The sequence below is a fragment of the Euprymna scolopes genome, chromosome 9, assembly GCF_053919585.1.
Source record: "Euprymna scolopes isolate OS-2025 chromosome 9, ASM5391958v1, whole genome shotgun sequence".
Lineage (NCBI taxonomy): Eukaryota > Metazoa > Mollusca > Cephalopoda > Sepiida > Sepiolidae > Euprymna > Euprymna scolopes.
Genome location: NC_136490.1, coordinates 136,414,265 through 136,547,381, shown reverse-complemented (window position 1 = coordinate 136,547,381; position 133,117 = coordinate 136,414,265). Strand labels below are relative to the sequence as shown.

General features: G+C 35.9%; 2 protein-coding genes across 2 annotated transcripts; both read left to right on the top strand.

Moving 5' to 3' along the window:
• Positions 1-7,613: 7,613 nt before the first annotated feature.
• Positions 7,614-49,668, top strand: LOC145284864 (tRNA-uridine aminocarboxypropyltransferase 2-like). Its single transcript, XM_080133867.1, has 6 exons — positions 7,614-7,835; positions 25,541-25,631; positions 31,150-31,244; positions 33,725-33,923; positions 40,383-40,511; positions 48,741-49,668. The coding sequence occupies exons 1-6, from the start codon at positions 7,660-7,662 to the stop codon at positions 48,879-48,881; spliced, it is 831 nt and encodes a 276-aa protein (XP_079989993.1). The 5' UTR covers positions 7,614-7,659; the 3' UTR covers positions 48,882-49,668.
• A 29,366-nt stretch (positions 49,669-79,034) lies between these two features.
• LOC145284863 (osteoclast-stimulating factor 1-like) lies at positions 79,035-132,419 on the top strand. The gene is made up of 8 exons (XM_080133866.1): positions 79,035-79,394; positions 111,913-111,959; positions 116,122-116,236; positions 117,591-117,682; positions 123,224-123,343; positions 126,315-126,393; positions 129,109-129,198; positions 131,527-132,419. The coding sequence occupies exons 1-8, from the start codon at positions 79,337-79,339 to the stop codon at positions 131,583-131,585; spliced, it is 660 nt and encodes a 219-aa protein (XP_079989992.1). The 5' UTR covers positions 79,035-79,336; the 3' UTR covers positions 131,586-132,419.
• Positions 132,420-133,117: the final 698 nt, after the last annotated feature.

The following is a 133,117-nucleotide window of genomic DNA, read 5'->3' as shown; positions in this document are numbered from 1 at the left end:
CATGAGAATGCTTATGTCAATGTATAATCTGGAGATAAGAAAACATAAAGCATTAATAGGACTTTTTTTTTTTGCTATAAAACCAACAGTAGTATGCTGTTGGTTTTATAGCAAAAAAAAACGTCCTATTAATGACTTGATATCAGAGAGAGGCTAACAGGAGCATCTTTTAGCACAACCCCCTCCCCTCAGATATTCTGGAAGGTTACCATACAGGGCTGTGGAGGGAATTCCTCGGTTGTAGTGAAGACAATACGTTTAGAAAAGAGGGGCTCTGTTAAAAACCAGACTGGATAGAGGAAGCCTGTTGGCCCTGTACAGCAATCTTCTAGTGATAGTTTTACAAACAAAAACACCAAATTTCCAATTTTGTCATGAACCAACACAGAAGTAGTAAGGCTCAGAAAACTGTCACGAGAATGCTCATGTTAGCGCGCAATCTAGTCTAATCGGTAAAAAAAAATATTTATGACTGAGTTAAGCAAAAAAAAAAAAAATTGTCAGAATTCCTTGACAACTCCACAATTCATACTAACTCCTCTTAACTCAATTCACAACTCTCATTGTCTCTGTTTTCTATCTCAACTGTCAAAAACTCGACTGACTATCCTTTCCAATTCGTTCTACTTGTAGCTGCTGTCCCCCTCATATGCAAATTAATGCCGCAAGAAACACCCGTCTAGCAGAAAACACTATCAATAATTCCCCCACTCTTTATCTGTGCCTAAACCTAAACGTAGATTCCATGAGCAAAGCTTCTTTCTTAGAACTGCACGCCTGTGGAATTGTCTTCCGTTTTCCTGCTTTCCAGCTGACTACAATATGGTTGTCTTCAAGTCTAACGTAAACAAGTTTTTGATGAGCCGTTCCATGTAAGTTAACAAATTTACCAAATTTCCATTACTAACGATTACTATATTGTCCAATTTCTACTGTACACTCTTTAACCCTTATCCTCGAGTGGCCTCTTGGCCTTGATAAGTGTTGATGCCTATGTAAAAAAAAAATAAATAAATAAAAACTCGCGTTCTTCTTTTCTTCTTTTCCCCTCTCCTGACAATCAAAACAGACGCAATGTCGCTTGTGAGTCATTTATTCTGTTATAGCATTTTTATTTGCCTTTACATTTTAGACCACAGACTGCTACAAACTGTAAGATTCTACTTGGGAACAGCTACTATACAGCATGACACAATGGAGTGTGTAAATATCTTCACAGGATCATTTGGCAAAAAAGTTGAATATTGAATGCAGTAGCAAGTCCTGGGTATATATACCAGAAATAACAGTTGGAAATAAGTCATGCACCATTCATCATGACTGTGCAATACTTACAGCTACGTACCTAGAAAATGGGGCCATAAAACCTGACATAATGATATGGAACAAGAAGGAGAAAGAAGCAACCTTATTAGAAGTTAGTGTCCCTAATGACGCCGGGATAAACAGAGCTGAAAGGGAAAAGATAGTGAAACACCAAGGTCTTATGTATGGAATGAAAAGAAACTGGAATCATAGGAAGATCTCTATAATTTCAGTAATTATAGGAGCAACTGGACTCATGAAAAGGAATTTCAAAAATTACCTGGCAAATATACCCGATGAACCAAGTGCAAGAGCAATTCGATCAATTGCACTCAAAAGGACGGTCAGAATCTTAAAAAGATCTCTCGGTCAGAATATCTGAGTTAGTGAGTGAATGTTTGGGAGCCAGCAGGATGCACCATCGCCAGCTTGAACAAACCCATAAAAAGTTTTTTAAAAGAGCTATAAACTTCTCAAACTGTAAAGTTTTGAAGGACTTTTCAAATCGTTGGGCAGACATCGCTCCTTTATGTAATGTGGTGACCCTTTAGCTGTGATAATATCGTAGTACCTGTGTTAAATGTGGCAGCTAGGGCCAAAACATTATTATTATTATTATTATTATTATTATTATTATTATTAATAATAATAATTATAATAATAATAATAATTGATTTGAGCAACGGCAGATCATTGGTTCGATTATTATGATTAGAAAAATAATCAATTAGGTTTTCTATTTATTTTTGTTTTTATTACATTTTCACCCCAAACAAGACACATTGCCACTTTGATGATCAGGAACATAAGCTACAGGGGTACTATGTAGGGAGTTGGGCAGCAAGATGTCGGTTCACGTTACACTTGAACTTCTGCATGTCAGTACAGTTGGGGAAGCAGGGACCCGGAAGGGAATTCCAAAGTCTAGCGGTTATAAGGAAGAAATTACTGGAGTAGAAGGCTCTCTTACATCTAGGGATCTCTACTGTGAAGGGGTGAGATTTAGCTGCTTGTCGGGTTTGTCGAGGGTATTTACGTCGATGGGGTACAAGTGCTTGCAGTTCGTCAGAGCATTCATCGTTAAAATACTTGTAGAACAGGCAGAGGGATGCAACATTTTGTCGACGGGACAGAGGCTGAAACTTAGATGACAGTTCAGGACCTATCAGATTGGCGACTCTCTTTTGAACCTTGTCTAGGAGTGAGAGACTAGTAGCAGATGCACCAGCCCAAATATGACAACAATACTCCATACGAATGGTGGCCTTATAGAGGTACAGGATACTTTCGGGCGTTAGTAGCTTTCTAGCACGGTAGAGAGAACCCACCTTCTTTGCAACGGTTTTGGCAATACTCTCAATGTAATTGTTCAAACTCATGTTTCCTGTGAACATTAGGCCGAGGAGTTTAAAAGATGTACTTTCAGATAAAGAGTCATTGGCCATCGCTATTGCTGGTAGAGAAGGTTTCTTGTAGTTATTGAAGGAAACAAGTTCAGTCTTGGCAGCATTGAATGTGACCATCCTTTTTTGTCCCCATTCCACTATAGATCGGAGGTCATCCTCTAGTGTTTTTGCCATTTCTCTAGATATGTGTTCATTTGTTTTCCTGTCGTGTCTGTTATAGAGCGTGGTGTCATCAGCATATATACCCATCTCACAGACAATTTTGTCAAGGAGATCATTTATGAATATTAGGAATAATAGAGGTCCAAGGATAGACCCCTGGGGCACTCCTGCATTTATATCATATTGTTTGGATGTACAACCATCGATGACAACCTGGATTTTTCTCTTATTTAAGAAGGATTTAATTATGTTAAAGATTCTTCCAGTGATACCATATGATCTGATTTTCCTGAGAAGACCTTCATGCCATACCCTGTCAAAAGCCTTAGATATATCTAGAGCTACCGCTCTACCCTCCCCTGCTTTATCAAGTAATGGTATATACACTCAGAGATTACAGTTAGGATGTCTGCCGTGGAATGGGCTTGCCTAAATCTGTATTGTTGGTCAATCAGAAGTTTAGCATTTGTAAGGTGATGGACTAGAGCTTGGTTAATTATGGTCTCAAATATTTTTGCGAAAAGTGGGAGGAGGCTACTGGGACGATAATTTACTGGGTCAGTTCTTTCGCCAGAATTCTTGAAAACTGGTACCACAGAAGCAGTTTTCCAGCAGTCAGGAAAGCAAGATTTATTAAGGCATTTGTTGTAAAGTTTGGCGAGAACTGGAGCTACTTCGGCAGAGCACTTTTTTAATAGCATAAGCAGGATGATATCAGGTCCATATGCTTTTGCAGTATCAAGATTTCTTATGATAGCATGCCCCTGAGCAGGGATGATTTTCAGATCGTCTAGTGTGGCGTCTGTCTGCAAAGGAAAGTTAGAGAGGGAGTGGTTAGCAGTGTCCAGTGTGGAGTTGGAGGCAAACCGACTGGCAAGCATGTTAGCCTTCCTGGTTGCTGGGCAAACAACCTCATGATTGTTGGATAGTGGGGGAATTGTTGATTGCCTATTATTTACTACACTGTTGTAGATTTTTCAGAAGTCGCGGGTTCCTAATTTCTGTTCTTCAATGCATTTTTTGGTGATTTTAGTAAATTCTCTCTTAGCTGTCTCTATTTCTTTCTTGCAGTTACTTCTGGCTTCTATATACTTCTGTCTGTTTGAACTGGACTTATGTCGGTTAAATCTGCGGTACGCCTGCTGCCTTAAATCTTGGAAAAAAATCTTAATCTTTAAATCTTTAATTCGATTGGGAAAAAGTGATTGGCAGCTGAAATAATAAACAACTACAAAAAGAATTTGATTTTAGAAAATAAAAGAAAACATAATTTTTGGTTTGGATAAAAAAATAATCAGATTTATGTCACGTTAGCGGTTGAGGTCTTAGACACGTGATGAGATGTACATTTGGGGAGATTCTAGTCAGTTGTTAGCTGAACATCAGAGACAATGGACGACTCAAGGGGGAGTTGGTCTCTCCATGATGCAGAGAGTGGCGTTTCCTCAGGCAGCCAAGATGTGAATATGTTGTAATCTCTGAAGATGACGGCCGGAATCATGAAAATAAATGTTTGTACATTTCCAGGTATGAGTTGTGTTAAAAGAACTCTTGTCTACAACTGTTTCGATATGTCCACGTCAATCGTTTCTTGTTGCATAAATGTTAAAATATACACACTAGACGATCAACTAAATGATACGACGTATATACATACACGCATTTACACATACATGAATATTCAGAAAAAATATAAAACCCACTATTCAACATATACATCGTTTTGGAACATATTCATATACACACACAATGTAACATTTATACATGTTCTCATACAAGCAAATACAATAAAATCAAAAGTTATAAAAATTCAGTTATAAGTGACACTCTTCTGAAGGTTGAAGGTTCAATCCTCAGTGCGGGTGATACTAACAATGCCATTTTGATTTACTTAAGATTTATACCCGTTTATGATCAATGAAGCTGGAGCATACTACCGTTTGAGGACTAAATAAAGGGTTCTATTCAAAATTCTGTACAGATTCCCGAGTTTGACAAGATACACCTGAAGAAGGTTGCAGCTTACATTGATCAAAACGTTGTGAGAATAACACTCAAGGTGAGAACAGTAGTCCAAATAATCCAAACAATACAAATTATTAATCCACATCTCAAAAATTCAGAAACATAAGTTCAATTATGAGTATAATGCATAAGATGAGAGCAGTAGTTTGAATACAATACAAACTCTTCAGATTTTATAAGGTGTGTGTGTGTATGTGCATGTGTGTGTATGTACATGTGTGTGTATGTACATGTGTGTGTATGTGCATGTGTGTGTATGAGTGTGATTCTTATTCTAATTATTCTCTCTTCTTCTGTTATATAATGGTGTACCAAAAAGGCACCAACACAATGTCTGTTGTATAATCGTCTAAATGTTGACATGCGTACTTGGGCCGAAGGGTTCATCCTGATGTGTATACGTGTCACTAAATGTCTGTCGTTGGTGATTCTTCACTATTTGAACCCTAGCTTATGTTGTTGCTGTCTATTTATGATATATTCATATCTAATTGTTCATATGCGGGTGTGTGTGTGTGTGATACATTCATTTTGGACATACCTTAACTTCATGCGTCGTTGATTCTGTCCACCTGAAATGCATCTTGTTCTTGGAGGGGAGGCTGGAACCTGTTTGGACGAAATACATCGACTCCAAGATGATGATTGGTTTTATATAGGATTCGATTGCAGAAGAATGGAAAGTGAATATGTTTGCTTGCATGGTTACTTCTAGGTCTCTATTTTCACACATGTCAGCACCCTCCCCAGTGAAGGGGGATGACCTGTTAAACTGTTCACTCTGCTTAAAGTCCAAATTTCAACTCTCTGAAGATCTCCAGCTAACCTGATCACATGACTCACATGTAGATCTGGTCAGCTGACCAGACCTTCTGGTAAACTTTGTCTATATATTTTACCATATTTTGACAGATTTTATAAATATTCTTCCTATTCATCTCCCATCCATCTCTCCAGTTAGATAGATAGACTGAGATGGATAGATACAGAAATAGATAACTAAATAGATAAATCGACACTTTCTTGTGTTCGACATTTTACATAACACTTATTATTATCATTATTATTATTATTATCATTATTATTATTATTATTAGTAGTAGTAGTAGTAGTAGTAGTAGTAGTTGTTGTTGTTGTTGTTGTTGCTACAACAACAACAACAACAACAACAGATACATTAGTTTTACTGCCACTTCACTTTCCCCGCAGATTCATCGTGCACTCGGTAAACTCTAGCTAAGTTTACCAGCATTTAGAAAACATAACTGGCCCTCTGATTTAAGACAAGTTTTATTTAACGACAAAAAAATAAAACATTCTGAAACTAATTTTGTTTTAATTAAAAATATTCGAAGCTATCTTTATTAAGATCCAGCAACCAACAATAAATAAAATTACATATGAAACATGTAACAACATTTAAAAATGATTAACGTAAATACAATTTATCATGTGACGCTAATTGTGGCATCCCAGAATTTAAATTGTAAACATTCTCCTGACACAGTACCGGTTTGTTCTATTGACATTTAACAACTTCACATATTGTACTGTTGGTTGGTTGTTTTTGTTTTACGGCATATCAACCCTTTTCAGGTTATTTAATGCCGAATCCAAAGATTTTGAAGAAAAATTTTTTTAATAGAATATATTTGTTGTTTTCACATCGGTTTCTACTTAACCCATAGTTGGGACCCTAACAGGTACTACTACTCCGGGTCAGAGTGGACCTGGGAGCAATGGTAATTAAAGGGTGGCTCCACACTCCCCAAAGCCCACAAGCTGGGGCCTCACCACTGGATATAGTTTAAGGTCATATCCAGGACCCCCATTGAGGGACTTTTACCCTCTGCAAGGGGACAGTCGGCGTATTCTAATGCCCCACCGACAGGGCCATATTGTACTGTCGGCTTCTTTAAACAGTACTGAAATGTTTCTTGTGACCTGCACCAATTATGAACCGGCTAGCGATTACACTGATTTCAGATTTAGGTGCTTCTTCATTATTAAAACGAAATTCGAAATTAAAAAATTAAAAAATTGAATTTCATCTAAAACAATACTCATCTAATACAACAAGTCATGTTGCAATAATGAACATATCCAACAATTACAAAAAAAAAAAAAACGATAAGGTAGAAAATTAATAATTATATATGAAAACAGTGTTAGAAGACAATTAGTAAAAATTAAGTTTTGCTAACTTGGCCTAAGATTTTAGAAAATAATTACCTCCCTTGTTACAAGTCGAACTCTCTGTTTCCTTTTTTTTAGTAAAACTTAATTTTCGCTGTCTTCGAAAATTACTTTCATTAATAATTAATTTTCTACCTCATCGATTTTCGTAATTTTGGGATATGTTCATTACTGTGGCATGACAATTAAATAGATGCCATTGTTTTTACTTTAAATTCAGTATTTCGATTTTTGAATTGAGCTCTTCCTGAATAATGCAAAGCTAAGCACAAGGGGTAGCCCAATCAATCCTCAAGTATCTGGGCGTAAGGTATGATTGGAAGACCATCATAGCCTCGAGGGTTTGCCATCATTGATCTTACCCTTGCGACGCGCGGTTTTTGCCACTATGTCCCTTTCCGCGGGGCGGCAAAAATGTGAGGAAGAAGCGCTTAGATCTCTCACAACAGTTATCTCCCTTTCCGAACAATATCAGATAATAAATACAAATCATCGGCAATTTGGATCAAGCCCTCAGCAACATAATTGAAAAGGATTAGTTAAGAAGAGTTATCGCCCTTGAACCATGGAAAAGTCGATTGTCTGCCCGTTTGATTCTACTTGGCCGCACATTTCCAGTAAACACAATTTTCTAATGGATGACAATAACGAAACTACCGAATCCTTTTTAGATGATCTTTATCACTTCGCTAACGAAGAACCTACCACCAGTACTAAGCGAGAAACCTGCGAGCGTTGTTGGTAAGAGGACAGCTTATAAATATTTTTGTAATACTTTTGATCCACGTGATGTCAACTGTTTTGTGTGTGTAGTCGGCAGTCGCACGCACTCTAATTTGTTATTTTTCTTGATTATTTTTTTCAAACAAACTTTATCGTTCGAGTTTGTTATTTTCATTCTTTCATTTCGTATGAATCAGGTGATTCTATTGTTGGCATTGGTTTCTCCGATACCTTTGTAGTCGGACATCGGATACTTAAAGGAGAGCCCACGTGAAGATGGACAACATCCTAAGTGTTTCTGTGGAACGAACTTAGCGCACCAACCACCACCACGCACATCAACCATCACCGGTCCGTGTTGTTAACCACTGCCACCATCAGCTCGTGTTTTAATTATAATAAAAACAAATATTTATACTTCAGTTGATTTCTATTTTACTCTCGTAAATTATGTAGAGTCAAATTGCTCTCGGCATTATTCCCGAACAACTTATTTTTACTTAAAGAATATTTTTAATAATACAAATAAATGTACTCCTGTTACTGTGCTGAAATAATAAGGTTATTATTTTGAAAGCTATTCTTAACATGGAGAGGGTGTTTTTGAACTATTTTGTACTTCCACCTACCAATAAATAAATAAATAAATAAAGATATCGTGAAACTTGGCTTTAACTTGAAAATACTATTTCAAAAACAGCACGGTAACATAAGTGCATAAGCACCAAAATAAATATTAACATTTGAAATAAAGTTATAGCCAATTTAATTGGACATGTGAAAAAACGCCGAAATTAAAACTCGTGGAAAAATATAGTTGCCATCTTTACAAAGTCTAGGACGATTACTCATTGGGAACAGGATAACCCTATGTATTTTTTTTTTTCCAGAGGATTATTATTGAATGGACATTAGGGTGCTAATGCAGAGAGTGATCCACGCTATTTTTTTAAATCGTATTTCCACGTTTAATTAAAGTTTTATGGTGTGTGTTTTTTTTTATTCAATTGTAAGGTTAAAGTACAGAATAGGTACAAAACACCCTCTCCATGTTAAGAATGGCTTTTTAAATAATAACGTTATTATTTCAGCACGGATCACTCTCTGCATGAGTACCGACATTAGTCTACCAGATTATTAAAAAAAAAAAAAAAAAGAAAAGGAAAAAATAGAAATAAGTCAATATTTATATATTTGTAGGGAGTGCTTAATTTCTAATCCAACGTTCTAGTAAATTGATCACCATTTTAGAACCACTCGGCGTTTTTTAGGCCAAATTTCGCGAATGATGGTCTATCAATGATAGACTCTATCATTGATAGACTAATGTCCATTCGATAATAATCCGCTGAAAAGATTGAAAAAAAAGCCGAAAATAAAAAATACAGAGGAGGAGGATTCACAGGATTACCGCTTCCATACGTGCGCCAGAAATTGATCTTGTATTGTCGTTACGTTCTTTTTTTAGCTAGCTCCTTTCTTGATGTGTTTGTAAAGATGACGACTGTTTTCCGTTAACTTGTCATTTTGGCGTTTTTCGCGTATACGATGAAAACCTAGTGTCATGCATGTAATGGCTTAAGTTAAAGTAAATAATTTACATGACTAAAATAGGATTTTGCATCTCCGAATTGAACCCAAGTTGGGTTTGATAAAACCTTTTTGTAGTAATTGGTTTATTTTTAGACTAGAAATTACAAACCGCATTCATTGGTAAGTCAACACAGATGATTTAGAAATTAAAATTATAACAAAACTGTTTTTTGTAAGCTAAAACTGTTTACAAATACGGTCTTGTTAATGTGCACTCACTACTGCAATGGTTTATTCCACTTTGCATGTAGGAGAGGGACAGGGTCATTGCGCCAAGGACATTTTTAAGTACTTTTCTTTTTTGTTTAAAAAAAAGGGGGGGCTGTGAGTCAATCTCATTGCTATAACGCGAGTTGTGTACGCCACTCAAATGTCATAACAACTTTATTTTTATTTTATTTCTACGTAAAATTAGTGTTTAACTCTGATGGCTGTCAAATGGATGTATATCTATAAAAATAAAAAAAAAAACGATTTTGTTATAATCCAAAGGTACGAAAATACTGTCAAAAATAAATATATTACAAATGTTATCAAAGTTACTTTGCTACCCAACTGGATAAGTTTTGGGGGCTGACTGACGTACACAAGTGCTACCCCACTAGCGAATTACATCGGCTCCGATGTACGTTGTTCGACTAAGGGAGAAGTTATTATTTTTACAAGGAAAGAATTTTTGCATGTGTGACCTAGTTTTTTTTTTATTATTATTATTTTATTTATTTTGGCTTTAAATTTGCGCATTTTATGATTATATTTGTTTTTTTTTTTTTGCCGCAGTTTATGTAATTATTAACAGGAAAATTGGTGAAAGTCAAAATGAAATCCGCGCTATTTTTAAATATTATTTTCAAGTTTAATTAAAGTTTTACGATACCTGCGTTATTTTTTATTTTTAAAAATAAAAAATAAAAATTTCAAGTTCGCTTGAACTTTACGGATTCTTTTCTTATTATTGTTTTTGTATTCATTTGTTATTTTTTTTTTATTTTATTGTATTTATTTATTTTATTATTTATTTATTATTATTTTATTTTATTTTTATTTTTTTGCCGGATTTAACAAACAAATAAAATGAAAGCAAAACAACCCCCTCAAAAAAACTGGTGCTTATGCACTTATGTTACCGTTGGTTTAATGTTTTAAATGCCTGCCTCCCCTAATGTTGGAATAAAAAATAACGCAGGTATCGTAAAACATTAATTAAACTTGAAAATAATATTTTAAAATAGCGCGAATTCCATTTTGACTTTCACTAATTTTCCTGTTAATAATTACATCGACTCCAGCAAAAAAAAAAAATATCCATCCAAAAAAAAAAAGAAACACATAAAATCATAATAACAAAAATCATGCGCAAATTTCAAGCCAAAATAAATAAAATAAAATAAAAAATAGGCCACACATGCAAAAATTCTTTCCTCGTAAAAATAATAACTTTTCCCTCAGTCGAACAACGTACAACATCAAAGCCGATGCGTATTTCGCTATAGGGGTAGCAGTCATGTACGTCCGCCGTTTTTGGTGTTTTAAAATGGTTATCGGTTCGAAAAACAAGTAGCGTTGAACCGTGAACGCTATGTGAGAACAAGAAAAATGGCCGCGATGTCTCTTCTTTGAAGTCTTGACAGTGACTTAAAAATAGGAACTAAAGTGAAATGGTGGTAGAAACCCACTAATAAATGTCACAGTAAGATTTATTGGTATGGTTTCTACCATTATTCTGTTTAATTTTGAGTGATTATCTAGACTTCAAAGATGTGTCCGCCATTTTTCTTGTTCTCTGGTAATACTACATGTTTTTCGAGCAGAATAAATTAGGCACGACCAAAGAATTGAAAAATAGATAAGTAGTTGTTGTTGTTTTTAAAACGAATGAAAATTCATTCTTGAGCAATTTTTTTCTCTAGAAAGATAAAAGCCTGAATCTTATCATATGAAAAGCAGAATAATATAAAACTTTTTTCTATTTTTAATAGAATTTAAAATTTTCCAATACCACACCATTTACCGCCATTTTAGTCTCGATCGCTAAAACATTAACATGTTTTTTAAAAGGTTTTTGAACTAATTTTTTTTTTTTTTTTGTCTAAATAAGATTTAGGATTATTTACTATAAAAAAATGCAAAAATATTATAACATGAGTATCTGAATTTCAAATAATTCCAACTTTTTATATCACTCTATAGATTTGCATAGCGAAATTTAAAAAATACAAAATTTAATGATAGTTTAAAATTAAGTACTGAGGCCCGGAGGAGAGGACTAAATAAACTATATTTAGCCATGTATTTTTTATGTTTGATTTGATGATTAAGTGAAGGATTTAATTCTTTTTTCATAAGCGAAATAAATATATATATGTTAACTACATAATCCCTGAAGTTAAGCAATGATGAGGCTGGCCAATACCAGAGGGGTGACCATTTGGGGAATGCTAGGCGTTGTATGTGTTAAGTGAATAAACAAGAAATTGCAGAAAGAAATATTTTTAGCAAAAATGCACAATTTATCAATTTTTTTCTTTTTTTTTTTTTTTCTTTGGTATCAATTCAAAATATTTCCTAATTAATGGTATATTATTGGGCTTACTAAAAGAAAATTATTAATTTATTTTTCAAAGATTTAAAAGTAGTGTTTTTCGCAAAAATAATGAAAATATATATATATATATTCTTTTGCTAATCTGAAATATATCATTATTAACATATTCAACGAATTTCACACTTTGAACACAAGATAAAAAATAAGACATTCAAAATTCGGATTTTCAACCTTAAATCTGATACGTGCGCAGTTTTTTTGTTTTTTTTTTTCTACAATCCTCACCCTCCCTACAATACAATGTATTTTGTTTAGTTTCAGCTGTTTGTTTTAAGCATATTTGTACCCACCTGAAAGTATCCTGTACCTCTATAAGGCCACCATTCGCCCATGTATGGAGTATTGTTGTCATATTTCGGCTGGTGCATTTGCTACTAGTCTCTCACTCTTAGACAGGATTCAAAAGAGAGTCATCCTGAACTGTCATCTAAGCTTCAGCCTCTGCCCCATCGACAAAATGTAGCATCCCTCTGCCTGTTCTACAAGTACTTTAATGGTGAATGCTCTGACGAACTGCAAGCACTTGTACCCCCTCGACGTAAATACTCCCGACAAACCCAACAAGCAGCAAAGTCCCACCCCTTCACAGTTGAGATCCCTAGATGTAAGAAAACCTTTTACTCCAGTAGTTTCTTCCCTAGAACCACTGGACTTTGGAATTCTCTTCCGAGTTCCTACTTCCCCAACTGTACTGACATGCAGAAGTTCAAGTGTAACGTGAACCGTCATCTTGCTGCCCAACTCCCCACATAGTACTCCTGTAGTTTATGCCCATGATAGTAGCCCCCTACATCAAAGTAGCAATGTGTCTTGTTTGGGGTGAAAGTGTAATTAAAAAAAAAATTTTCTTTTTTTTTTTTTTTTTTGGCAAAAATATATATATAAAGACGAAACGTTGATGAACACATAATACGGTTTGTTCCTTTTTATTTCTCTATTTTGTCGGAATACTATTTCCATTTTTTTTCATCATCATATATATATATATATATATATATATATATATATATATAAATTATAAAGTTCATTCTTTACTTAATAATCGGTGAAAATTTACTTGATTTTGGTAGATTTTTAAAGAGAAACTTTGTCAAAAAATAATTACTCCCTCTTTGTTTTGGCCGTGCCTAGAATAGACGCTTTTTAAATAGTTAAAACACTAAAAAAAAAAAAATGGATTTGTTTACAATCGTTCAAAAAATATGCAAATCAAACAATGTATCGTCGGTAGGTCTATTTGTTGTATATTTACCACTTTTCGTTCTGTTGCCTATTGTAAAACATGCCCAATTATTGTGTACAACTTAATAAACAAAACATACCGTAAAACTGAATTTAAATAGGTGTTTGGGGTTGTATTACTATGCACATAGATTCGAAAAAGTTGTCAAAAGAAAAAACAAATATATAACAAATAAATGTTATCAAAGGCAAGATAAGTAACTTTTCTACCTAACTGGATAATTTTTTAGTGTTTTTATCTAATGTAACATCAGCTCGAAAAGCACAGTGTTTACCGATGTATTTGAAAATTACAAATGGCGCCGGACTCCCTGTTGAACACGGTAAGTGTGGAAAAATGAGTTAAAATAAATTAAAAAAAATATATATATACAAAATACTGTTAGAAACTCGCTCAATATATGTTATCGTGACAAAGGCGGACATATATTCGGTGAGTTTTTAACAGTATTTTATTTAGTTTTTTATTTTTAACTTATTTTCCCAAACTTACCGTGTTCAACAGAGAGTCAAGCGCCATTTTTAATTTTCCAATACATCCTATGTTTTTCGAGCTGAATAAACATGTTACATTAAATAAAACACTAAAAAAATATCCAGTTAGGTAGAAAAGTAACTTATCTTGCCTTTTATAACATTTGTTATATATTTATTTTTTGATAACTTTTTCAAATCTGTGTATAGTAATACAAACCTCTCAAAAATAGTCATTTTCCAAAAATGACGAAGTTTGGTCGAGTAGAACATCTGCTATTTAAAAAAAACATGTATAGATGTTATAGTTTAAAAGAATCGAAGGCAATCATTAACGTTGCTGACTCCGAAAATCAAGGGAGATCATTCAATTTCCCCCGTTTTCGGCCATATTCTGATTCTGTATGAAATATACAATTTTTCGTAAAAATTACTTTTTACGCATAAAAAAATGATGTACTTGATCAAATTTTGTAGTTTAATCGTAAACAAGCACCTTAACTTAAATACGATCTTTAAAAAAAAGTACAAAAAATTGCAGCTTTGTTTTTGTTTATTTTTTGTTTGCTATTTTTCTAGTTTTTAGGATACTTATTTATTTATTTATTTTATAAAAATGAAATGCAGCAATTTACTGAAATTTTCTTTGCGTGATTTCCCGAAAATGTACAACTGTTTTTTTTGTTTGTTTGTTTTGTTTTCTTTTTGTTTTTTGTTTTTTCGCCTACGCAAATAAATACACACGTGGTCACTATTAGTATTTAACACGTGGTTGCTATTATTATTACACACGTGGTCAACATGAGCCTAATTAACTAATTTAATTCGGGGTTGTATTACTATACACATAGATTTGAAAAAAAAAAACAAATATATAACAAATAAATGTTATCAAAGGAAAGATAAGTTATTTTTATACCAAACTGGATAATATTTTAATGTTTTTATTTAATGTAACATGTTTATTCAGCTTTAAAAACATACAATGTTTACCGATTGGAAAATTCAAAATGGTGGCCAGTGGCCGACTCTTTGATACGGTAAGTTTGGGAAAAGAAGTTATAAATAAAAAACTAGACAAAATACGGTTAAAAACTCGCTCAATATTACCGTGACATAGGCTGACATATATTCGGTGGGGTTTAACAGTATTTTGCATACTTTTTTTATTTTTAACTCCTTTTCCCAAACTTACCGTGTCAAAGAGAGAGTCGGCCGCCATTTTAAATTTTACAATACCTCGGTAAATACTTTGTTTTTCGAGCTGAATAAACATGTTACATTAAATAAAAACATTAAAAACATATCCAGTTAGGTAGAAAATAACTTATCTTGCCTTTGATAACATTTATTTGTTGTATATATATATTTTTGGACAACTTTTTCGAATCTGTGTACAGTAATACAAACCCGGAAAATAGATGAAAATCTCACAATAAATTTATTGAACTCTTTCAATACAATACATAAGAAGTTTCGTTGCTTAAGCGACCAATTGATTTTTTTTTAAATTTTATTTAATTTAATTAACTTGCTTCTTTTGTTGTGTGTTGTTTAAGTAAATTAATATTTTGGAAATGTTTATTTCTTAATTTTTTTTTAACTGACTTATCTCCCCTGTTTCACAATTTATGGCCACCGTACTTTTCAATCCATAACAATAGACTTCTTTGTTTTTAATTAAAAAAAAAAAAAAAAAAAAAAGTTCTTCTACTCGATGAATTTTCGTTTTTTGGATATATTACTATTTTCAACAGGTAGAATCCAATTTTAGCGTTACAAATTCCAGAGAATTATTTGATGATGTGCACTATTGCCAAACGAATTATTTTTCGCTAAATAGTATTTTTTGTTTAAAAAATTAACCATTGTAAGCGTAGGCAATATGTAATATTGAAACCTAAGTAATAAGTAATATTGCTTTTACTTAAAATGACTAAAGAAATCTATTTGTTACCTCTCAACAAATACGGAAGCCGTCTTCAGCAAGTCAATGTTTCAAAAGTCCCAAAATAAACAAAATACTGATAGAAATCCAGTTTTTTTTTTTGGGGGGGGGTACAACCTAACCCAGTGTAGTTTATCTCCTAAAAAGAAATCAAAATCTACTTTTTTATTTTATCTTATATTATTTATTTATTTATTGGGGGGGGGGGCTAACATGTTTCAAAGGTCTTTAAAGATAATATAAAAGGAATTTTTAAAAAATAATTTGACATTTTAGAATGGGGAATTACTTTCCTATATAAATTTAATATAAAATGAGCACCCACTTCTTTGCCACATTATTCATTTTTTTGTTTTTTATTAGATTATTAGTTTTATAGCTTGTTTTGCATGTTACAATATAAAAAAAGCAAGAAATAGAAACTCCATTTAACACAAAACAAACTATGAGCGTTTAAGTTTTGAATAACTTTTATCAACAACAAATAACTAGATTGAATGTGCGTGTTCAAAAAGGTTAATTTCCATGTGTCATCACCTTTCAAAATAATACAAAGTAAGGCTTTAGAATAAACGGAGAAAAAGGGAGAATATTCATAAAAAAGTATTTATTCCTTGTTTCTTTTTGTTGATTGAATAGCGGTCACAAAGAGGAGTGTTAGCTGGCTTTAATAGGTGGCTTCTTGCTTGATTGCACCTGTCTTGTTTCCCTTCTGTTGTTTACAAAAATCCTGGGTTTTTATCTATTCTTACCGGCTCCCACAGAAATGTTAGTTGTTAAAGTTTACTTTTATCGCGTCCCACTCTTATTGGGTAATTAATTTTTATTTTTCTGTTTTGGAAAGTAGTGATATATATTTACACATTTTGTCTGTGACAGCCGCCGAGTAAACATCCGATTCGGAGTTTGTTGCTTTCTTCACAATACATAGCCGACCGAAATAGTGGAGCTATTGCAAGAACCTCATGTTAAAGTACTGGTGACTGGTGGAGCCTGTTTAGGTTTCTTACTATTATGAAACTTTTGAGGTGAATTTTTATTATAGCCTCCTTTTAATTGTAGTAAATATGATCATTGTTTCACAAAACGAACACATCTGCCTGAACATGTGACAGTAGGTTCTTGTGGTGTGTCTTGTTCATCCTGTGTTTAAGATTCCTTGTCTCCTGAAGTATTTTTGTTTGTTGTCTACTGTTTGTTTTTGTTTGTTGTCTACCGTTTGTTTTTGTCACCAGTGTCACCATTGTTGCTGGTATCAGGGAATTTAACTAGTTTCAGTCTTTCTATCAATACTAAAATTTCTCTCCAGATGGTGTTTTGATCTGGAAGTGTTTTTGTCTTTGGATGACCCTATGTGGGCCCGAGTATGGAGCTTTCAGTGGCTTTAGAGTTTTATCAGTTGTGAACCATACATAGGTTGTAGAGCTTCCTGTGTTGTATATAGCTGTCCCTCTGAGAATAGAACCATGTCCAACTTTTGTATTTCTTTGGCAGTTTTTAGACTAGATTGAATGTGCATCTTCAAAAAAGTTCATTTTTATGTGTTATCACCTTTCAAAATGGCATTGGAATAAATAGAGAAAAGGGGAGAATGTTCATAAAGAGTACTTATTCTCTGTTTGGCTTAGTGGGGATGCCCTTTTCTCTTCCCTGCAACCTCTCTCCCACAGAAGAGACATTGCGAGCATGTCTTTGTTTTATCATTATTTCCATGGCAAGTGCTCGCCCAAGCGCCAATCTCTGGTCCCCCCTCGCCAATCTTTCCCGATAAACACCCATCTAGCTAAAACCACTGTCAGTAATTTTCCCCACTCTTTATCTGCCTAAATCAAAACGTAGATTCCATGAACAAAGCTTCTTTCTAAGAAGTGCACGCCTGTGGAATTCTCTTCCGTTTGCCTGTTTCCTACCTGACTACAACTCGGATGTCTTCAAGTCCAACATAAACAAATTCCTTATTAATCGCCCCCTTTAGTAAGACGCTTTATTAAATCTCCAATACCAACTATTACTACGGTATTATCCCATTGATTATTGTATACACAATAACTCATTCCCTATCACAGACGGTTACGTTTCCAACCCATTTCCCTGATTAGAAAGAACACTCATCACTGTTAAATCTGTATCTGACCACAGTCCCCGATGATTGTGTTACGAATGCCCACAGCCCACTTGGAAATGCTGATCATGTAGCGATAATAGTTGAAATCGCACTAAACTCTAGAGCCAAAACGGAAGAGCCATTAATCAAAACAACGAGATATTATAAAAAGGCTGAACAGTGCGCACATGAGACCACTGAGTGGTTCAAAACAGCAATTGAAGCACATGTCCCCACGCGAAAGTTTTATAGCAAGCCCCACTCTCCCCAATGGTTTACTTCTAGTTGTACAGCTGCCATCGCGCAAAGGCAGCATGCGTACCGCAGATTTAACCGACGTAAGTCCAGTTCAAACAGACAGAAGTATATAGAAGCCAGAAATAACTGTAAGAAAGAAATAGCGACAGATAAGAGAGAATTTACTGAAATCAACAAAAAACGCATCAAAGCACAGAAATTAGGAACCCGTGACTTCTGGAAAATCTACAACAGTGTAGTAAATAATGGGCAATCAACAATTCCCCCACTATCCAATAATCATGAGGTTGTTTGTTCAGCAACCGAGAAGGCTAACATGCTTGCTAGTCGGTTCGCCTCCAACTCCACACTGGAACCTGCAAACCACCCTCTCCCTGACTTTCCTTTGCGGACAGACACCACACTAGACGATCTGAAAATCACCCCATCTCAGGTGCATACCATCATAAAAAACCTTGACACTTCAAAAGCATGTGGACCTGATCTCATCCCGGCTGTGCTATTAAAAAAGTGCTCCGTTGAAGTAGCCGCGGTTCTCTCCAAACTTTACAATAAATGCCTTAAGCAATCTTGCTTTCCTGCCTGCTGAAAAATTCTGGTGAAAGAACTGACCCAGTAAATTATCGCCCCAGTATCCTCCTCCCACTTTTCGCCAAAATATTTGAGTCCATTATTAACCAAGCTCTAGTCCATCACTTTACAGATGCTAAACTTCTAACCGACCAACAATACGGATTTAGGCAAGCCCGTTCCACGGCAAACATCCTAACTGTAATTTCTGAGCATATATACCATTCACTTGACAAAGCAGGGAAGGGTAGAGCGGGAGCTCTAGGTATATCTAAGGCTTTTGACAGGGTATGGCATGAAGGTCTTCTCAGGAAAATCAGATCATACGGTATTACTGGAAGAATCTTTAACATAATTAAATCCTTCTTAGATGAGAGAAAAATCCAGGTTGTCATCAATAGTCGTACATCCAAACAACATGATATAAATGTGGGAGTGCCTCAGAGGTCTATCCTTGGACCTCTATTATTCCTAATATTCATAAATGATCTCCCTGACAAAATTGTCTGTGAGATGGGTATATATGCTGATAACACCACTCTCTATAACCGACACGACAAGAAAACAAATTAACATATCTAGAGAAATGGCAAAAACACTAGAGGATGACCTCCGATCTGTAGTGGAATGGAGACAAAAAAGGATGGTCACATTTAATGCTGCTAAGACTAAACTTGTTTCCTTCAATAACTACAAGAAACCTTCTCTACCACCAATAGCAATGGCCAAAGACTCTTTATCTGAAAGTAGATCTTTTAAACTTCTCGGCCTAACGTTCACAGGAAACATGAGTTGGATTAATTACATTGAGAGCATTGCCAGGACTGCTGTGAAAAAGGTAGGTTCTCTCTACCGTGCTAGAAAGCTACTAACACCCAACAGTATCCTGTACCTCAATAAGGCCACCATTCGCATACATGGGTATGGAGTATTGTTGTCATATTTGGACTGGTGCATCTGCTACTAGTCTCTCACTCCTAGACAGGGTTCAAAAGAGTCACCCACCTAATAGGTCCTGAACTGTCATCTAAGCTTCAACCTCTGTCCCATAGACCTAATGTAGCATCCCTCTGCCTGTTCTACAAGTATTTCAATGGTGAATACTCTGACGAACTGCAAGTACTTGTGCCCCCCTCGACGTTATATCCCTGTCAAACCCGACAAGCAGCAAAATCCCACCCCTTCACAGTTGAGATCCCTAGATGTAAGAGCCTTCTTCTCCAATAGTTTCTTCCCCAGAACAACTGGACTTGGAATTCCCTTCCAAGTTCCTGCTTCCCCAACTGTACTGACATGCAGAAGTTCAAGTGTAATGTGAACCGACATCTTGCTACCCAACTCCCCACATAGTACCCCTGTAGCTTATGTCCCTGATAGTAGCCCCCTACATCAAAGTAGCAATGTGCCTTGTTTGGGGTGAAATTGCAATAAAAAAAAAAAAAAAAAAGGCTGCTTTTGGACCATCTTTCGTGAATGGAGCATCAGTTTTTGAGTGGCATAACAGATTCAAGGAAGGCATGTGAGGGATAATGAGAGATGTGGGAGGATTAAGGAAGTCAGAACACTAGAGTTGATTGGTCAAATAAAGAATTTCATGGATAAGGACCGTCATGTGTCTATAGACGATAAGTTCACAGTTTGATTTCAGTGTGGGAACTGTACACAAAATTATTAACAAGGAACTGGAAATGCACAGGATTTGCACCAAGTGTGTCCAAAGGATGCAGTCCACAATTCCATCCTTGTCGTAGTCTATTTGACCAAGATGGGCATCAAGACAGTTCCTCACCATCCTTATAATCCAGACCTTGCTCCCTGTGACTTTTGGTTATTCCCTAAGCTCAAGGAAAACCTTAGAGGTTGGCGTTACGAGACAATTGAGGAGATGAAAGAGGCTGTGATGAAGATTATTGACACGCTCACACAAGAGGGCTTTCATGTGGCCTTCCAGAATTGTTTTAAGTAGTACAAGTGCATTGCAGCCGGAGGAGATTACTTTGAAGGGAACTAGAGTTTTATGTGTACTATCAATAAAAGTGCTCATATGAAAAAAGTCTGGAAACTTATTGAAGGCACCTCACACACACACACACACACACACACTAGCAGGGTACCCGGCATTGCCCGGTCGTAAAGTATGCTTAAATATATTTTGATTAATGCAGATTTCGTATTTATTATTATATTATATTGGACCCAATACGAGGGGTGTGTAATAAGTAATGCCCTTGACCCACTTCCAGTTGTCTGATCCAGCTGAAATTTTGCCTGTGCAATGATTTATATCTCTGTGGGTTATGTGGCAAATTACAGCTCTGAACAAATTGTGGTTTCTGTTTTACAGGTGTTTGAACTGAGTCAGGTGTGAAATAGAGCCTGTTGAATGCCGGTTTTTGTATTTGAAAGGATGCACGCCACAGGAGACTTTTGATAAAATGAAAGAAACTTATGGTGATAATGCCCCATCATATGACCTTGTAAAATGCTGGCATCGTGAATTCAAACATGGCCGGAAGTCTGTGGAAACGGCTCCCGGACCTGATCGCCCCCCCCCCCTACTGCCATTGATGAGGCATCGGTTCATCAAGTGTAGGCTGCCATTTTGGAAGACCGGCGCATTACTATTCACTAAATAGCCCAAGATATCAAGATTAGTACAGGGTCTGTGGAAACTATCATTCATGACCATTTGTATATGCATAAGGTGTCTGCCAGATGAATTCCCAGGTTGCTCACACCATTCCAGAAGTGAGAACGCGTCGAGTGCTTGAGGATGAATTTGGAGATGTGCCAAGAAGATGAGTCAAAGTTTTTTAAAAGACTGATTACACAGGATGAAACCTGGCTCCATCACTATGATCCAGACACTAAAGCCCAGTCAATGCAATGGAAGCACTTGGATCCCGACCTCCAAAGAAAGCAAGGGTGCAGCCTTTCGCTGGCAAGGTGATGCTCACAGTCTTATGAGACCAGAATGGAGTAGTGATGACAGATTTCCTGGCAAAGGGTACCACAATTACAAGAGCCTATTATGCTTCAGTTTTGAGGAAATTAAGGGAAATCAAGAGGCGGGGCAAGATCAGCAGAGGTACCCTCCTCCTGCAGGACAACGCTCCGGTCCACAACTCGCATGTCGCCAGATCAGAAGCACAGGCATGTGGTTATGAAATCCTTCCCCATCCTCCCTACTCTCCTGACCTTGCACCCTCTGACTTTCACCTCTTCCCAGCCATCAAGTTGTTTTTGAAAGGAAAGCGTTTCCCAGATGATGCAGCCTTGATTTCTGAAGTCACGTCGTGGTTGGAGGACCAACCTGGGGTGTTCTACAAAAACGGTCTCCAGAACTGCATCAAACGATGGGAGAAATGCATAACTCTGAGTGTTTCCTATGTAGAGAAAGACCAATAACTGTGCCAAGTTTTGTTGCTCTACTGCTATGGGAAGTGGGTCAGGAGCATTACTTATTGCATGCCCCTCGTGTATATATATGTTAAATTTTTAATTAACTAATGATTTTTTTTTTTTAATTTTTTAAATTACTTATACGCAACCACCGAGAATTGAAACAGAAACATTTAGCTTACAATTTATTTTGTCCTCTGCCATTAATGACTGAGCTATGAAAACGTTTGCTGCAAGGCTAAAAATTAAAATACCTTATATATTAAGTTTCATGTCTGTAGACCAAAAACTGTAGGAGTTTGATAGGCAAATTTTTTTAAACAAATATATATATGCATGCATATATGGAAAGAGTTTTGTGTTTACTATAAACCTTTTACACAAGTATAAATCGTAGAATAGCTGCATGAATATTATTACACGTAATAGTTAATTAAAGATGATCATCCCGTAACAAAATCGAAAAAACTAGTAGCAAATTAATTAAGATAAATGTTTTAAAAAAATATGCAAATTAGCTAGATCTTGCGAATGCAATTCCATGACCCATATATAAGAAAGTTGTATTTCCTTTTTAAATAAATAGAAAAAAGGCTTACCTTTTTTTTTCTTTCTTGGCCTTCGGGCCAAGAACCCACATTAAAAACAACCTTGTGTCACATTTTGCCCCAGAAGTCCCCAGGGGATGTCAAATCCTGATAAAAATGAACAAACGGTTCAGTTTTAGGCCTTAACAAATATAAATTTTAGTTCTGCACCATGCAAAAAAAGAAGTGACTAAGTCCATCATTTGCCCCCCCCCTCCATTTAGCCCCCAAAATCCACACGGCCTTAACATATTTAATTTTGAGTTCAGCACCATGCAAAACTGCTTAATAGACATATGCAGAAAATTTTGGACAAATATGGTAATATAGTCCCAAAAATGGAGTGTTTTATTAGCTCTAAAAGCGCCCCTGGGGCACACCTAAGAGTTATCGTGAAGTATAGACAAACAAAATTATATACAAATCAGTTAGTTACAACTTTTCAGAAAGTTTTATAAAAATCTAAGGCATCAATTTTTTATTTTTTTTAATAAGATCAAAAGTGTCTATTTTAGCCATTTTAAACTGAAAGGCACCCCACCCCCGAGAGGGGGGGGGGGCAACTGGATTTTTCCCAGAAAATCCGTTCTGTTACTTTTTTACTCATGTCATGCTTACTGTGTGTGCAAAATTTGAAAAAATTCCAAGACGTAGTTTTTTTGTTTTTTTTTGTTTTTTTTTACACAGTGATCACCACTTATCAAGGCCTGGAAGCCACTCAGGGATAAGGGTTATTGAGAAAAGTGCGAATGGACAAGGGTGAATTTACAGGTCTACCCTCCTTTTGTCGGGGGACCAAAAAAGGGTTTTTAATATGAATATTAATACAAAAAAAAAACAAATATATAGGAGTGTGTGTGTGTGTGTGTGTGTGTGTGTGTGCATATATACTAGCAAAAGTACCCGTCGTTGACTGGGTTCAAAAACGGCCTACAGAAAATGTACTCTGATTTATGAAAGTATGATAGGTTATGAAAAGGAAGGGTTGTAAAGAGATAGCTTCGAATTTGGGGGTATCAAAACTAAAGCAAAATATGATGAAAGTAAAAATAAAATAGATAAACCCCATAATTTATTATACCATGCCTGTTCACACTGAAACACTTATCATAATATTCTGTGGATCTATATTAAAAAACTTTGTTAAACTTTGTGACATATTTCCATTCTGTGGAGGTCAGGCACGAACGAACACCCCATAATTTTATTATACCATATTTCTTCAAACTGAAACATAATTATCAAAGTATACTTACGCAGATAGATATGAAAAGTCTTTATTAAAGTTTGTGCTTATTTCCATTCTATGGAGGCCAGGCGTGAACGCAGACCCCACAATTTTATTATACCATCCTTATTTAAGTTAAAACATACTTATCAAAGTATTATTATGTACATCTATATCAAAAACACTTGTAAATGTTTTTTTTTATTTTTTTATTTTTTATTTCCATACTTTGTGGACCAGGCGCGTACGCAGACCCCACAATTTTAATGAATCATCAAACATACCCATTCCTGTGTCTTGATACATCTTCTATCATTATATGTGATTAGTTTTCTATAATAGTCAACCATATAGGAGCATATTCGTGACCAGACACACACACACAGACGCTCAGCTTGATATTATAGATATAGATATATAATGGAGGGTCATGTCCCAGTAGACAACTAAATGAAAAACTCTTCAAAAACTATATAAAAAATAGATAATCACTCAAAAATTTAAAACAAATACTAGTGGATATCTGTTCATCCAAATCATACCAAATGTCACAGTAAGTGGGTTTTTACCAGTATTTTGTTCAAGTTTTGAGCAATTATTGAGATTCCCTAAATGATCATATCATGTCAGCCATTTCTTTTTTTCTTCTTTCTAACTTAAAACTTGGCTTGGCACTACTTGTGTTTCGAAATAAATGTTTTAAAATGAATTAAAACACGAAAAAAACTTATCCAAGTAGATAGAATTTTTTTTTTTTTTTTTTGGATCCTGTTTATGAGTGAGAGACTAATGGTAAATGCACCAGCCCAGATGTGGCAACAATACTTTGTAAATTTATTTACTAGTGCTATTTTTACTGAGCACACTAGAACATAGAAGATTCCTTGTTTCGGGGTAATGTTTTAAACTATTTGACAACATTTATTTGTTGCATATGTATTGTTTTTTTGTTTGTTTGTTTGTTTTTTTAACCACTTCTTTTTGTTGTTTATACTGTAAAATTATTAAATTAGTTTAGCTTTATTTTAGCACAAATTTTAAGTCAAACGATCAATTTTGTTTGATTTTTTTTTTTTTTTTAATTTTAAGAAACATTTGCATTGAATTAATGACACAAACTTAAATTACCAAATTATTTTCTATTTTCTTATTTTGGAGTAAACTTTGTCCCTATGTTGTCAGCTGAAAAAATGATTTTTTTTTTTTTTTTTTAAGAAGATATCAGTTTCGCATATAAATTACATGTAAAATGATCCCCCATTTGCAGGTCAGTGTCTTACAAAATAACGTTTAAAGGGCGTATAAACAGATTTTTGAGGGATTGTAAAGGGAGATAAATTGTGTGTATTTTGTTGGGAGGAAGATAAAAGAAAATAACCCTCTGTTACCACTTGTACTCAGGGTTAGTGATAAACCCCAAGTTTGGGTGGAAGCAGATCCAAAAAGAATCCTTTAACATTAACACTAATGGAATATGAGGACTAAAGCACAAAATAAGGAAAGCAAGAGTTATGCCAAAAGTGAACCCAAGGTCCACTTTCTAATCTTCTTTACAATAAAAGATGTTGAAACATGTTCAATTTGTATGTTCTTTAATTTTAATTGCTAGCAAAACAGATGCTACATAAAAAAATTTTCAGGCTTATTGTTTTATTTAATCACTACTTATGTTTTGTTTTTTGTTTGTTTTTTTTTCTATTTTTTTTCTATAGTCGGCCCCTCACTGTCTGCTGGTGCCCGTATTTGCCACGAGAACCCATTCAACTGTCAACTACTGTCTATGTTTTGCAGCATCCATTTGAAGTAAGTTTTACTTGATTTTTAGCATTCCCCTTTCTTCATTTTGGTCAATTAACATTTCTTTTTAGATGTAGTTAATTATATAAAAATAAATTGTTAACGTTTCTGTACTTTCACCTGACAATTTTGTGGTTAAAACTGCCTCTGTACTGTATGTATACATGTTGCGTCCCAAACTCACAACTCCAAATCGTCCCCCTTCTCTGAAAACAGGCTTTTTATCAAAACCAGCACCATCTTTTTTTTTTTTTTTTTTTTTACATGGATGTCACCACTTATCAAAGCCCGGAGGCCACTCGGGGATAAGGGTTATTGCGTGTACAGTAATCAATGGGATAATATCCTAGTAATCGTTAGTAATGAAGATTTGATAAAGTGTCTTACTTAAGGGGGGCGATTTATCAGGAATTTGTTTATGTTGGACTTGAAAACATCCAAGTTGTAGTCAGGTGGAAAACAGGCATACGGAAGAGTTCCACAGGCATGCACTTCTAAGAAAGAAGCTTTGTTCATGGAATCTACGTTTTGATTTAGGCACAGATAAAGAGTGGGGAAAATTACTGACAGTGGTTTCAGCTAGAGGGGTGTTTTTGTGAAAGATTGGCAACGGGGGACCAAAGATTGGAGCTCAGACGAGCACTTGCCATGGAAATAACGATAAAACAAAGACAGGCTCACAATGTCCCTTCTGTGGAAGAGAGGTTGCAGGGAAGAGAAAAGGGCATCCCCCACTAGGCTACGAAGTCTATTTTGTAATCTGTCAAGGCAGGATAGGCTGTTTTTAGCAGCTCCTGTCCAGATATGGCAGAAGTACTCCATCCTTGGATGTACTTGGCTTTTATATAGATAGAGAATTGCATCAGCAGTGAGATATCTACTGCAACGGTAGAAGGATCCCACCATTTTTCCAGCGACCTTGGCAACAGATTTGATGTATGTGTTCCATTTCAGGTCAGGAGTAAAGGTCAATCCCAGAAGCTTGTCAAAACATGGAGCCTCCCCAAGACGAGAGCCATCCATTTCAGTTGATGCCAAATGGGGATCAGAGCATTGATGATGTAAAGATAGAAGCTTGGTTTTAGATGCATTAAAAGTAACCAGCCACGTCTTCCCCCTTTGTACCACGCGCTCAAGATCAGAAGAGAGAGAATCGGATAGAACTTTGTCATCTATGGCCTTTGATGTGTTGCCATAGATGGTCGTGTCATCATCATGAGACCTGCCAACATATAAGGATTTTGGTTATAATCCAGAACTTACACGCTACACAAACTTATCCAGAAAATTGAGTTAAGTTCCTTTCACACTCTTATTACTTGCTAAGAGCGGCAACGAGGCATTTTATCACAGTCAGTTGGACTTTGGCTATGATTGTACAAAGTAAATTTCTCCATGAATTTACATTGGTGCCGATGTGCCACTGCTTGAGATTTTTTTTCTTCTTTTGTATGGTTGTCCAAAATTCTCCCTATATTAAAAAAAATAAAACAAAGATACAGAAAAATTTTTGATGTACATGAACGAAAATATCATATTCCAATATTCACATAAATTGATCATAGTTTTATGTTTATAAAGAAAACTATTTTTAAACAATTTAAAGCGATTAATGGGAAATCATAAGCATTACAAGACTGATCTTGCAAATTTGAATTATTGTCAAGTTATCTGCCCTTGTTTCTTTAAGATGGTGATGCGAAACGGTCACATTTGCTTATTCGTAAAATTTGATTTTCTTTGTTAAAAATAAAATTACTTGATCAATTTACGTAATTTTTGGAATATGACATTCTCGTTCCATCATAGGTACGTACATCATGCGAATACAGGATCAGCTCAAGTACCATGTTTCACTGTTTTGAACAAAGTTATCAACTGACTTCCATGTCATTTTTTTCAATCCTGAGGAAAGGCCGGTTCATTGACATTGGTTGATGAAATCATCTGGATTATGACAAACAACATGACCAAACCAACAAAGACATTTTGAAAGGAAAGCTGCAAAGAGGATATGTTGCAGCAAGAATGAACAACAGCATTTGAGATAATCTGCTGCCAATGAACACAAAGGATGCAAAACAAACAGCAGTGATCGAACACCTCCAGTTTTCATTAGTTACTTGTTCTCCATAAAAATTTGGTTTCTCGTTTCTAAATAAATTTTTTTTTCTTTTAATTTTCATTAATTATTCAAATGTGAGATTTTTATTGATTAAAGAAATTAAATTGACTATCTGTATCAACTCAGTGTTGTCATGTGAAAGAAGGGATTAGAGAAAAATGATTCTTATTTTAATTTTTTTTATTTCATAAATATTCGATTAGTAGTAAATACTATCTTTTTTTTCTTTTTTTTTTAAATGAGTCAATGCATATTTTTCAACATTATATATAGACAAGAAACATAAAATGTGTACGCTCTTTAGTTTTATAATCGCTTACTACTAATTTGACAAAAGTAAAAATGCGTTTCTAATTCAAGGAACGTAATTTAAATGAATTAATTCTCTTGAACTATGAACTATTTGTTGATTTTGACTTTAAAGAAAATTTAAATGAATAAAAGCAAAAGTTTGGCATATTTCTCATACTTATAATTAAGTAAAAATGCTACATTTCAACTTAATCATTGTATATACTATATCATTTTATGTATATGTGATATCAGTCTTAAGGTTAACTAATTTGTATATTGGTTTTGAAAAGAAAAAACATTTTTATTTATTTTTTAAATTTGATATAAAAAATAGTTTTATTTTGCAATATTATTTTATTTCTTTCACAAATTCTTAGAATTTGTGTTGAACTGAGTTAAATCCAAAAATTTTGTTTCCAAAGTTAAGCTGCCGAAGTTAAATAGAAGATAAATATATCTGTTTCAAAATCACCAAAATATTTATTTTTCCTTATTTGCAACAAAGTTATGAGTGCAATCTTTTTTATTTTATTTTAAATTAATAGGTCTACCTTGCATTACCCGGGAGAGGAGTAATTTATTTTTTTACTAGCCTTGGTGTCCGGAGGTGTGTTAAGCAAAAAAAAAAAAAAAAGTGGTAGTAGGTAGGCAGGCTCGAACCCGTGATGCAAAAGTGGAAAAGAAAGTGAAAGAAAACCTGACGCGACCGGAAGTTCGGAACATTAAAATTAGGCAAAGTCAATCCAATCCATATGATGACTTGCAAAAAATCGACCCCTCCTTGTAGAAAACTGCTCAGTTGAGGGTGAAGGAATGTTTTTGCCCAATTTTTTTATATTTATCGCCCGAGGCGTCAAGCTTCAAAATGATACCGATCTTGTGAAAATCTGTCGCCTCTGTCGAAAGTTTTAGGCAGACATACAAACATACATACATACATACATTTAAACAGACAATTTATATTATAGAAGAAAATTAATAAGAACTGAATGTTGTTACATGTGAGGTAAAAAAAAAAAAAATTAATCCAGGTAACATTTAGCCACCCACCCCATTAAAAACAACAAATACTCAAATTAAATCTTTTTAAAGAACACATACATGAATAAAGTTTTAAAAGAGATGGAGACATTTGCTGATGACACCATGCTCTATAACAGACACAAAGGTAAAACTAATGAACACATATCTAATGAAATTGGTAAAAATTTAGAGGAAGACTGCCAGTCTGTAGTGGAATGAGGCCATAACTGGTTGGTAACGTTCAAGGCTGCCAAGACTAAACTTATTTCCTTTAATAATTACAAGAAACCTTCTCAACCACTAATTGCCATGGCTAATGATACACTGCCTGAAAGTACTTCCCTTAAGCTCCTTGGGTTAACATTCACAGACGACATGAATTGGAACAACTACATTGAAGTAATTGCCAAGGCTGCTGTGAAGAAGGTGGGCTTTCTTTACCATACTAAAAGGCTACTCACACCTAAGAGTATCCTGTATCTCTACAAGGCCATGGTTCGCTCATGCATGGAGTGTTGTGGCCACATCTAGGCTGGTGTATCTGTCACTAGTCTCTCACTCCTAGAACAGGGTTAAAAAAGAGTCACCAACTTAATAGGTCCTGAACTATCAATTAAACTCGAACTTCTGTTCCATCGCTGAAACATGACATCCTTGTGTCCGTTTTACAAGTATTCCAATGGCAAGTGTTCTGACGAACTCTGAGCATTAGTACTCCCTCAACAACAATATCCTTGACAAACCTGACAAATAGCAAAATCCTACACCTACGTAGTAGAGATCCCTAGATGCAGTAAAGCTTTCTACTCGAATAGTTTTTTCCCTCAGACTGTTGCATTTTGGAATTTCATTCCAGATCCCTGCTTCCCTGACTGTACTGACATACAGAAATTCAAGTGTAATTTGAACAGACATCTCACTGCTCAACTCCCTAAATGATATCCCTGCAAATCTGGTCCCAAATAATAACCCCTCATGACTAAGTGGCTATGTGCCTTGTTTTTGGTTAAACGACAATAAAAAAAAAGTCTGTCTCTCCTTCCTTTCTCTGTAAATAAATCATCTGTGTATATGCCAGTGATATTCACCTTACGTGAGTTGAATCAGCTTCTTCCTTTCTTTCAAAATCTCTTTCAATTCGATATAATAAGTAAAACTCTAGAAAATATTATGTTGTGTTCAGATTTCTGTTATTAAATGCTGTTCTGTCAGAAGATCCTCTGTCACTCTGATGTATAATTTTTCTGTATATTTTTGTATCTTTAAAACATTTTAACATTTAGGTTCTTGTCCAGAATTATTCCCCTTGATAAAAAAAAAAGGAAAGTCTGTATGATGTACCTATCCATGACGAAATGAAAATATCATATCCCAAAAATCATATGAATAAATCAAGTAGCTTTATTTTTAAATAAAAAATCAAATTTTATGAATAACCGAAAAGCGGCTGTCTTGTCCGCAATTTTGAAAACCATCTAAAAATTAGAAATGGAAACAACTGAACAATAATTCAAACTTGCAAGATTTATGTTGTAATGCCTATGAATTCCCATTAATTGATTAAAAATTATTTCAATTTGTGTTTTTTTTTTTTTTGTTTTGTGTTTTTGGAATATGATATTTTCGTTTTATCACGGGTATGTATAGAATACAGATCTTTTTTTATTTTAGTTTTTAATATGGGGAGAATTCTGGACAAGAACCAAAATATTTTTTGCAGACATTTTCCATTTAAATGACATTCTGATTTACTTTTGCAGCTACATGCATGTGTTTTTTTATGTGGAGTATGTTGTCCTTCATTTTAGTTATATTGTATTTTCTATTCAATTGTGTGTTGCTTGTTTAATGTTGGCAAATGTTGATTAGTTTGAGAAATGCGTCTTTATTTTTTTGTTTTTTACATTTTTATTTTATAGTGGATTAAACCAAATTGTCTTGATTGAAAACAAGTAAAAGATTGTGTTGTAATTGCCTGATTCTGTTTGTCTGGTTATATTTAAGATTTACATCAATTACTAGTCAAGTTCTTATTCCAGTTAAATAATTCAAGTATTATTATTTTTTTCTCCCCACTGCCAGGACAACCAATGTCTGCGTACAGGACCTATGTTGTACCACAGCTTACCACCCGGAAAATGTCACATCATCCGAGGGAAAAGATTTTCTCCAGAAAAGTAAGTTTGATGTTTCCTTTTTCATTCCTGTTACGACTATTGCATTGACTGTACTGTAATTATGTTATGTTTCTAAAACGCATCAGTAACTTGCTTTTCTATAACAGAAACTTGTTTTTTTTGTTGTTGTTGTTTTTTTAATATATGATACTTTAAACTCTACAGTTTTTTAATGTAATATCTCTCAAGAAGTCTAACCACTCAATACTATCTAAAGTGATTCTTTTCTAATCTTGCTTATAATCTTGCTTATGATTATGCACTGACACCAAAATATAAACAGAAATGTAACCAATAAAATTTAACCATTTGGTTAATAAATAGAAGAAATTTAAAAATCTAATATATTGCTTAACAAAATAAACAAAACCAACTAAACTTAACATCATGGATAATCAATAATGAGTATGAGAGTAAACACCTCCTCAAAATCAAAAACTCATCGTTTAAACTACATTAAAAAATTCTCAAAGATAAAAAAAATCAAAACCATCTTTACTAAAAAAAAAAAAAATAAAGAACAGTCAGTGCAACAATATTAAACAAATCCATTATTAAAAACATGAAAAATTGCGTTAAAGACCATATCAAGGATAAAAACTTATATATATATATATTGTTATGAGCTGGTAGAAGCTAAGTTCAGGAGTAATTGTCAATTCTGTGATGGATGCTTTTCCTCCACACTACCCATAACATAAAAGAAAAAAAAAAAAAAAAGTGTCAAACACTACAAATTTCACGCAATAGACTTTGCATTAAAGTTTATATCAAAAAATAAAAACTTTATATACACACACATTTTATTTGTTTTACATAAATATCTTCCAGTAACGCGATTCCTTTGGATTTTTACTTCTGGATACGGAAGTTAAACCAACTTTTCTTGTTGGATTTTCTACTCTTCACCCGACCAGTTATTCACGTGAAATCATTTTTCTTTTTTGCCCCCCATTCCCTCTGCTTCATTATTTTTCTTAAACTTTTACCAAGTAAGCTCTATGGCTTACTTGTAGTTTCATTAAATACTTTTCAAGCAAAATCTGATTCCGCATTTTGCTAATTCCTACCCTCTGATGAGAAGGAAAGTATTTATTTCGAAACTCTATGGATTAAGGACAATCCACTTAATTTGTGTCTCCTTTTTGGAAATTAAATATGTTTTTAACTCTTCTTCAAGTGTTTTTAACATGTTCTATTAATTCTTTGTTCTTATTTTAACTCTATTTTCTATTTGGTTTTATTGAGGTTTTACATCTGGTTAGGATTACTTTATAAATATTAAGTCTTTAATTATAATATATTTTAAGTTTGCTATTTTGGATTATCTTGGTAAACTTAATTGTAATTCTTATATATATATATATATATATATATATATATATATATATATATATATATAACAATTTTTATCGAAATTGCTCTAAACAAGGCATTAACCCATTTGATGTAAGGAGCTAAAATCAAAATACTACTTCAAGCTCAATAACTAGCCAATGATAAATGTTAGATGGATAGATTCCAACCCCAAAAACAGCAATTTTTCCCTCTTTTTCAAAAACAGGACTCATCGTGTGTGAGGACTAAAGGACAAAATAATGGAAGCGAGAATTACAAGCCTGTCAAAAGGAGCCCCATTGCTCACTTTCTGTTCTCCTGAAAAAAAAAAATTTTTTTAATTCATTATCTGTTCTAACATGCCGAAAAGAGATTACATTCCGTCTGCAAAACCAAAAATATTATATTTTGTAGGATACAAAGCCACATCAGAATCCAAGTGGATACAATAGCTAAATAATCATTAGAAATGAAAACATTAACATATGACATGAAATTCCAAATAAATTTTTAAAATGAAAAAACAATACTTACCTATACAAACCTAAATTAAGAAATTAAAAAAAAATCTTGGAAATATACAAAACAAACAAATCCACATTTGTTATACATTGGACACAGCTATTTAACAGACTCCACCAAAATGCAAATGTAAAAACCCACCCACAATAAAACACATTCTGTTAGAATACAAAACCTCATCCTCTTAAAATGACTGAACCCCAAAAAGTTGCAATGCCATAAAACAAAACAATCCAACCAATCCTCATGAATGGGAAGATATAAAGAACTTGAAAAATAAAAACAAAAAACTTCTTTTTGAAAATACTGGACATTAAATAATCTCCCCCCCCCCCCAAAAAAAGGATTGATAGACTATAAAACAACCAAATTAACACTAATAATGCACAACTAATCACATATAAATTGATTGGATAATTCATTATAATTGATTTAAAGACATTTTTTGCCTTAGTCAAAATCCTAATGTGTGTAGGGCTTGAAGATAATTGAAAATTAATTTTTTACACAAAAACAAAAAATTGCTTTAAGTATCTATGGCTTGTTGGATCTATTTGAGACAAGTGAAATTTATCTTTGACTTTTTGAAGATAAATTCATGTTTGTTGATTTGTTTTCAGGTATCCTGATTTGGCGAGTGTAATGAAGGCCCCCAATACAATCTTATTGTATCCCGGAGTGGATGCAATTGACATTTGTGACTTACCACACCTTCCAGGTGGTCCTGACACTGGCTACAATCTGGTCCTTTTGGATGGTACCTGGGCTCAGGCCAGGGGACTCTATCATCAAAATGCAATGGTCAAATGGCCTCAAAAGGTAACTTCACACTCGTCTCCTCTCCACCTCCCACTTTTTTTATCTACTTGAAGAAATGCAAGAATCATCAATCTACCAAACTGGATAATTTTGTTTCTTGCTTTTTTTTTTTTTTTTGTTCCTTTCACCCTCCCATTTTTGCCTGTCTCCGTGCCTCTTTCATTCTTCTTCTGTGTGTCTTTGCATGGTTTTGAGTATGACCTTAATATTCATCCAATGTTGAAGTCCCAATTTGGGAGCTTTAGGCATTGGAGCTTCTGCTTATCTACCATTCCTTCCAAGTTCACTCTGATCCAAAGTTAATGTCTCTGTCAGTATTCATCTCTGACATGACACAAAACTTGGAGATCTTTGGACAAGATGACCTCCTCTACCCCGTTTCACCACAATAAAATCCATCTTTTCTGTTTTTTTCTAATTTTGTTGTTTGTCTACTGTATATTGCAACCCTAACCCAACCACTCTAGCTCTCCTTTCCTTGCACGGTCAGTTGAGGTTAGGAATTAATAACTCAATGAAAAATAAACCTGGTATCACCCACTTTACATAATACCATAACTATATGTTTATATTACTTTTATATTTCTTATATTGATCAGACTATTCTTCTCATGTTGATTGTCTTTTGACCGTCATCAGGCATGTTGGTTGTTGCTTGGAAAAGTAGGGAGAAAAGCTATTAGCTCCGCAGATACTTTTGTATCTCTGTAAAGCCAGTAACTTTTTTCCATTCTTTTCCAAACAACTGACATGCCTGATGACGGTCGAAGGACAATCTGACCGAAATGCTGCACAAATAACATTCAAGATGAGAACAGTAGTCTGATCAATACAAGTAATATAAATAATCTCTCCTCTCAAAAATTCAGAACCATAACTATATGCTCCGTATATGATTGAATTATTGACACTGACCTAGACCGTTTTTTTATAACAGCTTAAAAAATATCCAACCTAATATTATTTAATTATTGGAATTCTTTTGAGAGGAGTAATTTATATATTTTATTTATTTGTGGACTATTATCCTCTTCTTTTAAGTTTTTTTTTTTTTTTTTTTTTTTTTTTACATTTCGGCCAACTATTCCTCTGGCTTTCATTGGGTTATCCGCGGCGGGATAGGAATGCTTAATCTTCAACTGTATCTTCAGTAATTACTGCCTTCCATAGTTGTTGTTGTCTCACCACATTTTTGGCTAACTAATGCACTGGCTGGCGTTGGGAAGAATTAAAACCGCTATCTTCAGACAATGATCGTCTAGAAGTGTAGAGATTAAACGTTTCTATCCACTGCGCCACGGACTGCATTAAAAAAAATAAAACAACTATAAAAGATGAGGATAATAGTCCACGAATAAATAAAATATCCAACTAGTTGAGAGGTTCATGACAACACATGTGAAAGTGACCTTAAGAAAATCTAGATAAAATTCCTAGATGGAATTTACAAAATGCAAATAAAAAAAATTCAAAATGATGTTTTCTTTCGCGCTTACTTTATATTCAAACATTGAGAACGAAAATCATGTTACCATATTTGATTTTTTAAAAGACTTGGTCTCAAAGGTCGACTACCTATTTTTATTCATGAGTTTCTATCTCACCATAATTTTAAAATTTGTGTTTGTTCAATTTCTTCATATCGCAATTAGCAAAAATGAGAGAAATCATCATATTAGTGGCCTGGCAAGACCACAGGGGAGACAACCAAGCAAAAAATCCCAAAGCAAAATTCATTCCAAAGCAGCAAAACTAAAGCTAGCCTGCCAGGACACTATATCTACAAATGTAGGCACATTTGGGCGTATTTTATTGGTTTGAAAATATAGGTTAACTTTTACCAAATGTCATGAAATTTTAACCATAGAATAGTATTATAATCTGCAAATTTTCATGTAGTTTCGTCCCATAGAGCCAAAGATATAAGCATTTTAATATTAAATTTATTCATGAGTATATGTATATATACCACCTTTTTTGACAATTTTATAAGTTCCAAATTTCAGCGATTATTGATCAGAATTTAACAAATAAAGGCTTGTTGGAAAGGTAATGACCTGAATTGTGTAGTGAGCTATGTGATATCTGCCCTTACGGTCAAACATTAAAGGGTCATCTATCATCAATAACCTATTTTTGGCACTTTTTCACAGCCATAAAATGTTTCAATCATAGTCATTTGTTTTCCTAGTTTTGCATATGAATTACAAAATATCTGATATTTCCCCAAAACCTCTGGCCTTAATGGAGAGGACACTAAAACTTGCTGCTATTGTTTTAAATGATCTGAAATAACAGCAAGAGGAGACTTGATTCCAAATATTTCTCATGTTATATCTCCCTTCTTTGGTTTTCATATATAAAGTAAATTTCACAGTGTATAAGGATTATTTGATACTGAAGATATTCATAATCGTATCCTATTTCCAAAAGAGTGGAGATATAACATATGAGAAATATTTGGAATCAAGTCTTCCTTTGCTGTTATTTCAGATCATTTGAAACCATAGCAGCAAATTTTAGTCTCCCCTCCATCAAGGCCAGTGGTTTGGGGGAAATATATATATATATATATCGAATGCGGAGTTGTGGATTCTCTTTTATCTCAGTCCATCCTTCTTTTTTTCTTCTTTTTTTTTATAGTAACTTTCAAGCTTTGAAATGTACATTCTTGAATTCTGATCATGTGATCCCTTTTGCAAAAGAAAATTAAAAGCCATCAGCAGAGTTTTAAGGTTCTTGTTCAGAATTCCCCTTATATTAAAAAACAAAAATAAATATATCTGTATGATGCATGTATTCGTAGCAAAACAAAAATATCATATTCCAAAAATCACAAAGTAATCAAGTAGTTTTATTTTATGAGTAACTGTAGCGTGGCTGTCATGTCCACCATTTTGAAAACAGTTTAAAAAAAAAAAAAAACAGAGGGAGATAACTCAACAATAATTCAAACTTGAAAGATTTATGTTCTAATACCTATGAATTCCCAGTAGTCACTTAAAAATTATTTTTTCATAAAAATACAATTATTTGATTAATTTACATAATTTTTTGGAATCTTTTCATTTCATCATATGTACAGGCACGTCATACAGATTTTTCTTTATTTTTGTTTTTTAACAAAAGGACACTTCTAGATAAGTACCTGCTTTAATATTCATGTTCTGTTTGTGGATAAGGTTTATTTGAAGAGGTGGTGTATATTTGATGGAAACAAAAACCGGCCTTTAACAAAGACACTAGTGTTGTCATCATGTTTGACCTAATTTCCTACATGCTATTCCATCGTCATTATTTGTTTTTATACAGACTCCAACAGATATAACAAACGTTCTTTGATAAGATATTCACAAAATGCTTTTTTCTTGAGATAATTATTTTCTCGGAAATTGCTAGTGCTCAGCCGTCAATAATATATTCTATTTTCCATTCATTACAATAAACATGTGAAGATTTTTACTCGTTAGATTGTTCTGTTGAAATGGTGATGCTTTTTACGCAAATATTACGAAAGTATAAATCATGTAGAATATCTGCATGAACTAAACTAAAGATGATCATCCCATAAGAAAGCCGGAAAAACTCATGGGGAATTAATTAAAATGAATGTTTAAAAGAATATGCAAATTAGCTAGATATTTTGTAGATGAATGCAATTCCACGACCCATCTATAAGAAAGCTGTATTTTCTTAAATGAATATAAAAAAGGGTTTTTAATATGAATACCAGTACACAAAAAAATTCATAGGAGTATAGATTTATTCATAGATAAAATAGTTATCTATTGACATGTGTTTTGCCATCACGACAGATCATCAGCATGGCTAACTATGACAGAATTGAAACTTAAAAAAAACAATAATGCAAATGTAATGGAGGAAACTCTTCAAGCCTCAGAAGTTATTTGATACAAGTAATCACTAGAAGATAACAATAAAAACATTACAACATATATATATATATATATATATATATATATATATATATTAGTCATCCAGATATAGTACTGTTTCACTGGTTCACAGCTCATCAGTGCAGCTAGACAGGCAACTGCCTCAAGCCATGATTGAAACTCCAAATAACAGTCAAGGCTTCTCACCATTGCGCTATATGGCTGCTGCTGTGTGGGGTATGAATTAACAATGTTTTGACACTTACTGCAAATGCCATAACCAAAAGCCAAAAAAAAAACATTGTATTCTACATCGTAACTGAAAAAAATATATCCTAGGACCACCGTATCCGGGGTTCTACTGTATTTATAAAAAAAGAATTTTAGTCTTTCCTTAGAAAATCATTTTGCCAGTAAGTCAATTAATTTCCTGCAATCGCTGCAGCAATTTGCTTTCATGAATTCACAATAGTCCTAATGTTGTTTTAGGGATCATCAGTTGTTTACTATGAAACACTGTTTCAGCAATTTAAAAACAAAACAGTATATTAAATCATGGTTTCCGCAGATGTGTTGGTCAAACACCACCTCCCTTAAATGCGACAACAAATATATTTTGGATGTTGTATCTAGTTTTTTTGCTCCAGATTAATTAAGCTAACCTATTCATGTTATAAAAAATGTCTTCCTTACCTGTGTCATCTGTCCTTGTTTCTAAAAAAAAAAAAGGAAAGTATTTAATTTACAAAACTGCTATATTTATCGTATTTGGATAAATCCATTTTACTATTTATCAATCCCTTTATTTATTAATATTATATTTATATATTTACATATATGCATAATAAGTAACGCGTTTCAAACCGTAGAAAACATTTCGTAAAGTTCAATTGAAAATCTTTGAAACTCAAGAAATGTTAAGGAAATGTTTATTATTATGTTTACTGCTGGAAAACCGCCTCTGTGGTACCAGTCTTCAAGAATTCTGGTGAAAGAACTGACCCACTAAATTATCGCCCCATTAGCCTCCTCCCGCTTTTCGCCAAAATATTTGAATCCTTAGTTAATCAAGCCCTAGTCCAGCACCTAACAGCTGCTAAACTCCTGACTGACAAACAATATGGATTCAGGCAAGCCCGTTCAACAGCAGATATCTTAACTGTAGTTTCTGAACGTATATATCGTTCATTGGATAAAACAGGGGAGGGTAGAGCGGTGGCCCTTGATATATCTAAGGCTTTTGACAGGGCATGGCACGATGGTCTTCTAAGGAAAATTAGATCATATGGAATCACTGGAAGAATTCATAATGTAATTAAATCCTTCTTAAGTAATAGAAAAATCAAAGTTGTCCTCGACGGACATACATCCAAACAATATGACATAAATGCAGGAGTACCTTAGGGGTCTATCCTTGGACCTCTATTATTCCTGATATTCATAAACGACCTCCCTGATAATATTGTTTCGGAGATGGGTATATTTGCCGATGACACCACTCTCTATAACAGATATGAGGGGAAAACAAATGAACACATATCCAAGGAAATGGCAGAAACACTAGAGGACGACCTCCAATCCGTAGTGGAATATGGACAAAAATGGTTGGTCACATTCAATGCTGCTAAGACTAAGCTTGTTTCCTTCAATAACTACAAGAAACCTTCTCTACCACCAATAGCAATGGCCAAGAACACATTGCCTGAAAGTACTTCTTTTAAACTCCTCAGCCTAACGTTTACAGGGAATATGAACTGGAATAGATACATTGAGAGCATTGCCAAGGCTGCTGCAAGGAAGGTTGGCTCCCTCTACCATGCTAGAAAACTACTTACGCCTGCCAGTATCCTATACCTCTATAAGGCAACCATTCGCCCATGTATGGAGTACTGTTGTCACATCTGGGCTGGTGCATCTGCTGCTTGTCTCTCGCTCCTGGACAGGGTTCAAAAAAGAGTCGCCAACCTGATAGGTCCTGAACTGTCATCTAGGCTTCAGCCTCTGTCCCATCGACGAGATGTTGCATCCCTCTGCCTGTTCTACAAATACTTTAATGGTGAATGCTTTGACGAACTGCAAACACTTGTACCTCCCCGACGTAACTACCCCCGACAAACCCGACAAGCTACTAAGTCTCATCCCTTTACAGTAGAGATCCCTAGGTGCAAGAAAGCCTTTTACTCCAATAGTTTCTTCCCCAGAACTGCGGGTCTTTGGAACTCCCTTCCGGGATTCTGCTTTCCCAACTGCAATGATATGCAGAAGTTCAAGTGTAATGTTAACAAACATCTTTCTACTCTTCTCCCTTCATAATGACCCCACTAATTAATTCCCTAATAGTAGCCCCCTGCTTCAAAGTGGCACTGTGCCTTGTTTGGGGTGAAAATTGAATTAAAAAAAAAAAAAAATGATAAAATCTTTTTTTTTAATATAAAATATCCAAATTTTCGGTATCGAAACATACCTTTATCAAGGGTAGAAGTAGACTATCAGTGTTAAAATTTGTTGTTTTTTTTTCTCTCTTCATATTTCGGTGGTATTAACCCCAATCTTTTAATTCCAGGTGCAGATCAACAGTGGAATGATCAGTAAATATGTAATCCGAACCCAACCAACTGATGTGTGCCTCTCTACTGTGGAATCTGCAGCTGTGGCTTTGTCTTTTCTGGAGAATAAACCTAAACTTATTGATGTAAGTTGTTAACTTTGCATAGGCATTTTGCTTTCTTTTCCTGAAATGCCATTTTATTATTATTATTATTATTATTATAAATCAAGGCATCATACTAGCCAGGTGTGAGACATTATCATGTGCCTTTCGGTAATCAATTCAAGCCATGCTTGTGTGACACACGCATGACCCACTAGGAGTTTTCCCACAGGCCATGATCAGAGATTACTCACTGACAACAACCAGTGATTCTCAGTACAAAATGGTACTTCGGGCCAAGATCAAAGTGTAGTATCTGTTCCGGCAGATACTGCAAGCTATGACTAGCTATGACTAGCAAAGACCAGATGTGGGGGCAACCCCACATGCCTGACCTTTAACCAGCTCCCATTTCCCACCTCTCAGGAGCTGGTCCCCTATTTCCCTTCCCCCTCCCTTCACTCCTCACATTAAAAATCGGCCTTGTGCCTAATTTGCTCGGTGGGGGAGCAAATAAATACCATCTGTTCCGGCAGATATTACAAGCAAAGACCCTATGTGGGGGCAACCCCACAGATAAGACCTTGGTCAATGTAGGGGCAACCCTTCATACCAATTGTCACTATTCAGCTCCCCTACTTCCCGGGGAGTTGGTCCCCATTTCCCCTTCACTCCTCACATTAAAAATCGGCCTTGTGCCTAATTTGCTCGGTGGGGGAGCAAATAAATACCGTGTAGTATCTGTTCTGATGCTACACTTCAATTTTTTGGTCTCAGTTAGTGGAGGAGAAATGCTTCACGACTGAGACAGTTTTTATGTTTGTTCTTTTTCTCCATATTAAAAAACGACCCTGGTGTCTAACTCTGCCCTCATGGGGAGGCAAAGTAAACAGGAACAACCAATGATACAGATTAGGCAAACGCTGGTTTCTGTATGTTACTTGTTACAGTATTAACGTTTTCCTCATTTTGGTGTCTAGTCTTTGTCCCTTTTATGGTCAATCAACAATGCCAAAGCTATATTTTATCACGGGCATGGCAAGTTGGTTAATGGCAGTTATCTTGCTTTTGTTTCTAAGCTGTATTTTATAGATTTTCCTTACACGGCATATATATGTCATACTAGCCATACTGCCATTTTTTCCGTCTCACCTTGGAATGCTGAATTGAATCATTCTCTTCTACGCCAAGGTATTTTCCTCTTCTAGGTCTTTGATGTCAGTATCTTCATCAAGCTGTATGTTTTCCATTTGAACTTTCCGAGCTCTGATGGCACACTTGGCACATTTGTCCTGACCAGACTTCATTCCAATATCTTTGGAGAAGTCATGTTCGACCTTCGAGAGTCTAGTTTAAGCGTCTGAGCTGGCGTACAGCTTGATGTCATCCATAAAGAGCAAGTGGTTGATTCTTTTGTTTGAGTTTTGTTGGTGGCCCTAGCTCAGATTGTAGGCATTCCAGCTTTTATTGAGTTCTTAACGGCTCTATCACCAAGCAAAAGAATACAGGAGTTAGGTTACCCTTTTTCGAAGATTCCTCTTCTAATCTTAGGGATTGTTACAGTTCCGTCAGTGTGGCTTTGTCATGGTTGTTTGACACATTTTTTAAATAGACAGCCATGCTTTCCTTGATTACGAGATGAATTTTATATAAATCAAGGCATCATACTAGCCAGGTGTGAGACATTATCATGTGCCTTTCGGTAATCAATTCAAGCCATGCTTGTGTGATACACGTATGACCCACCGACAGACGGCCGACTCCCAACGTCGCGTGCCATGAATTTTTCGTCAACTATTCTTCTTATGGCTGGATAATCATTTTCTTGCTGGCGACAGTCAATGGGAACACATGTGGGTCCACAAAGTAAAAGAAGGGAGTAAAACAAATAGGAAAAACACAAACACCGATGTTTCGCACATTTTTTGACGGTTGGACTTGTGAGTGTGTGTGTCTTCTCCCTGTCCTACCGATGTTTCATTCATCTGTCAGTCACAATTCGTCTCTATCTCTGTTTCGCAGTCAGCTCTAAAAAACTGTCCAACCATTGTCACTATCAGCTCCCATCCGTCGCAACCGGCAGTTCGATGTTAACTGTCTTCTCTGCGTCAGTATCCACCCCAGCTACTAGAAGCTGCCCTTCTCTGTGTTATCTGTTCTGTAGGTTTCTATTGTCATTGTCAAGTTTAAAAGGCTCGATCTAAAAATACCTACAGATTCATTGTTTGTTATTTCCCATTTTATTGTACACTGTAAGACACTTCCTATCTGCTTATTATCCCTGCCTCTCGGCACTTAGTGACTCAGAGCTTCATAGTATCACACTTGTTCCTCTGCCTCTTCCTACAGTCCTCGAGGATGGTCTTATTAATCAACAACTGGTTCTCGGTGCCTAAACACTTCCTCCTACCCCCTGCTTGTTTTCTTTCCAGGTATGCTTCAGAGGAAAGGTGTTGATGTTGTCTGCAATGAAGCCAGTAAAGAGCTTATAGGTTGTAGTGAAACAGCGGTCTGTACTTACTAGGGTGTTGTGTTTCACTCGTTTTAGGTGTGAGGGTTGTATCACCTTTTAACATCCGTGTTGGTGTGGCCTCTTCAATCCTCAATATTCTAGTGAAGCAACTACTATATATACAGCTGAATATGTCACATGAGAGACCACCTTTCTTAGAGGCTATTATTTCAAATGTTAGCATCAGAAATAATGCTAAAATGAATGCTATCTACATATTTAAATGTTTTTCTGCCCAAACTAAAATGTTTTCATTAAATGTATTTTCTCTTTTATTTCATTATAATGTTGTTTAGTTATCTTTCACTGCAAAAACTTGTACTCCAAGGTCATAAAGTGGGATTAGCAAGTTGATGCCACATAGGAGGGGCACTCTGGCCTGCAAAAAGTACCTGGGAAATCCCATTGGCATTCTCTAGTAAGGGTACCTCAGCCGATTAGCGATAAGCTAACCTCTTCTGAAAGAGAGAAGAAAAAGCCTGGGAGGGTGGACCTAGAGCTGCACAGAACTAAACTACCACTGCAAAATCAACAGGAACTAAGTAATTACAGGAATTGTCTAATCTCTTAATTTTGTGAGCCAAGGATAAAATCCCTACACAAGCAAAACAAATCAATTCTGAATTGTCTCCCCTGACTTTTCCAATAATTAAATAAATGGAGTATTGTTGCCACATCTGGGCTGGTACATCTACTACTAGTTTCTCCCTCGTAGATAGTCCAAAAAGAGTTGCAAATCTAATCAGTCCCACTTTATCAACTAAGCTCCAGCCCCTGTCTCATCACCGCAATGTTGTATCACTGTGCCTATTTTACATACATTTTAATGGAATGTGTTCTGATGACTCGTTTCACTTGTGCCCCCTCGACGTACATATCCCCGACAAACCTGCTTAGCAATAAGATCTCACCCCTTCACTGTTGATGCTCCTAAATGCCAGAAAGCTTTTTATTCTAATAGTTTCTTCCCTCGAACAGCTAGACTTTGGAATTCCCTTCCTGCTGCCTGCTTCCCTGGCTGTACTGATATGTAGAAGTTTAAATGTAATATAAAGAAATATCGTGTTAATCTTTCCTAGACATGGGCCCCAAATAATAGCCCCTTACGTCCAAGTGGTGATATGCTTTGTAAGGGGTGAACATGAGTAAAAAAAAAAACTTGCAGTAACGGCATTATTCAAAACATTGAGGGTAAATCTTTAATTAGAATTAGCTATTGTCCATCAGCTCGATATCAATTTGAGAAAATTTGTAATGTCAGTCTGTTCCGGAAAGTAGCTTTGTTTACAAGCAGCAGTTGCTGTTTATTGTTCTTGCCATATATTTTATGTATATCAGACCAAGTTATAATTCCTGACTGGGAACATAGATGAAGATCTGAAATATTGAAATAAAAAAAAAAAAAGAAACACAAAATTGCTTTTGTTTAGAAAATGTTTCGAATATTCTTCAAAAAATGAACTGTCAAAAAGAGAAATGAGGAGGGGGGTAATAAAATGGTATTTCCTTAAAATTTGTTTAATAAAATTTTATAAACATTAACATTTGCAGAATGCTAGTCTGCAACTACACCCCTTATATTAAATCCTTCATTTAAAAGCTGTGCACTGCAAGCAATTATCTCTTGAGAGAGCCAGTCCCCAGTAATAATCACCTCAAGACAGACGTTAACCACGGTTGACGCTGTCTTCTTCAACCCTGAAGTCATATCATTATACCTTTTATATAAGCTGCCATTTTCATTAGCACCAACATACTTAGCACCATGAAACTGAGTTCCTTTTTGAAGGTACATTTTTATCAAATATCAAGACACAATGCTGAGAAAGTTTACCTTTTTCCAATAGAGATTGATAAGATTCTACATCAACCCTTTATATTTTTTCGAATAAAGAAAATGATAGAAATGGTAATTGCTCAACCAGTAGTTTAAATGCTTGAGAAGTATAGCACAAGAATAAAGAGTATCTTATTAATTTGACAGAAAATAAGAGATGACCTTTAAAATTTTGAATGTAGGAGGGGGTGCAACATACTAAACCTTGTAAGTTTAGCATTATAGCCTTTTACAAACTACTGGTAATAGTATTGAATTTCCATAATATTGAAGCTGAACTTTTGTCACTCTAAATACACTCTTTGACTAATAAAAAAAATTTTCTCATCAAAATATTCCAGAAAATTTGTACATATTTTTCATTTTTTTTTTTTATTTTTTATTTTTTTTTTATTTATTTATTTTTTTTTAACTGAATCCAGTGGAGCAATGTTTTGTTTTTTCCAAATTCTTGAAACTCGTAATAGTATCTGCTGAAGTAAAATTTGGTATTTTGTCACCTTGGTAATTTCTATCTTTTGGAACCTTTTTTAGTTTTGTTTGTAAAAGAGATGGCGTAATATTCACTAACTCCAATTGAATTGTTGGTATTGAATGTAGGAACCAATTCAACTTATTTCTTTTCACTTTCAAGACAAATTGTTCCTCAAAATGTTTTTGCTGAACTTTTTGTTGCTATCCAATCGGCATGATTTACAAATTTTGTCCATTTCTCAAACAAATCAGGTTTGCCATGTGGGAAGTAAAAATGGATAGCTTTTCATATCCAGTTTTGCAACAAAATAAGACACACTTGTTCACCTTATTTAAAATGAGATCCACATTTTTTACAATATTTAAAATAAATCCATATTTTTTACAATATTTAAAATGAGATCCATATTTTTTACAATATTTAAAATGAGATCCATATTTTTTACAATATTTAAAATGAGATCCATATTTTTTACAATATTTAAAATGAGATCCATATTTTTTACAATATTTAAAATGAGATCCATATTTTTTACAATATTTAAAATGAGATCCATATTTTTTACAATATTTAAAATGAGATCCATATTTTTTACAATATTTAAAATGAGATCCATATTTTTTACAATATTTAAAATGAGATCCATATTTTTTACAATATTTAAAATGGGGACAAAAGCATTAAACTCAATAAGTAGGGATGTTAAACACAAATAAAGTATTTGAAAAAAACAAGGAAGGTTACTTAATCTTACTCCTGTTCTGCAAATTAACATGAATAAAAGTAGTGAAAAACATTTTATACTCATAAAAACACATTTTAAAAATGAAATAACGTAAAAACATTTAAATAGAATTTTATTATTCATTATTTCAAGAGTTAAACGACTTTTGAGTTATTTCCCTTTCAAATTTTCAATGTTTTGCGTAGGGTCCTTACTTTACAATATTTAAGTAATGGAAACAATAACCTCTTAAAAAAAAAAAAAAAGTGCCTCTCATGTGACATATTCAGTTGTACATGTTTGTTTGCATTTAGATTTCCTTTCTTTTCTTTTTTTTTCAGCTAAAATGATTAAACTTATCGAATTGAACAGTAAAGTAAATTTACAGATTTTAGTGCAATAAAACTGTTTATCCTAATTTTCTTCTTCTATAACAAATCCTCCAGATTATCCAAATATATGCTCATTCGAGTCGCATATTTTTTTTGCTAAACTGGTAGATCCACTCAAAAGATAAGGGCATTTTTAGAATAGTATAATGTTTATACAAATTATTTATTTAAAAATTATGTTGACCTAATATATAAACTATATACTATATATATATGTAAAAAATATGGATCTTATTTTAAATATTGTAAATATACATACTACCTAGTTATATTTGTTTTGAAACATGACGTAAATCATAAATCTACGACGTCATGTTAAAGTTATAATTATTTTGTTAATGATGTTTTAAGATTTATTTATAAAAAAATCTAAATAGTTCAGTTTGTAGAACATTAGACTGAAGATCAAGGTTTTGCTTTTGATTTTCAATCATGGCATCTACTTTATTTGCTAATTTTCAAAAAGTTAAGATTTTTTATTTTTTTAAAATTGTGACTGCCAGATAGGCACGCAGGAAGTATTATGTGTGCATAACCTGGCCCATTTGGCATAATGGTTATTGCTTGATGATGAACTGGGGAAACTGGAGTTGATTTCTCGGTCAAGTTATGCCAAAGATTCAAAAAATGGTACTTGATGTCTCCTTGTTAAGCATTCAGCATTATAATATTCGTCCATCACTTGCGAAGATGACCGTGATCATGCAGGTTCAAGGATGGATTGTTAGATCAAATAGACAAAGTATTTCCTGCATGTTGGACACCGGTGGGATAATTCTGTATCGGATGTTGATTACTTTGTCTTTTCTAATGTCACGTTTTCTCTTGCGTTCTTCATTGTGTGTGAATTCAACAATTGTAGACCCTTTGTGAGTTGCGGCACACCAGGAACATCTGTTAGTTTTTCCCATGAACTGTTTGAGGGAGACCTTCATATTGTCCTCGAACCGTTTCCGCTGTCCTCCTGTGAGTCTTTTTCTTTTGGACAGTTCACCATAAAGGAGCTGTTTTGGGAAGCTTGACTCAGGCATGTGGCATATATGACCTGCCCAACGCACCTGGCACTGCTGTAACATGGTGTGTACTGATGGAAGGTTTGATTAGGCTAAAACTTTAGTGTTTGGTATCTTGTCTTTCCACTTGTTTTTTTAACAATATACGGAGGCAGGTCCTATGGAAATGATTCAGTTTATTGGCATGTCTGGCATATACAGTTCAAGTTTCGCAAACGTACATGAGGATGATAAGCATCAGCATTATAAGGTGAGGATCAATGGTAAATTAAAAAGGAGTGACACTCTCCCCTACATTTCATGTGGTGTTGAACAAGCTGCCTTAAGTACACTTGATCATTTTTATTATATAGTCTTGGAAGTTTCTTTAAAACTATTAACAAAAGAAAAAATGTTGTCCTTCGTTGGAACATTATTATCGCTAAATAGTTTTACTTACATGAACAAATAATAGTCCCAATGTCTTAAAGGGATCATTAGTTGTTTTCCATGAAACTATTTCAGGGATTTAAAAACAAAATAGTATATTAAATCATGGCTCCCCAGCAATGTTGATCAAACACCACTTCCCATAAAACACCTGAACAAAATTATTTTTAATACTGGATCTAGTTTTTCCTCCAGAAATATTTAGGTTAACCAATTCATATCATTTAAAAAAATATATATATTTCTTACCTATGTCCTCCGTCCCTTTCTCAACAAATTTATGTGCTTATTTACAAACTACTGTTTTTATATAGTGTTTGGTTGAATCTATTCTACAACGTATCATCCTCTTCTTTGCTATTAGTATTATTTTTATATATATTTACATTCTTAGTTATTCATACCATCTCTATAATTATTAGTTAATAATTAATAATATAATAAAATAATTGTGTTATATAATAATATAACACAATAATATAATAAAATAATTGTGTTATATATAAATAGCAGTATAGCTACATTCCAAGTCCCAAATATTTACTTTTCTTACCAAATTCTTTCAGCATTTCAGAATTTCAGCCTATTCTTTTTGCAGGTCTGTTTCATTATGCAGAAACAATTAAATTATTATTATGTCAATATTGAATCTTTTCATGTTGATAGTCTTCAGAAAAAATATAAATTTTCTGCTTAAAAAGACAACCTAATGTTGGAAAATTCAGAATTCCATAGAACATTCAGCATTGTGTGTCTAGCTCAGCTGCCATTTTGGAATGAATATATATATATATATATATATATATATATATATATATATATATATATATATATATATATATATATGTGTGTGTGTGTGTGTATAATTTTGCTTTTATTTATTTTCCAGATTCTGACAAGACCTCTAGAAGCACTGTGCCAATTTCAACTTGACCATGGTGCCCAGAAACATCAAAGCAAAGAGTTCCTCATCAAAAATGGTCTTTACAAAAGAAAAGAGAAATCCACTCAAACCAAGGAATCTCTTTAACTTCAATCGACCAATGACTGTTTAGGATAACCAATTTGAGCAGAATAATATGATGCCTCCTCCTATGACCTTTTCATAACTGAACATAACCTCATAAAATGTCTTCAGAATACAATTAAGCAACCTTCTTTTTCTTTTTTTTTTCTCCCCCCCCAAAAAAAAACGAAACTTTAGGTTTTACAGGGGGAGATCAGTTACTTGTATTAATTTAGTAGTTCTCATCAAATAACCAACTTTGTTTTTTTTCTAAATGTCTATCATATGGATGTGTTCCAATTGAAGAAAATTCTCATAAATAAGTAGAAATTAAATAACTGAACTTAAAAAGGATTTTGAAAAAACTTACAAATAAAACTTGCTTGAAAATAAATAAAAGAAATGATGTTGCTATAATTTTTTTTTCTGCAAGAAAATAAACATGCTATGTTGATATAAAACAAAACATTATTGCAAATATAATTCAGCTATATGTTCTAATATTTCAACCTTTTTAAAAGTATGGGAGATTTTTTGAAAGATAACAAAGTCCAAAGAGAGTTCAATTTGTTAAATTAATGTACGAAACTGATCGCTCATCCTCACACTTGTCAACAGGATTTTTATTTATTTATTTATGTTAATCTGATGATAAATTAGTACTTAATAACATTCTATCTGCTTACAAAAGTTTAAACAAAGGTACATCAGAGTACGGTATATTATTCTGCTCAAGTTTGAATTTAAATAAAAATGTATTAAATAAACTGTCTATATTCTATTGAATATATAAATTGTTACCTAGCAACAAGTCTGTGTCTAGTTTTGATCAACTTCAACAGGGATGACTGCCTTCCGGTGATGAAGATGAAACTATGATTTTTTTTCACCATTTATTATTATTATTATTATTATTATAATCACAATTTATGATTTAAAATGGTGATTTATGTTCAGGGAAGTAGATATTGATTGAGCAATAAAGAAAGCAATAACAAAAAAAAAAAAAGCAATAATAAAAAAAACTATAAAAAAAGCAATATAAAAAAAAAAGAAATTATAAAAAAAAAAAAAAAGTCTTGCAATAATATCCAAAAGTATTTGTTGTAATAAAATTCCTGCAGTTAATCCAAAATGTAAGATTAACATTTCCAGGAATTGGTGGAATCACGTAGATATTACGAAAGAATATTCTGTATATGATTGTATAAGATCCATACCCACCAACCACACACTTTTCTTTTTTTTTTTTGTACTCTTACATAAAAAATGCATCCCAGACTTTGTTTGCAAAGGTGGTGTGTGTCATATGTGGTATTTGGCAATTCCTCTACGGATACAATTTAATTACCAAATTTTATCTACAATGTTATATAACGGTCAAATAACAAAAATTATATTTATTTTGAAAAAAAAGTTTTCTAAAGGATTTTAACAAAAGTACTTTTTAAAAAAACCTTATGCACAATCAAATACAGTGCATTAAACACCTCAAAATATCGTTTCTAAAGTTAAGAATAATTTCAAATTTTTTGAAATTATTTATTTAAAAATTTTGGAAACCAATTTGAAGGTGTCATTATTGCATAAAGATGCTAATATACTCACGAACATTATCAATGCAATTATCTTTGAATAAATACAATTATGTATTGAATGCAAAGGTTTTCAATTAAATGTTTATTTTGAGGTAATATGGTAAAATATAATCAAAGACTTGTGAAATTGCAAACCTTTAAGCACAATATGAATAAACTTTTTTAAAAAGTTTATCTGCAGTTAGCTATAATAGCTACCTGGATGAGAATCCACCAGTTTGAATAATACTATCAACTTGCATATGAATAAAAAAAAAAAAAAATGAATCAAGAAAAAATGTTTTCTTTTCTATATTACTTTAAAGATAATTGCTATTCAGAATTTTATATTTTCTTACGAATACAATCAAATTTTCAGACAAGCTTAAGTTGTACATGTTTTTCTTTGTTTAGTTTATACAGTAAAGTCATGTGAATCCATATGTAGATGTTGCTCTGCACCTGAATTGTGTGTTTATCAGTTCATTCTCATGGCATTTGTTTGGTGGCCTGGAGGTAAAGGCTTAGCAAATGGAGTAAAAGGTGTCTTCATGGCTGGGTTTGAATCTCCCAACCAGCAGAAATTGTCACCTCCTACACTAATCATTGTGTAAGCATAAAACACTAGCGTCTGTAGGGATAAAAGAATAATTTTTATTTAATTATAGATACAAAAGTGACCTGATCTGAGGAACAGTCTCTATCAAACACCTCTGTCAATTTTTAGGCTACAGACTTGAAACTTTATATATAAGGGATTTGGACCTATGAAACAAATTCAAGTTGGTTTTTAGTGGGTAAAAATAGCTGCTAAGGGGTCAGAATTTTTTAAAATTGGAACTTAGCAGGTGTAAGTCGACTTTAAGTGCTTTTGTACATGTACGCAATATACATTTATACCTTTTACAATGTCATTTTTTTAGTTTTTATATATGTAAGGACATAGTACAAATGGTAATGAATAAAGCTGAAGAGATTTATGTTTGGGTTTCAATTCTAGCTGATGGCATGCAAGTCACATTTTTTTTTTCTTTTGAAATCACTTAGGTACAATATAATAATCGATAAAGAATTAGCTCTATAATATTAAATACAAAATCTGCATGAATTAAAATATCATATTTAAGCATATTTTATGACCATGCAATGCCAGGCTGCTTCCTAGTATATATATATATATATATATATATATATATATATACTAGCAAGCAGCCTGGCATTGCATGGTCATAAAATACACTTAAATATATTTTAATTATAATTTACACACACACACACACACACACACACACACACACACACACACACTAGACTATCCATTGGCCCTTAAAGGGTAAAATGAAAAATGTTTAAAATAAAGTAATTTTGAGATTTTATTGTCTTGAGAAAATATTTTTTTTAAGTGATGAGGGAAAAAAAAAAAAAACCAGGAAGCTTCCAGAGCACTACTGCAAGCACTAATTAAAATTAAGGAGGCCCTACTAAAAGCACTACTAAAACCAAGTTTAAACCCCCCTCATTGAAGAGAAAATATTTTTTAATTAAAGCCTGAAAAAAATAAATTGTCAGAATCCATAGGAGTGCTACTAAAAGCAGTAAATATGGTTATAAATATGATTATAATTATATATTGTGTATTTATATTTAAATCGTTTCTTTTTTTAACTCAACTAAGTTAAACTACATTTATTTGTAAGAAAAACATGTTAAAATAAGTTAAAACAAAAAAAATATTGTTGCCCTCGAGTGGCTTCTAAGCCTTGATAAGTGGTGACCTCCATGGGGAAAAAAAAAGCAGTAATAGCTTTTAATATTTGACTTAAGACAGGGGTGGGCATGAAATGGTTAAGCAGACAAATTCTTTAAAACTAGAAGTCACAAACCAGATGGACGGTTTAAACGACCAAGCAAGCTGATCTGAGTTTTATAATTATAGATATATATATATAATTTAGATACTTACAGGAGAGATACTTACATAAGTGGTTCAATGGAATTGACTGGATGGAAATTTGTTATCAACTTCACTAAAGCTACCTCCTGTTTAAATAATGGTGCCTGTTGTTTAGCTGACTAGTGCCGTTGCACTTCAATTGAAGTCTGTGATCATTATCATTTTGTGTCCTATCCAGGATTTGTTTGTTTTAGGTAGCGGTCATAACCTGCATCTAGCTAGTGGGAATAAAAGGAAACTTCTCAAAAAGAAGAGATAATGTTGTGTTAAGAACTTTTATTATCTGTGATGATATTTCTTAGGAAAATCCATTGAGTTTGTATTTCATAACATTGAAAGTCCAAATTGTGGAATGGCACTAGTCATCAGTCAGAAATTAAAAAGTAACCTTTCCATTTTGGTAGTTCACAAAATTTTAAAAAAAAAAAAAAAAAAAAAAAAAAAAGTAAATTTGTAGTTATATAGTCAAGCAAAGTCCCCAGACGCTTTCTGCGAGCCTGTTTCTGAAAGTGGTAAGGACTCTGAATAGTCCCTTTTGTTTTGTTTTTTTCTTACATCTGCATGATTGGCGCGATTTTCTTATTTACTATTAAGATTTATTGAAAACACTTTTTTCTTTTTTTTTTCTTTTCCATATGAAGTCATGAACTATTTTTAGTTTATGAGATAATGCCAGCGACAAACGTTTAAATAAAGTTTTATTTTAAAAAAAAAAAAATCATTTCTTGAACTTTCTTATTATAAAAATTTAAAGAGTTTTGTTTCTTAAAAAAAAAAATCATTTCATAAACATTTTTTATAAAAGTACAAATAAATATATAATAAATAAGTTTTCTTATTTGTATTTTTATAATTGCCAATAATTTGCTTTTTTTTTTTATTTCAGTAAATCGTTTCACAATACAAATAGTGTTAACATTATTTTGTGATAGAAAATCTTTTTAATAATTTTTTTAAAAAATCAGAAGGGACTATTCTAAGTCCTTACAGCTTCTGGAAACAGGCTCAGAGAAAGCGTCAGGAGACTTGACTATAACCAAACTTGTTTGCGCAGCTCAGAAATCAAAATCTCACTAACTGGATTATCTCCCTTCCTTTAATTATCTCACCTTGAACATCTTTAGTTGTCTTAAAATTTCAGCTGACATTGAAGAAAAGGAGTATGTTCTCAACATTACATTGTATTTTAAACATCAAAATAACTCTTAGTGGGGCACAGTTATCGAAAAGACATTAGAAGAAATCTTGCCTTGTTTTCTGTCCCTGATGGATGTTTCTGGGTAGCATTATCCAAATAATCTCAAAATCCAGGAGGACAAAGGGGTATATTCTTGCATACAAAACCTGTACATGAGCACAGCCCCTGGTATATGATTTCACTGTGGCTATATTCATGTAAAAAATAAAGTTTATAAAACAGATCAATCCAATAATTAAAGTATAGAAATTTGATAATTTTAATAACTAATTAAATTGTAAGTTCATTTATTATGTTTTTTTATTATTTAAAATTAATATACAAAAAGTAAATTATTAAAGAAAACGGGTACTTTTTTTTTCTGAATCCAAAAAGAGATGTTTTTTGCAGACGAAATATTTTTCAGTGGAATATATACAATTGTAATAAAAAAAATTGAAAAAAAAAAAAAACGTGCAAGGCATTATAACACAGACTAAAGTTTGTGCATAAATTCCATAAATATATTGGCATAAAAGAATTGTACTTGCCAAGAAATTTGTAGATTCAGTTGCTTATAATCGTCATGTGGAAGCGCGTATTGTCTGTCAACGCGTGGTGCATGTGCCGATTTAGCTGTACATTTACACTTTCTTTTTCTTTTTTTTTTAACCATCAGATGTCATAATTTTTATGGTATCTTTTTAACCAAAAAAAAAAAAAAAATTGATTGCAAAATATGCTCTTATAAAAAAAACACAATTTTTTTCTGGTTTAACAGAGGAAATTCTGGATCTGTTATTGGCGTGTTCAATTCAATTCAGTAATTTGTCCAAAACAAAACAAACCCATTTCAATTTTCAGTTGTGTAGAAATTTACACAGAAGAGAATGCAGTTGCCCAGCATCTGTCCATTTTTTTCCTTGAATTGCTGTATTTACTACATCTCATAGCAGTTCACTTCAAGATCCTAATTGATATCAAACAACTCTGTCAATTTTTGGGCTACAGACTTGAAACTTTATATATAAGGGATTTGGACCTGCGAAACAAATTCGAGTTGGTTTTTAGCAGGTAAAAATAGCTGCTAAGGGGTCAGAATTTTAAAAAATTGGAACTTAGCAGGCGTAAGTCGACTTTAAATGCTTTTCTACGTGTACACAATATACATTTATACCTTTTACAATGTTATTTTTTTTTAGTTTTTATATATATAAGGACATAGTACAAATGGTAATGAATAAAGCTGAAGAGATTTGTTTGGGTTTCAATTCTAGCTGATGGCATGCAATGATGGGTGGCATGTACACTTGTTACATGCATCTCTAATAATTACTATTAATTTGAAAGGAAAAAATGGAAATTATTCAAAAACAGTTTATTTGGTTCAGCTTTACTCATTTGTGTTTTTAAAAAATATTAATATTTAAAAGAGGTTTTAAGCATAAATAATGACTGAATATAATAATTCACATTTTTTTTTTTTTTTATTCTTCAAACTACTGTTCTCATCTTGAGTATTATTTTCACAACCTTTCAATTGATGTAACCTCCAACCGTCTCCATATATATTTTGTCAAACTCGGGAATCTGGATGGAATTTCGAACAGAACCTTTTATTTACTTCACCGGGGTAGCATGCTCTCATTCCATCAGCCATGCCGCAACAGAGGTCCTAAGTAATTCACAATTGTGTTTTTCTATCGCCCACACTGAGAATTGAACCTTCAACCTTCAGGAGGCTATCACTGTTATAATTGATTTTTCCAAGTACTCTAACCACTGCGTCAGTAGTCCCAAGAATCCAAGTAATACAAAAAAAATCTTCATCTCAAAAATCAAGAAAAATAATAATTCACATTCAGCCATTTTAATTATGGATTTTATTCAGTAATGGTAATTTCAATGAAAAAAGGGGTACTTGTGCAGTTTATGGACTGTGCTGTAAAAATAACATTTAGAAAGCCATTCTTAACATGGTTTAACTATTGTGTATTTTTACCTACAAATTTAATAAACGAAATGCATACAAAAATTTAATAAACAAAAGATACCGTTTCCTAATTGTCAGCTGCTGCGATTTCATTGGCTGAGCTTTTTGTCATTTTCTAATGGGTACATAACCTGCCCGGAATATGTTGATGATAACACAGTCTGTATTCTGCATAAGTACCAGTATTTGTTTCACTCCTGAAAATAACAAATCATGATTTTAGTACAAAATAAGTTGCTTTTAAAGAAATGTGAAAGATCAACTCCAGAATTTCCTCTCATAAACTAGGAACTTACAAAGAAAATGTTTTGTTATTTTTTTTATTTATTTTTTTTTTTGAGTGACTGATTTTAATTTTAAATTAAATTTATAAAAATTGTCATTTGCCAAAGATGTTTTGTATTTGTTTCAAGTTATTTTTTAAATTATGTTTTAATGTAAAACTTTTTTATTTTACTTTTTGTTTTTTTTCAATTGATAGAAAATAAAAATGCGCATACTTAGTACAATGCATTCCTTCAATCCGCACATTTTTTCAATGAAAATTCTAATGAAAACTTAAAAATGACAGACAGACAAAGCTGTCCATAAAAATACAAGGACACTTCTAAAAATAAAAAAGCTTGAAGGAATATTGTCAAATCTTTTTTTTTTTTTTTTACCTCCAAATGTTTGCTATTCACATTTCTCAAAGAATCTCTGTTATTTATATTTACATGTTTCAAACGACTATCCTCATCTTTGTGTGTCAGAATCTTCTAGATGAGGTTGATCATTTGTATCATCCAAATTATTTAGAGTAATTATCTCAACTTTAACTCATAGCACAACAGATAAAATGCTAAGTTACAGTTTTCTGGAGGTTGAAGGTTCAATCTTTAATATAGATAATTTTTTTTTTTACTGACGTTCACCCCTAACACAGCATATCGCCACTTGGATGTAAGAAGCTACTATTTGGGGCCATGCCTAGGAAAGATTAATAAGATGTTGGTTTATATTACATTTAAATTCTTGCATATCAGTACAGCCAGGAAAGCAGGTAGCAGGAAGGGAATTCCAAAGTTTAGCTGTTCAAGGAAAGAAACTATTAGAATAGAAAGCTTTCTGGCATTTAGGGACCTCAACAGTGAAGGGGTGAAATTTTGTTGCTAAGCGGGTTTGTCGGGATATGTATGTCAAAGGGGCACAAGTGCAACGAGTTCATCAGAGCACATTCCATTAGATGATGCTAAGAATACGATTAAAAATTATTGAAGATTTCTATCCGGTTATGGTTGATTAAACAAGAACAATCTACTCCTATAGATTAAAAAAAGGGTTCTATTTAAAATTCTGTACAGGTTCCCAAGTTCAACAAAATGCACCTGAAACAGATTGGAGTTTACATCAACGGAAACATGAACAAAGCTTCTTTCTTAGAACTGCACGCCTGTGGAACTCTGTTCCGTCTGCCTGCTTCCCACCGGACTACAACTTGGATGTCTTCAAGTCCAATGTTAACAAATTCCTAATGAACCGCCCCCTTAAGTAAACACTTCATTAAATCTCCACACTAACGTAATGTACTTGCAATAACCCTTATCCCTGAGTGGCTTCCGGGCCTTGATAAGTGGTGATGACTGTGTAAAAAAAAAAAGAAAAAAAAAAAAACGTTGTTTGAATAATATTCAAGATGAGAATAATCGACAGAATAATCCAAATAATGTATGCTATCTTCACAACATTTCGAATGTGGTCCTATCTGGCTTCAATTTATGAGTTTAATCCCAGTGTACAATAGCTGTGGTAGGAAATGACTTATAATATTGCTTAGGGTATTCTTCGATGCCGTTGTGAACAAATTCTGGTTTCTGGCATTATAAACAGAAACAGCTTTTTGTCTCTCTTGTTGACAAGTAGTTATCGCTCGATAGTAGCAGCAGTCAAAGAGATGTTGATTTTTCTTTGTAGCTTCAGTAATAGAAGCAATTAATAAAGAACAACAAATAACTCCATTAATTACTCTGGGATTTGATTAATTTATTTCTTACAATAATCTACACCAAGTACACCCAGATGAAATACAGATTCTCAAAAACCATGTCCAAACACTTCAACACCTCACTCCTCAGATTTTCTACTATATGCTTCCTTTACGATACAACTATTGCTCTTCCTCTCAGCCTAATTTTTAACTTAATCATTAATGGTAAATTCCATTTTCTTCTTTAATTTTGCATTGAATTTTCTATTTTAGCCTTATTTTTGCACATTCAGTACCTAAGCTTGTTCTAACAAGCTTCTTCTAATTTAAGAATAGGTATGAGTTTTCTAGAAGGCATGGAAGCAGAAATGAAAGTTCCTCCACCCATAGATTAAATTAAGTGTCAAGTTCAGAATTTATAAAAAAAAAAAAAAAAGCCGGGAAAGTACTACATCCCAAAACGTAAACATAAAAAACAAACAAAATAAGGATGATACCTGATTTCTTGTCCCTGATAAAGTTCAATACCAAAATGGAAGAATGTAGAGATGAATCTTAAATGAAAATTTGAATCAATTATCAAAATGATTTTTTTTTCCTGGAAATCACTCCAACAAGGCATAAAACCACATAATATAAGGAGCTTTAAAAAAAAACACTTCAAGGTCAAAAACAATACCTCATCTCAGAAATATGGTCAAATACTAATGAAGAACTCTGATATTTTTTACCCTCTTTCCTCCAATTAAGTTCAATCCTAAGATATATGCATGAAAAAATGTGGAGATGAATTTTTAATGAAAATTTTAATCAATTGTCAGAAATGAAGAAATTTTATGTATAAGAAGCATAAAAAAAAACTTCAAGGTCAACAACTAACTAATGATAAGTGTTAGATAAATAGATTCCAATCCAGAAAACAAAATAATTTCCTTGAATTTGAGAATAAAGTGTGTGGATATTTCTAAAGAATCTGTAATCAAATCTCACATTCACAATTACATTACTATGAAAACAAGTTATTTAATTTTTAAGTACAAGTGCAATACTGATTTTCTGATAACCTTGACTCCAGAGCCTTGCAGCCAGATTAACCATTATTTTAACCAATCTTGTTACACCCCAAAATAATAATTCATCAACCTACCCACCAATTATATACCTGTTCTGCCTCAAAACCACCTGAGATTGAGAAACTTAAACAGCAGGTCAACTTTTTCTTTGATGGAAATAAACTTATTTACTTTTAACAATGCTCTGATATTATTGTAGCTCTTTTGTTAAAACTGCAAAAGTATTTATCTAAGCTAGCAGAGACGTCTGTCACTTGAATTTGACAGTAAAGCCATAACTTTGGTTAAATTTAAACATAATAAGATATAATCTCAAAATAGGGAGGCTACCACCATCAGGTGCAGTATAAAAAAATGTATGACATGTTACACACAGAGCCATCTGCTGGCTGTCAAACAAACTAAGCTCGTGGTAGCAGGGTTATTGAGTTCTCCTTAATTTTTCCCAGGTTAAAAGAAGTGTCAGAATATTACTGCACCCGTTGTATTTAAAAAAAGGGTTTATTTCTCTTTTTCCCCAAAATAATTCTCTTCTTGTCCACCCCTCCTATTCTAAAAATTAAAACACTCTGTCTGATTGGCCAAAGTGATTCTCTTTGACCAATCAGCAAACACTTTTGTTGGGTTGAATGCAAAATAAAAAATTTATCCTTCCTCTTTTTGAATGTCAAGTCAACAAGTAAGGAAACCTCTCCTTAATTTGAATGCGACTATCTAACTTTGAACATTTTAAATGCTATCTCTTTCTTGGATGTAAAATAATTTTTGTTATCATGGTTGGACTTCTAAAACCATATACACAATTAGTTTTGTAAGGATTTCACTTTATTATTGTTTAATTTAATAAGTTAATACTAGTGGGATCTGTAGAAATTCCACAGAGGACTCATTCATATTGATGTTGGCATTCTTTAGATGTTCAGCATAAATGGAGACACTCTTATATTATTGTAGTTCTTTTGTTAAAACTGCAAAAGTATTTATCTAAGCTAGCACAAACGCCCGGCAAAGCCCGGTCATAAAGTACGCTTAAATATGATAATTTAATTCTTGAGATTTTGTATATATTATTATAGAGTTAATGTTCTATCAATTTTTTATATATTATAAAGTTGTGATTTCAAAAATAAAAAATATATTCATCTGACTTAGGTGCATTAGCTTGAATCGAAACTAAAACCAAAACTTATGAAAAAAATAAATAAATAATCTGAATTCCTTTAGCTCTAATCGAAACCGAAACCAAAACTTATGAAGAATTCTTGGTAAAATTATTTATAGAAAAAATAGATTACTGGAGTACCATCAGCTATAATCGAAACTGGAACCAAAATTTATGAAGAATTCTTAGTAAAATTATTTATTAAAAAATAAATGACTTGAGTGCCATCAGCTATAATCAAGACCAAAACTAAAACTTATAAAAAAATTCTTGGTAAAATTATTTATTACAAGAAATGGATGCCCATAACAATTAGACGACAGTCATTCGGATGTAAGCATGACACAAAATAAATAACACACACTCTATCCTATTAATCTCTCTCTATGTCTATCTCTCTCTCTCTCTCTCTCTCTCTCTATATATATATATATATATATATATATATATATATATATATATAATATTATCCTTATTTCAACCTTGAATGTCTTCTATACCCCTTTCTTTCTGCATTATCCAACTTTAGCAAGTGAGTATTATTTTAATTATCTAATTGGGGGAGGGGAGGGTGAATACTCAATTAATAAAAAAAACTCTTGAATTTTTATAACAAATAAGTTTTTTTTTATTATGTTCAGTTTTACTTCATACATTTATGAATTACAGGTTTCAGCTATGTTTTTTAGCTCTGTAAGAATAAAGCAAAAAAAATGGTTATTATTTTAACATTTGTGAATTTAATTTTCAAGGTTTGTCTATTTTTTGAATAAGAAAATTATTATAAAACAAAAAAATTATTGCTAAAGATTATTTGCATTTTAATTTTGTCTCTGATGTTATTTTCATGGAAAGTGTTCGACTGAGCTTCAGTCTATGGTCCCCCCTTGCCAAACTTTCACAAGAAACACTCGTTTAGCTGAAAACACTATCAATAATTCCCCCCACTCTTTATCTGTGCCTAAACCTAAACGTAGATTCCATGAACAAAGCTTCTTTCTTAGAACTGCACGCCTGTGGAATTGTCTTCCGTTTCCCTGCTTTCCGGCTGACTACAATATGGTTGTGTTCAAGTCTAATGTAAATAAGTTCTTGATGAGCCGTTCTATATAAGTTATCAAATTTACCGAATTTTCATTACTAATGATTACCATATTATCCAATTTCTACTGTACACTCTTTAACCCTTATCCTTGAGTGGCCTTTTGGTCTTGATAATGTGGTGATGCCTGTGTAAAAAAAAAAAAAACTCATTTTACATACTGGCATTGATTCACAAGAGAAAATAGCCCTTTATTTGTGACTGCTACAAATTATTATGGCATCGTTTAAACTATTAATTGAATTACATTGTTATAAAATTAGAACTAAACTCAAGAAAATATAGGGGTTCTTTTATCTAAAAAAATCAAGCAAGGCATAAACAAAATGGTTTACAATACGTGGCAAAGCAAAAATATTATATTCCCAAATCATGTAAATTGATAAGTAGTTTTATTTTTTAATAAGAAAATCAAATTTTATGAGTACCCTCTCGTCCACAATTTCGAAAAACTTTTCAAGAAACGAAGGGATATAACTCAGGAATAATTCATACTTAATAGATTTATATTGTAATGCCTACGAATTCCCATTAATCAGTTACAAATGATTTTCTTTATAAAAATAAAAATACTGGATCAAGTTATATGATTTTTGGAGTATGATATTTTTGTTTAGTCATGGGTATGTACATCATACAGATTTTTCTTTATTTTTTTAATACAGAGGAAATTTTAGACAAGAACCATTTGTTTTTTTTTTAATAAATGAAATGAAGTTGTGTTACCTTTTTATTCAAATTATAATTTCATATTTGTCTCCTTTGTAAAATTAAATATTTGGCATAATCATGTTGACACACTGGTTCACGTTAGATCCCCAAAGTTAAGCAACTTTGATCCTGGTCAGTACCAGATGAGTAGCCATATGGGAATATCAGGCACTGTATGTAGGAAAACATCGATACTTCCCTGCAAAAACTACAAAAAACTAACGTCATCTCACCCGATTGGGATACGCAAGCAACTGGGGACCACTTGTGAATTTCCCATGAAACTCCCTTCTTCAGAGGAAGCCAATTAAACCTGCCAAAGGTGAATACTGGGAAGTGATGGTGGCCTAGTGCTTAACAACACAGACTGATGACCTGGGTGTCCCAAGTTTGAATCCAGTTTGTTTCACAAAAATCACTTTCACTTATGATGTTGGCAACCGTCATGTGCTCCCTCCTATAATCTCCCAATGTCTTTCTAGAAAGAATTCTGACTAGAAAAATATTGGAGAAACTAATGCCAACAATAGAATCTTCGGATTCATACAATATGATGATGAGGATTAAAATAAAAATGAAATGTAATAAGTCTTCAGACATACATCTCCACCATACAAATATACCAATACTTTATGACTGACTAGGATAGCTTCTGTACATTTATATCTGATCTACCTCTGCATTCCATGTTTAAAAAGGGTGTGTCCTCTATAGTATCAGACCTGATCGAATGGTTAATTGTAGGTATAGACCGATTCATACCATCCAAAAAATTTCAACAAAAACCTAACATCCAGCCATGGTTCTCCCCAGAATGTGCTGCTGCCATCACACACAGAAATCACTTTTTCCATAGCTACCAACGTAACAGATGTATTGAGACTAAAGCTGCTTTCAGGACTGCCAGCAACCACTATAAAAGAGTAATAAAAAATGCAAGAGAGCTATATGCTCAGTCCGTTAAATCCAAAGTAGCTGAGCAGCGGCTTGGTTCCCACCAGTTTTTGTAAATAGCAAACAGGATCATGAACAGAAGCATGTGTTCTATCCCAACCATCACCAATGGACCAGAGGTCATCGCGTCAGCATCAGACAAAGACAAACTCTTTGCCAAAAACTTTGCAGCTAATTCTACTCTTTGCAACCAAGGCCATCAACTCCCGTATTTCCTCCTATAACAGACAATATGCTATACAACATACAAATATCTGTGCGTGATGTCACCAAGCTAATCAAGAACTTTGATTCCAGTAAAGCACTGGCCCTTACAGCATTCCAATTATAGTGCTGAAAAAGCTTTAACCAGAACTTGCCTCCATACTTACAAAACTGTTTAAGCGTTGTCTTAAGGAGAATTGCTTCCCAACACCCTGGAAAACCTCATCAGTATGCCTTGTATTTAAGAATTCAGGTGATATGTCATTCCCCTCTCAGTGCAGACCAATAAGTCTCCTGTGTGTCATGAGTAAGTTGCTGGAATCCATATTAAATAAAGAAGTAGTCAACCACCTCAGCAGAAATAACCTTCTTAGCGACATGCAATATAGCTTGCATTCTGCTAGATCTACAGCAGATGTGCTAACTGTTATATCTCATAGGATTAGTGAATCTCTCAACAAAGGCTCCCTTTCTAGGGCAATTGCTCTTGACATATCAAAGACCTACTTCACAAGATTTCTAGCTACGGTATAACTGAAAATGTTTTCTCAATTATTAAATCATTTCTCTCTGATAGGCTCATAAAGGTAGTGGTTGATGGGTAGAAATCAGAAGCCCACAGTATTAATGCTGGAGTCCCTCAGGCATCCATCCTGGGCCCAACTCTCTTCCTGATCTACATCAATGATTTCCCAAAACACATACTTAAATCATTCGTTGACATCTGTGCTGATGACACGACCATCTATGGTAACACATTAAAGGCTGTAAATGACAAAGTTCTCTCTGATTCTCTCTCCTCTGATCTTGAGCGCGTCGTACTATGGGGGAAGAGGTGGATGGTTACTTTTAATGCATCTAAAACCAAGTTCCGATCTTTACATCATCAATGCTCTGATCCCCATCAGGCATTAATTGAAATGGATGGCTCTCGTCTTGGGGAGGCTCCATGTTTTGACAAGCTTCTGGGATTGACCTTTATTCCTGATCTGAAAAGGAACACGTACATCAAATTTGTTGCCAAGGTCGCTTGAAAAAATGGTAGGATCCTTCTACCGCTCCAGTAGATATCTCATTGCTGATGCAATTCTCTATCTATATAAAAGCCAAGTACGTCCAAGGATGGAGTACTGCTGCCACATCTGGGCAGAAGCTGCTAAAAACAGCCTATCCTGCCTTGACAAAGTACAAAATAGACTTCATGGCTTAGTGGGCGATGCCCTTTTCTCTTCCCTGCAACCTCTCTCCCACAGAAGAGACATTGTCTTTGTTTTATCGTTACTTCCATGGCAAGTGCTCGTCTGAGCTCCAATCTCTGGTTCCCCTTCGCCAATCTTTCTCAAAAAACACCCGTCTAGCTGAAACCACTGTCAATAATTTTCCCCACTCCTTATCTGTGCCTAAATTAAAACGTAGATTCCATGAACAAAGCTTCTTTCCTAGAAGTGCACGCCTGTGGAACTCTCTTCCGTTTGCCTGTTTCCCACCTGACTACAACTTCAAGTCCAACATAAACAAATTCCTGATGAACCGCCCCCTTAGTAAGACACTTTATCAAATCTCCATTACTAACGATTACTACTATACTATCCCATTGATTACCGTATACACAATAACCTTTATCCCCGAGTGGCCTCCGGGCCTTGATAAGTGGTGACTACCATGTAAAAAAAAAGGCCTGAAGGCCACTCGAGGATAAGGGTTAATAAGTGTAAGACAAGTGTGAGACAACAGCGTAGTAATCGTTAGGAGTGAAAATTTGGTAGAATTTGACTATTTAAGAGGACGGTTCAACAAGAACTTGCTTATATTCGACTTGAAAACAGCATACTGTAGTCAGCTGGAAAGCAGGTCAGCAGAACAGAGTTCTGCAGGCGTGCAGTTCTAATAAAGAAGCTTTCTTCATGGAATCTACGTTTAGATTTAGATATATTGATAGTTGTTTCAGCTGGACAAGTATTTTTCATGAAAGTTTGGCAAGGGGGAGGACCATAGATTGGAGCTCAGATGAGCACTTGCTATGACAATAACAATAGAGCAGAGGTAGGCCAGCAACATCTCTTCTGTGGGAAAAAGGTTGCAGGAAGAGAAAAGGGCATCACCTGCTAGGTTTCAAAGCCGGTTCTTAACAGGTAGAATAGGGTTCTCCAAACAGCTCCTGTTCAGATGTATCAACAGTACTCAATCCTAGTACGTACTTGGCTCTTATGCAAATAGATAATTGCATCAGCAGTTAGATATCTACTGGAACAGATGAAACCTATTTCACTTTAAATAATTTGGCTGACTGACCAATAGCAATGGCCAAAGACTCTTTATCTGAAAGTACATCTTTTAAACTCCTCGGCCTAATGTTCACAGGAAACATGAGTTAGAACAATTACATTGAGAGCATTGCCAGGACCGCTGCGAAAAAGGTAGGTTCTCTCTACCGTGCTAGAAAGCTACTAACACCCAAAAGTATCCTGTACCTCTATAAGGCCACCATTCGCCCATGTATGGAGTATTGTTGTCATATTTGCCTGGTGCATCTGCTACTAGTCTCTCACTCCTAGACAAGGTTCAAAAGAGAGTTGCCAACCTGATAGGTCCTGAACTGTCATCTAAGCTTCAGCCTCTGTCCCATCGACAAAATGTAGCATCCCTCTGCCTGTTCTACAAGTACTTTAACGGTGAATGCTCCGAAGAACTGCAAGCATTTGTACCCTCTCGACGTAAATACCCCGACAAACCCAACAAGCAGAAAAATCCCCCCCTGTCACAGTTGAGATCCCTAGATGTAAGAGAGCCTTCTACTCCAGTAGCTTCTTCCCCAGAACCGCTAGGCTTTGGAATTCCCTTCCGGGTTCCTGCTTCCCCAACTGTACTGACATGCAGAAGTTCAAGTGTAATGTGAACCGACATCTTGCTGCCCAACTCCCTACATAGTACCCCTATAGCTTATGTCCCTGATAGTAGCCTCTACATCAAGGTGGCAATGTGCCTTGTCTGGGGTGAAAATGTAATAAAAAAAAAAAAAGAAATACAAATTTACCAAATATGTGCGATTGTGTTGGTTTCTCAAAGAGGAGTTTGAATTTTTTGCTTTTACGACAGAATGGCGATTTATATTATGTTTTTCTTTGACGAGTTAAAATTTTGATTTTGTTTGCTTTTTTCGTCTTCCTTTTGACCAGCAAGTGCTTTGACATAATTGTGTTGGCACACTGGTTCTCATTTGATCACTGAAGTTAAGCAACGGCGAATCTGGTCAGATGGGTAGTTATTTAGGATTATCAGATGCTGTATGTAGGAGGATGTCATTACCTCCCTGCAAAACTTATAAACGCTCTGACCCCCGTCACATCCCAATTGAAATGAATGGCTCTTGTCTCAAGGAAGCACCGTATCTTGACAAACTTCTGGGTCTGACTTTCACTCTTGATCTGAAATGGAACACATACATCAAATCAGATCGCTGGAAAAATGGTTGGATCACACTATCGCTCCAGAAGGTATCTCACTTCCAATGCAATCCTCTATCTGTATAAGAGCCAGGTGCACCCTAAAATGGAGTACTGTTGCTACATCTGGGTAGGAACTGTTCAGTGCGCCCTATCCAGTCTTGATAGAGTTTGAAACCTAGTAAGTGATGCCCTTTCTCTTCCCTGCAATCTCTTTTCCACAGAAGAGGTTGCGGAGCTGTCTATGCTCTATCATTATTTTCATGGCAAGTACTCGACTGAACTCCAATCTATGGTCCTCCCTTTGCAAACTTTCACAAGAAACACTCGTCTAGTTACAGCCATTATACATGATTTCTCCCACTCTGGCACCATCCCTAGCCCTTTGCGGCCTGGGCGACAAGATCAAAGTGTAGTATCAGACGTGCGCCGTGAGGTTTCTAGGCGTGGCTCGGACAAATACATTGCGAAAGTCAAACATCTGGATGGACGCACCCTGGAATCGACTCGGGAGATCTGCGAGGGGTTTCGAGAACATTTCGAGGAGCGTTTTACGCAGCAGCCCGATCTTCCGGTCCTTGAGTTTAGCGACTATTTGGCCGACTCTCCCCGCCTCGAGGCGGCTAGAGCGGCTGGTTGCGAGGGCCGGGTGACGGAGCGGGAGGTCTTTACTGCGCTGAAGCAGATCAGCTGTGACAAATCGCCAGGACTTGATGGTCTGCCATACGAACTGTACTTGAGGCTGTCGCCCATGTTTCTGCCTCTTCTGACGGATATGTTCAACCATTGGTTTGCTCAGGGATCCATCCCAGGGCAGGTGACCAAGGGAGTGATCACATTGCTGAAGAAAGGTGACGGGCATGGAGGGGAAGAATTAGACGACTACAGGCCCATAACTCTGCTAAACACAGAGTTGAAGATTTTGGCCAAGGTCCTGTCGAATCGGCTGCAGGTTGTTATCGACGAGTTGGTTGAACCGGAACAGAACTACGCTGTGAAGGGGAGATCGATTCAGAACAACTTGCACCTGATCCGCACGATCCTAGAGGGGGGAATAGATGACGACACTGAAGCCGCGCTGATCAACTTAGATCAGTCCAAAGCTTTCGATAGGGTCGACCATCGTTTCCTGGCATCTGTCTTAGAGGCCGCCGGTTTTAAACCGGACTTTTGCAAGTGGATCTCCATAATGTATCGACAGCCCATGGCTGTCGTGCAAGTCAACGGAAAGCGCTCGAAACCCTTTGTTATCTCTCGGTCGGTTCGTCAGAGTTGTCCGCTGTCGTCCCTGCTTTATGTCCTGGCTTTGGAGCCTCTTCTCCACAAGCTGAGACATGGGGAGGCAAATTCGGCCCTGCGCGGAATGGCTCTGCCTGGCGGCTCAGCTGCCAAGGTATCCGCGTTCGCCGATGATGTCACGGTCTTCGTGTCGGGCTTCAGAGACATTGAGGTCGTGTCGGAGGCACTCACACAGTACGAAAGAATCACGGGGGCCAAGATAAACCGCAACAAGTCGGTAGGACTGCGGTTGGGCGCATGGAGTGGCAACGCAAACCTCCCTGCGCCCTTCAGCTGGACAGATGGCCCGGTCCGGATCCTCGGCGTGTGGTTCGGACCGGGTCTCCAGCTTGACAAGAATTGGTTGGAGGTACGGTCAAAGGTGGAGGCTTCAGTCAATTCGTGGCTTCCTAGGAAACTTTCCTTAAAGGGTAGAGCTGAGGCGTGCGCCACTTACGTCTTTCCTCTCATCCTTTACCGACTGGCCGTACTTCCCCTGCCTGCACAACACCTAAAAGCTCTTGTCGAACTCTTGTCCTCGCTCCTTTGGGACAGAGGAAGACACTGGGTGAGCAGACAGGTCTGTATTCAACGTCCGTGTGAGGGAGGCTTGGGAATGCCGGACTTGAAGTGTCATCGAGATGCTGAGAGGCTGGCCTTCCTGAGCCACTATATGCAGGATGACCAACCGTGGCACCCCGTGGTTACTGCCGCCTTCCCCGACCTCGTTCTCGACCCTTCCATCGAGAGCCGTCGCAGGCCACGGGGAGAATCTGCCTACATGAAAGAGTGCCGAGCCGCGCTAAAACGACTACCAAGGTCCAGTGACCTTGTGACTGCTACCCGTAGGGAACTCCACAGGGATCTAGTGAAGGGGGCCGCCGACGACCCGCTATGCGCGCATTTGGGGTGGCAGCAGAGTGAGATCCGCTCCGCGTGGAGCTGGGCGCCAGGTTCGAGTCATCTGAACAATTCGGAGTTCTCTCTGACCTGGCGATTGGCCCGAAATGCACTTCCACTTAACAACATACAATGCAGTTCCGGGTTTTTGGAGTCGCCTGATTGTCCCCGTTGTGGGACAACGGCCGTAGAAACTACGGATCACGCTTTCTTCGATTGCTGCGAACTCCGCCAGTACTGGTCGTATGTCAGCAGAGTGATGGCTCGCATCGATCCTGAGCATCCTCGCCCAATTACTGTATCCAATGTTGTGGACAACGTGAGGCCGCCGTGGGACCGGGAAAGACAAATGGTCTACGTTACGATCCTGGCCGTGGCGAGAATGGTGATTTGGACGTCGCGTCTGCAAGGTTGCCGGGGGGTGTTGTCTTTTTCTGATCAAGATCTGATCGCTTTCTTTAAACACCAACTACGGGTGAAGATCAGATGTGATAGAAGAAGGCTGCATCGCACTGCATTTGACAGAAGATGGATACATGTGGCAAGTCTGTGTGTACGAAGAGGAGCCAAATTTGAATACGTGTTCCCCGCCTAGGTGTGGAACGCGCAGTTCTGTAAAGTAAAATTAAACAAGTAGCCTCTCAGCTAGCTGAGTGTGTGTTCCATCCCTCCCCGATTAGGAAGCCTCCAAGATCTCCATCCCCTCTTACCTGCAATTTTTGTTTTCACCCCTTCCTCTAAATTTTACCCATCTTGGAGAAAAAGAAATACAAACTAACCTCCATCCCTTACCCACAAAAATTTCTTTTCTCCATTCACCCCCATCTAGAGGGCATCCCCACCTAGAGACTGACCCGCAGAAGCGAGGTTCCTTTTACAAACCTAGTGGAACGGGCAGTCTATCAACTAGACGGGGTTGGGAGGGTCCTACTAATCACCTTTTGTTTTTTCTTCCCCTGCCCTCGACACAAATGAATTATTGTACCATTTTATTGTTATCTTTTTTGTTTTTACACGTCAATAAAAAATGTTTTAAAAATTGGGAGTTAAGTAGGACGTCCCCAAATATGAAAGGGTGAATGCGGTATTATGGTGAAAGAAGATACTAGCTGGGAGAAACTTTTGACTTTGTTCAGTTCTGGAGTGACAAGGATGACCAACGACCCCCAAAATCCCCCCTTTTGAGTTGGCCATGTGCCTAAGTTTTTTGTTCATCATTGATTTTGACTGTATTTTTTTAACATGAATAAAAGATTTAATATCTCAAAGTGTAGTATCTGTTCCGGCAGATACTGCAAAGCTATGACTAGCAAAGACCATATGTGCGGGTAACCCCACATATCTGACCTTGGTCACTGAAGGGGCAACCCTTCATACCAACAGTTTCTAATCCAGCTCCCACTTCCCACCTCTCGGGAGCTGGATCCCCCCTTTCCCTCCCCCTTCCCTCTATCTCTACATTAAAAAACGGCCTCCTGCCTAATTTGCTCAGTGGGGAAGCAAATAAATAAACAGATACTGCAAGCAAAGACCATATGTGGGGGGAAACCCCACATATAAGACCTTGGTCAATGTAGGGGCAACCCTTCATACCAATTGTCACTATCCAGTTCCCCTACTCCCCGGGGAGTTGGTCCCCATTTCCCCTTCACTCTTCACTTTAAAAATCGGCCTTGTGACTAATTTGCTCAGTGGGGGAGCAAATAAATACCTCAAAGTGTAGTATCTGTTCCGACAGATACTGCAATCAAAGACCATATGTAGGGATAACCCCACATATCAAACCTTGGTCAATGTAGGGATCACCCTACAGACCAACAGTTACTATCCAGCTCCCATTTCCTACCTCTCCGGAGCTGGTCCCCTTTTCCCTCCCCCCTCTCTCTCTCTCTCTCTAAATTAAAAAAACGGCCTTGTGCCTAATTTGCTCAGTGGGGAAGCAAATAAATACAACTGCAAGCAAAGACCATATGTGGGGGCAACCCCACATATAAGATCTTGGTCAATGTAGGAGTTAATACCAATTGTCACTATCCAGCTCCCCTACTTCCTGGGGAGTTGGCCCCCATTTCCCCTTAACTTCTCACATTAAAAATCGGCCTTGTGCCTAATTTGGTCGGTGGGGGAGCAAATAAATACCAACCTTACATATAAGACCTTGGTCAATGTAGAGGCAACCCTTCATACCAATTGTCACTATCCAGCTCCCCAGTCCCCGGGAGTTGGTCCCCATTTCCCCTTCACTCCTCACATTAAAAATCGGCCTTGTGCCTAATTTGCTCGGTGGGGGAGCAAATAAATACTCACTCTCTATCTGTGGCTAAATCTAAGTACAGATTCCATGAACACAGCTTCTTTCTCAGAACTGCCCACCTGTGGAACACTGTTCTGCTGGTCTACTTCCTGGTTGAATACAACATGGTAGCCTTCAAATCTAATGTAAACAAGTTCTTGCTGAGCATAAATAATCCAATTCTACCCAATTTATACTATTACCAATCACTTTGCTGTTGTCTCACCGATTATCTTACACTCATTAACCCTTATCCTCGAGTGACCTTTAGGCCTTGATAAATGGTGACTCTTTTGTATAATAAATAAATAAATAATGATTAATTTCTGCTTGATTCACTTTTAAGCTCCATCAAAACCCTTACATCAACAAGAGTTAATATAAAATGTATCTGAAACGAAAACGAACAGTTTCAAAAACAACTAAAAAAGAAAAACAGAACAAAAAAAACACTTCAGTTTTTTTATGCTTAACAGATAAATAAGACAAAAGAAAAAAAAACAATAAACAGGAAATTGTTCAGGAAATAAATTAACCAACTCATGTGAAATTAGTTATTATCGTTCCTTTAATGACTGAACTTTTAAGTAGAACGCGTGGGTTCGTGCGTAGTTGTGTATATGTGGGCGTTTTTTTGTTTGTTTGTTTTTTTTTTAACTTATATTTCAAATACATTTCAGGGAAAAACCCACTGGTGTTTCTTCGGAATAAGAATGAAATTCAAAATTTGGATTTCAACTAAAAGCAACGTTATTTACTTAATTGTCATATCAAAATTAGTAGCATATCTAAAATGTACGAAAATTGATAAATTAGAAAATTAATTATTACTGAAAATTGAGTTTGAAGAAATTGCAAGTTTTACTTAAATAATAACCAATAGGTCTTATGATACCAGGGGAGATAACTGCAGTAATGGTGGATCGCGAAAGTAAATAGTTTTTCTAATGTAATAATGTAGTTATCTATATATCTATAAAAGTAAAATTGTATGTGTGTGTGTGTGTGTGTGTGTGCATTTCCCTACTAAACTACTCTGTCAATTTTTAGTCTACAGACTAGAGATTTGACATATGGGGTATTGAAATTTGGGAAAATCTTTTTAATTGGTTTTCAGCCAGAAATTTGGCTGTCAAGAGGTCAAAGTTCAACGATTCGACATTTGAAAACTCTACCAAACTCCTCCGCCAATTTTGGGTCTAAACACTTGAAATTTTAGATGTAGATTACTTGGACATGAATCAAACTTTTTATTTGATTTGAGCCCAAAACAATAAACATTAAGGGGTCAAAGTTAAGTTAAAAAATATTTGACCTCTGCGGTCTCTACCAAATTACTCAGCCAATTTTTGGTCTAAACATTTGAAATGTTACATAGGGTAAGCTTTTTAATCGGTTTTTGGCTGAAAATTTGGCTACCAAGGGGTTAAATTTCAAAAGATTTGACTTTTATGGTCTAGCAAACTATTCAGCCAATTTTGGGTCTAAACATTTGAAATTTTGTATAAAGGGTATTCAGACATACAACAAGCTTTTTAACCAGTTTTTGGACGAAATTTTGGGTGCCAAGAGGTCAAAGTTGAAAGAGTTAACCTTAGCAGACTCTATCAAACTCCTCTGCCAATTTTGGGTCTAAACACTTGAAATTTTAGATGTAGGTTTATCTAACCATGAGTCAAACTTATTAATTTATATACATATATGCATATAAAGTTATGAACAGTACATAGGCCTTGAGAAAAGCCGGGCGGAACTGCTAGTGTGTTACTAATTTCGAGATGCCAATTAATTGGATAATACTGATTTTAGTTGAAATTCAATTTTCCGATTTTCGAGATTATTCTAAGGAAGCACGAAAATACTATACAAATAAAAAAAATGAAAGAAATATGAAATCCAATTTCAGGATAAGATTAAGATAAGAACAGTTTTTTTTTTTTACATGGAAGTCACCACTTATCAAGGCCCGGAAGCCACTTAGGGATAAGGGTTATTGCATGTACAGTAATCAATGGGATAGTATAGTAGTAATCGTTGGTATTGGAGATTTGATGATGTGTCTTACTTACTTCATCAGGAATTTGTTTATATTGGACTTGAAGATATCAGAGTTGTAGTCAGATGGGAAATAGGCAGACGGAAGAGATTTCCACTGGCGTGCACTTCTAAGAAAGAAGCTTTGTTCATGGAATCTACGTTTTGGTTTTGGCACAGTTAAAGAATGGGGAAAATTATTGACAGTGGTTTCAGCTAGACTGGTGTTTATCATGAAAGATTGGCGAGGGGGACCAGGGATTGGAGCTCAGACGAGCACTTGCCATGGAAGTAACAATAAAACAAAGACATGCTCGCAACGTTTCTTCTGTGGGAGAGAGGTTGCAGGGAAGATAAAAGGGCATCACCCACTAAGCCACAAAGTCTATTTTGTACTCTGTCAAGGCAGGATAGGCTCTTTTTAACAGCTCCTGCCCAGATGTAGCAGCAGTACTCCATCCTTGGACGTACTTGGTTTTTACATAGATAGAGAATTGCATTAGCAATGAGATATCTACTGGAGCGGTAGAAGGATCCTACCATTTTTTCAAGCGACCTTGGCAACAGATTTGATGTATGTGTTCCAGTTCAGATCAGGAATAAAGGTCAATCCCAGAAGCCTGTCAAAACATGGAGCCGCCCCAAAACGAGAGCCATCCATTTCAATTAATGCCTGATGGGAATCAGAGCGTTGATGATGTAAAGATAGGAGCTACTTACTTGGTTTTTATATAGATAGAGAATTGCATCAGCAGTGAGATATCTTCTGGAGCGGTAGAAGGATCCTACCATTTTTCCTATGATGCCTTAACTCAATCTGTGCATTTTGCGATTAATATGCGATCACTAATAAAAACTAACAAAAAGTCGGTAATCTATAAAGATCGTGACCATGGAAGAACACATAAAAAAATCTGTTTACACATTAAAAGTAGTCTTCTATTGTTGGTTTTGTTATATATCTACGGTTATATACAAGAAACTCTGTGTGTGTGTGTGTGTGTGTGTGTGTGTGTGTGTGTGTGTGTGTGTGTGTGTGTGTGAGAGAGAGCGAGAGAGAGAGAGAGAGAGAGAGAGTTCCTTATTGACTCCGAAACGGCTGAACTGATCTTTATGAAATTTCCCACAAACGTACTTTATGTATCTGGCAGTGTTCTTAGATAGATTTTGTATCCGAATATCTTCGATAAGTAATCGATAATCAACATAAACTGATGAAAGAAGGAACTGACGATTTTGACTAAAGTTAACACCTTATACAGCCTAACATCACAAGTGCATTTGAGAAGTTATATTACCACACAAGCAGAAAGGGCCAACACATAAAATCAACAGTAGGTTCTTTGATATGGCAGGGGCACATTCAAAATGAATGTTTCTGTTTAGAGCACAATTGAACCATGATACTTGTTTTTTTTTTTCATTTTAAACTTTAATTTAAGTCATTATAAATAAAAATAATTTTATAAAATCAACCGTAAGTTTTCTACAGTGCAATGTAGATTACAATGTATTGTGGATCAAGTCACTGCAGGGGGACATGTGAAATGTCTTTCTAGTGCACTGCAATGAGTCCCCAACTAGAGAAAGCAATTAATCAATTTGATTGAAAAATAGTCGGTTTCACCGATTTCGATGACAATAAAAATATGGGAGTGTGAAACATTTGTTGATCATCATTCAATCCAGGACAACGTCGGGTCACCCTGCTAGTATTATTACTAAATATGGAATCATTTCCATTAAAAATCCATTAAGCATTATGCATTTTAAATTGAGAAAAGTGACTACATTATGTGAAAAGCTCTTTTTTATTCTTTCAGTTTTTTTATTGTTTTGTTCAAGCCTCCTACTGAATGCCAGACATTAACCAGCATCCCAACCGAGAGATCTTTTTAAAGATTCTAACCGACCATTTAAGTGCAATTGTTTGTATCTCTTTCTCTTTTGAGCTTGGTTCACCGGGTATATTTACCAAATAGTTTTTTTTTTTAATTCATTTTCAAGAAGATCTCCATTATTCCAGTAATTATAAATTAATGGAATGGAGATCTTCTTAAGATTTCAGTTTCTTTTCATGTTGTTCATAAGACTTTGGTATTTTCTTCATCATGGTTCTGTTTAACCCAGTTTCATTGGGGGCACTATGGAAAAAAATATGGCTAATGAATTTTACCTGATGTCGTGTTTATGTAAAAACGAAACTCGAATTTTAACTCCAACTAATTCTTCATGTGGTATTTTTTTACTTTAACTGCAACTCAACATTCACCATTAAATTGACAACTTAGGTTTTTAGGTATGCTGAAAATGAATATCACATCTAAATTTAGGACAGATAAGTAGTTTTCTGGATATTAAGACCTTTATTATCCAATGTAGTCCCTTATGTTCTCATGGGTGGCCATATTTTTTCCCCCAACTGGACAAGTACTAATGTACATTCATGTTACAAAGTACATTCATCTCCATGTTAAGAATCACTTTAACTTAAACTTAGTTCCCATTTTTTTTAAATCTTATCTGAAAGCGCCCACTACTGTCCATAAAACTGAGATTTTAGGAAGCAACGCTATTCTGTATATATTTATGTGTTTAATTTACAAGCATGCCAATGAGAACAAAATAACGACTCGAAATAATGAAGTGTATAACAAAATATTTGTTTGCGAACATGACTGAATCAACTATGAAGTTGTGTCCATGAGAATGTGTTCAATAAAGTCCGAGTAGAAGAATGCATACATATGTGTGTGAATGCATGCACATATAGGAAAGTAAACTAGTTTCCTTCAATAAATACAAGAAACCTTCTCTACCACTAATAGCAATGGCCAACGACACTTCATCTGAGAGTACATCTTTTAAACTCCTTGGCCTAACGTTCACAGGAAAGATGAGTTGGAACAATTACATTGAAAGTATTGCCAGGGCCGCTGCAAAGAAGGTAGGCTCTCTCTACCGTGCTAGAAAATTACTAACACCTGAAAGTATCCTGTACCGCTATAAGGTCACCATTCGCCCATGTATGGAGTATTGCTGTCATATTTGGGCTGGTGCATCTGCTACTAGTCTCTCGCTCCTAGACAAGGTTCAAAAGAGAGTCGCCAATCTGATAGGCCCTGAACTGGCATCTAAGCTTCAGCCTCTGTCCCATCGACGAAATGTTGCATCCCTCTGGCTGTTCTACAAGTATTTTAATGGAGAATGCTCTGAAGAACTGCAAGCACTTGTGTCCCCACGACGTAAACATCCTCCACAAACCTGACAGGCAACTAAATCTCACCCCCACACAGTAGAGATCCCTAGATGTAAAAGATTTTTCTATTCCAGTAGTTTCTTCCCCAGAACCGCTAGACTTTGGAATTCCCTTCCGGGTTCCTGTTTCCCCAACTGTACTGACGTGCAGAAGTTCAAGTGTAATGTGAACAGACACCTTGCTGCCCAAATCCCTACATAGTACCCCGTAGATGTTACCCCTGATAATAGCCTCCTACACCAAAGTGGCAATGTGCCTTATTTGAGGTGAAAATGTAATAAAAAAAAAATGTTTTAAATAGTGTGAGTGCACATATGTTGGCGAAATACTTATCAAAACAACGCCAAAATTGAGATCTGGAATATGCCGTTGTTGAGGTCAGAAGAGAAAAAGATAACAAATTTTGCCAGTGTAGTTCTTTTTCTAGTATAGGAGGGACATCTGGCGTTTACAAAGGGCAGATAACTCTGGTTGAAAACGCCTTTTAGTGATGCGATGCATGTGTAATTGTGCTGAAAAGTATAAGTCTACTGATAAATCTTATGCGAATGAGAAATAGTTTTCAATGATTGCTTGCGCCTTCTCTCCCCACCCCCAAATAATGCATTTGTGTTTGGGATGATCGAACCCCTCCCTCTGCATATCAAACAGAACGAATAACTATTTTTTTCTTAAAAATGACCGGTATTTAAATAAATTTTTTTTTTCAGAACTATTAGATTTTCTTTTTGTATTATCACCTATATTTTATATTGGCATTCCAGAGTTAGGGTTAGTAAAAGACATTTTTAAAAGAGTCCTGCTTTTTTTTTTTTTTGAGAGGGGCCAAAGAAAAAATGCAGGAGGCAGTGGTTTGCTGAGAAAAATATGGACCGAAGACAGTGGCATGCAGAATATATCCACATTGGTGGGAGTATCCAATCATATTCAGGCTATTTTCTTTTTTCATAATATTTCTTAGTACTAGGACTTATACTTGAGTTTTGAGGTATTCAATCAAGGGGTTGGACCCTGGTATTACTAGACCTCGCACGTCACTGAGTGGAGGTAAGCTTTAAAAATAACTTATTAATTCCAACACTAGCCCCTAATTTGAGTTGTCAAATCAAGAAAAAACAATCTAAAATATATTAATAGTTCGGAAATAAAAAATTAAATAGCGGCCATTTTTCGTGAAACAAAAATGGGTCTATCCTATGTTATGTGGTTTAGAACTTGGTTATCATTTTGCGTTGAATTTATAACGTTTTTTTGTTTTTTTTATTCCAGAGTGTTGGTGTGTAATCGAACAGGAAAAAATAGAATCTCATTTTTATTATTCCATTTACAGCTGGGGAGGGGGGAGCAGTAAAATATTTACCAAGTTTAACATAAATAAATTTATATTAATAAAATATATATATTGCTCTTCTTTTATTGAGTATTCTTAATAACCTTGTTAAATTCATTTGTTATCACTCTTGAATACCTATAATACCTATATATATATATATATATATATATATATATATATATATATATATATATATATATATATATATATGTAGCCTGGAAAGGCTACAGGTGAGACAACAGAAGCAACAAAACTAAAGCTGGCCTGCTAGGACACTATATATAAAAATGTAGGCAAATTTAGGCATATTTTATTAGTTTGAAAATATAGGTTCTTTTTTACCAATTGTCATAAAATTTTAATGCTAGAATAGTATTATAATTTTCAAAAAGCCTGCAAATTTTCATGTAGTTTCGTTCGGTAGAACCAAAGATATGAGCATTTCAATATTCAGTTTGGCCATATATATATATATATATATATATATATATATATATATATATATATATATATATATATATATAGAGAGAGAGAGAGAGAGAGAGAGAGAGAGAGAAATATACCACTTTTTTTTGGCAATTTTATAAGTTTGAAATCTCGGCGACTATTGATCAGAATTTAACAAATGAAGGTTTATTGGAAAGTTACTGACCTGAATTGTGTAGTGGGTGATGCGACATTTGCCCTTAAGGTCGCACATTATTGTTTAAGCAAGTGGGGATCACTTTTCTATATTAATTTAACGTAAAATGAGCACCCACTTTATGCCCACATTGGCTATAAAGTGGGTGTTCATTTTACATTAAATTAAAAATTAGAAAAGTGATCCCCCACTTGTAAAAACTATAATTTATTCATATCATTGAAATTACTCGTTTCCTGTGATTTTAACTGTTATTTTCGTTTTCAGCACCCTCGAAAACCTAAAGCAGTAGTAATTTTAAAGGTTTTTGTGTGGGTGGAAAGATACTGCACCTTTACCAATATTTTAATCATAGTCATTTGTTTTCCTAGTTTTGCATATAAATTACAAAATATCTTATATTTCCCAAAAATCTCGGGCCTTGATGGAGGGGAGACTAAAACTTGCTCTATGGTTTCAATTGATCTGAAATAACAGCAAGGGGAGACTTGATTTCCAATATTTCTCATATGTTATATCTCTCCTCTTTGGTTTTCATGCATAAAGTAAATTCCACCGAATATATAGATGATTTGATACTGGCGATATTTATAATCGTACCCTATTTCCAAAAGAGGGGAAATATAACGTGTGAGAAATATTTGGATTGAAACCATAGTAGCAAATTTTAGTTTCCCCCCTCCATCAAGGAGATTTTGGAGAAGTCATGAAAATATATGTGGCAATTAAGCTACTCAGAATATTCCGCATTTCATCTTCGTGAGAATGCGTCAGCCTTATGCATTATGCATTATGCATATATATATATAAATATATATATATATATATATATATATATATATATATATATATATATATATATATACACACACACACACACACACACACACACACATATAAATTCACTCTACGTAAGTTTTAAGTAGTAAAACAAGGCAAAAAATTAAAAAATATAATAAGGAGGCCTCCAGAGTATTCTTTTAAAACTATTCTTCCGGGTTCAAAGGTACTAATTAGCTATTACCACTGAAAATCTTTTTAAGTCCATAATTACACACACTTGAATTATTTTGAAGAGAGAGGAGGAGGAGGTTCAATTTCCCGTTTTTGTTTATTTTTTTATTTTTCAAAAGGAAGTTCGTTTATTACATCCTTTTTCAGTGGTCTTGATTTTTAAGTTTGAGTATTTGAAAAGTTTATATATCGTCGTCGACTCTTGTAACTTCTCAAGCATCGAATTGTGTAGGTGGAGTTTTTTTGTTTTTCTAGTAGAAGACAAAAAAAAAAAAAAAAAAGAAGAAGAAAGCGACAAGAATACGCATTTTCTTCTTCATGGCCCGATCATAAAGACCCGAATCGACATCTTGCACCATAGGAGGAAATAAACTATTTAAATTAATAAAAGAAAAAAATCTTGGAAGTCATGTCAACAACATCGAAACCGATTCCTCGTAGACCACCGCCACCTGTTCCTAAAAGGGGTAAGTCTGTTGATATTTAATTATTATTTTTAAAAAATATATAAATATTATGTTTCACGAGGAATTTGCATTTCAATTATTTGAATCATCCGGCCCTCGCCTCGACCGAGGTTCACTTCGACACCATTATGACAACCTCGGGGGGGGGGGGGGCTGGCTTGATTACTCGGACTATTATTTCTCAGAATGCTCTATAGGTCCGACATGGTTCTAAGAAATGCATACTCCTGGGAATTACCTCCTCCTTCTGGAGAGACGTGGTTGGATTATCGGCGGTCGTCGTCTAAGGCGCCCCTACCTGAAAATGCCGATGGATCTGTCTTAAGCTATTATTGTGTATCCCAACAGAATGCCCCCTTAAAGGAGCTGGTTTGCCCCACCTTCCGGCCTTGTATCATATTTTGCTGCAAGTGGAAGTAATTGGTCATCATTCAGTGTTTCTTTTCTTTTATGTTTTGAAAGGAGGGAAGAGAGTTACTTATGCAGAATACGGACCGTACTGAAATAATAACGTTATTATTTAGAAACACGTTCTTAACGTGGAAGGAGATGATGTTTTGTAACTATTCTGTACTATAAACAAAAGATACCGTAAAAATTGAATTTAACTTGAAAATCTTATTTAAAAATAGCACTATCCATCAGGGATGTGCAGGCAGGGTGCAGACTACAGAGATGTCCCAGCCAAAGCACCTGCCCCTTTTACTCCTGTTTTAAAAGTGCCCTTTTCAGAGGAATGTATTATAGGCCTGTGCTGTGCTCTGCCTGCCCCACCGAGACCATGTTCATTACTATTGGTGCTAATGCAGAGAGTGATCCGCGCTATTTTTTTTAATCGTATTTCCACGTTTAAAAAACGTTTTATGGGTTTTTGGGTTTGTATTACTGTACATATAGATTCGAAAAAGTTGTCAAAAAACAAATATATAACAAATAAATGTTATCAAAGGCAAGATAAGTTACTTTTCTACCAAACTGGATATAATTTTCGTGTTTTTATTCAATGTAACATGTTTATTCAGCTCGAAAAGCATACAGTGTTTACCGATGTATTGGAAAATTCAAAATGGTGCCCGACTCTCTCTTAAACACAGTAAGTTCAGGAAAAGGTGTTATAAATAATAAACTAAACAAAATACTGTTAGAAATTCGCTCACTATATGTTACCGTGACATATATTCGGTGTTTTTTAATAGTATTTTGTCTAGTTTATTATTTATAACACCTTTTCCCAAACTTACCGTGTTAAAGAGAGAGTCTGGCGCCATTTTGAATTTTCCACGGTAAACACTGCATGTTTTTCGAGCTGAATAAACATGTTACATTGAATAAAAACACAAAAAATATATCCAGTTTGGTAGAAAAGTAACTTATCTTGCCTTTGATAACATTTATTTGTTATATATTTGTTTTTTGGCAACTTTTTCGAATCTGTGTACAGTAATACAAACCCGGGTTTTTTTTTTTATTATTCAATTGTAAGGTTAAAGTACAGAGTAGGTACAAAACACCCTCCCCTCCCCTTAAGAATGGCTTTTTAAATAATAACGTTATTATTTCAGCACGGCGTACTCTCTGCATGAGTACCTTACTATCTTTTTGCCGTTTTGTTTTTGTTTTTGTTTTTGTTTTCACTTGAGAACCCGCCTTGAAAAAAAGTTCGCTGCAAAAGTTCTTTAAAATTTTGTTAAAAACAAAACGTTGTGGATTGATATTATTTTCCCTCTAATTTTATTTGTTATTGATTTTTAATTTATCCCCTTTCTCTTTAGTTGAGAGAAAAAGATGACTATTTCTTTATTAATTTTATTTTATATTAGGCTACAATATTTACCACGGTTGAAAATGCATTTAAAAAAAAAAAATTAGCGGAAGTAAATTTCCCATGAGTTCATTTTTATTGTATGGATGCCTAAAAGCATAACTTTTAGGTTAACTGGTTTTTCACTGAAGTCGAAGATAGCTTGTTGACATCATTCTAATAACCTAAGAAGGACTGACTTGAACCATCAAACTTTGCTAGAATGAGGTACGGTTCATTTCGTAGCGTCCTCTTGCAGTTTACATAAACAAAAACATGAGGAAAATACGCGGACATATTTGAGGGTACACCGTCTGTAAGATTGTAATTTGATTGGCTATTGAAATTAGGGTAATTATTGTAAAAGAATTTTAAAAAATTAAAATATTGTAAAAGAGTTGGGTTTTTTTTTTTTTTTACGAGCATAGTATTGGTTGAGTGTGTTTATACTACGCTGGGTACTTGTAAAAAAATACCGTAAAAGAATTTAATTATTTAATAATTATTATTGTATAAAATATAATTATTGTAAAAGAATTTTTTAAAACTTAAGTCATATTTAAGAAAAGCAATTTGATTGGCCATTGAAATTTAAACGTATTACTTTATTTTAAAATTAGAAAAATTCAATCACTATCATTAAAGCATTAATAAGCAAAAAAAAAAAAAAAAAAAATCGAAAATGCAACGTGCACAAGGAAGCCAAGAACAAATTGTTGATCATGCAAGAATTACATGGCGTAAAATGGATTTTTTTTTTTTTTTTTTTTTTTTTTTTTTTAATGTTACAGAAAGGTTTAGATAAACCAAAATATCAGGAATATATGGGGACATATTTGGGGGATACATACATCGCCCGTAAGAATATCATTTGATTGGCTATTGAAAATGACGTAATTATTGTAAAAGAATTTCTTGCTGGAAACCCGCTTCTGTGGTACCAGTTTTCAAGAATTCTGGCGAAAGAACTCCCCCATTAAATTATCGCCCCATTAGCCTTGTCCCGCTTTTCACCAAATTTTTTAGCCCTTAATTAATCAAGCTCTAGTCCATTACCTTACAGCTGCTAAACTCCTGACCGACAATCAATATGGATTTAGGCAAGCCCGTTCCACAGCAGATATCCTAACCGTAATCTCTAAATGTATATACTGTTCACTGGACAAAACAGAGTGGTAGCCCTCGCTATATCTAAGGCTTTTGACAGGGTATGGCACGATGGTCTTCTAAGGAAAAATAGATTATATGGTGTCACTGGAAGAATGCATAATGTAATTAAATCCTTAAGAGAAAAATCCAGGTTGTCCTCCACGGTCATACATCCAAACAATGATATAAATGCGAGAGTATTTCAGGTGTCTATCCTTGGACTTTTATTATTCTTGATATTCATAAATGACCTCCCTGATAAAATTGTTTCTGAAATGGGTATATTTGCTGATGACACCACTCTCTATAACAGGTACGAGGGGAAAACAAATGAACACCTATCTAAGGAAATGGCAAAAACACTAGAGGATGACCTCCAATCTGCAGTGGAATGGGGACAAAAATGGATGGTCACATTCAATGCTGCCAAGATTAAGCTTGTTTCCTTCAATAATTACAAGAAACCTTCTTTACCACCAATAGTAATGGCCAAGAACACCTTACCAAAAAGTACTTCCTTTAAACTCTTCGGCCTAACTATTACAGGGAACATGAACTGGAATAGATGCATTGAGAGCATTGCCAAGGCTGCTGTGAAGAAGGTGGGCTCTCTCTACTGTGCTAGAAAACTACTTATGCCTGAAAGTATCCTGTACCTCTATAAGGCCACCATTCGCCCATGTATGGAGTATTGTTGTCATATTTGGACTGTTGCATCTGCTACTTGTGTCTCACTTCTTGACAGGGTTCAAAAGAGTCGCCAACCTGTTAGGTCCTGAACTGACATCTAGGCTTCAGCCTCTGTCCCGTTGACGAAATGTAGTATCCCTCTGCCTATTCTACAAATAATTTAATGGTGAATGCTCTGACAAACTACAAGCACTTGTACCCCCTCGACGTGTATACCCCCCGACAAACCCGACAAGCAGCTAAATCCCACCCCTTCGCAGTAGAGATCACTAGGTGTAAGAAAACCTTTTACTCCAATAGTTTCTTCCCCAGAACTGCTAGACTTTGGAACTGCCTTCCGAGATTCTGCTGTCCCAACTGTACTGACATGCAGAAGTTCAAGTGTAATGTGAACAGACATCTTGCTGTTCAACTCCCTTCATAATACCGCGGTAACTTATGTCCCCCAATACTTCAAAGTGGCACTGTACCTTGTTTGGGGTGAAAATTGAATAAAAAAAAATTTTAAATAAAAAAACATTTGGGTACTACTACAGTTTCTCACTGAAAATGGAAACAATTTTTTTTTTGACATATCATCACAACAATTTTTTTCGGGCACATATCATCACAACAATTTTTTTCGGGCACATATCATCACAACAATTTTTTTCGGGCACATATCATCACAACAATTTTTTTCGGGCACATATCATCACAACAATTTTTTTCGGGCACATATCATCACAACAATTTTTTTCGGGCACATATCATCACAACAATTTTTTTCGGGCACATATCATCACAACAATTTTTTTCGGGCACATATCATCACAACAATTTTTTTGGGCACATATCATCAAAACAATTTTTTTCGGGCACATATCAAAATAAGAGGGAGAAATCAGTATTCTAAATTATGACCGAAGCATGAAATAAATAATTAAAAAAAAAAAAAAAAAATTTGAGGTTCGGGGGTGTTTATTCCGAAAGCCGTTCAACATGAGGTTGGGGGGGTTTATACTAAGCTGGGGCACGTAGTAATTAGTTCTTTCCGAAAGTAATCATTATCTAGTTATTAAGCAAATGTTTTCATGATTATAGATTGTTTTCAAATATTTTTCTGCTTGGAAAAATCGAATCAGGTATTTCCTTGTATATTAATATGTATCTGAGAACAATATAATTTCTAATTATGTTTATTTGGTTGTTTCTATATCTAATAAAAATCTATTTATATATAAAAGACAAAATGGACACGAGCGTTTGTGTATGTCAGCCAAAGGCTTTTTGCATCAGGGTTCTCGCGTTGGTTAGATTCCGCAAGAAGTTTTCACATACTTTCCAGATCGTAATATCTCAGATTCGCAAACGGATATTGTCTCTAACATTTTTTTGATCGAGTTAAAAAAAAATTCCCACCGTGCTGTCGTCTCGAGTGTTTGTCTTTTTCGTATAATAAAGCGAAACTATTCAAATGCAAACGAGAAGCTTGGCCTTCGGGCCAGGATTTCTGATGCTTCACTTAAGTTAATTGGTCCTCGGTCAATGTAGGGGAAACCCTTCATACTGAGACAATTATTACTTTTTTTTAGATACTGCCAAGGGTCCCCCTTTTTTGTGGGAGCTGGTTTTTTTCCCCAAAATAAAAACAACCTTGTGTCTAATTTGTTTTCATGGGGAAGCAAATGAATACCATAACAGAAAGCGGAAACCTTACCTGGTCCCCGACCAGATTTAAAAGCAATGTTCATTGTGGCAACTCCTATGATTGTTAAGTTAATTACCAACTCATTGAATTCACTATCCTCTTTGACCTAATGGTTAGTGAGGAAGACTAATTAGCGTACATTTTCAAGTTCAATCCCACCTCTTTCTCTATCTTTTTTGTTTCGTCCTTGTGCCAATATCCTCCACCCAAGCAAAAGTTAATTACCAACTCATTGAATTCACAATCCTTTTTTATCCACATTCTTTTCCTCCTTCGCGGTACAGGTTTGAGCCTGCCTGCCTACTACCACTTTTCTTTTTCTCAACACACACCTCCAAACACTTGGGTAACACCGAGCATTCAGGCTAGTCATTTAATAAAAAATTCTGTATTTAATAAAAATCATTTCATAAAAAAAATGCTGTTTTTTCCGAACCCCCGAGAAACACCTCCAATCGCCGGAAAAAGGAAACCCGCTCCCGTACGCAATTGGGCGCATACACCACGACGACTCGAAACGCTCTATTTGCCACGGCAACATCGGCCACGATCAGTCTACCATCAGTATCCGCGTGAACAACGCTAACCGTTGCAGAAAGGGTGCGCCTAACTAACAAAGAAACCCCCCTACTTTGACTATCACCGTATGTTGAAAAGACATCATAATGCCCGTCCAGCACCCGATGATCGTCAACGCAATCGTAGTGAGTCTCTTGTAACGCAGCCACATCTATATTCATCGACATGAGGTCCCTCAGTACCCTAGCGGCTTTGCTTCGGCACCTCATGCCCCTAACGTTCAGACTACACAAGCTCAAGGACGTGGCCATTGTGTCTAGATATCCGCAACCACTGACCTAAAGTCTTTGCTAGAAAGGGTGCCGCAGGACTGGGCGAGGTTGCCCGAAAGCAACTCGGACGTTACTCGTCCGTCTCGCGCAATATCTACGACATCCAGGGGAAACGTTAATTTAAGGGCCCTATACAAACAAGGGTGGACGTAAATAGGAACTCTACCTTCACATCTCGGCGCCAGCTGATTGAGGGAGTCATGCCCCTCTTCCACCAACTTTAAATCTGGAATCGCCCCCCCTGGCGTCGTCGATCATATTCCACATGGCCTTCGTGCATCCAGTTTTTATTTGACGCACAAAGGTCATGACTAGGGAGGGTCTGGGAAGTTTTTAGGGTTGGTAACACTTTTCCCGTCGATCATTTTCATTTCTCTAAGCGGCTTAATCAGACCCCTATGGCGCTGCGTTATATACGTGTCAGCGTGAAGGGGGTCTACTTCGCAAATCCGGTCTCCAGGAAGGTAGGGGAGCTTTTTCGTCTTTTCACTCCTTACAGGAGATACAGAGGCGGCTCTTCTACCGCTGTTGGTTTTTGTCGCCGGCTTCTCCCGGGACAACGAACGAGCACCGGTTGGGGGGGTATCGAAAAGGGATGGGGATTTTGGTTCAGCCGATGGGGTTAGGGTAGGGGTTTTGGGTGGCTGCACTGTAGAGACAGTCTTCTCTACATTCATAGGGGACGGGAAACAGGACCCTGCCTCCTTGTTTTTTCTCACCTTCTTTTTAGTTTCCTTTTTCGGCACTTGGTACTCTACCACAGTAGCCGTTTCCTTATCGTGCTCCCCTTCTGAGTCAGACGAGGAGACCGGATGCATTCTTTTCTGGCCGCTAACAACTTCTTTAGTGGTAACGTTGGTGGAAGAGACCGTTGACGACACTGTGGGAACCGGCTGACCTTGTACCTCAGGGGGCTGCTCTCTTGTGGAGGGGGTCTTGGTGGTTCTGCCATTCTTCTTTACCACTGTAGTCCAGCCGTCCGATGTTGTTGCTTCTTTGCCCCCTCCGGTTAGCTTCTCAGGGGCTGCTGGTACCACTGCCGCCGGTTTTGCTACTACTACTACTGTCTGTGGGTTTCTTTTCGGACATTCCCGTGCCATATGGCCCTGCTGTTGAAAATTCCAACAGTGGGGCCTGCGACCTTCTACTATAATACTCATCGACCATATGTCGCACCTGAGCATGGGGGGGATGTTTTGTAGTCCTTCCTTGTCAACACGCATTTTTAGGTTGTAGTCCCCCTACCATAAGGTTACGGGGACCACGGACAGGAATGACGGACTCTACGTCCCCATATTGACTCATAAAGGCCCCTAATTGCTCAGGGCCGAGAATACAGGGGACTCCCAAAATAGACACGTTCGTCCGCGTCTTACTTAAATATTCCGGACCACGTAGCGGTAGAATTTTTTCGAGGCCTGACCCGGCCCCCAGATTTGGCCGAAGCCCCCTCTGGGAACCGGACCCCGGGCTAGGCATGTCTGCACTGGAGCCCGGACCAGCTACCCTCCCCCTCTGCGTCTTCTTCCCGGCTCAGAGCCGCCGGTTGGCCTGGCTGAGGTTTCCGTTGGATATGACTCCGAACAACCACCTCAGACGCAGACCGGTCAGCTATTTAAGTCGAGTCGGGAAGAGAGACAACCTGAAATAAATCGAAAACAAGACAGTTAGTGGCCTCGCGGGGAGGCAGAAAAATAAAAACAAGGCTCACCTGCCCAACAGGGGCCAGCAGTCGGTCTCTGGACATCGGGGACAGCCAAAGCAGCAAACAGAAAAGACAGGCGAACTCTCTTTTCCATTTATTTAAATATTTATTTAAGAAGAAAAATCACAAATTTTACAGAATTTTAGGGTTAAAATTATATAAAACAAGCAACTAATTCTTTTTAAATGTGGCATGAGGCCAGAAAGGGTGGGGGGGGGGGGAAGATGGGTGTCGAGGGTCGTCCACTTGTCTATTCCCTATCACTAGTTGCAATCACCACAATACCGCATTCACTCTAGGAGTTGGATCTACTTAAAGCCCCAGATGACAATATGTACAATTTTTTTTTTTTTTTTTAACAATAAAATTATATACAATGGCTTTTTTTTTTTTTTTTTTTTTTAAATAAAATATATAATGACTTTATATTTACAATGAAATAATGACAAAATGGAAATTGTGATGTGTATGATATATGCGGATGAAATTGTGATGTGTATGATATATGCGGATGATGGGCGAGGATAATGAGAGCCTTAAAAACACCCCAAAATGAAGAAAAATAACAGTAATAAAAAATAAATGAACCAAATAAAACGTTAAACGGTGAATGTGTTAGTACTGACCCACTCTTACCTATTTAATTTTGAAATGCTTCCTGTTTTCCGGTATCGGCCGAAAACAAGGGAGCACTTCCTAAGAGGGAGTGGGCACAGCTACGGACAAAATAAAGGGGGGGGGAGGGGAAGGGATATTCGGTGACCTCCAAGAAAAATAACATCGGGACGGGTTTGGACTAAAATAAATTAATCAGGACTGGGCTTCTTTGGAGGTATCCTAACACCTAAAAATAAAAATTGGGGACATGGAACTCATTTATACCAACTAGCTAAGGGACTGATCCACTACGGGATTATCTTGATCTGGTCTGGGGGTTGCTTTTACGGTCGGCGTGTGCTATGCCTAGGCAGGGAACACGTACTCAAGCCTGTTTCGTACAAACGCACATAAACTAGCGGTGTGAATCCACCTCCTACTAAACTGTGAGCGAGATAACCTCCTTCTATCGCATCTGATTTTTATTTTAAGTTGGTGTTTAAAATACAAAATCAGATCCCGATGAGAAGGCGGCTCCCCCCGACGCCCTATCTCTATGCATGAAACCCACACTACCAGTCTAGCTACGGCCAAGGTCGCTAGGAACACCATTCGTTCCTCCCTAGGCCACAAGGGATCTGCGTTGTAGACAACAGATGCTAAATCCAGGATCGTCACCTGATCGGGGACTATGCGAGCCGTGACCTCACTGACATACTCCCAGAATTCACGGAGCTTGGAACAAGTATAAAAAGCATGTTCTACGGTTTCTAAGCTATCTTCGTCGCACCGTGGACAAAAGGGACTAAATACCATACCAATTCTAAACAATATGTCATTGAGGGGTAGAGCGTTTCTAACCAATCACCAGGTCAGGGAAAATTCGGAATTGTTAAGGTATCCCCGGCCTGGCGCCCAATTCCACAGAGAGCGAACCTCCCCCTCCGACAGCTGCAGCCGCTCCCCAAGCGGGTCCGAAGCGGTCCCCACCACTAATCCCCGATATAATGCCCTTCTAGGCTGTGCAAGGTCCAAGGACCCTGGCATCGCTCTAAGCGCATTTCGGCATTCGTTGAAGAATCTTGATTGCCCTCTCGGCCTTCTTTGGCATTCAATTAAATGATTGGGGATAAGGTCGGGAAAAGCTGCACCGACCGCGGGACCCCAATCAGACTCAATCAGAGTTCTACCCAGGAACGCCAACCTTTCGGCATTTTTGTGGCTAGCTAGGTCAAGCATCCCCAGGCCCCCATCTTCAAGACGTTGAGTGCAGACCTGTCTACGGACAAGCGGCCGTCGCTCATTCCACAACAGTAAGAAGAGCGCACGCGTTAAGGCCGCCATGCGGACCGCAGGCAGAGGAAGTACAGCCAATCGGTAAAGGATCAGCGGAAACACATAAGTGGCGCATGCCTCCGCCCTACCTTTAAGGGACAATCCCCTTCGAAGCCAAACCCTCACAGACGCTTCGACCTTGCTCTGTACTTCCGACCAGTTCTTATCTAGACATAGACCAGGTCCAAACCAAACACCCAGAATACGGACCGGGCCATCCATCCAGACAAATGCGCCAGGCAAAGCATTCGAGCCCCGCCAAGCGGCCAACCTCAGGCCAACGGATTTGCTGAGATTGACTATGGCCCCTGTAACTTGTTCATAACGCTTGAGAGCCTTAATCACCGTAATAATATCAACGACGCTTGAAACAAATACGGTGACATCATCGGCAAACGCGGAAACCCTGGCTCGCGCACCGCCAGGAAGAGCAATTCCGCGCAGGGCCGGTCCAGCCACCCTGGTCCTCACTTTCCAAAGGAATGGTTCCAGCGCGAGGACATACAGCAAGGGCGACAACGGACACCCCTGTCGCACCGACCGAGAAACCGCGAACAGCGCCGACCGCACCCTGTTGACCTGCACAACTGCCGTCGGCCGAGCGTACAAAATGGAAATCCATCTGCAGAAGCCGGATCCAAATCCGGCGGTCTCTAAAACAGCCATCAGGAAACGATGATCCACCCTATCAAACGCCTTGGACTGATCCAAATTAATCAGTGCGGCTTCAGTGTCATCTTCTAAATTTTCTATGACTACGTATCAAATGCAAATTATTTTGAATTGATCTTCCCTTCACAGCGTAATTCTGATCCGGTTCGACCAAGTCAGCGATAACAATCTGCAAACGATTCGCCAGCACTCGGGCCAGGATTTTTAAATCCGTATTCAGCAACGTGATTGGCCTAAAATCATCTATCCCCCCAACATGTGTGTCGTTCTTCTTCAGAAGTGTGACCACTCCTTTGGTAACCTGACTCGGGATAGATCCCGTGTCAAACCAGTGGTTAAACACACCCGTCAGAATCGGAACTAACATGTGCGACATCCTCAAGTAAAGTTCGTAGGGTAGTCCATCAAGTCCTGGTGATCTGTTATAGGCGACCTGCTTCATAGCAGCTATGACCTCACACTCTGTAACCCGACCATCGCAACCAGCCGCTCATGCCGCCTCCAGGCGGGGCGAGCCAGCCAAATAGTTGCCAAACTCCTGGACGCGGAGCCTGGACAGCTGCGCAAAGAGATCTTCAAAGTGCACTCGAAACCGCTCGCAAATCCCCCGAGCCGACACTAAGGAGTCCCCTTCCGGCTCTGAATTTTACGAATGTAGTTATCCGATTTGCGCCCGAGCGAATAGACTCGTTCGGCTTTGTCAACATTCACAGCTTCGTTGGGCATCTTTTTAATTCTAGCCCTAACTACCTGGCCCTGATATCGCTCGCTAGCCAAACGACTCAGGTCCGCCTTAGCTAACCCTATTTCTAGGGAATCCCCCCAGCCACCGCCCGGGATAGTCTATCCTCTAGACGCTTCTCTGCCTTGGCCCTATCTAGCGCGAGGCGTTGGCCATATTTGACAGAGAAGTCTCTAATGCTAGATTTGGCGTTTACCCACCACTTACTCCCGGTAACCGCCTCCACTAATCCCTTCTGTATGTGTTTAGTTAGCCTTTCCCGAAAGTCACCTATCTCCAGTAGGGAGGTATTTAACTTCCAGTACCCAGCTAATTTGGGGTTGCTATCTAAGTCTAACCTGGCCACAAGTAGTTTGTGGTCAGAGTGGCCTAACCAGTGGAACGTGGGACAAGATATGTATTCTATGTTGCCTCTTCTAACTAACAACCGATTCAAGTAAGTACTTGAAGCGGAAGGCCTGCTAGAGAGCCACGTCCACGTCTCCCGCCCCAGGTGATCCACCCGATACCTGTCTACCAGATCGCATCTAGCCATCAGGTCCGACAGACTGGTTTCACACCCATCCGTCCCGCTAGTCCCGCCCACCTTATCTGCTCTGGGGTCAAGGATGGCATTCCAATCACCCACTAGTATTAACCGTTCCGAACCCCCGAGAAACACCTCCAACCGCCGGAAAAAGGAAACCCGCTCCCGTACGCAATTGGGCGCATACACGACGACGACTCGAAACGCCCTATTTGCCACGGCAACATCGGCCACGATCAGTCTACCATCAGCATCCGCGTGAACAACGCTAACCGTTGCAGAAAGGGTGCGCCTAACTAACAAAGAAACCCCCCTACCTTGACTATCACCGTATATTGAAAAGACATCATAATGCCCGTCCAGCACCCGATGATCGTCAACGCAATCGTAGTGAGTCTCCTGTAACGCAGCCACATCTATATTCATCGACATGAGGTCCCTCAGTACCCTAGCGGCTTTGCTTCGGCACCTCATGCCCCTTACGTTCAAACTACACAAGCTCAAGGACATGGCCATTGTGTCTAGATATCCGCAACCACCGACCTAAAGTCTTTGCTAGAAAGGGTGCCGCAGGACTGGGCGAGGTTGCCCGAAAGCAACTCGGACGTTACTCGTCCGTCTCGCGCAATACCTACGACATCCAGGGGAAACGTTAATTTAAGGGCCCTATACAAACAAGGGTGGACGTAAATAGGAACTCTACCTTCGCATCTCGGCGCCAGCTGATTGAGGGAGTCATGCCTCTCTTCCACCAACTTTAAATCTGGAATCGCCCCCCTGGCGTGGTCGATCATATTCCACATGGCCTTCGTGCGTCCAGTTTTTGTATGGCACACAAAGGTCATGACTAGGGGGGCGTCTGGGAAGTTTTTAGGGTTGGTAACACTTTTCCCGTCGATTATTTTCATTTCTCTAAGCGGCTTAATCAGACCCCTATGGCGCTGCGTTATATACGTGTCAGCGTGAAGGGGGTCTACTTCACAAATCCGGTCTCCAGGAAGGTAGGGGAGCTTTTTCGTCTTTTCACTCCTTACAGGAGATACAGAGGCGGCTCTTCTACCGCTGTTGGTTTTTGTCGCCGGCTTCTCCCGGGACAACGAACGGGCACCGGTTGGGGGGTATCGAAAAGGGATGGGGATTTTGGTTCAGCCGATGGGGTTAGGGTAGGGGTTTTGGGTGGCTGCACCGTAGAGACAGTCTTCTCTACATTCATAGGGAACGGGACCCTGCCTCCTTGTTTTTTCTCGCCTTCTTTTTAGTTTCCTTTTTCGGCACTTGGTACTCTACCACAGTAGCCGTTTCCTTATCGTGCTCCCCTTCTGAGTCAGACGAGGAGACCGGATGCATTCTTTTCTGGCCGCTAACAACTTCTTTAGTGGTAACGTTGGTGGAAGAGACCGTTGACGACACTGTGGGAACCGGCTGACCTTGTACCTCAGGGGGCTGCTCTCTTGTGGAGGGGGTCTTGGTGGTTCTGCCATTCTTCTTTACCACTGTAGTCCAGCCGTCCGACGTTGTTGCTTCTTTGCCTCCTCCGGTTAGCTTCTCAGGGGCTGCTGGTACCACTGCCGCCGGTTTTGCTACTACTACTACTGTCTGTGGGTTTCTTTTCGGACATTCCCGTGCCATATGGCCCTGCTGTTGAAAATTCCAACAGTGGGGCCTGCGACCTTCTACTATAATACTCATCGACCATATGTCGCACCTGAGCATGGGGGGGATGTTTTGTAGTCCTTCCTTGTCAACACGCATTTTTAGGTTGTAGTCCCCCTACCATAAGGTTACGGGGACCACGGACAGGAATGACGGACTCTACGTCCCCATATTGACTCATAAAGGCCCCTAATTGCTCAGGGCCGAGAATACAGGGGACTCCCAAAATAGACACGTTCGTCCGCGTCTTACTTAAATATTCCGGACCACGTAGCGGTAGAATTTTTTCGAGGCCTGACCCGGCCCCCAGATTTGGCCGAAGCCCCCTCTGGGAACCGGACCCCGGGCTAGGCATGTCTGCACTGGAGCCCGGACCAGCTACCCTCCCCCTCTGCGTCTTCTTCCCGGCTCAGAGCCGCCGGTTGGCCTGGCTGAGGTTTCCGTTGGATATGACTCCGAACAACCACCTCAGACGCAGACCGGTCAGCTATTTAAGTCGAGTCGGGAAGAGAGACAACCTGAAATAAATCGAAAACAAGACAGTTAGTGGCCTCGCGGGGAGGCAGAAAAATAAAAACAAGGCTCACCTGCCCAACAGGGGCCAGCAGTCGGTCTCTGGACATCGGGGACAGCCAAAGCAGCAAACAGAAAAGACAGGCGAACTCTCTTTTCCATTTATTTAAATATTTATTTAAGAAGAAAAATCACAAATTTTACAGAATTTTAGGGTTAAAATTATATAAAACAAGCAACTAATTCTTTTTAAATGTGGCATGAGGCCAGAAAGGGTGGGGGGGGGGGGGAAGATGGGTGTCGAGGGTCGTCCACTTGTCTATTCCCTATCACTAGTTGCAATCACCACAATACCGCATTCACTCTAGGAGTTGGATCTACTTAAAGCCCCAGATGACAATATGTACAATTTTTTTTTTTTTTTTTAACAATAAAATTATATACAATGGCTTTTTTTTTTTTTTTTTTTTTTAAATAAAATATATAATGACTTTATATTTACAATGAAATAATGACAAAATGGAAATTGTGATGTGTATGATATATGCGGATGAAATTGTGATGTGTATGATATATGCGGATGATGGGCGAGGATAATGAGAGCCTTAAAAACACCCCAAAATGAAGAAAAATAACAGTAATAAAAAATAAATGAACCAAATAAAACGTTAAACGGTGAATGTGTTAGTACTGACCCACTCTTACCTATTTAATTTTGAAATGCTTCCTGTTTTCCGGTATCGGCCGAAAACAAGGGAGCACTTCCTAAGAGGGAGTGGGCACAGCTACGGACAAAATAAAGGGGGGGGGAGGGGAAGGGATATTCGGTGACCTCCAAGAAAAATAACATCGGGACGGGTTTGGACTAAAATAAATTAATCAGGACTGGGCTTCTTTGGAGGTATCCTAACACCTAAAAATAAAAATTGGGGACATGGAACTCATTTATACCAACTAGCTAAGGGACTGATCCACTACGGGATTATCTTGATCTGGTCTGGGGGTTGCTTTTACGGTCGGCGTGTGCTATGCCTAGGCAGGGAACACGTACTCAAGCCTGTTTCGTACAAACGCACATAAACTAGCGGTGTGAATCCACCTCCTACTAAACTGTGAGCGAGATAACCTCCTTCTATCGCATCTGATTTTTATTTTAAGTTGGTGTTTAAAATACAAAATCAGATCCCGATGAGAAGGCGGCTCCCCCCGACGCCCTATCTCTATGCATGAAACCCACACTACCAGTCTAGCTACGGCCAAGGTCGCTAGGAACACCATTCGTTCCTCCCTAGGCCACAAGGGATCTGCGTTGTAGACAACAGATGCTAAATCCAGGATCGTCACCTGATCGGGGACTATGCGAGCCGTGACCTCACTGACATACTCCCAGAATTCACGGAGCTTGGAACAAGTATAAAAAGCATGTTCTACGGTTTCTAAGCTATCTTCGTCGCACCGTGGACAAAAGGGACTAAATACCATACCAATTCTAAACAATATGTCATTGAGGGGTAGAGCGTTTCTAACCAATCACCAGGTCAGGGAAAATTCGGAATTGTTAAGGTATCCCCGGCCTGGCGCCCAATTCCACAGAGAGCGAACCTCCCCCTCCGACAGCTGCAGCCGCTCCCCAAGCGGGTCCGAAGCGGTCCCCACCACTAATCCCCGATATAATGCCCTTCTAGGCTGTGCAAGGTCCAAGGACCCTGGCATCGCTCTAAGCGCATTTCGGCATTCGTTGAAGAATCTTGATTGCCCTCTCGGCCTTCTTTGGCATTCAATTAAATGATTGGGGATAAGGTCGGGAAAAGCTGCACCGACCGCGGGACCCCAATCAGACTCAATCAGAGTTCTACCCAGGAACGCCAACCTTTCGGCATTTTTGTGGCTAGCTAGGTCAAGCATCCCCAGGCCCCCATCTTCAAGACGTTGAGTGCAGACCTGTCTACGGACAAGCGGCCGTCGCTCATTCCACAACAGTAAGAAGAGCGCACGCGTTAAGGCCGCCATGCGGACCGCAGGCAGAGGAAGTACAGCCAATCGGTAAAGGATCAGCGGAAACACATAAGTGGCGCATGCCTCCGCCCTACCTTTAAGGGACAATCCCCTTCGAAGCCAAACCCTCACAGACGCTTCGACCTTGCTCTGTACTTCCGACCAGTTCTTATCTAGACATAGACCAGGTCCAAACCAAACACCCAGAATACGGACCGGGCCATCCATCCAGACAAATGCGCCAGGCAAAGCATTCGAGCCCCGCCAAGCGGCCAACCTCAGGCCAACGGATTTGCTGAGATTGACTATGGCCCCTGTAACTTGTTCATAACGCTTGAGAGCCTTAATCACCGTAATAATATCAACGACGCTTGAAACAAATACGGTGACATCATCGGCAAACGCGGAAACCCTGGCTCGCGCACCGCCAGGAAGAGCAATTCCGCGCAGGGCCGGTCCAGCCACCCTGGTCCTCACTTTCCAAAGGAATGGTTCCAGCGCGAGGACATACAGCAAGGGCGACAACGGACACCCCTGTCGCACCGACCGAGAAACCGCGAACAGCGCCGACCGCACCCTGTTGACCTGCACAACTGCCGTCGGCCGAGCGTACAAAATGGAAATCCATCTGCAGAAGCCGGATCCAAATCCGGCGGTCTCTAAAACAGCCATCAGGAAACGATGATCCACCCTATCAAACGCCTTGGACTGATCCAAATTAATCAGTGCGGCTTCAGTGTCATCTTCTAAATTTTCTATGACTACGTATCAAATGCAAATTATTTTGAATTGATCTTCCCTTCACAGCGTAATTCTGATCCGGTTCGACCAAGTCAGCGATAACAATCTGCAAACGATTCGCCAGCACTCGGGCCAGGATTTTTAAATCCGTATTCAGCAACGTGATTGGCCTAAAATCATCTATCCCCCCAACATGTGTGTCGTTCTTCTTCAGAAGTGTGACCACTCCTTTGGTAACCTGACTCGGGATAGATCCCGTGTCAAACCAGTGGTTAAACACACCCGTCAGAATCGGAACTAACATGTGCGACATCCTCAAGTAAAGTTCGTAGGGTAGTCCATCAAGTCCTGGTGATCTGTTATAGGCGACCTGCTTCATAGCAGCTATGACCTCACACTCTGTAACCCGACCATCGCAACCAGCCGCTCATGCCGCCTCCAGGCGGGGCGAGCCAGCCAAATAGTTGCCAAACTCCTGGACGCGGAGCCTGGACAGCTGCGCAAAGAGATCTTCAAAGTGCACTCGAAACCGCTCGCAAATCCCCCGAGCCGACACTAAGGAGTCCCCTTCCGGCTCTGAATTTTACGAATGTAGTTATCCGATTTGCGCCCGAGCGAATAGACTCGTTCGGCTTTGTCAACATTCACAGCTTCGTTGGGCATCTTTTTAATTCTAGCCCTAACTACCTGGCCCTGATATCGCTCGCTAGCCAAACGACTCAGGTCCGCCTTAGCTAACCCTATTTCTAGGGAATCCCCCCAGCCACCGCCCGGGATAGTCTATCCTCTAGACGCTTCTCTGCCTTGGCCCTATCTAGCGCGAGGCGTTGGCCATATTTGACAGAGAAGTCTCTAATGCTAGATTTGGCGTTTACCCACCACTTACTCCCGGTAACCGCCTCCACTAATCCCTTCTGTATGTGTTTAGTTAGCCTTTCCCGAAAGTCACCTATCTCCAGTAGGGAGGTATTTAACTTCCAGTACCCAGCTAATTTGGGGTTGCTATCTAAGTCTAACCTGGCCACAAGTAGTTTGTGGTCAGAGTGGCCTAACCAGTGGAACGTGGGACAAGATATGTATTCTATGTTGCCTCTTCTAACTAACAACCGATTCAAGTAAGTACTTGAAGCGGAAGGCCTGCTAGAGAGCCACGTCCACGTCTCCCGCCCCAGGTGATCCACCCGATACCTGTCTACCAGATCGCATCTAGCCATCAGGTCCGACAGACTGGTTTCACACCCATCCGTCCCGCTAGTCCCGCCCACCTTATCTGCTCTGGGGTCAAGGATGGCATTCCAATCACCCACTAGTATTAACCGTTCCGAACCCCCGAGAAACACCTCCAACCGCCGGAAAAAGGAAACCCGCTCCCGTACGCAATTGGGCGCATACACGACGACGACTCGAAACGCCCTATTTGCCACGGCAACATCGGCCACGATCAGTCTACCATCAGCATCCGCGTGAACAACGCTAACCGTTGCAGAAAGGGTGCGCCTAACTAACAAAGAAACCCCCCTACCTTGACTATCACCGTATATTGAAAAGACATCATAATGCCCGTCCAGCACCCGATGATCGTCAACGCAATCGTAGTGAGTCTCCTGTAACGCAGCCACATCTATATTCATCGACATGAGGTCCCTCAGTACCCTAGCGGCTTTGCTTCGGCACCTCATGCCCCTTACGTTCAAACTACACAAGCTCAAGGACATGGCCATTGTGTCTAGATATCCGCAACCACCGACCTAAAGTCTTTGCTAGAAAGGGTGCCGCAGGACTGGGCGAGGTTGCCCGAAAGCAACTCGGACGTTACTCGTCCGTCTCGCGCAATACCTACGACATCCAGGGGAAACGTTAATTTAAGGGCCCTATACAAACAAGGGTGGACGTAAATAGGAACTCTACCTTCGCATCTCGGCGCCAGCTGATTGAGGGAGTCATGCCTCTCTTCCACCAACTTTAAATCTGGAATCGCCCCCCTGGCGTGGTCGATCATATTCCACATGGCCTTCGTGCGTCCAGTTTTTGTATGGCACACAAAGGTCATGACTAGGGGGGCGTCTGGGAAGTTTTTAGGGTTGGTAACACTTTTCCCGTCGATTATTTTCATTTCTCTAAGCGGCTTAATCAGACCCCTATGGCGCTGCGTTATATACGTGTCAGCGTGAAGGGGGTCTACTTCACAAATCCGGTCTCCAGGAAGGTAGGGGAGCTTTTTCGTCTTTTCACTCCTTACAGGAGATACAGAGGCGGCTCTTCTACCGCTGTTGGTTTTTGTCGCCGGCTTCTCCCGGGACAACGAACGGGCACCGGTTGGGGGGTATCGAAAAGGGATGGGGATTTTGGTTCAGCCGATGGGGTTAGGGTAGGGGTTTTGGGTGGCTGCACCGTAGAGACAGTCTTCTCTACATTCATAGGGAACGGGACCCTGCCTCCTTGTTTTTTCTCGCCTTCTTTTTAGTTTCCTTTTTCGGCACTTGGTACTCTACCACAGTAGCCGTTTCCTTATCGTGCTCCCCTTCTGAGTCAGACGAGGAGACCGGATGCATTCTTTTCTGGCCGCTAACAACTTCTTTAGTGGTAACGTTGGTGGAAGAGACCGTTGACGACACTGTGGGAACCGGCTGACCTTGTACCTCAGGGGGCTGCTCTCTTGTGGAGGGGGTCTTGGTGGTTCTGCCATTCTTCTTTACCACTGTAGTCCAGCCGTCCGACGTTGTTGCTTCTTTGCCTCCTCCGGTTAGCTTCTCAGGGGCTGCTGGTACCACTGCCGCCGGTTTTGCTACTACTACTACTGTCTGTGGGTTTCTTTTCGGACATTCCCGTGCCATATGGCCCTGCTGTTGACAATTCCAACAGTGGGGCCTGCGACCTTCTACTATAATACTCATCGACCATATGTCGCACCTGAGCATGGGGGGAGATGTTTTGTAATCCTTCCTTGTCAACACGCATTTTTAGGTTGTAGTCCCCTACCATAAGGTTACGGGGACCACGGACAGGAATGACTGACTCTACGTCCCCATATTGACTCATAAAGGCCCCTAATTGCTCAGGGCCGAGAATACAGGGGACTCCCAAAATAGACACGTTCGTCCGCGTCTTAGTTAAATATTCCGGCTTAAGTCGAATATGTCGCCACATGTGTTCCGATTTGAATATATTGACGGCGTCTTCTTCTTTGGGCAGTAGTAAATCCCACACTGCATAGCTTCTACGGCAGATATAGGTTGCGGGGATATTTAATTCCCCCAAAATTTTCGCCATGTCGTCTTTCGGCACACCGGTTAACGCTCGTTTCTTTGTGTCTATGGAGACTAACGATATTATTCTCTTCGAAAGTTCTTCCATAGTTTTCGGTTCTACTCTAATAACATTACCGTCGGTCAAATCCTTGTATTTTTTATCGAATAACCGGCGGTAATCCCCGGGAGTTAGTTGCGACTGGGGGCCCCATTCTTTGACCACTGCCGCCGCGGCCGTCTGCGGTGTTGATATTATCGTCGGTGACACTGTTAACGGCGGTGATTTCTGTCCCGGGGGAATAATAGAGCCGGACGAGTCTATTGTTTGTGAACTCCCTGGCAACGTCGGCCACTCTCCTGGTTTCTCCTTTGGGGACGACGGTTTAGGGGTCAGTGCCGGTTCTTTTGTGGCTGTGGTACCAGCTGTCCCTTTCTTGTTTTCAGTCTGAGCGGCCCCCTTTCTTTCTCGTTGACGCGACTTTCTCGCTTGTCGTAGCAGCGGTCGCCGCGTGTTGCATTCATCTGCGCTACTGTCGCTGCTACTAAATTCTAAGTCGGCTTGCCTCGCGGCATTCAACTGTTCATCTAGAAGCGTTAACATATTAATAGCCTCTTCCCTGTCGTCCGGCAACCCGTTCGAAAACGTCTACTCCGACTCGGTGTTCCTCAATATTGAGATATCTCCAGAGGTTGCTGGTTTAATTCCCGACCCTAGGGGGTCCGTTCTCCTATGGGCGGGAGGGCTGACAGTTGAAGCCCTCTTCCTCTGGTGATTCCACCGAGTCGGAACACCTCTTTCAGCTGGCCTAAATCTACTGCTACTACTATTACTGCTGGGAACAGCAGTACGACTAGTTACGTGAGAGTCGCTGCCTAACGCAAACGATTCCCCTAGATTAGCGGTGCGGGGGACAACACCGAGTTTTGTGCGGGGGTCAACACTAATCCATCCTAGTGGTCTGTCTACTGGGCCTGAACCAGCGGGCGTGTCGGGGACACGAACGCCAGAACCCAGGTTAGGCAGGGGGCGGCGGAACCCGGACCACGTGGCGGTAGAATTTTTCCAAGGCCTAACCTGGTGCTCAGAGGTGGCCGAAGCCCCCTCTGGGAACCGGACCACGGGCTAGGCATGTCTGCACTGGAGCCCGGACCAGCTACCCTCCTCCTCTGCGTCTTCTTCCCGGTTTGCCTGGCTGAAGCTTCCGTTGGACACGACTTCGAACAACCACCTCAGACGCAGACCGGTCGAGTCGGGAAAAGAGACAACCCGCCCAACAGGGACCGGCAGCCGGTCTTTGGACAGCAGCAAACAGAAAAGACAACCGAACTCAACGCTCTTTTCCATTTATTTAAAAAGAAAATACAATTTTCTTATATATGGGTCGATGAATTGCATTCATCTGCAAAAGATCTAGCTAATTTGCATATTCTTTTAAACATTCATTTTAATTAATTCCCTATTAGTTTTTTCGGTTTTCTTATGGGATGATCATCTTTACTTAACTGTTACATGTAATTATATTCATGCAGATATTCTACTTAATTTATACTTGCATAATATTTGTAAAAAGCTTACAGTGAACACAAAATTGTTTCCATATATATTTATGTATATGTATATATTTTTTGTTTAATCTATTTATCTGTCTATCTATCTATCTATAAAAGTGAACATGTCTGTGTGTCTTTCCCTACGCCGGGCACCCATGCTAGTATATATATATATATATATATATAACGAATGATAAAAAATATTTTTTTGTATAGTTTTAAAGGTTAAAAACTTCAAAGAATATATATATATATATATATATTCTTTGAAGTTTTTAACCTTTAAAACTATACAAAAAAATATTTTTTATCATTCGTTAGAAAACCATCTAGTCAGTAAGTTATTTAATCACCTGCAATCACTGCATCAACTCGCTCTCGAATTTACTATAGTACCAATAATTTATTTTTCAAGGGATCATCAGTTGTTTACCATGAAACACCGTTTCGGGGATTTAAAAACAATATATATATATATATATATATATATATATAAAGTGAAAGTGTCTGTCTGTGTACATTTCCCTACACAATAACTCTGTCAATTTTCAATCTACAAACTCGAAATTTGATATACAAGGTAGTGAGATTTGGGAAAATCTTTAATCAGGTTTCGGGCAGAAATTTGGCTGTTAAGGGATCAAAGTTCAACGAGTTGACCTTTGAGAACTCTACCAAACATCTGCGACAATTTGGGGTCTAAACACTTGAAATTTTAGATATAGGTTCTTCGCACATGGATTTAACTTAATAAATTGATTTGAGCCAAAAACAATAAATTTTAAGGGGTCATAATAGAGCTCAAAATTTGAAAAAATTTGACCGCTGCGGTTTCTACCAAATTACTCAGACAATTTTTGGTCTAAACATTTGAAATTTTACATAAAGGGTATTCAAAAATAGGGCAAGCTTTTTAATCGGTTTGGGTCGAAAATTTTTAGTTACTAATATATAAATGTATGTATGTATGTATGTCTGCCTAAAACTTTCAACAGAGGCGATAGATTTTAACAAGATCAGTATCGTTTTGAAGTTTGACCTTTCAGACGACAAATATCGAAAATTTGGCTAAAAACATTAACATCTCCACCTTCAACTGGGCACTCTTCTACAGACGGGGGGTCGCTTTTTTCGACGATATTTTCGAAGTTCATCCTCTCCTTTCGATTGTCTACCCTTAATTAAAACCTACGTCACTTCCGGTTTGGCGGTGGTCGTAACAGCAAAGACGTCAGGTTTTTTCCTGTTCTTTTTCTCCTTCATGGTACGGGTTCGAGCCTGCCTTCCTACTATCACTTTTTTTTTTTTTTTTTTTTTTTTTTTTTGCTCAACATACACCTCCAAACACCGGGCTGAAATGCTAGTTTATTGTATATTTTGCAAACCTTTTTCCTTTGATAAGAATTGCATTTTTTGAAACTCTGCTGAATAAGGTCTTTCCATTTTATCTGTACTAATTATTGGATAATTAAAAATTCTGTATACTTTCTTTATAGGTTTTTAATGTTTTTTAAAAATTTGAATTAATTTCACTAAGATTTTTCTATTTTATATAAATATAGCTTAATGCGTAAGAGGAAAAGAGAGTTCAATTCCACAAGAGGAGACTTATCTGGATAATGCAAAGCTCAACAATTATCATTGGAGCTTATACAATAGAACAACAGGAGTATGAAATGAAGTCACAAAACTATATATTGGTGGATATAGATTGGTTCATTTCTTGAATAATGGAATACAAGTAAAATTTGGGGGATAGATGGGACTCTTTTATGCCAAGGCATTTCAAAGCCTAATGCTTCTCATCAGAATGGTAGAGAAGATGCTAGGTAGCATGGTGGAGATACGGAGTCTAGCTTAGGGTTCATTAGGAACGAAAAAGACTAGTTGGAATCATAGAATGTTGGGGAAAGCTTTATTGAATTCTAGATAAAGGAGAAGCTTGTTATATATAGTATGATGTAAAAAAGTGTATATGGTCTTTAACATAGTGTTGAGTTTATTTTTAAATTTAAGGGGTATATGTTTTAGGGTTAAATTCGGGGTATACTGTGGTTCCGTGGTAATTCTATTTTAACGGTTTGTGGAGTGGAGATATTATCTATGGAGTGGTATTTTTGACAGGTGCAACCTATACGACAAATATCAGCTATAAAATCGCGATTGTTTACTTCTGCATGCTTGTGTTTACTTCTATTTGGGTTGACCGTTCTACGCCATGATGAATGACTTGAAAAAGTCTTTTTTTGATTAATGTTTACTAATTAAAAAATATTCTGTTATTCTGAAAAACAGCCAAGTTCGTTTGATTATTTTAAAACTGGTAAACCTTATCCAAGCAAAGAAAAAATAGGTTTTTTTTTAATGGAAATCACTTGAGACAAGGCATGAAGCCACTTGATGTAAGGAGCTAACGGATGAAAGATGATTATCGTGAGGGCAGGAGATGCCTATTGACCTTCGTCTTGAAATGGTAAGCAGGAAGAGAGTTCTAAAACCTTGTAGTCCTTGAAAAAAAAAGCTACTGGAAGCTGTATTACAATGAGATTTTAAAACGGCAAATTAATGGAGACCACTAGACCAAAGAATCAAACGAGTTGGAACAAAGGAAGCAGGGAATAAATCAAACAATTCTGGGAAACTCATGCCATAATAGTATTTGTAGAAAAGACTGAGACTAGCAACATCACATCTGTAAAAGAAAGGTTGCAGTGAAGAAGAAAGGGTCGGATCAATCAAATTAGATACATTTCCTCTCAATTCAACGCACCAACACTCAGTGTTGTGCTTAGCTGGCACAAGGTTTTTCTCTACAATGAGCATACACCAACCGTGAGCACTTATTAACATGGCTCTCCACGCCATTATCACACTCCTTTCTGACCTCATGATCACACAAGCAGTATCCAGGTGGTGATCGTTTTTTCCCTTTCATTGTCGTATACCAAAATCTCTGATCTATTCTCCAAAGATGTTATGCTGCCAGATTCCTCTGATGAGAGGAGACTGTGGCGGAGGTGCAGATTATTTACTTGTAAGTGCATCCTATTCACCAGGATGAACTGTAGGCTAATTACCTCGGTTACACGACCCTGGACAAATTTTGTCGTACAGTGACTCTCTGGTGCCTTTACCCACACTCAATCTCCAACCTGGCAAGGATTGTGTACAAAACCTGCTGATGGTGGCATAACATCAACTCCTTTCACATGTGTTTCATAACTGTAAATGCCATTAGCTGGTGCATTCGAATCAGAATCCCTGTCTTTTGGGGTCACATTGTACCAGTAGATAGCCTCTAGTATGGAACGGCACATCCTAACCATAATTCATTTCACAGTCCGGTGGCACTGCTCTGCTATGCCATTCCTGGCTGGGACATATGTGCAACCAAATCACGTCCTGTTCATCTGTGAATGTCCTACACCATAGCAACCAAGGGCTCGGGTCCCATGTCCTTCTTCATGGCATTGAACCTTGCGTCAGTTGATCAGCCATGTTGTGAATTTACACAACCAATGTCATGTCAGCTGTATTCCTCCATCAGTTGCTTAAGTATGCTTAATCATCTTCTAATGAGCATCTTATTGACAGCCTTCATGTGAACTTGCACTTTCCTGCTGAGAGTGTCCGACACTCGGTTACATACACATGCAGAGTCTGTCTTTATATGAAACACCTTGGTCAACCACTGAAGCACCAAGTTAATTCCAGTTCGACCAAATTAATATGTTGCATACCATTCTCAGGTTGTAGCTTACTAGTGCCGTCCAATACTGTCCCGTGTTTTTCCAATGCCACCCTGGTTGCTAGTGTGCTGGCATCGACTTGTATGTTCCATCCACGTACCAGTCTCCACAAGCTTTGCTGAATCCAGTTTCATATATCATATATCATATGCTGGCGTAGGAAGTCTGTCACTTTGTCATCCTAAACATTCATGATCGAACTAGCTCTCCTTTTGCTTACCCACATGCCGCCACGCACATACAGGGAGGTGCCCAACGAGCTTTCCGCATGAGAATAGGGTTCGTCATGTGATAATATTAAGGACTTCGGGGACCGTGTTTCAACATCTGTCAACAAAGATATTATCGATGTAGGTTGATGTTGCATGGTACATATATGTAGTCATACATTTTCATATATGACAACTTTCATTAATTTCAGAATTTTCTCTTTCTTAAAGAGACTGTTCATTAAAAAAAAATCATTCATTTTTGTATAATGACAATTTTAATTTCAGATTTTTCTTTTGAAAAGACTGTTCATCAAGAAAAACCATTTCTTTTCATACAATGACCATTCTTCATTAATTTCAGAAAAAAATACAAAAAAATGCCTGTTGTAATTTATTTGAATAATAATAATCTCTACGAGTATATAAAAAGTCACTTTGTGTGTGTGTGTGTGTGTGTTCCTTCCTTATAGGTTCTGAAACAGCTGAGCCTATCTTTTTCAACTTTCACGCAAGGGTAATTTATATGTTTGGCAGTGTTCTTAGATATGTTTTGTCTAGAAATTAATTTGATAAGTATCGAAAATCAAAAAGAAATCCTAAAAATAGTCTTTTTTTTTCTTAGAGGTAAAAAAGAATTTTTACAGGGGAATTTTTATACGTTACACTGGCAAGGGAGATAATAAAATCTTAGCAAATGATTTAAGAAAAAGAATTATTGACATCTGGTGATATAGCTCAGTTGTAAAGCATCCGACTACAGATCGAATGATCCCCCTGTTCAAGCCCGGGTGTACCGCACCATTTTATTTTAATTTTTTCTTATTAATGAGTTCAATTTACGATAAAAAAAAAAAGAGGTACCATTTCAAATCGCAGCGATTCATTTCTTCATTTGTATATTTTAAGACTAAACATTAATCAGAAGTGACTTTTCCAAGGCATTCATCGTTAAGCCCAAATATCTGCTGACATGATATTGTAAACACAGACGGAATTCAATGAACGATATTATCATTGTTTTTATTTTATTTATTTATTTATTTATTTTTTTTTTTTTGCAAATTATTTCTCATAGTATATAATAATCAATAGAGGATTTATTCTATAAAAATGCAATCTGCATAAAATATCATGTTTAAGTGTATTGTACAACCGGCCAAAACCGGGTGTCCAGTTATTTTATAAAACCTAGAAGTTTTTATTGTAATTCAAAAAATGTTCAGATAATTAATGTTTAATTTTATGTTAATTTAGTATTTGTTTTGCTTTTACCAAAAAATTACACAAAACTTTAACAGTTTTGGAAAAATTCTTTGAAAAGCATTAAGATCTTGAATTGTCCCCCCCCCCTGTTCTGAGTGAAGCTCTTCAAAAATGAAAACAAAAAGATTGTCCACAATAACTAAGATGCACAGGTGCCCAAACTTTTGACCCAAAAAGTGGTTCACTGTCTTTTAAGTAGAAAATTATGAACTTCAGTTATCATTCTTGAAGTTTTAAATAAATATGGCGACTATAATGTTTTGATTGAGTTCTCATTTCAGTATTTTACGTGTACAACGAAACTTACTATAACTTAATGTTTTAATGTTATTTTTCTTTCGCAAAGACACATGAGAGAAGTAAACCTAAGTTGTTTGAGAGTCATACCAAATCCAATTTCACTATAAATAAATTTGAAAGAGGATTTAACAACTTATTTGACCTCCTCCTTCACCTTCTCTTCCTAATCACTAATCTACAATTAATCCTGCCTTTCTGATTATCGGATTAATTTAAGATTTCAACGATCGACCATTTTCTCTCCTCACTCACTCTTGCACGCAAAAAAGCTAAGACTATAGCAACTATTACTGCTGCTATATTAGGTTTGCGCGTGTGGCGATAACACACAGACACAAAACAAGCTACGAGCATGCAGCACACAAATATTTCCCTGACATTCTGACACGGCATCGAGGTCACTTCCTTTTGACTTTTTCCTTCCATTTCTTTTTTCTTTCTCTTTTAATCAACATGTCAGTGAACCTGCACGATTTGCATCGCTCAAAAAATACATGCACGTGAAGAACAATTTTCTACCTGTACACATGTGCAAATATTCGAGGTAAGCCTGACTTAATTTCACCATAAAAATTAATGGACTGCAATGAACAGTTGAATTATCTCACAATAACATTAATGAACATTTCAGAACTATGCCTGATCACATGTACACACACACACACATGCTTTTACGTTTTTTTCCATTGTTCATAATAAAAATATTGTTTGTATATATGGAATATGGTACTATGTTGTTATATTTTAATATTAGAGTCAAAGATATGCATATTTATCCTCTACAAGAGACCAAGACATTGTTTCGTTTCTTGATGAATATTGTAGAATTATCCATTCATTTGGATTATTAGATTATTCGGACTACTGTTCTCATTTTGGTCATCATTTTCACGTTTCTTTTAATGTAATCTATCACCTTCTTCAGGTTTATTTGAACTGGGTCGGTCTATTTTGCAAAGAAAGGCCATCAGGGATAAATTTTAGTCCAAGTTTAAACCACGAGTTTTATCTAGGGGAAATAACTAAAAACTCAATTTTCACTAATTGTCTTCAAAAACTGTTCTCATTTATAATTCATTTTCTACCTTATCATTTTTTTGTAATTTTGGGATATGTTCATTACTGCGACATGACAATTAAGTAGATACCATTGGTTTTACTTGAATTCCAATAGTTCAAATTTTGCTCTAATAGCGAAGAAGCACTTTTTTTTTTTTTTTTTTCCGGTGCTTTTTACGGTTAGACTACAACGGTATGTCACGGTAACATATATTGGATGCGTTTCTAACAGTATTTTGTATATTTTTTATTTTTAAGTCATTTATCAAAACTTTAAATATTTAGGTGTCAATTTGTGGCCATTTTTCTTGTTTAATTAATGTGGCATGCCAGTTGATACTGTTGACTTTACTTGATATTCAATATTTTGATTTTTATTAATGAAAACAGTTTTTGAAGACAATTAGTAAAAATTGAGTTTTAGTTATCTCCCCTAGATAAAACCTATGGTTCAAACTAACACTCAAATTTTTTGGTCATCTTTAAAAAGAGCTTTTATTGTCCAATGTCTTTTACTCTTTTTTTTTTTTTTTTTTTTAAAGAGACTTTTGGTTGGTTGGTTGGTTGGTGGGTTGTTTTGTTTTACGGCATATCAACCCTTTTCAGGTTATTTAATGCCGAATCCAGTGGTTTTGAAGAAATTTTTTTTAATAGAATATATATTTTTTTTTCTGGGAGCAATGGCAATTAAAGGGTGGCTCCACACTCCCTAAGGCCTGCAAGCTGAGGCCCTCACCATCGGATATAGTTTAAGGTCATATCCAGGACCAAAGAGACTTTTGATGTGATGGCAGGCAACAGAGAAATTACAATGCGACTAGTTTTTTTTTTTTTTTTTTTTATGGAAACATATGATTGGTTGTTTAGGAAGAATGGCTGGATGAAGAATGTAACTTGATAGACTTAGTTGTATATGGCCATACATGACTGAAAGGATATTGAACAAGAAAAAACGTCACTATCTTCCATATTTAAGACCACATCTTGACAACTAAGTGCGTAATCAACTTTTATTCATAGGAAAATTGAGACTCAATGAGAACTGAAATGGCAGAAACACTAGTGGATGACCTCCAATCTGTAGTGGAATGAGGACAAAAATGGATGGTCACATTCAATGCTGCCAAGACTAAACTTGTTTCCTTCAATAATTACAAGAAACCTTCTCTACCACCAATAGCAATGGCCAATGACTCTTTTTCTGAAAGTACATCTTTTAAACTCCTTGGCCTAACGTTCACAGGAAACATGAGTTGGAACAATTACATTGAAAGCATTGCCAGGACCGCTGCGAAGAAGGTAGGCTTTCTCTACCATGTTAGAAAACTACTAACACCCGAAAGTATCCTGTACCTCTATAAGGCAACACTTCGCCCATGTATGGAGTATTGCTGTCACATTTGGGCTGGTGCATCTGCTGCTAGTCTCTCACTCCTAGACAAGGTTCAAAAGAGTCGCAAATCTGATAGGTCCTGAACTGTCATCTAAGCTTCAGCCTCTGTCCCATCGACGAAATGTTGCATCCCTCTGCCTGTTCTACAAGTATTTTAATGGTGAATGCTCTGACGAACTACAAGCACTAGTGCCCCCACGACGTAAACACCCTTGACAAACCCGACAGGCAGCTAAATCCCCACACAGTAGAGATATCTAGATGTAAAAAGAGCTTTCTACTCCAGTAGTTTCTTCCCCAGAACTGCTAGACTTTGGAATTCCATTCCAGGTCTCTGCTTCCCCAACTATACTGACATGCAGAAGTTCAAGTGTAACGTGAACCAACATCTTGCTGCCCAACTCCCTACATAGTACCCCAGTAGCTGTTGCCCCTGATAGTAGCCCCCTACATCAAAGTGGCTTTGTTTGGGGTGAAAATGTAATAAAAAAAAAAAAAATTTTTTTTTAATTGTTCAGTAGGCTAGCTTTTGTTGATAAACAATATCCTGGTGTTCCATTCTAGCCAGGCACTTTTAGCAAAATGGCAAGTGCAAGGTAACATCCTATCAGGAACCAATCAAAACGAGAACTGATTTGAATTCTCTTTTTAGCGCAAAGACATGTTTACACACATTGATTTTGTTTCTGCACAGATGTCTTATAACATTGTCACAGTTAATAGTCCAGGTTCTAGTGTGCAAGCATGGAACCAAACCACAACTTAATCTAATGCATGATAATGTACAAAATAGATCCCTCGTGTAACTGCTAATGTACACGTGTATGCATTGTAAGTCAATTTTAATTCAAGTAATAATTTGTATATTAATGCAGTTATCAGACAAAATATTGTTTTTCTCGCTTTCATAAATACATCTTGGATTTTTATTTATATCTGCTATTAATTGATGTAGTTTGCTTGAAGCATTGTGGGTGCTGTATATAAAGAGTAGTCAAAAATGCAAGAAATGGAAATATGCTGGTATTGAGGAGAATGACAAAATGAAGTGAGTTTCTTTTTTCTTCCAATGTAATATGGGGAAGAGGGGGATAGGACAGTTTAGGTAACTTTAAGTATTTAAAAAACCCAAGCTCGATGTGAAAGAATACAAACAATAAAATCGTTACCTGTTGTAGCAGTTCCTTCATGACTATAGTTCAGTTGCAATGACTTACCCCATTGTTTACAAGAAAACAAATTTTTTTCTTGTAAAGCTAACAGAAATTTTCAATAAATCTGATAACACACACCAAAAGAAAAAAAAATGCTTATACAGATTAAAGACAGTGTTATCGTGAGAATTTTCTAGGGAGTTTATGTAAAACACAGAAAGGTGCTGAAATGCTGAGCCAATAAAATTGCATCAGCCAATATTAGTTAAGAAAACATTTGCTATCATGGTTTTATTATAGTAAATCATTAAAATATAAAAAAGAAAAAAAATCATATAAAAAAAATTATTAAAAAAAATTATTAAAAAAATTCATATAAAAAAAATCATATAAAAAAAATCATTAAAAAAATTCATATAAAAAAAATCATATAAAAAAAATCATTAAAAAAAATTCATATAAAAATTAAAAAAAGAAATTTTGTTTGCAATCAGTCGTTATTCAAAAAATAAATATTTATTCATGAAACTTAACTTACAATGAATGTGTTTTTTATTCTTGATTTGAATTATAATTTTCTTAACAATTTTTTAAAATTGTCCAATAATTATTTATTACATTTTTTTTATAACAGAAAATTTATTTTTTTCAGTAAATTTTGTATTGAATTATCTTTGCAATAAAATATATTTTTGTTGAAAAAAAAAAAAAATGATCAGCGTTTGCATGAAAAAAAAATCATGAAACTTTCATTTGGCACCTTCCAGCATTTTATGTAAACTGCCTGGACAATTCCCGTGATAGCATGGTCCTTATTCTGCATAAGTAGTTTTCCTCTGTGCCTAAATCAAAACCAAGATTCCATGAACAAAGCTTCTTTCTTAGAAGTGCACGCCTGTGGAACTCTCTTCCATTTGCCTGTTTCCCACCTGATTACAACTTGGATGCCTCCAAGTCGAACGTAATCAAATTCCTGATAAACCGCCCCCTTAAGACACTTTATCAAATCTCCATTACTAACGATTACTACAATATTATCCCATTGATTACTGTACATGCAATAACCCTTATCCCCGAGTGGCTTCCGGGCCTTGATAAGTGGTGACTATCATGTAAAAAAAAAAAAATGTACCAAAAAAAATCAAGTCTGGTGTTTACTTCGCTGCTCGTCATATGAGGGCGATTTTATTTATTTTTCATAATGTTTTAAATTTTTACTAATTTCGATATGACACTGCTAATGTACACATTATAAAACCTAAAAAATTTTATTGTAATTCAATAAATGTTCAGATAATTAAGGTTTAATTTTGTGTTAATTTAGTGTATTTATTTTGCTTTTACCAAAAACTTAGGAAAAACTTTAACATTTTTGGAAAAATTCTTTGAATTGTTCCCCCTATTCTGAGTGGAGCTCTTCAAAAAAAGTATTTTCATGTAAAACTACATTAAAAATTTTTTTTTTTTTATATGCAATTACCATGCACAAGCACTGTCTTCTGTTTTTTATTTATACAACCCCAAAATGTGCTCAAATTTTCTATATATAGCACCAATAGGTTTGTCTGATGTAACCCCTCACCTTCTTTAGATTCATATTAATCAAGTCTATCTGCTTTGCAAAGAATGGATAATACCTGCTTTTTAGCATAGAAAGACTATCAATTGGACAAGTTTCTTAGGATCTCTTTAAAAGAAGCCTTTATTTTATTCTGACATTTTTTCTTTCATTTTTTTTTTTTTTTTTTTTTGTAAGAGTTTTTTGAAGCGACAACAGAGAAATTACAATGAAACTTTACACAGTTGAATTTTTAACTTGTATCTTGTATTCATAGTGTATTTTTTAGATGAAATTATTTCATAAAAAAAAATTTGTTGCTGACAAAAATGATAAACTAATTTCTGCTTTCTTTTTCTTCCAATCTGCAGGGCATGTTAAAGTTGTGCAAGCATTGTATACATACACAGCACAGAATGTAAGTATTTTAATTTTCTGTAAATATTAATATACCATTACACTAATGTTGAACTAATCAATGTTTTCCTGAAGGCTTTTTACTGTATGCTTTAATGACAAAATACATGTTAAAATATTTTTTTCATTCTGGGATTGTGATGTTTTAAAATAAACTCCTTGGAAACAACCAGTGAATTGGACAGAAGATTGTTTTTGGAGGAGAATAGTTTACCTAAGAGGACAGCTCAACAAGTATTTATTTAGATTAGACTTGAAAACTATGTTGTAGTCAGTTGAAAAGCTGCTTCAGAGTATTTTGTTCCACAGATGGTGTTGTATTGTCAGGGGGTATACATGTGTCTTCTAGTGGTTAGATTGTATGAGAGTGTATATACATTTGTATATATGTGTCAGTCATCTATATAATATGTGCGTGTGTTCGTCTGTGACCGTCCAGCATGGTGATTGTCTAATCTAGAGTTTGTGTGTATGTAAATTTAATTACAGTGCATGATGGGACAAGAATGTACATAAATATCTCTACGACGCAAAGGACGAATAACACTTATTTGGAATTTTAATATCTGGCCAATCAAGAATGTATCTGATCCATCTTTGGTCTTATTTGATGCAATTGAAATTCTCAAGAAATGGCAGAGGATCTAGTTTTATTTTCGGCAACTTTTTATTCCAAAGTATTTTTCCCCTTTTGGAAAGTTGCAGTACTGATTCCCTTTATTTGGAACCATCATGATCTGAAGACCATCTCTGTCCTTCTATTGACTTTGACTGACTCAACTAATTTCCACATATTTCAAAAAGACCATCTCCCCTTCTAAATGAAGTCATTAGTATACATTACTAAGATAATCACCTGATCTTTTTACATGTCATTATTTATAAGTTGTCAACTAAATTGTTAAGATAACATTTTTAAGTTGCATTCCTAAATTAATGTGAATAAAAATTTATTCTAAATATTTTGATCATTTTAGTTAACAAAAGTTTTTGAATAATCATAACAATTGTCTACTAGTACACCTTTATACTGTGACTAAAATTTGTACTGCAAGGACTTGTGGGCGACTGAAAAATATAACTGCGAATTGTGTGGGTGACCGAAAAATATGATGGCTGATGGAACGAGAGCATACTACCGCTGTGAAGTAAAATGGTTCTGTTCAAAATTCCATCTAAATTCCCGATTTCGACAGAAACATTCCCAAGTTCAACAAGATACACCTGAAGAAGGTTGAAGGTTATATCAACCGAAACATTGTGCAAATGACACTCAAGATGAAGACAGTTGTCCGAAGATTACAAATAATACGAGAAGCGATTTGTATTTAATAGTTTTTATTACTTCTGCTTGCTTCTTGCTTTTCTAAACTTTTAACGGCTTAAGTGACCATCAGCAGGAGTAAGGATTTAAAGTCTACATGGTGTGCGGCTTTTAAGAAAGTTAGTAGAAATGTTGTTTCATATTACAGTGGAACTGCTTGTATGAAATTAATTGGTTCCAACTTGGCTTTCGTAGTTTCAAATTTTCCTATCCTGGAAATCATCTAGTCTGTTTCAAGCCCTATGAAAACTCATTAAATTTTATAATAAGCGTAAAACCAGAATGAAATAAGAACCAAATAGTGCCTAATCAAACTTTTAATACATTCACCTGCCATTTATTATTTTTTTTTAATTTTTCTTTGACATCTATAAATATAAAAACGAAAATGTATGTATGTGTGTTTGCTTTTTCTGTGTGTCTACAAAAAGGCTTCTTTCAGAGAAGCGGTCGGTTGGTTCACAACTTTTTAGAACTTTTTATATCACATACAAATCGTAATATCTCCCAGTTAACAACGAAGCTCGCCTGTCTATTTAATTTGCTCGATTTCGGGAAGATAAATATTCAATATTTGTCGCTCGCCGCATCTGGGTTAGTCTTTTTCCTATGACATCTTCGGGGGGAAAAAAAAAGCGTTCAGCAGTGAATGAATACTATCCCGCAGTCAAAACTTTACCTCATTTAAAACGGGCACCTGCTAAATCCAACTAATTAAATAAATTCAAACGTGTTTCCGTTAGCATGTCGCGGTGGGGCAATGGTTAACATCACACGTTTTTTTGTTTTTTTTCACACTTTAATTTACAACTTTGCCTCAAGGGTTCGGGTTTGATCCTCATACTTACTTTTTTTTTTTTTAACCAAACACCCGGGCAACGCCGGGTACCCCTTGCTAGTCCAAATATAAAATTCTATTTAAAAAAAAAAAAAATGACTGAGAGGGATTTCATAATTTTTTAAATGTTATTTTCATTGTTACTCGTAAGGTCACGACCTCAACCAAATCTATGTGCATGCAGGCACATGGAAGAAAAAAGAATTTAGTTTCAACCACTGTTCCATCAATGAAATGTTGCATGTGTTTTAATGGTAGGTGCTCCAACAAACTACAAGCCTTTGTACCCCCTTGACGTAAATACCCCCAACAAACCCGACAAGGAGCAAAATCCCACCCCTAAATAGTAGAGATCCCCAGATGTAAGAAAGCTTTCTAATCTAATAGTTTCTTCCTTAGGACTGCTAGACTTTGGAATTCCCTTCCGGGCCCTGCTTCTCTGGCTATACTGACATGCAGAAGTTCAGGTATAATGTAAATTGACATCTTGCTCTTCAACTCCCTACATAGTATCCCTGCAACTTATGTCTCCGATAGTAGCCCCCAAGATCAAAGTGACATTGTGCCTTGTTTGGGGTGAAAATGCAATAAAAAAAAAAAAATTAATAAAATAAATACATAAGAGGAGGCATGTTCTCATTTCGAAACGCTGTGAAAATAACATCCAAGATGAGAATGGTAGTCCGAATAATCCAAATAATATGAATTATCAATCCTTATCTCAAAAATTCAGAAACATAGAAATGTTGTTGTTGCTATTGGAAAGTGAAAAACAAGCAGACAACAATCATGAGTTGCAGTCAAAATGAGTCTTCCAAATCAAACGGCCTCCTTTTTGTTCTATTATTTGAATCGATGAGTAAGTGGATTCACGTTCAACTGAGAATGACAGTAGAGTGAACTATGTAAACTATCTAACCAACTGACCACTATGGCCACAAGTTACTTTTAGACAGTGAATAGCTGCTAAGCCAAAGATATTCAAACTAGTAAATTGTGACGTGTCGCTTCTGTCTGCAATCGTGGTTGTTACAGATTGTTTTCCAGTCAGCTAACATATTTCCTAATTTTCAGCATAGCTGCTACCGGAAGCAGTGACAAGGCAAATCAGTTCCTTCACTTTTATTGTTCTTCAGTATTTCTATTGTGTAGCAATTTATTGAAATAAAATATAAGAAAAATACATTATTGAAAAATATACAATAAAAATTAACAAAAATAATACAATTAGTCTTTATTTGCACTTTTAAGAACAAAATGAAGAAATATGCATATGAGATTATAAAAATGTTGTTTTTTTTTATTTTAAAAATAAATATAAATTTTTTGGAAGTTATATAATAAATATATGTCCATGGAAGTATAAAAATATAATTATTGAAATCCAAATAACAAATGAAATTATTGAAATCAAAATAAAATTCCAAATAGCATAAAAAAAACGTATCCAATACATAATATTCCTAAAATAGTTTAATAGTGTGCTTTTAATAATTCTTAAAAAAAATAAAACTAATTTCAATAATTCTTAATTATAATAAGGCCAAAAAAAAAAAAAACTTTTCAAAGGTTAAACAAAAAAGAATGACCAGAAAAAAATAATTAAAAAAAAAGAGTACATGCATAAGGTAGATAATTTATAGGCATGAGAGAAAAAAAGCGAAGGAACTGATTTCCCTTGTCAACGCTTCCAGTAGCAGGAAGTAGGTTAGCTGACTATAACCATTTTTATTTAGCAGAATTCGCAGGGAGTGTTATATGAAGAAGCACCTAATTCTATATTAGGAGTTTATAAAAGTCTACAAGTTTTTCAGTGGGACAACATAGCCAGATTACATGAAGGAAAGAAAAGGCATAAGAAAGTTCAGCACTCGAAAGATGGTGAGAGGAAGGTGTATCTACTGAAAAGTCTACCGTAGAGAATTTTGTTTCCTTTTCATCCTTACAATGTCATTCAGTTTTGTTGAATGTTTTTTTTTTTTTTTCTTTTCTAATTTTTAGCCAGAAGAGCTTTCATTTGAAGAAGGTGATGTTCTGTACATTACCGAAGAGAATGATTCCGGATGGTGGAAAGGGAAATGTGCTATGAAGAGTGGATTGATTCCAAGTAATTATGGTAAGTCAAATTCTTCAAATGTTTAAAAAGATGAAATTTGCTGCTTCTTCACAATCATACTGCTATGAAAAAAGAAAAAAAGCGCCTCATTTAAATTTTTTCAATCTGTCAATATTTTAAATAGGTATTGCAATTCTGTTGCATTTTGATAACTAGTTATTTTTGCTTTCTTTTTGTTTAAATTTTATTTATTATGCAATAACGTTATGGGTGTTGCTGTAAAAATGTTTAGATGCAGGTGTGTAAAGTTAAGCTTAGTATAGTACATTTCTATGTGAAGTTAAAAATTGGGTAGTGGAATTTTTCAAATGAAATTCAGGTAAGGAATAAGAACCAGTGCACATGGATTAGAAGTAAGATGATCAGTCGAACACGAGCGATACTAAGATTATAATTAAGAATACAAAGAATATGATAAGAATACAAAGAATATGGATAAGAATACAAAGAATATGGATAAGAATACAAAGAATATGGATAAGAATACAAAGATTATGATTAAGAATACAAAGATTATGATTAAGAATACAAAGATTATGAAGAATATGATTAAGAATATAAAGAATATGATTAAGAATATAAAGAATATGATTAAGAATATAAAGAATATGATTAAGAATATAAAGAATATGATTAAGAATATAAAGAATATGATTAAGAATATAAAGAATATGATTAAGAATATAAAGAATATGATTCAGAATACAACGAATATGATTAAGAATACAACGAATATGATTAAGAATACAACGAATATGATTAAAAATATGATTAAGAATTATTTTAAACTTCTACCTGGTCATGACTGGCAAAATGAGGGCAGTCTATTTCCGTGGTTTAAATAAATCTTTCCATTGAAAATTTTGTACTGATTCCACTAATTCAACAAAACAGACCTGAAGAAGATTGGAGCTGATATTGACCGAAACATTGTGAGAATAACACTCAAGATGGGAACAGTCATCTGAATAAACCAAATAATACAATTTATCAATCCTCATATCTAGATGGTAATGTAATGTCTTAGTTAATAAAAAGGAAATTTCTACTTCACAATGAAGGTTATGAATTAACGTGTTTAAGAAAGTGATGTAACAAAACAGGAAATTGAAACAGAATGTGTTGTAGTTGGGAAGCTAGTGTCAACCTCTGGAACAAAACGCACGTTTTCTTGGGATTTTCTTCCTCTCAAAGTAAAGTAGTAGATGGATGGAGTAGAAGGCAATGCAATAATGATGTGTACTCTATCTATATATCTATCTATCTCTTTCTACTTCTCTCTCTCTTTTCTTTTTCTCTCTTTCCCTCTCTCTTTATCTCCCTCTCTTTCAAGTGTCTGTAACTCTATTTTTAGTTGAAGAACACACAGAGATGGTGCAGTATCCAATGCATGAAGCAGCTCGACGAGGCAACTTTCAATTTCTCACTGAATGCATAAAAAATGGAGTAAGTGAAATATAATTTTTTGGCAATGTGGATTTTCATAGTTGAATAGACAACATGACCAACTGATGCTGACGTCACATGCAAACTTAAAATTGTGAAATGCAGATATAGGAACGAAATGCGTTTTTAATAGTTTTTGACGCAAAAAAAAAAAGAAAGCTGATTTTTATTTGTGCGTCTTCTCTTTGTCAAACATATTTTTTTTAATTCGAATATGTAAATAAAATAGTTATTTTGAAATACTTACACTACACTATCGTTTGTTATTTTATATCATTTGATCTATATGTAAATTCCATGAACAAAGCTTCTTTCTTAGAACTGCACGCCTGTGGAATTGTCTTCCATTTTCCTGCTTTCCAGCTGACTACAATATGGTTGTCTTCAAGTCTAACGTAAACAAGTTCTTGATGAGCTGTTCCAGTTGTTAACAAATTTACCGAATTTCCATTACTAACGATTACTATATTGTCCAATTTCTACTGTACACTCTTTAACCCTTATCCTCGTGGCCTTTTGGCCTTGATAAGTGGTGATGCCTATGTAAAAAAAAAAAAAAAAAAATCTCGTCTTGTTTCTGAAGTTAGAAAAGGAGAAGTTGCAACTACATTTTTAATTGTTATTCTTAGAAAAACTAAAAATTAAAAATAATTGAAATAATATTTCTCCAAAATGAACAAATCTCATGCAAACCCATTTGATAAAAGCATCTAATCACAACTTCCTTTTCGTTTTATTCAAATTCTCATTAAATACAAAAGATTTTCGTAAAAAATTGTATGAAAAAGAGAAGAATAAAAGAGTCGATTTTTTATTTTTTTTTATTTTGTGTAAAAAAACTTAAAATGCAGTTAATTAAAGATCCTATATTTGTGTTTTGCAATTTTAAATTGCTATGAGATATCAGCATTGGTAGGCCATGTTGTCTATTCAACTAATGTAAGCCCATATTGCCAATTTTTTTTATTTTTTTAGCAGCAAAAAAGGTGATAAAAGAAACATCCTTTAAAGTTTTTAAAGAATTTGAACAGCCTAGTAATGGGTTTAGTGTGGCATCATATCTGACGTCATTCAAACCTCACCTCTTTCCAATCGTAAACAAAAAGCATATTTTCAAATTGACTTAGTCTCCAAATATTTTTTCCCTATTAAAAAAGACCAAACTATATTTTAAACTATTTGAAAAAGACTGGGTTTTTTATTGGTATCAGAAGCAGTGTCGTGCTAAATCTGTCTCTTTCAGCTGCTAACATAAAATTTCCGTTTTTTTTTTTTTTGTTGTTTGCTTTTTTTTTCTTTATTGTTGATACTAAATATTCTTTGAAACTTTAGTTTGGTAAATTTTGAGCCAACAACATAGGGCAGGTTGATTTGCAACTTTTTTCAGAAAATCAACATGACACTGATGATGATAGTTGGGATTTGATGTGATAAGAACAGATACCAAAAAGTAGATTCCTATCTTGAACAGAAAATTGAGCATTTAATTTTAAAAATCGTGTAGAAAAATGCTGAGAAATCTTTCATTTTCAAAGCATTTTACACAACACCGACTTTGAAAAAATGGAGGCCACTCGAGGATAAGGATTAATAAGTGTACAGTAGTCAATGGGACAATATCGTAGTAATCGTTAATGGAAATTTGGTAAATTGGATTACTTAAGGGGATGACTCATCAAGAACTTGTTTGCATTGGACTTGAAGACGATCATATTGTAGTCAGCTGGAAAACAGGAAAATGGAAGAGAGTTCCACAGGCATGCAGTTCTAAGAAAGAATCTTTGTTCATGGAATCTACGTTTAGTTTTAGGCACAGCAGTGGGGGAAATTATTGATAGTGTTTTCATCTAGACAAGTGTTTTTCATGAAAGTTTGGCGAGGTGGGGGCCATAGATTAGAGCTCAGATGAGCACTTACCATGAAAATAACGATAAAGCAGAGATGGGCTCGCAACGTCTCTTCTGTGGGAAAGGTGGGAAAGAGCTTGCAGGGAAAAGAAAAGGGCATCCCCTTACTAGGCTATGAAGTCTATTTTGAACTCTGTCAAGGCAGGATAGGATGCTTCTAGCAGCTTCTGCTCAGATGTGGCAGCAATAGTCCATCCTTGGCTCTTATACAGGTAGAGAATTGCATCAGCAGTGAGATATCTATTGGAGTGAAATACTGAAATGCCATAGAATTACAGATTGTATAAAACTGTAAACATGAATATTAATATTTATAAGACAATTCCAACCAGATAAAAAAAGCTCAATATGTGAAATAGAGCAATGATATAAATTCTGAGATAAATCGTGTAGAATTACAACGAAATTTATTGTTTAACAAAGGAGTACAAATAATTAAAGCTTTCTCCTTAATCCATGGATTTTCAATGAATGGCTCATCTCATCAGAGGAAATGCTATGAGCAAAATAGATATACTTAATTGTAAGTTTTGCTTATTAGCACATAAATTGAAAATTAAAATTGAAAAGTGTAAAAAGGATACTCCCAGTTGAAATAATGAGGATACAGGAACAGTTGTAAAATTCAATGAATACTGGTATATTCTGGAATAAATTGCGTTTTTTGGTCCCCTGACAAAAGGAGGGTGGACCTGTAAATTCACCCTTGTCCGTTCATACATCCGCACTTTTCTCAATAACTAAGCCTTGGAATTTTTGAAAATTTTGCACAAACAGTAAACATGATACAAGGAAAAAAGTAACAATGGATTTTCTGGGAAAACTCCGGTTGTTCCCCTAGGTGTGCCTTTCAGGTTAAAATGGCTAAAATTGACATTGTTGTGCTTATTAAAAAAAATTGATGCCTTGGATTTTTATACAACTTTCTGAAAATTTGTAACTAACTATATAATTTTCTTTGTTTATACTTTGCGATAACTCTTGAGTGTGTCTCAAGGGCTCTTTTAGTGCTAATAAAAACACTCCATTTTTGGGACTATTTTATCATATTTGTCCAAAATTTTCTGTGGTATGTCTATTTAGCGGTTTTGCCTGGTGCTGAACTTGAATTTAAATATGTTAAGGCCTTGAGGACTTTTGGAGCTAAATGTGGGAGGGGGGGGTAAATGATGGACTTAATCATTTGTTTTTTTTTTGCATAGTGTAAAACTTAAATTTACATATGTTAAGAACTAAAACTGCACTAGGATTTGACGTCCTCTGGGGATTTTTGGGGCTAAATGGGGTGGGTGCTGAACTTAGTCATTTTTTTTATGCCTCGTTCACTGTGCACTCACGGAGGACCATGCAAGCTTCACATTTTTTTTTTTTCTTTTTTAAGCATATTCCAGGCTTGAAAGTAAACTCCAAGTTATGTATAAATCCATTATTTTCAATGTCGTTGAATCCCTTGAAAAGTCATTTAAATAATGTGCAAAATACTGGAATGAATTAACTAAAAAGCAGTTTTTTATGCACTTTTTGCTGATAAATTTCTTCTCTAGTTGATTTATATTAAATTAATGTATATTTTTAAAAATATTTGTTTTTATAGATTATTTTTGTTGTGGTCCTTTGGCCTTTTTTGCTAAAATCATAGCATTATATGTGAGTGATGTTAAAAATAGTTTTCCTTGATTTATCAATTTTTTTTTATGCAAATCATTTTAATAATAATGTTGAAACTATTGCACATATGTAGAGAAAATAGTACAATAAAATTAGAAATTAATAACATCAATAATTAATTTATTATAAACTCTTTAAAAATCGATACACAAATTAACCATTCCAATGATGTTCTTAGATCGTTCGTCTCTAGTATATAAAGATTGTTTCAATTTATTAATTTAAATAACAGTAAGCTGTTTCGACAGTAATATACAACTGGTAGATAAAAACATTTTTGAACTTATTCTTATATATATATATATATATATATATATATATATATAATAAATGGAGCAAAAGGTGGCTTTGTTGCTGGGTTCAAATCTCATGACCAGCAGGAATTGTCACTCCTACACTGCTGATTGTGTATGCATGAAACATACATTAGTGTCTGTAAGTAATTAAATAATTATTTAATTATATATATTTATTATTTAATTACATAAAGACACAAAAACCACATTTTTCTCCCTTTGCTATATATATATATATATATATATATATATATATATATATTTAAAGAAGATTAGAACAATAGTCTAAAGAGCTGAGTGCATTTTAATGTAACAGTGAAATTACTAGTTTAATTAAAATACAGGAAATAGAAAGTGCTCGTTGTAATTTAGATATATAATAAGCTTGATAGTTAAATGTCCTAGAGCTAATTCAATATTAAGTAATGTGATTGATAATTTAAAATTTAAAAATCAAATTTTAATTAAATTAAAAATCCGTTTCATAAGAAGGAACAACAACAAAATCAATATATATATATATATATATATATATATATATGTATGTAGATGTTATTTGTTTTTGTTCTTGCGATACGTTTTGAATGAATTCATTTATTTATGAAAGTATATTTTAACCTAAATGTGAATTGGGAATAATTTTCCCTTTAACCAATTTGGTACCCCCACATGGGGAGCGGTATATATATTATTTTTTAAATATAATTATCCACTGACACGTGTTTCGTCGTCTATGACGTGGCTGAATCTAGTGAGATTTCGAATCTTGCTAGATTCAGCCACTCTGATGAGTCGTAGTGGATAATTATATTTTAAAAATAATATATACTAGCAGGCCACCTGACATTGTCCGGTCGTAAAATATATTTAAATATGATATTTTAATTTATGTAGATTTCATATTTATTATTATAGAGCAAATTCTCTATTTAATATTATATTGTACTTAATATATATAGTAATGATTTCAAAAGTTTTTTTACAAAAAAATGACTTTGGTGCCATTAGCTGGACTTGAAACCAAAACATTCAGCACTAGCCATAGTCATTATTTAGTGCTTCAGCCTTTGTTACTGTCTGATGGATAAAAATGCTAAAAATTTAGCAACTTCAAGCTAAAACTGTATATGTACGCATGTTTAGAAGATAGTCGATTTACTTCTGCCAAGGTCAACTGTTTTTTTTGTTTTTGTTTTTCAATTTTGACTATTTTTACAGGCTAGAAACCAAATCAAAAGTGTTCCTGAGATCCAAATACCCTATACATCAAGTTTCAAGTCTGTAGACCAAATATATATATATATATATATATATATATATATATATATAACATGTCCATTATGCTAGAACGTTTTCATCATAAATTCTACACAATTATGCCCAATGTAGAAACTAAGCATAAAAAGAATAAAGCATAATAGTTAAATGAAACCAATCGTCTAATAAGAAACTATAAAAATGAATAATTAACGGAATTAATTTCAAAGGAATATGCAAATTAGTTAATCTTTATCAAGTCGCCGCATATCCATGACTGAGTATGTTAAGAAGTTTGTTTTAATTTTTAAATGGAAAAAGTGGACTTTCTAATATCAAAGTGAGAAAAAAAACTCAACTTTATAGGTATATAGATATTTATTGCTTTCTTTTTCTTTCCTCATTTTATCTAGGTGTCCGTAAATGCCCTGGATAAATCTGGCAGCACCCCTGTCCACTGGGCATCCCATGCAGGACACATACAATGCCTTGAAGCTCTACTTGCTGTTAATAATATTGAAATCAATGTCCAGGTAACTTTTTCTTTTTCTTTGTTTAGGATGACTCTCCCCCTCCCCAATAAAATGTCACCTAAGGAATTGTTAATAAAATACGGTACTTGTGCAGAATTTGAATCAGATGTAACAAAGCATAACAACACTACTGAAGGAAAATACTGAAGAAAACATTTAAATATTATAAAATCACCAGAAAAAAATATAACAAAAATGAAAAAGAAACCATCTACTGTAACGATTTGCATTTTGTTTTTTTGTTGTTACTTATTTTTTTCACTTAAAAAAATTAGTAAGTTGTATTTTTTTCCCAACCATTTTTTTTTTTTTTTTTTGTCAAACAAAATTGAACAAAATTAATAAGAAAACCAATTTTTTTGTATTTTTCATTTTTTTTTGAACAAAAGTTAAAAACAAAAAAAAAACGCTTTTTTATGCTTTTTTAAAAAAAATTTTTGCATTTTTTCATTATTTTTGTAACTAATGTAAAGTAAACTTTTTTTTGGTTTTTTTTCTTTTCATGAATATTTTTTTTCCCGTCGGTGGGGCTGGGCAACCATTTTTTTTTTTTTTTTTTTTTTTTTTTTAACTGAATTAAATTAAGACAGCCAAGATATTCCATTTTTCTATGGTCGCATCAGATGATATCAAAGTGGGATGAGAATAGACAGCAGATGTGGCAGAAACTTTGCCAACCAGGTAGCTTTCCAATATATGGTTTAAAATGGAGACAAAAGGATTATGACCAAATTTCTCTCTCCACATAAACTCGAAAAGATAACTGGAGAAGCTCCCGGCTGGTCCCACATTCTTTTTTTATTCTGTTAGTCCACGTGATTCATGGTTGCCTTGATGTCAGGGTCAACAAAGTGAAGACTGTGATTTACTGTTAAGTAGTGAAACCCTTCTCCTCCCAATCTCATAAGCTTTCCAGCAGTATGGCATGACCATGACCATGGTCCCCAGCAGAATATACTCTTGTAGAATAAGAAGGAGGATTTCAGCATTCCTATTTGGGATCATGATGAGGAAACCCTCCTTCTCTATGGGGTCATAGCCACAGAACGCCCAAAGCAGTTTGAGGAGTCGGCCGATGTGTTTGCGACGGTTAAATAGCAACTCTTCAATTTTGACATTATGCCTCAGGCCACCAATATACCGGGTATATCTTAGGAAATAATCCCAGCCTATGTCGCATAGGAAGTTCTTCCAGTCCGCAGTGGTATGCCCAAACCCCAACCTACATGCTTTCATGAGATTCTTCTGACTTGCCATCTCATAGACCCACAAATTTTAGCACTGTCAAGATTTTCAGTTTGGCATGCTGGAAAAACATGCCAGTCCTTATCGTCATCAATCGCTGGCTTTGCGTCTTGGTTCACCTCCAACCACATCCATCTTTAACGGATCCTCTTTTGACAATAATGCACCTCTCGCCACAGGACACTCAATTTTTCTTTGCAGTGATTAATCGTTTTGTTTGACAATATGAAATATCTTTCGGTGTCTACAACTGTTGAATCAAGGTGGCGATATTCATCTTGTATAAAGTTGTTAGGAACAGCTGTTTGAGGGTGTGTTGTTAACTTAATTTATTGATTTTTTTTCTTTCTTTTTCTTTCAATATTTTCCCCAAAGATTGTCTGCTCCTTGATTGGCTGATTGGCATCTTATGTCAGATTACAGTCAAAACCAAGCGCATGACATGTTCCGAGCAAAGCTGAGCAGACGGTTAGTTACGTCTGGTTCAAATTCTGCACAAGTATCATAAAATTTACAATCCTTTCTGTAATTTAGTACAAACAAATTTAATTTCTGAATTTGACTAATCCAAGTTTGTCATGAGTGTTGAACAGCCTTTGTTTTATCGCTGTTCAATAGATATGATGTACAAAATTGTCAATAACTTTGATACCCTCCTGATTTTGACTGTGATAACCCACTTCAGTTCAGGAATAGTCTGGGGATTCTTTTGACAAGCATCTTTCGAAATAAACCCGCAGATAAAAATCTGGAAGATTAAGATTGGTAAGTGTGAAGCCCAAGATAAGCGGTAAAACAGAAACCGGTTCTTGTCCAGAATTATCCCTACATTAAAAAACAAAAATAAAGAAAAATCTGTATTCTGTACATAATTGTGACAAAAATGAAAATATATTCCAAAAATCGATGTAAGTTGATCAGTAGTTTAATTTTTAAATAAGAAAATCAAATTTTATGAGTATTCGAGAAGTGACTGTCTTGCCCACCATTTCGAAAAATATCTCAACAAATAAAGGGAGATAACTCAATAAGTATTAAAACCTGTGAGATTTATGTTATGTTTACAAATTCTCATTAATTGCTTAAAAATGATTTTCTTTATAAAAAAAATAAAACTACTTGATCAATCTGCGTGATTTTTGGAATGTGATATTTTTGTTTTGTTAATTGTACATACATCATACAGATTTTTCTTTATTTTTTTTTTTTTTTTAGTTGGGAGGAATTCTCAATAAGAACTAAGAAACTAAACTGAAACTTTGTTAAAGATTTTTGAATTGAACAAAGATTTGGTAGTGGAATGTGCACATTTATAAAACTTGGAAAAATAAAACCTATTATATATTTGCTGCGGTCGGTCATCCAATATGTTTTCGATCTGTATAATTTCATTTTTATAATGTCTCGATATATACACTTGGCAGCGAAATAAAACACACACAGCTGGGTTATAAAATATTTTGTTTGTTCAATGACAACCTTTTCGATTTCAGCATGACATCAGTGAAGGCATGTGGTGGGGGTGTGGCTGCTTAGCAGTTAAGAAAAATCTGTCGCTTGTCCTGCCTGTAGTTACCACTCTCTGCTTCCCATTGTCTGCTGTCTCTGTTTTATTGGGACAGATGACATCAAAACATTCTACCACGCATTGTCTTGAAATGTCGGTCAGATAAAAACTAAAATATTTAAGAATAACTAATTTTTAAAATTTTATTCAAATTTTCAGAACCGGCTTGGTGATACTCCTTTACATTCAGCTTCATGGAAGGGTCACGTAGAAGCAGTGAAGATGCTAATTGAAAAAGGTTGGTCTTAATAATCATTGGCTGTACATATCTAGTGTTGTCTGAGAGGTTTTTTTTTGTTTTTTGTTTTTTATACTTTCCTTTCTTACATCGACACATCCCTTCGATGCCTCCATTCAGTCTTGAAAGACAAAGGATACCCCCTGTACGGGCAGCTGCACATGAAATTGTGAGACAAGAATTGCGCAATCTCCAACCACACCTCTCCTGAATTGTCACTGTTTGAGTCCAGTGACAAGGAAAAGTCCAGGATGACTGGAAATGATGCTGAGACAAGCGGAGAGAACATGCAACACCTAGAAGTCCCAAATGGTCATCCATTTAGTGTTGTATATTGATTTATATTTGAAGAGATGATATATTAAAACGCGTCATGTGTTATCTAGTGGATGTAAGATATTGTTCTTTTAACAGACAGATAATAAACGTATAAATCCTATGTATGTTGTTTAGCCAGGAGGACATGATATTGACGTGTAAACTGAGTCATGTTGTGTCAGACTTATCACATGGGATATTTTTACAGTTCATATGTAAGAAGAATAATATATGCTACATACCTTTTTTCTTGAAGAGTTCTTCTGTATCTTTCTGCTGCTCCGTGACGAACCATGAAACGATCAGCACCATCCAATTGAGACATCTGTTCTTATTTGTGAAACCATAAAACAACTCTTTATATTTTTATAATATAAATTTATTACAGTTGTCTCAAATGGTTTTCACAGGATCTGCAGTTCATCTACATGTTCTATTCTTACAGCTCGCTCCCTAGCTGTCTGTCCACCCCTGTCTAGACCATCTGTCCACTTTGGTGGTCAAAACTCAACTCTCTGAATCTCTCCAAAACTAACTACATCACGTGTTCTTTTACGTCACCTAATTACGTGTCTCAGACCAACCTAATATCCACAGCTAGTTATTTGTTTATTCAAAACCCCAAAATAATGTTTACATCTATTTTCTATTTTCACATTCCTTTTGCGATTCACACGTCAATCATTTCTTCCCCAATTAAATTGTTTATTCTTCTAATCGTAATAACTGATCCAGCGACCATCCGTCACTCAAATCAATTAATAAGGATACAATAACAATAATAATAATGTTTTGACCATTGACCCCGCTTGCCACAGTTAACAGATACTACGCTATGATCACAGCCTAAAGAGTCATAACATTACATTAGTACTGACCAAGTCCAACGTTGCTTACATCCCTATGCTTGTTTATAACATGGCATGGACACATGTATGCAAATTCATGTGAGAGACATCACCAATAGGGAAAAATAAAGACTTTTAAAAAGGAGATTGTGTTAGAGATGAGATCATGTGAGAGACATGGATTGATGTTCGAGAAGAGGATCACGCGAGGGACGTCATAGCGGTAACATAACAATGAGAAAATAAATGTTGTTCCTATCTAATTTCCTCCCCATGAGGGCAGAGTTAGACACAAGGTCGGTTTTTAATGAGGGGAAATCCAGCTCCCCAAAAAAGAGGTACCTTGGGAAGGAACAAAAATAAAAATTGTCTCGGACATGAAAGATTTCTCCTCCATTGACCAAGGACAAAAGCTGAAGTATTACAAAGAAAAAGCTAGTTGAAGTTTTTTTTTATTCTTTGTCTACTTTGCGACTGAGCCATACAACGTGTTGGTTCACGAGCAAGGTAACATTTTTTTTACATGTATTTTAATGGAATGTGCTCTGATGAACTCCTTGCATTTTTGCCTTCTCGATGTACGTATTTAACCAAACTTGTATCAATAATGACTTTTTATATATATACATACAATATTTTGTTATTTCGAAGGCCCATGATGTCATAAAGTTGCTGTTGGTGAAACGGCTATCACATTAACTTTTTTCACTTTTCCTCTTTTGCATTACAGGTTCGGGCTGCCTGCTTACTGCGCCTAATTTTTTTTTTTTTTTTTTTTTTTCGCTTGTGCAGGCACTTACTGCTATTTTGATTAAAGAAAAGTTGTTGGGGGGGGGGCTCAATAGCCTTAGTATACCACCTCTCTCCACCTGGGCAACGCCAGGTACCCCCACTAGTATTTTAATAAAAGTAGAAAAGCAAAACACGGTGCAAATAAATATACTACTGGGCAACATTGGGGAGAGAAAGCTAGTATATATATATATATATATATATACACACACACACACACACTTCAGAATAAAATTATCTAACAATCAACTGGTATAGAAACCTGTGATTATAAGTCTTACAAGATATTACTGGCAGTAATATTCTATAAGTACTATCCTACCTAAATAAAAATTGCTCGATATACAAGATAGAGCAAATAAATCAAATTTTAGTTATTCAACAAATTTAAAAATTTATGACGTGAAATGTTTGAATTTCAAATCAAAAGATTTTTATTATTCTATGTAAGACAAAGATATATATAGTAATCCACAAACTGTTTCATTGTAAACTACGAGAGAGTGCTCTATTTACTTATTTATTTACAAAGAGCTTTGCATTATCGCTAATAGTAGGTTACCACAATGCTCAACCCAAGAAAAGAGTACGAGTTCATCTACAGAAAGTTGATATAAGAACTAAGGTGAAGTGCAGGCAGTTTTTAGCAGGAGTCCAAAGAAAAAGCTAAAATAAATTCCGAACGTTAATCTTTGTCCATTTGCTTTTTTTATTTCCAACTCATGAGTTGTTTTTGTTGTTTGACTCTCGTTTGTAGGGGCCACCACGGATGTGAAAAATAAAGATGGCAAGTTACCTAGTGATCTGACAACTAACTCGGATATCTTAGTTCTTTTACAAACTTCAGGTAAAAATAAAATTTTTAAATTATTTACAAAAAAAAAGGTTTTATGAACTAATAATTTTTCTCTTTCCTGAGTTTCTTATCTTTGTATGTTTGATTATTATATTTTTATTGGGATGGAAGGATGGTGTGAGTGAGAGAGAGAGTGATAATATGCACCAATTATGAGGATTCCAAATTGGTATTTATTTCTGAGTACATATCGTGTTAAGAAAAGAAAAATGTAATATGTCCGTCATGGAATGTTACTACCAAAATGGCAAGTTAATCCAAGGTTTTTGATCAATACTGTCGTGAAATAAATCAGTTTATAACATTATATAATCAATTCTTAATACTGCAATATTTTAAGTTATAAATTTATTATATTTTTACTAGAATATCTTGTCCTTTACTTTTCCATGTTTAAGCTTAACCATATTATTTTTCATGCTCACATTTTTCTAGTGTCATAACTAATATATAGTATTATTGAATTTATTTTTATTTATACAAACATTATTGGTTACATATGTGCATACATGTTTCAGCTGTGATTTCTTTGAAAGCCAGTGTCATCATATATATATTGTTTTACTTAAATAGTATACATTATAATGTCTTATTGAGAATACCCGGAATTCATGAAAAATAAAATCTGACTAGTCACCACAGAAATATTCGTCAGCCTCCTTTTGGTATCAAAGATTCCAAAGATGGGTTTTCAAAATCTTCAATACCAAAGATAGACTGATGAATCTTTCAGTTTTGATTAGCTAGATTTTATTCTTCATGCTGATGCTACCAGATTAGGCTGTCTGAAGATATTGGCTTCAAGAGACGAAATGCATCTAACATTGATGCTTTTCGTTTGTCTGCTCCCTTTTGCAAAACTTAATTATGTTCTACAAAACCAAAAACAAAAACAACCCATCTTTTCCCCCTTTCTCTATCTCCCCCACTGCCTGACTGGTTTCCTAACTTAAAATGTACCAAACATTAATACTGTAACCCTTTTCCCTCTCCCATTGCAAAACTCATTCATGTTTTGCAGGACAGGGAACAAAAACGATAAAATCCACTATAAAACAACCAAACCAAACACTACAAACTAGTGATTGAAGATACAAAAAGCTTGAAGATACAAAACCTTCTTCAAAATAACTGGATGCAACATGAATACTATTTCTGAAATAACTGGATTCGGCATTAAATAACCTGAAAAGGGTTGATATGCCATAAAACAACCAAACCAAACTCTACAAATAAATATTTGAAGATATAAAGAACTTGAAGCATAAAAACTGTTTTCAAAATAACTGTATTCGGCATTAAATAACCCGGAAAGGGTTGACATGCTGTAAAACAAAACGACTAAACTAAATTATTTTTCATGAAATCCGGATATCCTCAATTACAGTATCCTATTGAGGATACCCATATAAAGTGACTTTGTTGAAATCTCCCAACCAACAGTAATTATCATTTCCTATTTTGATGATTGCATTAGCATGAAACATTAGTGTCTAAATGTATAAAAGTTATTTATAAAAAAAAATAGTTATAAAGCCCATTTAAAAAAATTAAAGTTGACCCCTCTTTAGGGAATTAACAAGAAATTAAATTTAGCGAATATGCAACATTCTTTCTCCCTGTTGTTGATTACTCTCTGACTGTTTACAATGTCTGTGAGTATAAAAATATTTATTTTTAAAAAATTAAAGTAAACGACACACTGATGAGTTTTTAAAACACAAAATTCTTGTCTATTGAAGCTACTAATAACGGTATCCCGGTAATAAAACTGCATTTACTGCTTTTTTTTAAATTAAATTAGTATTGATTTTTTTTTTTAAATTCCATCAGGATGCACTTCTCATTAGTTAATGTATTTTAAGCATAAATATATGACATAAGTAAATATAAATGTATGAAACAAATTATATAACATATATATCATACATATATATGAAATATATATGTATGATATATACGTTAAATATAAAATGTTATTTATGAAATATATATATATATATATATATATATATATGAAATGTTTATAAAATAAGTATAAGTATATGAAATAAATATGTAGGGAAATATAAAGTATAAATGTATGAAATAAGTATAAATGTATGAAGTAAAAAAGTATAAATGTATGAAATAAGCATAAATGTATGAAGTAAATAGGCATAAATGTATGAAATAAGTATAATTTTATGATATAAGCATAAATGTATGAAATGAAATAAGTATAACTGTGAAATAAATAAGCATAAATGTATAATATATAAATGCATAAAATATGAATTGAATAATTATATTTTTTCTCTTTGTTTTATGTCTTTTCAGATAATTGTCAAGATGCAGATGATTATTTGAATGATTCAGAAGAATCAGATTCAGATTAAAGAAACTGTTAATGCCTTTTTGGAAATGAATGTCTAGATTGCAGTTCGTGTCTGCGCGTGTGTGTGTGTGTGTGTGTGTGTGTGTAAACCAATAACTCAAATGAAGGGCAATTTTTAACATTTTTCTTTTATATAATAATCATATATTATTTTTAAACTTTGAGAATCTCTTAAGCATGAATCCAAAGGAGACAACATAAAAAATTCTGGTACAAGTCAGTTTAACCTAAATTGAAAAGAAAAATCTTTGATATACGAGCTACCCATCATGGAACGAAAATGTCATATTCCAAAAATCACAAATTGATCAAGTCCATTTCTTTTTTTAAATTTTTATTTATAGAAAATAATTTTTTTTTTTGCAATTTTTATAGTAAATCATAGTCATTACAAGGCTGATTCTGATTTCAGTAGTTCAAATTGAGTTATCTTTTATTTATTATACATGGTGGATCAAAACACAACCTCTGGCTTCCTCACAAAATGTGATTTTCTTGATTAATTTACAGGTTTTTTTGAATAAGACATTTTTATTCCATGACAGATACATACATCATAAAGATTTTTCTGTATTTTATTTTTAATTAGATTGAACTCTAGACCTGCACTGAAATTCTATTTATACATTGCTGATAAAACCACAAAAGATTTACTCATATTTAAAATTAGTTAAAAAGCAAAATATGATGAAATTTAAAAAAAAACTATTTGTCTTAGAAATGATCGTACACCAAAAATATTGTTAATGTCGAATAATTTTGTTTGTATCAATTGAATATTTCAATTTTCAAACAGGAAATTATGTTGATATTATAAAATCTTTTGTAAGAAACTGTAATTTGAGGAAGTTTTATTAATTAATGCCTAATATCCCTTTTTAAAATTTCATAATAAAATTGGAAGTACCTGAATTTTCACAAAGGGCTTTCGCCCCTTCTTTGCATTAAACTAAATTCAACTTGCATTACCACTCTTATGTCTATCAGCTGTATTCCAAAATTTTCAAAATATTATATAGATATATATATTTTGTTAATGTTTTTTTTTTTTTTAGATGAGGTTAAGTATCGCCTTCGCCTTGAAGATTGTTTTACTTAGAAAATTGTCTATATTTATTTGGACGTAGATAAATAATACTTATTTATTTTTTTATTATTTTTAAAACCGTAATCTCTGGACATGCATATATATATATATATATATGGGATTAGAACAAGAGTCTAAAGAGCAGAGTATATTTTAATGTATTAGCAAATTCATTAATACAATTAAAATAAAAGAAAACAGTGCTCATTGTAATGTAGATACATAATAAGCTGGATAGGTCCTAGAGCTATTTTAATATTGACTAAGATGATTGATAATTTATAATTAAAATTAAAAATCTGTTTCATAAGAAAGAACAAACAAAATCAATAAATTGTACAGTCGTTTCGGAAACGATGTTTTTATTGTGATAGACAGTGAGTCTTGGACAATAATTTTATGATATAGTTTTTTTAAACAAAGTCTCCTCATCAGCAAACATATTG

What these genes read in the sequence shown, in the direction of transcription:
- LOC145284864 (XM_080133867.1), top strand. Translation starts at nt 7,660, where the DNA reads ATGGAAAAGTCGATTGTCTGCCCGTTTGATTCTACTTGGCCGCACATT. An exon ending in GAAACCTGCGAGCGTTGTTG is followed by an intron (nt 7,836 to 25,540) that starts GTAAGAGGACAG and finishes TTTTTTCTATAG; the next exon opens with TCGGCCCCTCACTGTCTGCT. An exon ending in AAAAGATTTTCTCCAGAAAA is followed by an intron (nt 31,245 to 33,724) that starts GTAAGTTTGATG and finishes ATTTGTTTTCAG; the next exon opens with GTATCCTGATTTGGCGAGTG.
- LOC145284863 (XM_080133866.1), top strand. Translation starts at nt 79,337, where the DNA reads ATGTCAACAACATCGAAACCGATTCCTCGTAGACCACCGCCACCTGTT. An exon ending in GCCACCTGTTCCTAAAAGGG is followed by an intron (nt 79,395 to 111,912) that starts GTAAGTCTGTTG and finishes TCCAATCTGCAG; the next exon opens with GGCATGTTAAAGTTGTGCAA. An exon ending in GAAGATGCTAATTGAAAAAG is followed by an intron (nt 126,394 to 129,108) that starts GTTGGTCTTAAT and finishes TCTCGTTTGTAG; the next exon opens with GGGCCACCACGGATGTGAAA.